A 116,169-nucleotide genomic window follows, 5' to 3' on the forward strand; every position below is an offset into this window, starting at 1 on the left:
GAGAGACTTGCTCACTAAAATAAAAGATATGTAAGAGCGACGAACCAACGGGAGCTAGCTCTAATCCAGCCGATGGATAAAGAGACCTGTGAAGGCTGCATTTTTGGAAAGGCGCATCGATTTAAATTTGGTAGAAGAACCCGAGCTACCGCGCCCGGAGAAATCGTACACTCTGATGTTTGTGGACCGTTTCAACCTAGCTTCTCAAATTATCAGTACTACGTTTTGTTTAAAGACGATTTTACTGGCTACCGTACGGTGTACTTTATACGCAAAAAGTCACAGGTCAAAAACAAGTTAGTTTTAATTATTGCTCAAACTAAAACAGTCGGACACACCATAAAATGCCCACTAAGTGACAACAGCGGTAAATTTGACAACGCATCTTTAAATAGTGTTTTAGCCACTCGTGGAATAGTACAGCAACTTGTCACCCCGTATACACCGGAACAAAACGGAGTAAGCGAAAGAGAGAACAGAACCCTAGTTGAGACAGCACGATCAATGATATAATAATATCCTCATGAGCCACTACCGCAAGAGCTATGGACAGAGCTCATTAATACCGTGGCATACATTCTGAACGGAACAGGTCCCACAAGTTCAGATAAATATCCGCATGAACTTTGGTATGGAAAGAAACCTATTATTAAAGGCGATAAAACGTCGAATTATCGAGTACGACGAAGATTGCTACCGTATCAGGGTCACAGACGAAAATACTCTACGCTCGTCCGCTCTCACGTAATCTTCGATGAGAAACCTCATCCCATCTGTAATAGTGAAATTCCTAAAACAGAAGTTGAGACAAGAGAATACCCGATTACCATAACGCCAAACACGAACTCAGAAAGAGAAGTTGCAATTCCAGAGCAAACACACGTTCACGAGGGAAATACAACTATGAAAAGAGACGATTGCGAAGAATGGCAAAGGCCAATGGATAGCGAATTAAAATCCTTCGAAGACCTGAACGTTTGGACGCCGTGTGCATTGCCAAAAGGACGAAAAGCGCTTCCCTGAAAATGGGTTTTATGGGTCACACGAAATTCAGATGGCACGATCGACCAATACAAGGCTCGACTTGTCGTAAAAGGGTACAGACAAAGGAAAGGAGTAGACTATGATCAGACCTTCAGTCCTGTGGCACGCCTGACTACTCTACGAGCACTACTCAGTGTTAGTGCACAGGAAAACTTACACCTGGTCCGATTCAACGTCTGCACTGCCTTTCTGAACGGAAAGTTCGAGAAAGAAATATACGTTCAACCGTCAGAAGGGTGCATCCTCACGGAAGGAACATCTACGTCTACTGTTTTCAAGCATAATCGTAGCCTGTACGGACTTAAACAAGCACCAAGGTGCTGGAACTCTTGCTTTCAAGAGATCCTATTGGATGTCAGCTTCAAACAGTCCGATGCTGATTGCTGCTTATATTCAAAGAAGTTAATGGAAAGAAACTACTGATCTCGTTGTATGTCGATGACAGATTAGTAGCTGCCACTAATGAAGACACGGCTAAAGCCTTCTTAGTTAGAACATTCGAAGAAGAGACTGCGCATAACGACGAAACCAGTGACATATTATCTTGGTCTTCCATCGGTAATCCGTCGAGGAAAGGATGGCTCCATCTTCATCAATCAAGAGGCATACGCGAAAAAGGTATTAGACCGCTTTCAAAAGAGTGACTGCAATCCTGTTTTCACACCGATTGAGAGAGAGACTCTTCAAGAAGGGAAAGAAGAAACGGAAGATTCCTGTTTCCCGTATAGAGAAGCTGTCGGTGCTCTGGCATACTTAATGGCTGGTACTCGGCCTGACATTGCTTATGCTATCAGAGTTGTCTCAAAAAAGTTGGAGAAACCTGCACAGAAAAATTGGCTCAAGGTAAAACGTATCTTACGCTATATCAAAGGTACCATTTCGCATGGGATCTTCTATAAAGCTGGTCTCAAATCTGGAATCCTAGAAAGATTTAACGACGCTGACCACGGAGGCGATCCAGAAACTGGACGTTCCACGACGGGAGTAATTGGTCGCTATTCTGGAAGCACAGTTTCATGGATCAGCCAGCGACAAACATCGTTCGCTATCTCCACTACAGAAGCCGAAATTGTGGCAGCCAGTGAAGTTGGCAGAAAACTAGAAATATATCAATAATTATATAACAAAACGCAGGATCGCGATGAGTGAATTTGAGTGATGTTTTTTTTGTCTATTTAGTGTTTCTTCAGGTTTAAATATGAAATAACGGTGGTTTATTAACTGCTTAGTATCTGTGAAAGTGCACAAATGTAGGAAAATCAAACAAAGCCGTTGAACGTATCTTCTCGGGATCCTCCAAAAAACCCACTGAAAGTCTCAGTAAACGACCACCATTTTACTGAGATTATAATATTTCATTCCATATCATGTCATTTCATTTCATTTAATTTCATGCCAATTGATTAAGTTTCGTTCGTTTATTATTATTCATCAACTGTAAATAATTAAAACGGCGCGAATTAAAAATCTTATTACTTGACATTGGCTAATGCACAACCCGTCCCGGAGACAAAAATAAAGAAGAAGAAGAACTACCGTAAAATGGGGCGATTAGGGATTGAGAGGCGAATCGGGAAAAAACCGGGAAAATCTTTCGACACTCATTAATAGTTATAAATTCGTTGCAAAATCTTCCATTTTTTGTAGTTTAATAGTAGAATGTTGAAAGTTTACAAAACAACTCTGAATATGCATGATAATAGCTGCTAACTTATAAAAAATCGCGTTTCAAATTAACTTTCGGTGGTGGTAATTATTTCAGTGCTAGAAACTTTGCTCTCTTTTATTTATTTGATAATAATAGAAGACGACTGTGATTTATAAACGTTATTTAGTGTTTGAACCATCATGTATATTAAAGGTAAGTCTCAGTTGTTATTGGTTTTAATGTATTTGATAAAATAAAAATACATGTAAAAATCTGTTGTTTTTGGGGATATTGGGGACGTCTTAGGTACAAATAACAACGAAAAAGGGGTCAATTGGGATGAGAATACGTGAAATGGAAACGGCCTAAGTATAAATAGGTACAGGTTTCTAGGGTTGTCTATGTAGTTATAACAATATTTTTTAAATTTGTTGGTAAAAATCTGGTTTATTCATGATGTTTTTGTCTAGAACTTTTATTCAAAACTATCAATGTGTTATTTTATTGTTTATTAAATATTTATATTATCAGTTACGTATTGTTTTCTATTTTTAGATATGCCTCGCGTGTACGTATCAAAGAGTGCAAAGCCTTATAAGAGATATTATCTAAGTCTGAATAAGTCTTTAGTTGAAATAGCTGAGCAATTTAATATAAGTAAGTCAATTTTGCACAGACATGTAATAAGAACAATGAAACCTCAAGGTGGATTAATGTCTAAGTAATACATAATAAAATATTTAATTCAGAGTGTCAGTTTTTCAATGTTTTTTATTAATGATCACTTTGTTGGTGCAACTAAATAAATAAATTAATTAAAACCAAGTAGTGCCCACCCTAGCAAATTTCTCATTTCGTCCCAATTAACCGCAATTTCCGGGTAAATAGGGATTACACCTATTTTTGCTTTTTTTGCTTAAACTGGAATGCTAGTTGCATAGTTTTAAATTGGACAACAAAGATGTATTGCTAAAGCTTTCTGTCTCTAATAAACAAATTTTTGTATGTGGTGATTATAATATCAATCTTTTAGAAAACACAAATACCACTATTAGATTCAGAACATTGTTAAAGTCATATAACCTCCCAAACTTATTTCTAGAGCCTACTAGGACAACGACCACATCGGCAACATGTTTAGATAACATATTTACAAATGTAACACCGATTAACAAAAAAATTATTAATCAATTAACATCAGACCATAGTGGACAATTTGTGTCTTTTGAATCTATTATGAATTCTAAAGATAAAAATACTCTTGTGATTGTTCCTATTAATAAAAAACGAATTGAGAAGTTTAGAAATAATATTAAGCAAGAACATTCAGAAATTATTTATAACAAAAACCCAAATTTATCATACCAAAATATGTTTGAGAGAATTAATATGGTCTTTACTGATGTATTTATTCCTAAAACTGTAACATTAAAAAACAAAACGGTGTTCAGCGAGTGGGCCACCACCGGAGTGTACAAAAGTAGAAAAAAATTGTATGATCTGTATTCTGAAAAAGCTTATAATAATGATGAAACATTTCATCAATATGTCAGGAACTATTCCAAACTATTTAGAAAAGTTTGTTTAGCGGCAAAATCTTTACATTTAAGTGATTTAATCAAAAATGCCCCTGACAAGATAAAGATGACTTGGAACATCATTGGTAGAGAAAGTGGAAAAGTCAGAAATAGCCATCAAGAATTCTCGTTAAAAATAGACGATAAATTGGTAACTAGTCATGAAGATGTGGCTAATGCTTTTGAAAAGTTTTTCTCTGACATTCCAGTTTCAACTACCACATCTCTAAATTCATCCCCCACAGCAGCTGAAATATTATTGCATAACCATGTCAAGAAATGCAATGAAATTTTTAAATTTAAGAAAATTAATTCAAACAATATAATAAAAAGCTTTAATAGCCTTAATGTAAAAAATACAGCTGACTTGTGGGGAATATCAGTAAAGGTTTTGAAGTCTGTAATAGACATTATTGCTTCTCATCTTGTTAGTATTTTTAATGATTGTATTAAGTGTGGTGTATTTCCTGACTTAATGAAACATAGTAAAGTGATTCCTCTTTTTAAATCTGGTAGTACTGATGACCCCTCTAACTATAGACCTATTTCAGTACTTCCTACGTTGAGTAAAATCTTTGAAAAAATTATTTTGACACAACTTTTAGAACATTTTAAATCAAATAACCTGCTTCATAATAAACAATTCGGGTTTACAAGGGGTCGCTCTACAACTGATGCAGGTGCTTATCTAATCAAAAATATATTTCAATCTTGGGAGGAATCGCATGATTGTCTTGGAATTTTCTGTGACTTATCCAAAGCATTTGACTGTGTTGAACATGAAACATTGGTGAGGAAACTACATCACTATGGTATTAGGGATGGTGCATTGGAACTTATTACTTCCTATTTATCAGGAAGGATACAAACAGTAGATGTGAAAGGAAATAGATCTTCAGGCACCACGTTGAAAATGGGTGTACCTCAGGGTTCCATTTTGGGTCCTTTTTTATTTCTAATATATATAAACGATTTGCCTAGTTTTATTGAGTCCCGACACGAGGTCGTATTATTCGCAGATGATACATCTTTATTATTTAAAATTAAACGACAATTACAAGTCTATGACGAAGTGAATGATGCGATTTCGTGTGTGGTTCATTGGTTCCGTATCAATAACCTATTATTGAATAGTAAGAAAACGAAATGTATTAAATTTACTTTAAAATGTATTAAATCATCTTTAAATGTGAGACAAGTAGATAGTAATGTAATTGTTTCTGAGGAATCATTGGAGCTTGTTGAGTCAACCGTATTTCTTGGTATAACAGTGGACTCCAAACTGCAGTGGGGACCTCATATTCATAAATTGGCGAGTAAGCTTAGCTCTGCAGCATACGCAGTAAAAAAAATTAGAATGTTAACAAATGCGGACACGGCCCGTTTAGTTTACTTTAGTTACTTCCACAGTGTCATGTCCTATGGCATTTTGCTATGGGGCAATGCGGCCGATGTAGAAATGATATTTATTCTGCAGAAAAGAGCTATACGTGCTATTTATAACATGCACTCAAGGGAATCCCTGAGGGAAAAATTTAAAGAAATTAAAGTTCTCACTATGCCATCCCAGTACATCTTTGAAAATTTGATGTATGTTCGTAAACATATTGAGGAGTTTCCTAAGATGTCGGACATACATAATAGAAATACTAGGAACAAACACAAGCTTGTTGTGCCGATGAGTAGGTTACATAAGATACGAAATTCATTCGGGTGTTTGTCTGTGCGCCTGTACAACAAAATCCCACAAGATGTTCAGAACCTACATATACATAGGTTTAAGAAAACTATTAAAGAACATCTGTGCAATAAAGCTTACTATAAAGTCAATGATTATCTAGAAGATTGCACAAAGTGGGAATGAGTTGCTCGCTCCGGGAATTTCAATATTGTAAAATTGTTATGTTATAATTACTTATTGTAATATGAATATTTAAAAAAAAAAAAAATATTTAAAATAAAAATAAAAATCTAATATTAAAAAAAAAAAAAACATGCCCGCTGAGTTTCTTGCCAATTCTTCTCAGGACGGAGGCTAATTCTTGTGAATTGGCGGTAATTCTTTTGACGTTCAACAAGTATGTACTTTCATTTATGTTGAATAAAACTTTTTTGATTTGATTTGATTTGCCCCCAAGACTCAATCATTTTGATCCTGATATAGCATTATATACATCAACAACTACTTTAAAATTGGTCATAAAGTTGGAATTTGTCCCTAATCGCCCCATTTTACCGGTACCTGTGTCAAATTCACTGAAGTAGGAAACTATATAGGTCTATGGTCAAATTAGTCTATGATAGTGTAATTTTTAAACTAGTCTCTGTGCCAAATGCCAAATGCCAAATGCCAATGCCACATGCCACATTCACATTAAACGAAAATGAAATTGTTCCGTGTTACATTACAATATAATATAAGCAAGCCTGATTACCAAAAATGTATATGTTACACAAAATTATCTCGTGTATTGTACGGAATAATAATGAATTATTGAATTAAAGATCTTCAGTGATTCTGTGATAGAAACTTTGCTTTAGAGTACTTTCTGATAAAAAAAAAGCGCAATGGGTACAAGCGGCTCCAGGCGCGAGACACTAATAGTTGGCTTCCTGTGCGCAGCGTGGTATATGTTAAGTTCAGCCAGTAATGTCGTGGGCAAACTGGCATTAACAGAGCTACCATTTCCACTAACTATGACAGCGGTACAGCTGTGTGCAGCGGCCTCGCTGAGTGTACCCGCGCTAGCCCTGTGTGGAGTACGTTCGACGCGATGGCCGACGAACTATTGGACCCGTGTCTTAGTACCCTTGGCGATCGCCAAACTTCTTACCACACTGTGCTCGCAAGTTTCCATTTGGAAAGTGCCAGTCTCCTATGCCCACACAGGTTTGTTTGTTGTACAGTTGTGACCATTACACTGACGGAAAACTCATATTCCTTCATTATAGACCTTCAGCATCAACCTTTGAAGCTATTTTTAATTAGATCGACTTGGTGGTACAGTAGTTAATGCCCTTTACTGCTAGACCAAAGATAGCAGGTTTGATACCAGCATCAGGAAAACGTTTGTGTCATGACCAACTTTCTTTGCTCATTGTCTGGGTGTCTAATACCTAATAATATTTGTATACCACTCTGTCAAGAAATTATCTGAAAAAGAGATCAATAATACACAAAATGTTAGTTATTCATCCCAATTTATTTTATCTATTTCGAAGTATCCTCCTTTAGAAAAGATACACTTATGACAATGAAGAATCCAATCATCAAAACATTTTTTAAATACTTTTTCAGGAATTGAGTTCAGTTCTTGCCACAAATTCTCATTTATGTCTTCTACTGAATGAAAATGGTGCCACAAAGTGGTAATTTGAGTTTAGGCGAAAGAAAGAAGTCGGCTGGACCCAAATCTGATGAATAATGTGGTTGAGTATGGTATTTGTTGAGTTTTTGGTCAAAAATTCATTCACAACCCATTTGTGAAAGTGCAAAATAAAAGATTATAGATTTTTAACGAACACCATTTTTTTAGCAGGACTAAAACTTCATTTTCTACGAATAGTTAAGGTTAACACTAGAACATAATAAAAACGGTATTCAAATTAGCGCAGACTACAGTGTACAGTGCACAGTGAACAGACTTCGTCTCGCTTACAGTGAAAGCGACGACTCCTCTCTGGACGGCGGGGCTGGCTCGCGTACTGTTTGGGGAGCGCGTGTCTCGCGGCGTGGCGGGCGCGCTGCTCGTGATCGCGGGCGGGGTCGCGCTCGCCTCGCTCACCGAGCTGCAGTTCGATGCGCTGGGGCTGGGAGCCGCGCTCACGTCCGCCGCGCTGTTGGCGCTGCAGCATCTGTATTCGAAGCGCGCGCTGCAGGACTCCGGCGTGCACCACTTGCGACTGCTGGCGACGTTGTCGGGTCTGGCGCTGGTGCCGATGGCTCCGTTGTGGTTGGTGCGGGACGCCGGCGCCGTACTGCGCGCCCAGGTGGCGTGGAACCGCGCGGGCCCGCTGCTGCTGGCGGACGGGGTGCTGGCGTGGCTGCAGGCGGTGGCTGCGTTCTCGGTGTTGTCGCGAGTGTCGCCGCTGACGTACTCAGTGGCGTCGGCTGCGAAGCGCGCCGTGGTGGTGGGCGCGTCGCTGGTGGTGCTGAGGAACCCGGCGCCGCCGCTGAACGTGGTGGGCATGTCGGTGGCAGTGCTGGGTGTGCTGGCTTATGACCGAGCCCGAGCGGCCGCCCGCCGCGCCCCCCGCCCCGCGCTGCCAGTCTGACATTCGATCACTTTAATGTTCGAACGCTGTTTCTCATGTCACAATAAACTTTTATTTCTACCGTTTGGTTTCATTCATAACCTTGAGATCCAAGAGTTTTAACCAGCAAAATTAAAAAAAAATATTATGTTTATATGCCACCTCGTGAGAGGTCAAAGTTAATTTTTTTTTGTTTAAGTTCTGTCCCGCCCTGATCGCCGGAACACGCCCCACAAGTTAGTGAGTTCACGATTGACTTCCACGGTAAAGAAATAATATCCTGTAATAAAAATCAAACCCGCAAAATTATAATTTGCGTAATTACTGTGGTAGGACCTCTTGAGTCCGCACTGGTAGATACCACCACAGGACTGAAGTATTGTTAAAATAACAAAGGGGAATTCCTATCCTAACGGAACACATTAAATTACCGAAATATAAATTATTCCTTTTACGTGTTAATCCTAGAAATGGTCTATCGATATGCTACATCTTATCCAAATTTGTATAATTGAGTAGTCACCATTCAACATCTTTACAAATATTTACATTCATATTTTTCTTGTAGAGGTAGGCGGACAAGCTCTCAGCTCGCCTGTTGTTATGTGGTCATCAGAGCCCATAGGCATCAACAACGTAAAAGCCGCCCAGGCGCCCACCCACCTCGAAACATGTTTAAAATTTTAGTTTTTTAGTAAAACACCTGCCCCAGCTTTCAAATCGAAACCCTTTACGGCAGACATAGGCAGGGCGGTGGTACCTACCCGCGCGGACTCACAACGCCCTACCACCACCAATGTTCACGCGCATGCCGCGTGATGACGATGTTGAACCGGCGCGGGGCGGGGGCGGGGGGAGCGCACCGCGGCCCGCCAGAGCCAACCGAACTACGCGGCGAATCATGCGCACGCGCCTCTATCCATTTCCATAGGTACTAATTTTATTTTGAAATAGCTGTGCCCGCGACTTCGTCCGCGTGGAATAGCGACTTTGGGCAGCAGTTTTAGGACATATCTTTTGGTTTATAAACACTATCATTTAGAAAAATCTAATTTAAAGTAATGCTTCTCTATACACGACATAGATGTATAGCCATCGGGGATCAAAGCATACAGGTTGCTATGATTACTAACATGTGACAGAGCTACATAACCGTGTGACCGAGTTGACTGTGTGAAAAGCAGTTAACACTTATATCTACACCCACAACTTTTAGCGTCTGACCTTGGGCTTTATTTATTATGATCACGAAGCATAGGCTCACTGGAAACGCGATCGGTAGTCTGTTGTGCTTCCCGTTCTTCTAGTGTCTCTCGAGGCCGGGCATGCTTTTGTTGTCCGAACCCTCTGAGAGCTCAGGCGGGATTCCCTTATTAGTGAAAGTCTCAGACTCACGCGATAGTGTATAAGATTCACGATCGATGGACAAACTTGCGTCACGCTGTTCCCTGTTAACCCAATTCGAGTGGCCATTATTTGAGAACAATGTGAACTCAATCGAGATTCTCGTTGAGCCGAAGTTTCTCTAACACGAAACCTCGCCTGACGTTCCTGAGATGTAGTGAGTATTGCCTCATGACCTGCTTCAGATTCCTGTGATCGAACTAATTTTATCCTTTTAGCATTCCTGCTTGCACTGGGAGAGGTTGGATCTTTTTCAAGGCATTCTTACAATAAGTAGTACCTAGTAACACAACATTGTTTGGTAAACACGTACTTATCATAAAACTAAATTATAAATACTTACAGATTATTACACAGTTTAACTTTATTACAGTTATAATACAACTATTATAAGACGTTTCAACCTAATCTTTTAACTATAGAAAACAACCGTGCCTATGGGTTAACTTACTCGTGGAGCCCTCGGCTCGGCAAGGAGGCAGCGTCGCGCTCTGTATACCCGCGCGGCTGCACAGACGTAAACAATCTACAAACGCCCAGCTACGTTATTCTTTAAATTGGCCTAACTTTTTTTATTTATGAACCGATTGGCATGAAACAAACACTAAGTGTTAAGTAAATCTTACCACAATAAATTAGTGAAAACCACATTGAAACCGGCAGAGCTGTTTCTTTTTCTTTTTTTTTTTTTCCTACCTAAGCTGATAGCCCTAGCGGCTATGTCAGCGTAACCCTAACTTTAGTAGGTGAGCTCACGGGGCTCAAACCTGACGATGTTGCTAACACGAACCCTAGCAAGAGCCGTGCTTCGCAGAATCTACCACCGGATCGGAAACGCGACCCACTGAGAAGATCCGGCGAGAAACTCAGTGGGCTGTGTCTGGGAGTTAATTTACTTCGACGAGAACGGTGACCGGTGCTTGAAGTACCTAGAAGCACCGTTAGTGGATCGGGAGGATCTGAGATGACGTGTTTTGGGCGACGTCGACTGCTTTCCATTCTGTCCGCAGGATCGGGAATGTAGTTACCGGCGGCCACGATGAGAGGGTTCTCGTGTCGTGCCGCTTTATCGAAGTGGCGCATTGACGCCGACTGCATATACTTACTGGTGGACTCTAAGTCCAGGTCGTCATGGAGGTCGACGTTCCTGACGAACCACGGGGCTCCGACGGCTATCCTGCAAAAACGGGATTGAATGATTTGGAATGATTTTAAGTGTATGCGGGCCGCGTGAGCGAACACTACACTTGCATAGGTCATGACGGGGCGTATGCAAGTTTTGTAGAGTGTCACCTTATTTCTAAGGGACATTTTACTTCGCCTACATATCATCGGGTAGAGACGTCCTAGAATGAAGGCGGCACGATCGCGTACCGTCTTGATGTGGGGGCGGAATGTCATCTTACTGTCGAGGGTGACGCCTAAATATTTGATCTTCGGGGCCCACGGTATGGGCTGGTCGAACATCGTGATTGGGCGAATGGCGGAGGCGGAGGTGTTGACAAGCCTAGTCGGGAGAGGGATGCTCAGCGTGGTGTTCGGAGGGCGACCCCTTTTGAAGAGCACCGCTGTGCTTTTCGTGGGGTTGATGTCGATGCGCCACTTTCGGAACCACTGTCCCATGGTGGTAGCTGCGGTCTGAAGTCGTCGATGAAGCAACGCCTTCTTCCTACACGAGTAGTAGATGGCGGTGTCATCGGCGAAGAGCGCCAGATGGGTCTCCGGAGACCGGGGTATATCATTGATATACAAACTGAACAGTAACGGGGAGAGGGCGGAGCCTTGCGGGACTCCGGCTGTGACGTGACGGGGCCGGGAACGCGTTCCCTCGACTCGATATCGGAACGAACGGTTCGACAAGTAGTCTCGTATGATGAGCACGAGTCTGTCTGGCACTCCCATGTTATACAGTTTGTATATCAAACCGTTGTACCAGACTTTGTCGAACGCCTTCGCTATATCGAAGAAGAGGGCTCCTGTCGGAATGGAGCTGTTTCTGAGATTAGCGTGCACAAACGCACCGAAAAACAGACAAAAATTCTAAAAATCATTTTTTTGGGTTCTATTGCGTTCATAAAGCCCCCTATAAAATTTCCTGAGATATCTTCCATGTACAGACAGCGACCAGTTACGATTTTATTATATGTATGATTATAAAAAAATAATAGTTGCGAAGTACTTAATCAAAATTGTTTAAATTAACATTAGTTGTTTAATTAACAACCAATATTGTTATTTATGTATTTATAATATAATATTATTGGCATTTTTCTTAATTTTTTATTCGTGAATGATAATTCAGTGAAGCCGCTGCAATCATTTTGCGGTAAATAATTAGTAGAAACTTACAAAGAACTGGGTGAACAGGAAGTAATGACCAGATCTGACAATTTCTTAGTTTTTTTAATAATATAAATATAAATTATTTACAATAAGACTAAGGTTTGTTTGAGCACTCGACACAAACACTCGGTTCGCAGTCACTACACTCTACAGCTCGTCGCGCTCCGGCTCCGCGTCGGCCTCGGCGTCGGCCCCGGTGTCGGCTTCGGTGTCGGCTTCGGTGTCGGCCTCGGTGTCGGCCTCGGTGTCGGCCTCGGTGTCGGCCTCGGCGTCGGCGTCGTCGTCGGCCTCGTCGTCGAGCTCGGGCGCGGCGTCGGCGGGCAGGCCGAGGGTGCGCTGCAGCATGGTCTCGACGGAGTCTGCGAAGAGCACGGCCTGTCCCTCCTGCAGCACGTAGCCGGAGCGCAGGGCGGCGGTGCGGTAGAGCGTGTGGGCGGCCAGCAGCGCGTCGGCGGAGTCGGGGTCGTCCTGCACGCGGCGCAGCAGCTCGGCCACGATGGGGTGGCGCGGGTTGATCTCCAGCATCTTCTTCTGCGTGAGGTGGTGGCGGCGCTGCGGGTCGTCGGCCTTCTGGTGCGCGTTGGAGAGGGCGAGGCGCTCCATGTTGCCGGTCCAGCCGAAGGCGGTGGCGGCCAGCGCGGCGGGCGAGCGGGCCAGGCGCCGCGACACGGTGGCGCGCGTGATCCAGCTGCCCAGCTTGTCGCCCAGCCAGCGCGTCAGCGGCTCGTACTGCTTCTTGTAGGCCTCCAGCTTCTCCTTGGCGCGGTCGCCTGTCCGCGCAGATCAACACTTTAGATTCGTTTCGATGATGATTACCAAACGTAAGTAAGAGTGGAGTGCCGCGCTTACCTTCCTCCAGGTCGAATATTTCCTTGGCGATGTTCTGGAACTTGTGGCCGTCGTACTCGGGCAGCGAGGAGAGGCAGTACTCGTCCACGGCCTCGGTGAGGTACAGCACCTCGTAGCCGCGGCTCACCAGGCGCTCGGCGAACGGCGACTTCTCCACCTGCAACCGGCGGCTCGGTCAGCACCCGCGGGAAACATTCCTCCGAACATTTTTAACATCAACAGGACGTAAAGTGTGAAAATAAAAATATTTGCATCTGTAGCAGTTTTCAAAGAATCTCAGAAGGTGCCACGGTTCGCAGATTTATAATGAATGGGCATCAGTCCCGCGCGACACTGACCTCAGCGCGGCTGGAGCCCGCGATGTAGTAGATGTGGTGTTGCTTGGGCTTCATGCGCTTCACGTAGTCTGACAGGAAGGTCTTCTCCTCCGAGTGGGAAGAGTGGAACCGCAGCAGCTTGGCAAGACGGGAGCGGTTGCTGGGATCTTCCATCACCCCGAGCTTGATGCTGTAATGGTATCATCGTAAATGATTAGATTGCCATGTGCGGCCCTCAAACATTCACACATCACAACTGTTGCCAAAATAATACTAACTTGGTGGAGTACTCCTTCCAGAAGTGTTCGTATTCATCGTCAGGAATCTTTTTGAGCATGTCGAGCACCTTGCGCACGAGCTTCTTCTTGATGATCTTGATGAGCTTGTGTTGCTGCAGCGTCTCGCGGGACACGTTGAGCGGCAGGTCGTCGGAGTCCACGATGCCCTGCACGAAGGCGAGGTAGTTGGGCATGAGGTCGCTGAACTCGTCCGTGATGAACACGCGCCTCACGTACAGCTTGATGTGGTCGGTCTTGGTGCCGTACTTGTTGAAGCTGTCCGCGGGCTGCACGCGCGGCACGAACAGCAGCGCGCGGAAGGTGACCTCGCCCTCGGCCACGAAGTGCGCGCGCGCCAGCGGAGGCGACTCGTCCTTGGTGAGGCTCTTGTAGAACTGCGCGTACTCGTCGTCCTGCACCTCGCTGGGCTTGCGCGTCCAGATCGGCTTGTTGTCGTTCATGAGCTCCCAGTCCCAGACGGTCTTTTCGGTCTTCTTGGTCTTCGGTTCGGCGTCGTCCTTGGCGTCCTCGACCTGCGCGTCCTCGTCGCCCTCCGCGTCGCGCTCCTCCGCAGTCTCCTCCACGGGCTCCTCCACGGTCTCGGTGCGCGAGGCCCACAAGTAAATGGGGAAGTTGATGAACTGCGAGTACTTCTTGACGAGCGCGCGGATGGTGTCGGCCTGCAAGTAGTCGCTCGCTTCCTCTTTCATGTGCAGCCTGAAACAATACGACATTGACATAGAATCACGTGTGCGTACGCAAGCACATTTGTCGAGAGGAGTGAGAGGGCCCTCACGTGAGATGCGTGCCGCGCTTGAGGGTGTCGCCGCGCGGGTCCTCGGCGACGCTGAAGGAGTTGGCGTCGGACTGCCACACGTGCTGGCGGTCGTCGTTGTGCTTGGAGGCGACGGTGACGCTGTCGGCCACGAGGAAGGCGGAGTAGAAGCCGACGCCGAACTGGCCGATCATGTCGTTCATCTCGGGGGCCGCGCTCTTCTCGCCGTCTTGCATCTTGGACAGGAAGTCCGCGGTGCCGGACTTGGCGATGGTGCCGAGGTTGTTGATGAGGTCGGCGCGCGTCATGCCGACGCCGGAGTCGATGATGTGCAGCAGCCGCTTGTCGGGCTCGGCCTTGATGCGGATGCTGAGCTCCGGGTTCGCTTCCAGCACGCCGCGGTCAGTCAGCGACATCAGACGGATCTTGTCCAACGCATCTGAACCGTTCGAGATCAACTCGCGGAGGAAGATCTGAAAATTAATAGATTATTATTCCGGCTGACTTTGCAGTCATCATCGAAAAATACAAATGCACATTCTACAATCTAGAGATTTATTGAGTGACTTCAATTATGTGATTTTTGTTAATTACGAAAGTAAAAATAATAATGACCTTGTTATTTATAATATTTAAGGTTAATTTCATTTCGGAACCATCTTATGTCGTTATAATTATGTTATACCCAGTGTTGTGGATCATCGGGCGAGCGAAGTCATCCATCCAGACAAATGTTTAGACCTGTTTTTTTCCTTCTTTCGAGTAATGTTAATCTGGTCCAATTCATTTTTAATCAATCAATCAATTGATTTTAATTTTTATTTTTAACACAGGTCTTTGCGCTATCCCCGTGTAAGACAGAGGCCTATTCGTTGCCGGGCGACAGGATAATAGGTATATATTTTTTCGTTCGATATCACACATATCTTTTTTCTTTGGTGCGTTTGACGAATTTTCGGATTGTTTTTGATAATGTTTTATTAATACGGAACGAAGAGGCAACCGATGTCAATTTCAAAACATAACCAACTACAAGCAACAACAACGTGAGTGAGATCGAAATTGTTCAATCGGTCCACTGAGCCGCCCTCGGGGCTCACCTCACTCCCGACTGCCGCGTCGAGTTGTGGGGAGCTGTACATGTGTACGTCATAAATTAATCAGTGATGCCTTGGCGTAATTAAAATTCAGGTGAGATTTTCCACTAGATTACGTCTAAAACTACTGTCATATTTCAGTCTGGTCTAAAGGAGAGCCATTTGTTGTGACTGATTTAGTGGACAGTCATGATGGTTTAGCGCCTGTGTTAGAACGTGCGACCAGTCGTTACTTTCATTTTTTTGCAACTTTTTTTCTCAGATCTAATAAAATAATTGGGTAGTTAATGCATTTAATTAGGTACTTTACCTATTTACAAATAGTATGAAGTGTGAAATGTTATTAATATTCTAACCTCTTTATTTCTGTAGAGCGAGTTGATGATGAGCTTCATCATGCGGTTGACCTCGGTCTGGAACGTGTAGTTCTGCGCGCGGTCGCGCAGCTCCTTCATCTGCGCCACGCTCAGCGCGTCCGGGGAGATGGCCTCCTCCTCGCGCAGCACGGCCTCGGCGTCTGCGGAGGGCGAGGCGTGGTGACGTCATAGTGACGCTACTACACGGTGACGTCATGTCCCGCTCGAGCGGCTCGGGACGAGAGCGGAGTGTGCAGAATGCGGATGCTCCGCGAGCTCTGCACGCCCGTTCTTTCAAACTACGATTTGCCGCGCAAAGGGAGGTCGGACGTTCCTACGTGTCTCTCGTGAAACCATTAGGATTACGTATGTCTCTCTGAATGGATTGGACGTTAAGTTGCTGGTCTCCGGAAGTCATGATGCTATTTGTGTACAGCGGCAACGGTGACGGACAAGTTCTACAGCAGGCCGCAGGGCGGCGAGCTGCAGGAGGAGAGCGCCCTCAGCCGCATCGACAACATGTTCGCGCTGGGGCCGCGGGATAAATACCAAGAACCGTCCACCTCAGCACAAGAGTTAGTTGTGTTTCCTATTCAATTTGCTCTAGATATGTAACCTACACGGGTCTTCGACTTTATTTCATTTCATTTAAATTTCAACACTACACTGAACTGCACCAGTCTCCTTTATTGCCATTGTGCGCAGACGAGCGCGGCGTCGCTCACGGACACCAGTAATGCCAGGGACGAGCCGCTGCCTCACAAACACAAATTTTGGAAATTATAAATGAAAAATAATTATCTTCAACATTAGTTTTTAAATTTTATTTTGTTTCAGTTAGCATATGTTATGTTCTTTTCAAATAAATTGGGTTGTTGATTTTATTACATAGTTTTTAAACAACAGATATGGATGGTGGTGCAGTGAGCGATGTAAAGGGGATGCTGTGCTCCAGCATCACATCAGAGATTCAGCCTGGCTTAAAGAAAGGCTGCGGGTGCTAGCTGCTGATGATAAACTGAAGCTTAAATAATTTATTGCAGCTTCAGTTCAGTAATGAAATTGTGTTCTAAAGGATAAGAAACCTGGTGCGATGCCTTTGAAGGCAGTAGGTTTTTCTGGAATTTGACGAATTATTTCCATGGTGAAGGAATAACATCATGTAATAAAAATCAAACACGCAAAAATTATAATTTGCGTAATTACTGGTGGTAGGACGTCTTATGGGCCCGCACGGGTAGGAACCACCGCCCTGCCTGTTGCTCCCGTGAAGCAGTTAATACTTCTCAGTTTTAAAGGCGGGGCAGTCATTATACTGGAAAAACAGATTTGGAACTAATGTCTCAAGGTGGCGGCATTCACTTATGGTGTCTCCGGTGACCACTTAACTTCAGGTGTGCCGTGAGCTCGTCCACCCACCTAAGCAAGTTTTTTTTATCAAAGACACCTTTGAGCAGCAGTGCTGTCCTCTTCCTTCTTTATTTTTAAAAGAGACTGTTTAATTTAGATCAATAATATTAAATCAATAGGTATACCTTTACATTATCAACAAATAAAATACACCGTGGATTATATTGCGCATTCATTGTGAAATTCTTTGCTCTACTTCCAAATATTTATAGAGGAACCTTAATACATTCTTATAGCAAATTGGTTGGTAAATTTTCCTGAACTATTAGAGTGAATGTGTTTGACTAGGAGCCCTTGTGGGCAGAACTCATTATGATCACGGTGACCAACAACAATTATACTTGCCATGGCTCCCTGACAAAAATTTGTATAATACCACTTCTCATTTTGTAAAGAACTACTTGATTGGGTTATTATTAACAGTGATGTATTATAATTAATATTCTATTATTAGTATTGTGTGAGTTTCAATGTTGTGTTGTATGTTGCAAAAAAATTTTTGGTATACAATTACTCTTCTGTTACTTGCATACATTTAATTTTCAGTATTCTTATTCATTTCGAATTCATTATTCATTGAATTTTATTACGATAACGCACATAGCCTACCGCATGATCAATAATAAATATTTGCAGTTCAGAAACAAACAACAAACTCTTAAATCGCATACCGAATTAACAATTCAGGGATCTTGGCCGAGTCTTGTGCGAATAACACGATATTTCTTTGTTCTACGGTTTTTTTGTAAATATTTCATGCTAAAAGTGGATTGTGCCTACTGTGCTATATATCAAAAGAAAGCTTGTTTATTGGACTACATATTGGTGAAATCAGTTTTCCAAAATACATAAAAACCTGTGAGTAGCAATTGAAAAACTATATTATTATTGAATATTAACGGCCGGCGACCCTGACCTAGGGCAACCCGCGGGCCGCTCGCTGCTACTCACACACGCGCAATTGACCGCGCCACAGACTGAATGCAACCTTAAAGTAAGCGTCCCAAGAGCGTAAACTCTGATATTAGCACATACAAATACGTTATGGCGCCACCGGCAAAGAAAAAATGTTCTGGGTGTAAAGAAAATATTGAAGACCGAAGATTCTTACAATGCTCCAAATGTAGTAGATTGTACGATTTATTGTGCGCAAATGTTCCCGAAACACGGTTCTATAGTACGATGACGGAAGACCATAAAAAGAAATGGATTTGTCAGCTATGCAAGTCGCAACAACCAAAGGGTGGATAACACGGATTCACCTGCGCGAACAGGAAGAGATGACGACACCTTTTCCGAGTCAGAGAACAATGTGACATTTCGTAAGAACAGCAATGTGAAAATCTGTCCATGCATTTCAGCTGATGAAATCCGTAAAATCTTCAGAGCCGAGTTCCAAAGTTCAATGAGGCAAATAACCGAAGGAAACATTACTCAACTACAAGAGATGAAGAAAGTTATCGCGGAGTTCAAGGCGTCCATAACTTTCTTTAACGAGCAATTTGAAGAAATGAAAAATGAGGCGTCTATTCAGAAAACAATAGTTGAGAACCTACAAAAAGAAAACGAGCAACTAAAGACTAATAATCTCGAAATTACTGCCAAACTGAGGACTTTAGATCAACAAATGAGAGCGGCAAACGTGGAGATACATTGTGTACCGGAATTTAAAACGGAATCATTGATATCAACGGTTAAACAACTTGGTAACGTTATAAACCACCCTGTCCAGGACACTGACCTACAATATTGCTCCAGAATAGCAAAACTAAATCCTGCTAATCCGCGTCCAAGAGTGATCTTAGTGAAGTTCAGCAGCCCCCGCTTCAAGGAATCTTTTCATAAAGCAGCAATACAATATAATAAAAATAACCCCAGTAACCGACTCAATACAGGCCATCTCGGTATCGCAGAAGAAAAGAAGTCAGCTATATTCATAGCAGAGCACCTGACGCCTGAAAATAAACAACTCCATGCAGCAGCACGCGCAAAGGCGAAAGAATTAAACTACAGGTTTGTGTGGGTTAGGAACGGACGGATATATATAAGAAAAAATGAGGAAAGCAGTCACATCCCAGTGCTAAATAAAAGTGTGTTAGACAATTTAGCAGTTTAAGTTAGCTCAGTATGTTTAATAATTGTGGACTCTAATGCATGTCTTAGTAAATATATGTATCAATAATGGTTACTCATAAAAAAATTAATCATCAAGGATTCAAAACATTTTCGCTTGGACTGTTAAATATACGCTCAATGAATACTGGCTGGGACAAGTTCCAAGAGTCAATGGATACTAATGATCCAGACATTCTTTGTTTATCTGAAACTTGGCTGTACCCTAATACAGATATTGAACCATTTGATTTCGTTAGGAAAGTATATATACAAAGGACATTCACGCTCAAACATAACCTACTCACAACATATATTAATTGTATGTCTAATGCGACACTTTATTTAAGTTCTTGTTCTTTTTCAAGTATAAAAATTATAGTATCTTATCTACTGGCTCTTCCTATATTCTCACGGGCTCTATACTTCCTTGTTTCTTTGCTGGCGAGTAGTCTATTTCGTATTACTTTACTCTCAAAATGGTTGATTTAGATAATTTAAATCATGAACTCGAAGAGTTAGTCATTTCTCACGCTTATAAATGTCCTTCTCAGCATTGTGATAGGTACTTGAACCCGCACTCAAAGTCTCTTACTATTATACATATGAATATCAGAAGCATAAACAAAAATTTTGACGAATTTTATGTGCTCTTGAGCTCCCTTAGCTTTGTACATGATATTCTTGTGCTGTCGGAGTGTTGGTTGATGAATACTGTACACTTACCAAAACTTGACGGCTTTATCTCATATTCATCGAAAAACGCGAGGAACCAAAATGAAGGGGTAGTTATATATGTAAGAAACACTCTGAAACATGTTATTTTAGAACCATCTTTCACCGATGCCAATTGTTTAATATGTAAAGTTGATGATGAACTTGCTATCATTGGATTGTACAGATCACCTTCTTATAAAAACACAGACAATTTTATTCTTAGCCTAAATAATGCTCTTTTAAATTTATCTTCTTTTAAACATATCGTCATCATTGGTGACGTCAACATTGACATCAAGGCCCATAACAAAGATCCTCATTCGCACGAGTATTTGAACACTACTGCATCTCATGGACTTCTACCTGGTCATTTGTTTCCCACGAGAGGAGATAGTTGTCTGGACCACGTACTCATAAAGTCGAGCCTGGAGTCTACGACTCTTGTCACGGACTCCACTATAACTGATCATTATTCTATAATTTTTAACTTAAACTTCCAACCTATGAGACGGCTCGTTAACAAAATTGGTACTAAAATAGATTATCCTACGCTAATTGCTGAACTAAAAGTGTACGATTTTTCAGAAATCTACACCTCTCATGATGTTAACCTGGCTACGGATCTATTTTTAAACAAACTTATCTCGCTGCTTCAAACACACACAATATCTTTTGTAATCCCATGTAGATTAAGAACTATAAAACCCTGGGTAACCACAGGCTTAGTAAGATGCATGCGTAATCGTGATAACATGCACAAAAGCGTAAAAGCAAATCCCAATAACCTCATTCTTGTCCAGACTTACAAAAGATACCGCAATTTCTGCAATGATCTACTTAAAAGGCTGAGGAGAGAGTTTGAGAGATCAGAGTTTAATAAAGTAAAAAATAACCCAAAAAAGACCTGGAAGGTAATTAAGAGTATCACTCAAACTGGAAAAGAAACTATTCCGCCTCTAGAGCTTCTTAATAATTTTAGTGATAGCCAGGTCTCCATTAACTCAGTTAACTCCTACTTTTCAAATATTGGGAAAAAGCTTGCTAGTAAATAATTCATGCTTCGGTTACTGAAGCCACTGTTCCCAAGTTGACATATTCTCAACTGAATTCAATGGTTCTGCCGGGAGTATCCGAACAGGAAGTCATTGACGTAATACGTGGCCTTCGTGGTGACTGTGCTTCTGGCTGGGATGGTATACCCCCTAAGTTATTCAAGCTCGCCTGTCCTGCGTTAGCCCCAGTAATTACCTACGTTTGTAACCTCGCTATTGAATCCGGAAAATTTCCCAACTCACTCAAAAAGGCAATTGTCCATCCAATATACAAGAGTGGGGACAGAGACAGTGTTAACAATTATAGACCGATTTCAGTGTTGCCAACTTTATCGAAGGTTCTGGAAAAAATTCTGAATAAAGCATTGAGTGGCTTTTTAGATTCCAATAAAATAATTTCAGATTATCAGTTTGGATTTAGAAAGAACATTTCCACTGAAGATGCTGTAAGTTCGCTAGTTAAGCACACTGTTGCGGAAATTGAACGCAAACAAAAGTGTCTTGGTATCTTTCTAGATCTGTCTAAGGCATTTGACACTGTCTGTGTCCCTCTTCTGATCAATAAATTGGAAGTTCTGGGAGTCAGAGGTAACGTTCTGTCTCTTTTCAGTGACTATTTGTCAAATCGTACACAATGTACCAAGATCGGTCCTCATATAAGCAAGCCGGAGCAAATTGAGTACGGGGTTCCGCAGGGCAGTATTCTTGGGCCCACTTTGTTCCTGCTCTATGTAAACGATCTTTGTAGTCAATCTTACCCCTACTGTCGTCTCTTTGCATATGCTGATGATACAGCACTTATAGTTTCAGGCAACACGTGGGTAGAGGCAATTGAGAATGCTGAGTTTGCAATGAAGCAGACGATGACATGGCTGAACCGCAACCTATTAACTCTAAACAATGACAAAACCAAATTTTTGACATTTGCAAGCAGAAAATCTGTCCAACCCCCGCGTGATTCCATTACTCTCAAGGCCCATGTATGTAATGGACGATATTCCGCATGTAATTGCTCGGAGATTGCTAGGACTGATAATATCAGATACTTGGGGGTGTTGGTGGACAGCTGTTTCAATTGGTATGATCAGCTGGAACTTGTGACGACGCGCATTCGAAGCTTAATTTTTATTTTTAAAAAGCTAAGAGGCTCGGCAGATAAGCAAATATTGTTTACCGTATACACTTCCCTTTGCGAGTCGCTTATAACTTATTGCATCCCTATTTGGGGATGTGCCTGCAAGACAAAGTTTATTAATATCGAACGAGCGCAAAGGGCAGTGCTTAAGGTGATGCTGGGGAAGCCTTTTGGGTACTCTACTAGACAACTGTATCGTGACGCAGGAGTGCTGACGGTTAGACAACTGTTTATCCACAGGTCCGTTCTGCGACAGCACTCCTGCCTCCCATCAATACCTAAAGAAACTTCACTTTCCACAAGGAGACGAAAACCGGCCTTTGACACTATTGCTTGTAGGACGGAATTTGCCAGACGACAGATTTATTCGTCAGGTAGCAGAATTTATAATAAAGTAAATATATCTCAGCAGATAGATGGCTTAAATAGGTATGACGTTAAAAATAATCTGAAGTCTTGGCTCTTAAACTTAGACTATTTTGAAACAGAACAAGTCGTGTTGTAAAAATGTATAATGGTGTATATATAGTATGATATACTGTTGATTTATTGTAGCTAATTTTAAATTAATATTTTATATAATAGTATGTAATATAATACATAATAATATTTTTATACTTTATTATATGACACACATACACACACACAAACACACTAACACACATACACTCACACACACACACGTACGTACTATATTCTTACAGATCGTTCTTCCTGGTTAACTTTCTTCACCTGGTGACCTAGCACTGAACCACTGACTTTTGTAACACAGGTTTTCCTAGCATAAAAGTCAGGGAATATTGTTATTGTATACCTCATAAAAAAGCCATGTATATTATTATACTAGTGTTAAGTATTTTTGTACGTGTTTGTATTTTAAGAGGCTTGAATGAATAAATATTATTATTATTATTAAAAAAAAAAATTTCACTCTTTCTGGAACTATGTAACTTTACTACTGATTGTATCTTTATACTTAAGCAAGCTGTAACTTTATCATTATCTAACAAATAAACTAATATTAATTTTGAATTATTATTCAACATTTTACAATCATCACGCAATATTAAATATGATAATATCGATAAGGTATCTATAATCCAAAGGATTTGATTATTTGAAATTAAATTTACTGCTTATAATGTGGAACCTTCATAGGTAATTTTATAAATGATAATCAGGATTATTGAACACATATTATGAACTTCAATTAAATTTATGGCAAGTTTCTTTACTATATTTAGTGTTTGTAGTGATCAATTTATTACTAGCCCTTTTTATGTTTGAGTACTGTTAAAAGATACTTTACTGACCAGTGCGGGATCCTTCTCTGGATGAACCCAGGTCGGCATCAACTGTGACCTCTTCCACTGTGCCAACCCCTTCTTGAGCCTGGCTCCATCCTGTATGTGTAATAAAGGATGTATAGTTTAACATGGGGTGTTGATAAACTTAAGTTAATTTAGTCTCAAACTACAGGATTTGTAGTTTAAAAATTAAAGAAACATGCTTAAATGGCAAACTGAACTAACAACTAATTTCATTTTCTTTTCCTGTTGATATATGTCAGGATATTAGGGTAAAGTTATATGATTGTATTGTAACTAGTCCTTGATATGTGTGCAAATTTTCAAGTGAACTGGACATTTCCAAGTTTGTAAAAATTTTATTAAAAGATTTGATTGCAGATAGATACAGATCAATTGAAACCATATTAAAATTTAATTGATAGTGTTTCATTTTTTTCTTGTTCTGAATTATTCATTTCAATAGTAATGTAACACATTTTTTACTCTTACCATTCAGATGTCATTTGAGTCATATCAACTTTGGTCATACAGTTAAATTATGGTGTAATAGCTGTATTTACCTATGGGTCTATCACATCAATGGGCATACTTACTAAATATTATGATTGTTTATATACATTCATTAGCATCAGTCCAGTATTCACAGAAAAAAGAAACAGCTCTTCCGATCTATCTCTTCCAAAATATTATTAGTTATAAGTGCTTTCAAGTGCAATGACAGGCGCACAGTCATGCAGCTGCCCATCACTGAACACTTTTCATATACTTCGTTTAAAGGACATACAGGAAACGTCATATTGGAAAGTTCATTGCAAAGCCGGATAGTGCGTGGCCAATAGAGCGCTCGGCAAACGCACTGCGAGTTAAAGCAGTGGTTTGAGGTAGTATGGAAGAATTCAATTTTGGTTGCTCACGTTTTCGCGTTTTTTTTCTTTTTAAGAAACTTCGTGATGGGATGTATTAACATGATTAGATCTGAAATCGATTTGTAATAACTTGTTTTTGAAACAAGGTGTATAAATGATGCGAAAGTTCTAGTAAGTTTGATGACTAGAATTGGGCTACTGTTAAGTGAACGCCTACATTTTAACTTTTTAAATTAATAGTTCGTTTCAGAACCAATGTAGTTTCAGTGACACAGAACTTTGTTTGTTACAATCTATGAATTTATACAAGTTTTAATTTGCAACGTCGACAAGCTTACGACTTACCTGAAAGCAGCAGGACGCCGAGCCCGAAAAGCCAAATATGTTTCATCGCTGGAGTCAAGAACATCCAACGTGATTTAGATGTCAATTATTCTATATTGAACAATTGTAGAAAATGTTAATTGACACAGGTTCCCAGTTTTAATGTACTCTCAACAGACCCGTTAGACTATTCGGCATTTCAGTGAACTTGATCATGTACTCTTGACATTTAGAAGTGTTCGACATTAATTCTTATTGGTGAGGGCTAGAGAATCCAGCTGTGCTGTACCAATCATTTACAACCACGCAACAAGTTTGACAAATCACAGATAAATAAATACAAATGTCTCTGTTTCATTGGTAGTTCTATCTTTTTTTTGAGTAGTGACCGCTGTTATTCCCTGCCAGTATTGATTCTTTGAAACCTACTAAATAATAGAATCAAGATTAGCAATCAAGTGTATTCTTAGCAGTACTAGTCCATTGTCATATTAGTACAAAAAGATACCAAGAAACATAGAACAATGTAACAAGCTTTAATTTAACAAAATAATTTCCAACAATAATATTGAACTATGGACGACGTTTACGTTAGAACAGCCATTTGTATTTTTTTCTGAATTGACGAAATTTCCCTGAGTTTTTCGATTTCTGTCTATAAAATACTTAACGTATAACGTAATACTTACAGTACCGGTAAAATGGGGCGATTAGGGATTGAGAGGCGAATCGGGAAAAAACCGGGAAAATCTTTCGAAGCTCAATATAAGTTTTATATGCGTTGCAAAATCTTCCATTTTTTGTAGTTTAATAGTAGAATGTTGAAAGTTCACAAAACAACTCTGAATATGCATGATAATAGCTGCTAACTTATAAAAAATCGCGTTTCAAATTAACTTCCTGTGGTGGTAATTATTTTAGTGCTAGAAACTTTGCTCTCTTTTATTTATTTGATAATAATAGAAGACGACTATGATTTATAAACGTTATTTAGTGTTTGAACCAGCATATATATTAAAAGTAAGTCTCAGTTGTTATTGGTTTTAATGTATTTGATTAAATAAAAATACATGTAAAAATCTGTTGTTTTTGGGGATATTGGGGACGTCTTAGGTACAAATAACAACGAAAAAGGGGTCAATTGGGATGAGAATAAGTGAAATGGAAACGACCTAAGCATAAATAGGTACAGGTTTGTAGGGTTGTCTATGTAGTTATAACAATATTTTTTAAATATGTTGGTAAAAATCTGGTTTATTCGAAGCGAAATTGGGAATAAGTCTTTAGTTGAAATAGATAAGCAATTTATTATAAGTAAGTCGATTTTGCAGAGACATGTAACAAGATCAATCTCAAGGTGGACAAAAATGTCTAAGTAATACATAATAAAATATTTAATATTTTTTCAGAGTGGGGGGTATTCATCTGATTAATCCATGGAATAACCGACACACCTAATCTCTTAACCCAGATAGAAATATCAGCCCCTAAGTACTTACCAAGAACGGAGAAATATAAACCGTTTCTAAGAAAGCCCACTATATATGTATAAATATATATATATATATATATTTTTTTTTTGTTGTTAATGCACTGTCGATTGCACCTATAATTGAGGTGATACTTTGTACTTTTTACTTTTGTCAGTTTTTCAATTTTTTTTATTGATGATCACTTTGTTGGTGCAACTAAATAAATAAATTAATTAAAACTATATTTTATATAAAAATAAAAGTAGTGCAACCAACCCTAGCAAATTTCTCATTTCGTCCCAATTAACCGCAATTTTCGGGTAAATAGGGATTACACCTATTTTTGCATTTTTTGTTTAAACTGGAATGCTAGTTGCATAATTTTAAATTAGACAACAAAGATGCCCCCAAGACTCAATCATTTTGATCCTGATATAGCATTATATACATCAACAACTACCTTAAAATTGCTCATAAAGTTGGAATTTGTCCCTAATCGCCCCATTTTACGGTACGCAGTGAGTAACAGTGTATATCGGTGTATATCGGAACGTAGCCTTCGTGTGAGTGTTATAAAGTCTTATTGAATTTATTTTCTAAAGTACCTTCCGCTTCAACAGAAATATTTAAAAAAGCATGTTCTCTAATATTAAGCAACTATGTTTGCCATATTCTGAAAGCAATCTCTTGATTTCTGCTTATTAGCTAAGAAATAGATGGGGTAATAACATTGTTATTTGTAATAAGTTGTTCGGCTTCCATGGCAGACATACAAACTACATAGGTACCTACATTGTCAAATATGTTATGTGTATAATCTATTAGAGGGCGATATTATATACTATAGTAGTATCAAACTATAGTAGTATCATTGTTTTTAAATAAACAGTTATAAATACATTATTGTGTAGAAGAGACAAATAAATACAAAAATATTTGGCACTGGTTTGATAAACCAGACATTTAGTACCAAAGTATTATACTTGATATTAACCTGTCAATAGGTGCCAGTGAAACCCAAACTAAACAAAAAAAACCTAATATGGTTGAGTGCACCTTAATAATTTAAGGTAGTTTAGGTTAGTAATTTAAGGTAAGGTACACACAGGTTATTCCACTGGTAGCTTACAATTACCTAGTTAGAATATCACATTTTATAATGACAATTCAGGTAACTTAGAAGAAAAAAATTAAAGTCAAATATAATACGGAAGTAAGTAGTATACTATATGGGTGAATGAGCCCATCACCCACCTGGTGTTAACTGGTTACTGGACTATATGGATATTACACATGAATGCCACCACCCACCTTGAGACATGAGATTGAAGTCTCAATTGTATTGTATAACAGTTGTCCCACCCTTCAAACTGGAACAAAGGACTGCATTAACCTACCTATGCTATAATGCTTTACTGCCAGAAAAACGAATACTTTAGTATCTAATGTAGATACTTAACAACTATATTAAATCAATGCAGTTTGATAATGTAAAATTATATGATAAAGTAACAACAAATTAAACTAGGGACTTTGGACAGAAAGTACATTTAACTGTTTACACCGATTTTCTAATAGTTAATGGCATTGATAAAACTAGTAGATACTAATATCTTTAATAGTTTTATATGTAGCCTTTGAAATATTTAAACTATTGTTCTCATCTAAATATAATAAAAAAATTCAAAATAATCATAGGTAAATACTAAATGATCACTGATATATTTTTCAGGGTATAAAATGACTCCAGTGAACATGATAGAAGGTACATCACCCAAAATAGTTACATCAAGGCGTCGCATTAAATACGTAAGGAGTAAGTGGCGCGTCCATGAGTTTGAGATATGGAGCACTGAAATGATATGTCGAGTGGTGACACTGCGAATGAAGGATTCAGTCTTGGTGTGGCTCGGAAGCAAGGAGGAGCCAGCGTTGGGGGAGCTAGCGCTCGGCGTGCCGGCACCGGGCGCGCCACGAGCGGCTCTGGCCTCGGCGCTGCTCGGCGCGGACGGCGCCCTCACCACCTCCATGGCGCGTCGACTCGCCGCCACACTCAACCACCCTGCGTACGTCGCCTGCGGCAGTATGTTCGATAGGTTCACTTTGCCGCTTGTTGAACGAGCACTTATTACAGAAATTAAAAGTAGCCCTGAATGTTTCTGAGACCTGACCACAGAGGACACACTGCAGCTGCGGACGGCGAGCGGCATTATTGATTTAGCTTAGATTTATAGATAGCACCTCAGTCATCCGTAAAGTATTCGAAATGGCGGAATTAATACTGAGATTAAACTATAAAAATAGTTTTATTTAAAAATGTAGTCTTCTGAGCACGAGCGTAAGGGGTTTTGCTGAGAAGTTGCGTGGAAGCTTTATTTATATTTTTTTATAAATTACATATGTATATAAGAATAAAATAATAAATAATAACTAACCGCTAGATATGAAAAACTAAGAAATAAATTTTCACTTACAGAAAAGGAACTTAAGATCTGGTTAAAATTAATTTAAAAATGGAACATCCTGCATTTATCCATTGGAAGTTGTTAGTTAGTGCCTACATACAAACTAGTATTTTCTTTGACTTAGTTTTATGGGATTTAGTACAATTATAGTGTCGCTTGACCCGTGGCCAATAAATGTAATCAATACTTAAGTATCAATACTTTATTTGACACAACACATTACGATAATTTAGAATGCAAGGTAGTTTAATAACTTAAAAGTACATAATATTATTATATTATCCGCAACATGCTTTGTCAGATTATATATACATAAGTATTGTCTATGAAAAATACTGGTCATTTGAAACTTGATTAATTTATGTATGGCTGGCAATAAATTGTAAAATCAAAATAATGTACAAATTCGGGTATTTTTTTATTGATTAGTTTTTTGTTTTGTATATGTAATGAAACCTATTAATGTAGTGACATTAGTATGTTTTTCATCAATATGGACACATTACAAATATAAGTAATCATGGGATAAGAGTTTTGTTTCTGTAACAATGCCCCACAAAGCGAGTCACCAGGTTCACGATGTGTTCGCAGTGAACACTAATAACTGGTTGTTAGTTTCGACGCTTTCGTCGTGGAAATGTTAATCTGTAAATGAGCCCCGTGGTCGCCGGAAACCTGAAACCAACAATGACGAATGAAAGGCGACAGTGCAAGCTGACGATACACACTCTACGTCTGAGCTAGCAGCTAGCATCACAACAATGTGCGCAATTTGGCAAAGAAAACTTGATAAGTGGGTGCCACACGAACTGAACGGGCGCCAGCGACGACGAAAGCTTTAAGAGATGCCAAGCGGCACTTCACTTACGCAGAAGTAAAGGGATTTTGAACCGCATTGTCACTTGCGATGAAATGTAGTCTTTTTGATTGTCGTAAGCGTCGTCATGCTGGTTGGTTCGTAAGTGGCATGGCTGGTTTAGCATTCATGTAACTAAAAAGTCATGGTCTTCGCAGAGTACGTTTTTCGGATTCTCCCGATCCACTATCGGTGCTTTTAGACATTTCAAGCATCGGGCACCGTTCTTTGTGAACCCGTCAAATATGACGAAGTGTTCGACGTGTAAATTAAACCCACAGGCACAGCCCACTGAGTTTCTTGTCCCATCTTCTCAGTGGGTCGCAATTCCGTTCCGGTGGTAAAATCAGCCAATCACTGGCGGGTTGCTAGGGCAGATGTTAGCAAAGTCTGCCAGACAGCCCCGTGAGCTCGCATACACGTTCGCTGAAACATACATAGCCCGTTGAGGTTATTAATATTTTTTCTTTTCCTTTGTCGTGTCACTCTTGTCAGAGCGGTCGTGGTCGTCATTCAGGATCATTGCTGTGGGCAGAAGCATTACATAATATTAATAACATTGTTATGTTGCATATATGCATATATTTTTATATGCCGAATTTCGATTTTGGTCCACCACTTTCGGATGTCCAACACCACGACTAAAGTCCGAGGGTTGTGGCTGCGGTCTGAAGTTTTGCACGATGAAGGACATGTTCCTACTGGACTAGCAGAACGCGGTGTCATCGGTGAAGCGGCCAGGTGAATCAACAATGACCGCGGGTGCCGTTGATGTGCGCTGGGCTGTTCTGCAGGGTCCATAAACTTTACACTAAATCAGTTCCAATTGCAATGTGCCAATACTTTAATTTATTGTTTCCTATAATGGGTGGCGGTTAAAACTTAATTAAAAAATCACTACTTTTGAAATAATTAAAATACTAAGTTATCTGAAAACACCAACTCGGGTGTGCACCAAGTTAGTATGAAGCAGACAGCGGCTGGGCTGTACCTGGCACTGTTGATGGCCGCATCATTTTACGCTTTCACATTTGCACACATTAACACCACTATGCAAGATACATAGGCGGCACTGAAAATTTCGGGAATTAACGAAGTGACACAACATTACTATTTAAAAATGTATTTATTGCTTTTCGAAGTATTCTCCGCGAAATTTGACACATTTTTCCATACGATGGAACCAATCATTGAAGCAACCATTCCATTCGGAAGTTGGGGTCTCCAAAATGGCTGTTTTGTAGGCGTCCACAGCTTCTTCAGGTGATGAAAATCTCTGTCCACGCAATTTATTCTTTATTTTAGGGAAAGTATAGAAATCATTAGGGCTTAGGTCGGGGCTGTACGGCGGATGGTCTAATAATTCTATGTTTTCTTGCTCTAAAAACTCTTTTGTTCTCTGCGCAGTGTGAGAACTCGCATTGTCGTGATGGAGGATGATGCGGCGGTTGCAGTTCTCTTTACGGAGTTCAGAAACGACCTGTGGCAAACAAATGCTAGCATACCATTCTGCATTAACCGTTCTTTGTCCCTCAAGAGGAATAGTCGTAACATGGCCGGTTTTGGAGACAAACGTGGCCACCATTTTTATTGCAACACTCCGTGAACGAACAATTTTTGTTGGCTTTAACTCATTTTCGAACACCCAAACTCGTGACTGGTTTTTTGTTTCGGGTTCGTACGTGTATATCCAGGATTCATCACCTGATACAATGTTGTATACAGCATTTGAGGATCCTGCGTGGAATCTTTCGAGAGTTCTGACGGACCAAGTAACGCGAGCCGCTTTTTGCTCTTCACAGAGCGAATGCGGTATCCATCGGGAAAACAACTTTTTTACACCTAATTGTTCATGCAAGATTATTTGTATTTGACTCATGCCAATGTCTAAAGTTGCCTGAATTTCGCGGTATGTCACATGTCGATCTTCCTCAATCAGCTTACGCACAGCATCAACGTTTTCTTGGGTGACTGCATTTTTGGGACGACCTTGACGGGGATCATCACTGAGCTTGACACGTCCACGTTGAAACTCAGCAAACCCGCTGTAATAAGAGAAAACCTTTACTGAATATAAGGTTTTAATAAGCTAAAATTAACAGTAAAATTTGCTTTGATTACGTTAGGTACATTGACAAATAACGAATAAAACAGATTGACAATGACGTCAACTTATGGCTAATAATTTCAACTAAGAAGTTTACATCATTCTCCCGCACTATTTTAAAACATAATCTTTTAAAAATCCTGGCGTTTTATGGACGCGACCAGATCTACGAAGTGTTGGCTCCGGCGGTGGTGATGATGGTAATTCTGTCTCTAGCTCTCTGTTATTATCAAGTACCACAGGTCCCGTTTCATTAGATGAAGGAATCTCCAAGTTTCCGGAAGTGGTTCTGCGACGTTATCATAATCAATAGTGTGTTCATTATCTATTCGCAGATCTACCCTTTCTGAACCCAATGGTGCTAGATGACGATTCGACACTGTTGTTTCTCGGCCATCTGGAAGCCGAATGTATGAAAAGTCAGGATTGCTGTGTATCAATTCAACCTCTTCTACTAATGGCTGATATTTATTTGTACGATTAAATTTCTTCATCAAGACTTGTCCAGAATTTGTAAGCCACGATGGAACAGAAGTGCCGTTTGTAGATCTTCGAGGGTGTCTAAACATTCTTTCATGTGGAGTGCAATTTATGGTTGTACAAAGTAATGATCGGATTGAATGTAAGGCTTGTGGTAATACTTGTTCCCAATTTTCTACCGAAAGATTCTTCGTCTTCAGCGCCAAAAGAATCGTTCTCCAAAGAGTAGAATTCAATTTTTCTACTTGACCGTTACCTTGAGGATTATAAGCTGTAGTTCTACTAGTGGCAATACCTCGAACATGTAAAAATTCCTGTACTTCAGCAGAAAGAAATGCTGTTCCGCGATCTGAATGAACATAAGAAGGCATGCCAAATATCATAAACAAGTTGTTAAGATGTTTAATCACTGTTTTCGAGCTTACATCTGAGCATGGGAATGCAAACGGGAAACGTGAAAATTCGTCAATCACGGTAAGTATGAATTTGTTATTATTATTTGTTGGAACTGGTCCTTTAAAATCTATGCTAAGGCGTTCAAAAGCAGCCGTCGCTTTAACAAGTTTCCTCTGGTCATCAAAGGTATTTCGGAAGAATCTAGGTTTTATTTCAGAGCAGGTTCGACAAGATTTTGTCATTGTTCTGACTTCTTCAATAGAATAGGGAAGGTTTTTAGAGCGAACCCAGTGAAACATTCTTGTTACCCCTGGATGACAAAGAGCCTCATGCAGCGAGAAAAGTTTTGCAGTACGTGTTTCTACAGTGGCACAAACTCGGGATAGTGCATCAGCAGCATAGTTCTCTTTCCCCGGTCTGTATATAATATCGTATTTGAAAGCAGCAAGTTCCAGTCGCCATCTTTGAATCTTTTCATTCTTTATCTTACTTGAATGTTTCATATTAAACATAAAAGAAACTGAGCGTTGGTCAGTTACCAACTTAAAGTGTCTACCAATAAGGATATGTAATGCGATAAATTGTGGTTTTGGATGGGGCTTCATCACCAAATGCAGAAATCATCCGGTCGACACACTGTTAAACCACTTCGAAAGTCATAATAAATCATCGCTCTGGAATTTTCTCGAGTCAATTCCATTTTCTCAACGACTAAACAAGTTTGACAAAACCTCGTGACAAGACCGAGAATCTTTTTTTAAATAAATAAATGGTATTCCATTTTTAAAACCAAGGAGTCTTCAATTAAAAATATTTTAATATGACAGGAACAGTGGAAATATTCCATTCCCGATACTTTTAGTGCAGTCCTCGTAGTCACTAAAATACAATTTTGCTATGATTTATTTCTCAGGAATTAATGTTAATATAATATGTAGTAATTTAATTTATAATCTAACCTAGAAAGGAGGGAGCCTGGAGACCAATACAGGTCTTTGAACCTAGAACAGACTTCAGCTCTTTCAAAGGTTAACAAAATAAATTTTAACCTCTTTCTCCTTCAGTCTATCGCTCATTGCTGAGCATCGTGATGCGCCGCCTGTGACCTTTTTTTAATTTTTAGCCCCTTATGCCGGTCAGTGGGACAGTGATGTGCGTGGCTCCGTCTCATATCCAGACGCTCGGACACTTGGTCACTCCATCTTTTTCGGCTCCGACCTCTGGATCGTCTTCCATCCACTTTACTCGTCACTATGAGTCTCCAGGTTGTCAGAGGGTTTACTTGCTATATGGCCAAAATATTGGAGCATTCTATACAGTCATTTGGTTGATAGTCTCTGGTCAACTCTTAGCTCGTTGAGGATGGAAGCGTTCGTCCGGAAAGCCGTCCAAGGGATGCGCAACATGCGCCGCCAGCACCACATCTCAAACGCGTCTATGCGTCGCCTGTCTCACTCTTTTAAGGGCCTGGCCTCAGCCCCATACAAAAAGATTAAGAAAACAAGCGACTCAACAATTTGCACTTTCGTCTTCTTGAATATGTTCCGATCTCTCCATATTTTGTTTAGCTGGCTCATAGCGGATTTGGCCATTCCGATGGCCGATTTGGCCTTATTTCGGTTTCCGATCCACCTCTATTGGAAATAATCGAGCCGAGGTACACGAAAGTCTTGACGATGTCGTATTGGCCAAGAATATTATTTTCGTTAAGGGTGCGGGATTTATCCACGATCATGATCTTTGTTTTGGACTGGTTGATCTTTAGCCCCATTTCCTCGCTAACAATAACCAGACGTCGCAGCAGCTCTTCCATTTCCCCTTTTGATTACGTAACTAATGTGGTATAATCAGCGTATCGCAATGTTTACGCCCCCGACTGTGACGCCACCATCCCACTCGTCTAGGGTTTTCGCATTATGTATTCGCCATATATGTTAAATAAGACGATGCAACCCTGGCGCACAACTCTGTTGATTGTGCTGGGCCGATCCGTATCAATCCTTGTTCCGACAGGTACAGGGTTCTCATCAGCTGAATCAGATGGATGGGAACGCCCATGTCCATAAGCACATACCATAAATGTTTCCAACTAACACAGTCAGAGGTTTTTTGGTAGTCGACGAAGCATAGGATGGCTGGGATGTTATACTCATAGCACTTTTCTATGATAAGCCTTACATTGAGTATCTGTTCGCGAATTCTCTTTCCCTTAACAAATTCTGCTTGTTATTGTGGAATTTGCCAGTCTAGGAAGTGTGTAAGCCTTGAGTTAATGACATGCAGCAGAACTTTGCTAGTGTGTGATATCAGGGCAATAGTTCTATAATTGTTACACCTTCTGGTGGTAGTGCCTTTTTTGTGTAAGGGCAGTATCGCAGAGTGAGTCCAATCTTTCGGCCATTCATATGCATATTGAGTTGCATAAGTTTACAAGTTTCGCAACTCCCTTCTCTCCGAGGCCCTCGAAAACTTCGGCGGTAATATTATCGATGCCGATTGCCTTATTTGGTTTCAATTTTCCAACAGCGGCAGTTACTTCTGTGTATAGAATATTCGGCTCTAGCTCCATGTTGTTCTCCAGCTCGGCCTTCCTGTGGACTAACACGATGTGTTGGGGGTCCGCGGATTGAGTACTGGTGGTGCACTGCTCTTTCAGTCCATTAAATTTGCCTTTTCATTGTTATCGAGAGTTGGTTAAGCCCACTGAGTTTCTCGCCGGATCTTCTCAGTGGGTCGCGTTTCCGATCCGGTGGTAGATTCTGCGAAGCACTGCTCTTGCTAGGGCCAGTGTTAGCAACACCTCCGGTTTGAGCCCGAGAGCTCCCTACACGCTAGGGCAACGCTGAAATAGCCTATCAGCAAAGGTAGGATAAAAAAAAAGAGAGTTGGCCTGAGAGGGATACGAGGGGAGGCATGGTGACTATAATTTTCGATTTATGGGTCCTAGCTAGTTGCCAGTAGGTACGCTTGGGGAGAGGGAGTCCTTTTAAATAACCTTCCCACATCTTATTTCGGGCTTCGTATAGGCGAAATTTGACGTTCCGCTGTAGACGCATCCGAATCGGGTTTGATTCGGTAGGATAACGATCGTAGGACCGGATTAACGCGTTTCTAATTTATAGAAGATTCCTGAGCTCCGGGGATAGTCTGATGTGGTAGAATGGATGCGGGACTCGACTTTGATGTAATGCATTTCCTATCGCAGCGGATAGGTCATTTGTCAAGATATCTATGGATTCGACAGTATTCTAAAGGGATGGTGAGGAATCCGGACTGTAAAAGAGGATTGGTGGGGAGGAGGATTCTGCCAAGGTGATGCTTAGTTTCTTCAAATCCACTATGGTCCTCGTGACTGGGTCTGGGGTGAAAGGATGACCGAGCTGTTTGACGACAGGTCGGTGGTCAGAGTTAAGTTATGACATTACTTCGATGAATCTCAAGCACAGAGTTTCGTTCCTAAGCAGTGCCAGATCGATGGTGCTCGGGCGATGAGCGATATCATACGGGAAACATGTTGTGGTTAGAAGGCCGGTAATTTTGGGGGCGACGCTGCGGGTAAAGTTTTTCTACAGGGCTCTCGGGGCAACTACGATAGTTGGCGGGGTATCCTTGCTAAGGCATAGGATACAGTCGATTGGTGGGAGTACAGTTAGGGGTTCGGTCACTGTTTTGATATCACGCAAGCAGTGGATGGTGGCATGGTCGCCTAAGCATTTTAAGCAACGACAGCGTGCGTGCTATTTACTGTTCCAACATTGACTAGGTATATGAGCCACGCCTCAAGAGTCAATTACTCGTCCTAGCTTAAATAAACAGTATACCTACATGAAATGGGAATAAAAGAGGATTTCACATCGACATTATAAGGTACGTTCTCTACTTCATTGGCTTTAGCCAAGAGATTTATCTCACAGTGAATACGAATTAGAAGTCAGAAATTCAGAAGATAAAACTACGAGCTTCGTAAAGTAACTTGTTCAATTTACTCCAATGTAACTACCTAACAGCCACAAGGAATATTCAGTAGCAAGGAAAGTGCACTAATACGTTGATTTGTGCTGAAACGCCCAAATAGGTACAATACTTACATTCTGATAACAAAAATGTTAACAAAAGGCACCCGAAACTACTGTTTTCAAAAACATAGATTAACAACGCACAACCAGGCAGGCTAAAGTCTTCCAGGACGCAATCAGAAAAATCATTACATATCGATTACATACCTAAGAAGGAGGCAACATTACAACCAGGAGATATTATTATAAAACTACCATCAAGTTTACTGAACTTTCAAATTTTTTGAAAAGCTACTATATAATATATTTTTTTATTAAATTATATGGTATATATTAAAATATAACGTAACGGAAGTTTATAATATTTATATTTATAGCCTACAGACACAAAATTAATACATACATAAAAATATTTCTCTTAATATTCGATTTTTGCAAATTAAAATTACTTTCACATTTAATCTCTTATTTATATATTTTTCAATTATTTCATTTCACTCTTGAATTTTGTGCTAAAGACTACTTACTGAAATTTGACATTAAAAAAATATAAAATGAGGGGATTAAACCGTAAAAGTAGTTTTAATAACATATTTCTCATGTAAATATTCGAATATCTTGCAGCTTGTAAAATTAAATTGTGAAATGTAATGTAAAATTTATTAATTTAAATCTACCTTACTGTACTACGTCGGATTGTTGTACTGTTTGTTAGTACCTAGCGTGTTTCATTCTTAGTAATCATTCGAGTCTTTGAGAAATAACTGTCTTTATGTATCCCTCGTCGTAATCTGATCAGGAAGTCGCTTAGGCAAGTTGCACGTGGCTCTGGCGGCCACTCAGACACCTTTTTTTTTTTTTTTTTTTTTATGATTGAAAGTTTACTGGTGGCCCGAAGGCCTTTCCAGTTTCACCAGGACAGGTGGGCGAGCAAAGGCTCAGCCAAGAGGGGTGGGATTTGCTAACAACTGCCCGAGCGCCTCCGAAGGAGACCTAACAACTCAAGAGCAATTGTTTCGCGAATGAATCTACTACCGGATCGGAATCGCGACCCGCTGAGAAGATCCGGCGAGAAACTCAGCGGGCTGATGCATGGGTTAGGTTGCACGTCGACCTCTTTGTCGAGTTCGACGAGTACGGTTACCGGGGTCCCTAAGCCTGCCCCTAGTATTAGAGCTGAAGGCATCTAATGCAAAGGTTATTGGATCTGATGGATCCGTAAGGACGTGTCTAGGGCGTCGACGGTGACTGGCTCCTGCATGATCAGGATTCGGGGAGTAGTCAGCGGCGGCAACGATAAGGCGATTATCATGACGCATAGCCGTATCGAAGTATCGTTCCGACGCTGACTTCATGTATTTCCGAATTGATTCGAGGCCCAGGTCGTCGTGTAGGTCAACGTTCCTCACGAACCACGGAGCCCCGACAGCTAACCTGCAAAAGCGGGATTGTAGGGATTGGAGGGTGTCTATGTGTGTGCGGGCCGCGTGAGCGAACACCACACTCGCGTAAGTCATGACGGGCCTTATGCAAGTTTTGTAAAGTGTCACCTTGTTCCGAAGGGACATTTTACTCCGCTTACAGATCATGGGGTAGAGTCTACCGAGAATAAACGCGGCACGGTCACGGACTGATTTTATATGCGGGCGGAATGTCATCGATGCATCCAGGGTAACGCCCAGGTTACCTTCCTGGCCCAGGGTATGGGTTGTCTAAAGAGAGTAATCGGGGGTGTGAGATTCCTCCTCCTAATCCGGGAGGAAATCCGTGTGGAGCTTCCCCTCTGAAATAGCACCGCAGTACTTTTCGCTGGGTTGATGTCTATGCGCCATTTTCGGAACCACTGTCCTAGGGCTAGGGCTGCGCTCTGAAGCTTCTTCGCGATTAGGGACTTATTTCTACTAGAATAGTAAACAGTCGTGTCGTCGGCGAATAAAGCTAAATGGGTCGGCGGCGACCGGGGAATATCGTTGACGAATAAGCTAAATAGGAGGGGTGAGAGGACAGAGCCTTGCGGGACTCCAGCTGTGAGAGGTCGTGGGGAGGAGCGGGTTCCCTCGACTCGATATCGAAAAGAGCGGTTCGACAAGAAGTCCCGTATGATGAGCACGAGACTATCCGGCACGCCCATGTTGAATAGTTTGAAAATCAAACCATTGTGCCAGACTTTGTCGAACGCTTTTGCGACGTCGAAGAAGAGAGCTCCCGTGTATAACGGTTTTGGTCGATTAAGCCCCACAAGAATGTGCTCCGTGAGGCGGTGCACCTGTTGAACGCATGAGTGATTTGTACGGAATCCGAATTGTTCATCGATAAGAATGCCCTTGGATGAGACAAAGTCTCTGAGGCGTTTGTAGAGCAGACGCTCATACAGTTTGCCTAGAGACATGAGGAGGCTAATCGGGCGGTAGCTCGTCGGATGATTTTTTGGTTTACCGGGTTTATGTATGCCGATAACGTCCGCTTCTTTCCACACCGCGGGAAAGATACAGTTCGCCATAGCGGCATTGAAAATAGATGCCAACATCACGATGAGTTGGACGGGTAGAAGTTTAATAACGCGGTTGGATATACCGTCGGAACCGGGAGCCTTGCGAGGACGTAGGTCTTTGATCAAGTCTTTAACTTCCATCGGGGTGACGGGTGGTAACGCATCAGAGGGTGGCAAGGAGGCTCTGCGTTCTACCTCACTGTCTACTAATTCTACATGAACAGGGTCCACGGATTGAGTGCTGGGCGTGCACTGGGTTTGCAATGTATCGGCCAGCAGCTCTGCTTTTTCGTCATCATCGAACGCCGCGAGTCGGCCTGAGGGGCCTACGAGGGGGGGCATAGTTACTACCGTATCCGATTTGAGAGTACGAGCTAAGCGGTAGTAAGACCTTTGAGAGGGCGCGAGTCCTTCTAAGAAATCAGACCATCTGGCATCTCGGACTTCGGTGATGCGAGACTTTACGTCGCGTTGTAGGGCACGCATTCGAATACGATTTTCCGCGGTAGGATACCTATCGTACGCACGGATCGAGGCGTTCTTAGCTCTAAGGAGTTCCCTAATATCGTCGGGCAATTTGAAGCGGTGAAGGAAGTCCTCCGCTACAACTTGCTTCGATGACCTATCTAATGTCGAGGTGATGTGTGACGTTACGATGTCTATGGCTTCAGCGGTATCCTGAGGAGACGGGATAGAGTCCGGACTAAACGGAAGCGATGGTGGATCAGATTCAGCCAGGCTGATGCCCAGCGTGTGCCAATCCACCACAGTCCTAGTGACGGGAACGGAATCGGGAGCGCGACCGAGCTTCATAACGACGGGACGGTGGTCTGAATCTAACTCTGAAACTACTTCGATCGAGTGTAAGCGCAGAGTTACGTTTTTTAATAACGCTATGTCGAGTATATCCGGGCGATGCGCGATATTTAGCGGGTAGTGAGTCGGGGTTAGCGGAGCGACGATATCGAAGGCGAGATCATCGACTAACGCGTCAAGCCGCCTGCCATTCGGGGTTGTGGTGTGTGAGTTCCACCTGATGTGTTTACAATTTAGGTCGCCCGCCAGAATGACAGAGCTCCCCATACCGAGCAGCGCCTCGATATCACTGCTTAGAACGATCTTATCCGGTGGAAGGTAAACGGACGCGATAACGATCGGCGCGTGTCCCGTCAGTGAGATTCGGCACACTGATGCTTCGATATTAGCGAGCGCGGGAGGATCGAGCGGGACGCAATGCAGGGCTCTTCTATAGTAAATGACGGTACCACCACCACGGGCAGAGAGCCTGTCGTTCCTGACCATGTTATAGTTCGCGATTTTAGGGTCACGGCGCGCGGGCTTAAGTAGGGTCTCCTGCACTAAAAAGATATCAATTTGGTGGTCACGCAAAAGGTCAGAAACCTGATCACGTTGATTTGCGAGACCGTAAGCGTTAAAAAATCCTATCGTTACGGATAGGGGCTTTATTCTACTTATATACGCCATTGATTACCGGCGGAGTGAGGGGAGGACGTACGTATTTAATGACGCGTATACGTCGGCGTATTCCTGCACAACGGCGATAAAGTGTTGTGCAGTGGAGGCAGCGCGAATGGCGTCGCCCAAAGCGTTAACGCGCTCAAAGTTGATCGACTGAAAGAAGTCGATCGCTAAAGCGAGATTGTCGGACGCGGTCGGAGGGCAAGTCGCGGGAGAGGGACGAGTCGCGGGGGCGGGACGAATCGCGGAGGAGGGAGTTGTAGCCGTGTTCGTGTACGGCAGCGGTTTTGCCCAGGCCGAGACACTGGGCACCGCCGCCGGAACGAACGCTGGCTTAGCCTGCGACGCAGAGGGTGCCGAGGCTTTGATGTCTGGGCCGGAAGCTCGGAGGCGGTTTTGGCGGGCGACGCGGCGATTTATTTTAGGGGCTCGGGGGCAACCACGGTAATTCGCGGGGTGACCCTGTGTTCGACACAGGACGCAGCTAGGCGGTTCCGTCGCGGTTTTTTGGTCGCGAGCGCAGAGGGCCGTGGCGTGATCGCCCAAACACTTAACACATCGGGGGCGCGCGTGACAGTTACGGGAAGAGTGCCCGTACAATTGACAGTTATGGCACTGGCTAGGAGTGCCTTTTTTATGGGGGGCTTCGACAGCGATACCAGAGAGCCTACAGACGGTCTGTGTGTTAAAGATTTTCTTACCCTCGGGGGTAGGCTGGAGAGCGACTAGAACCATATTATATGGCTCCCTACCGCGACCGGTGTGCATACGGTGCACAGAATTCACTGGTAGGCCTTGTTCTAACAGGTCGGCTTTTACGAGCTCTACATCTAACTCTTTAGGGATTCCGCGTATTACAACGCGGAGTTCGCGCTCCTCCTGGAGCGTATACGTATGGAAACTTATACGCTCCTTACGGAGGTAAGAAGAGAGGGCCCTATGGTCGTCGGGTGTTTGAACCTTAATTTGAATGCCGTTCGCGAGGTTACGGGCATTCGTGAAATTTATATTTTTGGCCTTAAGGGCCAGGCAAACTCGATCCCAAGCTGCCTTCTCCTGAAGGATAACCGGGGGAGGGGTCTGGGTTTTATTTTGTGCCACCGGACGCGGCGACGGAGTGGCACGGGCTGGGGGCGCAACGGGAGTCTGAGGGCGGGGGCGCGACGCGTTCACGGCTTTGCTAATTTTAGCGGCCGCGGGAGCTCGAGACTCCGCGGCACGCTTCTTACCCTTCTGTACCAGGGTGAATCCATCCGTCGATGAGGCGGGGGCGAGGTCGACCTCCATGTCCGAGTCAGAGTCGGAGCACGAGGAGGCGGGTGCAGGCGACCTACGAGCAAGTGTAGGTGTTTTAGAGGGCGCGACGGAGGCCGCGGATGATCGCTCAGCTGAAACGATGGTCACGGCGGACGACGCAGCAGCTTTTCTCGCCAGTATAGGCGACACGGGAGCGGCAGGCACGACAGAGGCTGCGGTGCTCAATGCAGAAGCTCTGCACGCAGGTACAGGCGACGCAGGAGCAGCGAGCGCGGCGGAGTCCTCGAGAGGGCTCGCAGTGTGATTGGCCTTGAAGGCCAAAAACTCCGAGGCGAGCTGTGGGTGGCGAAGTCGGAGGAATTCCGCGAATACAGCGTCCATGATCGCTGAGTACCCAGGTGGGGCGGCCCCGGGTCTTGAAAACACTCGCCTTGCGGCGAGGCCCCAACTTCTCGGACCTGAGCGGTTCTATTGAACACAGGTGGCAATGCGGCGCGATTACTACAGGACAAAGAAAAAGCACAACAAAACAGAAATTACGAAAAGAAACAAAACAAATAAATACTTGCAGGAAACCACTTTGTCGGCAGATGTACCACGAACACAGAAACAACAAAAGGAAACAAAACAAATAAAAACTTCCAGAAAGAGCACTTAGTCGGCAGATGTACCACAAACACAGGCCGCGCGAACAATGGCCGGGCTAACAAAAGCCGGGCGAACAAAGACCGGGCTATCGAGTGGACGATGAGCACGTCCGCACGTGACGGGTGCCTCTATCGGAATCCACTCAGACACCATTACGTTACCTAAATGTACTCTTCAGCAGTTGCGCTTCGGTACGAGCCCTGCGAACTTCTATCGAGAACGTGCAGTTGCTCTTAATGACCCTACGTGTTTTTTGTGAAGGAAGGATTATTATGACCCGGAGGCCTTTCCACTTTCGCCAGGACAGGTGAGTGAGCATAGGTTCGGCCAGGTGGAATGGGATTTGCTAACAGGTGGCCGAGCGCCTGCGGAGGAGACCTAACAACTCTATCGGATCGTAATCGCGACCCTATGAGAAGATCCGGCGAGAAACGTCGTCGTTTTGAAATCGTCATGGCCTACAGGATAAGACGTCCGGGACATTCGAATCTAGCGATGCCCCAGTGTTCGAATCCCGCAGGCGAGTACCAATTTTTATAATGAAATACCTACGTAGGTACTTAAGAAATGTTCACGATTGACTTTCACGATGAAGGAATAACATAGTGTAATAAAAAACAAATCCGCAAAATTATAATTTGCGTAATTAGTGAATTACTGGTGGTGCTGGTGGACCTCTTGTGAGTCCGCGCGGGTGGGTATCACCACCCAGCCTATTTCTGCCGCGAAGCAGTAATGCGTTTCGGTTTGAAGTGTGGGGCAGCCGTTGTAACTATGCTTGAGACCTTAGATCTTATATCTCAAGGTGGAAGGCGCATTTGCGTTGTGGATGTCTATGGACTCCAGTAACCACTTATCACTTGGTGGGCTGTGAGCTCGTCCACCCAACCAATCAATAAAAAAAAAGAACTTTCTTAACGGAGCACGTATTTTGGTAATAAAATTCAATGATTTGCAAGCGCTGTGCGTTTGTAAGACGATTCATGGGTAAGTTATAGTAGGTATGTAGGTAGGTATATCAAACTGAAGATGTTGACAGTGACATAAAACACGAAACGTGCGTGAGCTGTCAAAAGCAGTGCTGCCAAAAAGAAAATAGTTAAAAAATCACTAGGTACCTATATAATATGTGTAGTACCTACTCTAAAAAACCTTTATCAAACTGATAATCAACAGCTATACCTAATAGGTATACCTATAAACACGTAATAAAAAATATGAGCTTTTCTTTTTCGCTTGCTTATACATACAACTACCTACTTTCCGTTTACATATTAAGTAGTTATGTACATATACCTATATGTACAAATTTAAGCGTACCCACGTATTTTCCTAAGAATTTCCCAATACGGGAGTCCTACGTTATTACCATCAGTGATGTCAAATGAACGATTTGTGGGTACATACTACTACATACCTATGGGAATGCCAATATGCACATACGTACAGTTTCATAAATTTTTAAACGTTAAATTCTTTAATTTATAAACCATGTAAAGCAGGTACCGTGTATACTGGCGGATAGGTGCGGATATAGCTTAATGGGTTCATGTACCTACTGCAGTCTGCAGCCATTATCTATTAAACTGTATTTGATTTTTGTAAGTGCCCATAAAGATTAGGTATTAACTGTACTTTTTCTTTAACGCAGACCGCAGGACAAAGGCGAAACATCTCAGCTGGAGTGAGGAGCGACTTGGTCCTCTCCTCTGACGATTGAGGCCGGTGAACGCTTGCCAAGCCTAATCTGAGGGTAGTTTCTGACATTGCAGTTCTCCGCTTCGTAAGTTTGATGACAGTCTAGCCTATAGCGTGACGGGACAGTCTTTCCAATTTCATCTAGTACAAAATGGGAAGTCATTAGAAAAAGTGTGTAATAAGTGAATAAGTAGAACTTAAATTTCGTATTTAATCATATCTCGAGAAACCGATGATGGGTTTGAATCCATTCAAAGAATCGTATCTGTAGAGTGCGTGCACAAAAAGTGTGAGCCAATGTGGGCGGTGGGCGGAGCGCCGGTGGGTCGCTGGTGGGTCGGTGGCGGGGCGGAGTGCCGCAGGAGCGAGTGGCGCAGTGGCGTGCGGCGCCTCGCTGCGACCGAACCTGGCGACCAGCGCCGCGTGTCGTCGCGAGTGAGTGCACAGTGGGAGTGCGGCGGCTGCTGACCGCGCAGTGCTTCGTGCCCAGTGATCGGGGTCTCCGTTACGTACTGTGATATTACAAGTCTGCTTCATTAAAACAATCGACAGTTTAGTAAAACTGAACGTGCGTCCGGTGCCACTGTAAGTGTTCTCTCACTGATCCCGACGACACACAGTGCTTCAATAGTGAGTGATGCTTCTTATTTAAATGTTATTGTGTTCGTTGAATGCGAAAAACGCGAAGAGATAGACGATCAGTTAATTTTGTTTTATTATAGGTATACATTATTACCTATATGAATTATTGAATGTTTTATAATATATTTATTACCACCATGTGACCATTATATAAAAAGTAACGAAAAATGACAAACAGATTTGCAATGCCGTTAATAACAACTCATATAGGTGTGCGCTCTATGTACTCCCGTATGTTCCCGGGCTCCTTATGTCCGAATGACACTCAGCATCATATACCTACATGTTGAGTTAGGTATAAATACATATATAATGTGCACCACAGTGATTATAACGTGCACCCCTTCTAATCATTTGTAGTTACTTATTTGAGTTTCATCTCATCAAATGCAACTTACTTTGTTATACTCAGTATTGGTAGCCATCGGAGTATACGCCTTGTTCGCCGCTGGCTGGTAGTCTGCGCACTGCACAGTGCTCTGTCGATGGTAGGCGGGCCTTCGTTTGCTTAAAGCGGCTCCGAGTCGTGTCTAGTGGGTACCGAGGAGCGGTGGTATGCAGCTGTTTCAATTTTTTGCAGTATCGATTTTTATAAAAAAATAACTTATAATAATTGAAAATGCAATAATAAAATAAAATATATATATTTAGGCACAGCAAGGGCATAGAGTTAACTATTCAAACCCGTTCTATTTATAATATAAATTGTTTATCTAATTATTACTGGCCGGGCGTAATCCTCAGATAAGTATCGACAGTCACATAAGATGCCATTGATACTTTAATGGTGTCGCTCTGGGGGCTGTGGGGGCTCGTCCACACACTCGTGCAGTAGTGTGTGGATGCTCTTTACACGACCTAGTACTTGTTTGACAACATCATATTTATTATCATACATAATATTATTATTATATTACTGGTGGTAGGACCTCATGTGAGCTCGCACGGGTAGGTACCACCACCGCGCCTATTTCAGCCGTGAAGCAGTAATGCGTTTCGGCTTGAAGGGTGGGGCAGCTGTTGTAACTATACCGAGATCTTAGAACTTATATCTCTAGGTGGGTGGCGCATTTACGTTGTAGATGTCCATGGGCTCCAGTAACCACTTAAAACCAGGTGGGCTGTGAGCTCGTCCACCCATATAAGCAATAAAAAAAAAACAGAGTCCCTTCTTTATTTCGCCGTAAAATCGTGTTTTATGTAATTAACACCACAGTTGAAACACTAGGAGTTTTATTATTGTAGCGGCATAAACAATTCTAAGTTATTATATTATATTAGTTATTATACACATTTTATTTTATTTTACGTTTTAAATTTTCGGCGGTAAAAAGGTCCCGTGTCACAGACTATCTTCTTTTTCCCACCACTCGTGCACTCCGGCTTACGCATCATAAAAAGGCGTGTTCTTAAACGCCACAACGTGATCACTTTTACTGTTACTATATTGAGACCTTACAACTTATATCTCAAGGTGGGTGGCGCATTTACGTTATAAATGTCTATGGGCCCCATTAACCACTTAACAGCAGGTGGGCTGTGAGCTCGTCCACCCATCTAAGCAATAAAAAATAAAAATATTTACATTCATATAGGTGCCGGGTAACGGGCAATTACCATGATCCCATTAATTGCAGCTTCTCCGCTCCCTTAGAGTCGAGAACGCCAAAGAGCTTGTTCGGGTGCAAGGCGAGGATACGTTCACTCGTCGCAAGCACAGACTTTAATAAATGGTTTCCATTTTAAAAGTAGTACTTTCAAATAATGTGAAAATATTAATCAATTATCGAATTTATTAACGCACTGTTTTGGATTTCATGAAAAATGTTGCCCTCTACATTTACATTTTCATCTTTTTCATATAATGATATCTTGAGCTCTCAACCTACTGACTAAAAAATATATATTAATTTCTTTATTAGACTTTTTTATTGTCAGATATCATGAAGGTGGTTCAAAAGTTTGAAACTGTGTTTCGAGTTTACAAACCAAATGTAACTGGAATCAATACTAGCGTAACAAAGAACATGGTTTTATATTATTTTAAAAATAGGCAAGAAAGCATCGCCGTCAAATATCTATTGAAACATTTTGGCGCACGTATGTACGTGACCTACTCACCGGTATTTTCGATTATTATTTCTTACTAAGTATATTCTACTAGATACTAGAAGGTACTAGAAGCTGCCACCAGAGCGTTAACAGGACCTTGCAACAACATAGAGTAAGACTTATCCATATATATAAAAATTAATTGCTGTTCGTTAGTCTTGCTAAAATTCGAGAACGGCTGGACCTATTTGGCTAATTTTGATTGGAAGACCAGAGAAGGTTTAAAAGGTAGATAAATATGAAAATTCTCGGAATTAAATAAAAATAACAATTTTGTTTTTCTTTTGGTGTCCCCCCCCCCGTCGGACGGATTCCTTTTGTTTGTTTTAAGTTTATTTTATTCAAAAGTTTAGGTCTTTTATTTATCGATTGAGGTACTACGAAGTCTGCCGGGTCAGCTAGTCACTTATATTATATTATTTGACGCCAATAAAAAAAAAAAAGGTTTCAATCAAATTTCAAGATTTGGATCAGAATATACCTACCAGTGCAACTAATAGCTTTGCACAAAATGTTCACTCTGGAAAATATCTTAATACATTTTAGCAACCTAATACATTTGCTTCTAATTTAGAACGAGAGATAATCTTCTTTTAACTTTTTGCTAGCCCACCGTTGCGAAGGCCATGCTCACCACGTACAGGCGGTTGTCGACTCCACGCCTGGCCGCTGATATTATACATCTCCTTCTTTGTCGCATCACTCTTGTCAGAGCGGTCGTGCTCGTCATTCAGTATCATTGCTGTGGGCAGATGTTATGTGCCTTACGAGTAATCTTATATTATAGATATAATGCATAAAAAAACCAAAGTAGCCAAAATAAATTTATATTGATTCCCTCTGAAGCCAACAACGAGAAATACACCATGATTAGGAATCACTGCAATAGAATGAATACGGATGCTTTTCGCCGCCATATCCATACACTAATTTATAATAGTGATCTAGCAAAAGTCGGGATGTTCTTAAGTTATTAGGTGTTGGAATGTCAAGATCAGGTACACCGCATGATATTCATGCCCTCAAATCCCAGTTTTCTTCGTCTCCTAATGTGGACCCTAACGATAAACGTAAAATCTTATATTGTCTATTTAACTGTTCAACTATCCTTTCATTCCACTTTAATCAATTTACTGCAAGAGATGTTAAAAAGGTTATCTTTTCTCTACTTTCAAACGAGTGAGGATTTGAAAGCATTAGTCGCAACGGATACGGATTTAAGACGAAATCATCCGTATCCTTAATGACCTCATATGAAATAGCGCTTGCTCTTCTTCGTTCAAAGAATCACGAAGTCGTCGTGCCCTAGCGGATAAGACGTCCCATGCATTCGTGTTGAGCGATGCACCGGTGTTCGAATCTCAGGCGGGTACCAGTTTTTCTGATGAAATACGTACTCAACAAATGTTCACAATTGACTTCCACAGTGAAGGAATAACATCGTGTAATAAAAATCAAACCTGCAAAATTATAATTGCGTAATTACTGGTGGTAGGACCTCTTGTGAGTGCGCGCGGGTGGGTACCACCACCCTGCCTATTTCTGCCGTGAAGCAGTAATGCTTTTCGGTTTGAAGGGTGGGCAGCCGTTGTAACTATACTTGAGACCTTAGAACTTGTGTCTCAGAGTGGGTGGCGCATTTTCATTGTGGATGTCTATGGGCTCCAGTAACCACTTAACACCGGGTGGGCTGTGAGCTTGTCCACCCATTTAAGCAATAAAAAAATTATTATACAATTGCCTAAAAAATTCAAATTATTTCTAAATGTAGGCCTATTTTTATTTTACCTTTTCTCTTGAAAGTAACCGAGGGTTTGCTTAGTTGTCCACTCAGTAGTCACTCTTACCCATCTAGACACAACCTAACGACCTGGTTTTCGTGCCATCGTAACTCGACGACGACTCGACCTTTGTTATAGACGACACATGGCTGGGTGTGAAACCGGGCAGCCTACAGTCGTTACACCCTTTATTTTAGTAGCGGATGTAACAATGTTGATTGTGAGATCTTTTGGTAATACTCAGCTTCGTTTACTTATCTATTTCTGTGGTAGATTGGGTTCAGAGTTCCCTGTTCCCCGTACGGGCGCGTTGAGGATTGTTCTCTTTATATTGTTGCGCTTGCTAGTGTTCAAGGCGGTGTGCCATCTCATCTCTTTGCTATTTTTATCAATCCATATCGAATTCTCTCACTTCTATCTATCATCTCTATGCAGTCGATTTCCAAATATATTCATAGGCTCGACGACACTTTGGATGAAGCTGTTAACAGCATGGGCTGCGATTTGCGAAATATAGCTGACTAGAAGAGACGCTTTCCGGTCATCGAAACTATGATCACGGCTTTCAATTACGCGATTAATTTTTTATTGCCCTTGTAGGCAGACGAGCATAAGGCCCACCTGATGGTGAGTGGTTACCGTCGCCCATGGACTTCAGAAATGCCAGGGGCAGAGCCAAGCCGCGGCCTACCGCACAAAAACTGACATTCTCTCTTTTTAGAATATTCTGCTTAACCCATTCACCCACACTATTTGAAAGAGTGATTTAAATGGTTCGCGCTCATCCCAGACATGTTCACTAAGAACATCAAAGCACCTCACACTGACACCCATATCTTTAGACATTTTCTCAAATATTCCCCTACTTTAACTCATCCGAGGAAGCCGAGAATTTCTATAAAACTTACTCGGGCTTGGTATTTTTAGTCGACCATTACAATATTCCTCAACTCTACTCGAGTGAGGTAGAGTCGAGGTACTGCATTACCACGACTTCATCAGTTCGAGGAAAATTTGCCAAGCCAGCGTCAAACACATAGAGATCTGTAGTCTATGGTCATTGTTTAATGTCAAAGTCAAGCTGCCACTGTCTGTTTGACACTAGACGCATTGAACTTGTTTGATGTTTTAGCTGTCTGAGTTATTTAATGATGTTATAGTAAAAACATCACTGGAGTTATTCGTAAATCTAAATCTAATGTGCGGTAAATTTGAAAGTGTAGGTATTATTTATTTTCTAACCGATTATTATTTTAGACTAGCTGACCCGGCAGACTTCGTAGTGCCTCAATCGATAAACTTTTATATAAAATAAACTATTTGTTTTAAACAAACAAAAGAAATCCGTCCGACGGGGAACACATCAAAGGGAAAACAAAATTGTTATTTTTATTTAATTCCGAGCATTATCATATTTATCTGCCTTTTAAATCTTCTCTGGACTTCCACAAATAATTCAAGACCAATATTAGCCAAATCGGTGTAGCCGTTCTCGAGTTTTAGCGAGACTAACGAACAGCACTGAATTTTTATATATAGGGTAAAGCCGAGATAGATGCCCCACTTTTTGAAATAGTCATGTAATTTTGAAAATATTAATTTTATACGAATAATTTCTATTAATGTAGTTAGCTCAATCCTTTATGTTTAATTAGTATAATTTTTTTTTAACCTATCAAATACAGATTTTGTAGAAATTCGTTTTTCGTAGAACCTTTTTTTGGAGGATAGATGCCTACCTGTGTGGATAGTTGCCCCACCAAGAAAATACTGAGTAGGATAGATGCCTGCAGTGCAGGATAGATGCCCTTTATATCGTGTAAACGAAAAAACCAAACCAAATATTAAGAAGTTCTATTCCTAACAGAGCAATAATTGTCTCCAAGAAACATAGGTCATAATAATAAAAAATATTTTGTATTTTTTAAGTCTTTGAATGTTTATAATTAAAAGATAATTGTCATATCACAGAAATGATCATAATTAAATTTTTAAAGCGTTAAGTAAGCGTAAGCTAAATTACAATTTTTTTAGTTTCAACATGCATTATCCTATTTTTTAATAAAATTAAATTTTACAAATATTTATTCAACAAAAATATAAACTCTTAATTGTTTATAAAATATTCACATTAAGTGTCAATGTGTATGTACATTGCAAAATCGTATTTTTTTATATTAAATTAACACAATAAAGGTATCTTTATTATTTTGTCCAATTGAAGTTAACTGAATAGTGCTTTAAATTTTTCACATCTTCTACATCATTTCTGAAAAACACGTTTCATGTAGCTAGTTCTGAAACACTAAAGATTGAATCCAGTCGGATTGCGACTTCGTATTTTTATAGTTTTCAAAACGTTCAATGCAGATATTATTACATGCGTTTTAAGTTTATCCCTTAGATTTCTTTAGGGGCAAATCTATTGTTTTATTTCCTTTCATTTTATAGTTAAGTGGATTGTCTTCATCTTCGCTTCTTGAACTGTAAATCAGTTGTTTGTGTTTTATGTTTTCGTGGCATATTTCTGCTATATTCTGAAATGGTAGAGTATGGAGGGATAGATGCCTCTAAAGGCACCTATACCCCAAAAAATCAGGGCAACTATCCTTTGTGATAAGGATAGATGCCCAAATTTTTTGTAAATAAATTATAAACTTAATAGCATTTATTTACACCTAGATGCAGACTCAATGAACCAATATATTCACGTAGTAAAAAATATAATGGAATTTTACACTAATTATAAAGTTATACCACGCTAAATTTTTTACGTGTTCGTGAAATTCCGCGCGGAGAAAATTACATGCACGAGGAAAACACTTCGTCACCACGCGATTTTCAAATGGTAGATAAGGTATAGGGTGACTGTGGTTCCTACTTATTAAATTCATTTTTTGTCATGAGTGCGGGAAGTTAGGTTTTTAGAACATGAGGCATCTATCCCGCTGCGGCATCTATCCAGGTTTTACCCTATAGACTAGCTGACCCGGCAGACTTCGTAGTGCCTCAATCGATAAACAAAACTTTTGTATAAAATAAACTTAAAACAAACAAAAGGAATCCGTCCGACGGGACACATAAAAGGAATAACAAAATTGTTATTTTTATTTAATTTCGAGCGTTTTCATATTTATCCCCCTTTTAAACCTTCTCTGGACTTTCACAAATAATTTAAAGCCAAAATTAGCCAAATCAAATCAGCCGTTCTCAAGTTTTAGCGAAACTAACGAACAGCAATTCATTTTTATATATATAGATTTCGGATTTTGATCTATAGCTCCTCCAGCGAACCAGCTTAGTATTTTTATTCGCTTTTTCGTGTGATTTTGATTGCATCGTGTTGTTGAATTGCTTTTCCACAACCACCAGTTTATTATTTAAATAAAACTCATAATCACATTGACTTTATTTATTAGGTAGTAAGCAAAATATGACTCTTATGTAGGTAAATAAAATAAGGAGTTTCAAAAGTGTAATCTTGAACTACATATTTACTTTATTAGTAAAAATTATCAAAATTAACAAATCAAATTTAATCATTCATCTTCAAAATAAATAATACTTTCTGCATTACAATAATGGTGCTCACTGCTTGGTTCCCACAAAGATACGGAAGTTAGAAGTAAGTTATATACCTATATGAGATTTTTAAACTAAAATGCCTAGAAATAAAAGCCGATCATATAATACTCTCTCTGGCAGAGTCCTGAGTATTAGATACTGGTACATTTTCTATCTCAATTTCAGGGTTCATTAGTCATTAAACAAATGTTGTGTAGGACAGCACAAGAGTACCTATAGCACTATAATATGGCTTGTATTTAGTGTACTGTTTTGTAATATTCTATACAAACAAGCAAAGCGTCTCGTTAATACACCATTTACACGTTCATTATGTTTGTTGTTAATACATGTGTTCGATTGTAGCTGTGTTTTGGGTCTGCTTGAGGATTCAGCACAGGAGTGTACATAAAGTCAGTGACAGACAAGAATGCCACTTCCAGCCAAATCGCCTTCTTCAAATCTCAAACAACATCTGCTGTTGCTCAATATGCGCGAATCATGCACAGATCCAGGCAATCGCATAACAATATCATAATATTATATCTTATATCTTTAAACGAGCAATCTGAACTCGGAAACGGCTCCAACGATTTTTATAAAGTTTAGTATACAGGGGATTTCGGAGGCGATAAATCGATGTACCTACGATTTATTTTCAGAAAATGTTGTTTTATTCGTGTTTTTAATAATCAACTTTATCGATAATCAACTTCATGACTCTTTCCGACATCTATTGGCGAATAATAATACTATTTTTCTTAATTGAGAGCAACTAACTGCTTTAAAGATACAATAACACTTAAGCTACTTCAGATGGCGTTGTTAAGCCACCCGAAGCCAATGAGTGTTTGGTTTAAGGTTAGACCAAGAACATGAATTGTTTATTTATATTATTTGTGTCTTTTTAACTCACGTGTTCACTTAAAAATGCCTAAATGATCTTGGAATATTTCATCATTTTATCAATATGTAATTCGTATTTAAATATACTTAATTTCTAAAAAACACAATTTATCAAAAAAAAAACGTACGTCAAGGTACGTCTTGACATACCTTGACTTGACAGTTCAATTACTATACTCCGGTGAGGGACGTTTGAGTGGAGTTTATGTTTACGATCAAGCATACCATAAAATACCAAATAAACGCTCGTTGGAGGTTTCGTCGAGTCGAGTTAAACTCGAGTGAACGACTAAAGATACGGAGGTGAGTTTGCCTACTCATAAAACTGAGTTCTATGGCAGATCTTATAGGTACTGTCAAGGCTGTCAGACTTCGTTCAACTTCCTATTTCCATTCTTTCTGGCAGCTCGAGTCTGTTGGTGTGTTCTAAAATAAACGTCAAAAATCATTATTTATTTTATTTATTATATTTATCACCTTGTTACATCTGTCATCTATTCCCATTTATCTAGTAGGTACTTATGTAGATAGGTTTTTTTATAGTTTTCTGATTGTTTTGAACAAAGAGTTCTTTCCAAATGAATGAAAGTTACATTTTGCAGTAAGGAATAATTTGTGTTTATGTTGTTGTTCTCTATGTTTGTTTATTATATTAAATATATATTGGTTTTATTTATATTTGTTTGTATCTATTTATGTATATATTTTGTACTTTTGAAAGTATTTTTGTTCTTATTTTGATATATCTGAGTGCAATAAAGTGTATTGTATTGTATTGTATTGTATTGTATTGTATTGTATTGTATTGTACTCGTATAATCACAACACTAGTCTGCTCAGTGTACCTACACAACATAGGTATTCTAAGTACTCCTCCCAATGACTCGTGGGGCGGCTTTGCTCTCTGATTGTCATCGAATCATGGCGGCTATATGTTTTCAATAGGCCGAGTCTTCTACATTGTATTTGTATTAAGTTGATAAATGGTAAGAAACTATTTAATTTTCCTGACACAATTTTGACTATATTTTTGGGTAAAGCACTTTCTTACAAGAAATTTCATGGTGTTTATTTTCTTAGCAGCATTTCAAGTGATTCACAATGTTATTATGCGATAATTACGTAAAGGGCTCAGTAGATAAAAGCCACTTACTACTTGGTCAGAGCATTACATGTTCTTTCTACACACTCAACTGTATTGTTACTGCACTAAGGTCTACGTAATCTCTATTTTTTTAATAGTTAAAACACTTTTGGCCATCGTTCATGTATTATTCCTCGGGCGTGACCAGCCCGTCACCATTATTATTCAAACACATTCTTTAGTACATCTTTCCTTATATTGTTTGTAAATTCTTGTCCAACTAACTAAACACTACTAACACACACTAACTAAATCCTGTCCTTTCGAAGGTTCCGAGGTCTTGCTTGGCGAGGGACCAAGTCTGAGAAACGTGTGTATGTACAATACATTGGTATGGCGAAAAGGCCCGCTTCCAGGTTTTTGTTTTAAATTTGGTAACTTTTGCTAAATTTTACAGTTAAAACATTATATCACTCTCTCGTACTTTTTCGACATGCATTTCATTATTTTTTTATTTTATTTCCATTGTTGGCAGACGAGCATACGGCCTACCTCACGCTGAGTGGTTACCGTCGCCTATGGATTTCAGCAATGCCAGGAGTAGAGCCAAGGCGCTGCCTATCGGAAAGTCGCTGCCCACCGTATTTCTCTCGTAATGTAAATGTGATCAGGTCAACGCCCATAGACATAACCCATTGAGTTTCGCGCCGGATCTTCTTAGTGGGTCGCGGTTCCGATTCGGGGGTGGATGAGCGGTGGTGGATTCAATGACTGCAGGTCCAGTGTTAGCGATTCACTCAACTTGAGCCCGCGAGCTCACCTACCGGTCAATGAATTGTTGGAATATTTCCTTATGCTACCAAGGATCAGATAGGGAAAAAATATTATTAGTCATATCTATTATTAACAAGCTGACCCGGCAGACTTCGTAGTGCCTCAATCGATAAATAAAAGACCTAAACTTTTGTATAAAATAAACTTAGAACAAACAAAAGGAATCCGTCCGACGGGAGACACATCTAAGAAAAACAAAATTGTTATTTTTATTTAATTCCGAGCATTTTCATATTTATATACCTTTTAAACCTTCCCTGGACTTCCACAAATAATTCAAGACCAAAATTAGCCAAATCGGTCCAGTCGTTCTCGAGTTTTAGCGAGACTAACGAACAGCAATTCATTTTTATATACCTACTAGCGGACCCGGCCACACGTTGCTGTGGCTGTGGCTTAGGTTTTTGTTTCTAAATAACTCGCGGCTGCCTATGCTAATATCAAAAATTGACAACGTAAGAACAATTGGATTTCACTGTATTGCGTTTACTACGAAATAAATTTCACTTATACTTTAGCCTCAGAAACACGTGGTACTTATGCCATTAAATTGTAGCTTATGTGAAACGTTGGTATTTTTAGCACAGCGCCATCTATGAGATATTAAAGTCACAGTATAACAATTGTCTGTAAAAACTGATTTAAGGCGCCATCTGTTTTAGACTTATGAAACTTACAATTAATAACAAAAATCAACATAAGAAACCATTTTATTGTTAATTAATAAATATTGCGACCATTCATCGAAATAAAAATCATTCTATCTCTCAAGTTGGATCGAACTGCACATGGTGTGCGAATTTTATTATAATCGGTTAAGTGGTTTAGGAGTCCATTGAGGACAAACATTGTGACACGAGATTTATATATATTAAGATATATATAGATAGAAGATAGATTATGAAGATTATTAGTTTGAATTTGTGATAATCTTGGTTATTGGTTGATTCACTTCTAAATTCACTTTTACATTTGCTTTGCACAATGATTCTGTAATTTACTGAATTTTTACAGGTTCTTCTGAATAAACTAATGGGACAGATGTTTTCCATGAATGTTAAAACCTGCACTCTTCCAGTTCATCTATTGTATCAAATCATTTCTTGTAGCCCGGTCTTAAAAGCTTAGTGGATTATACATAGATATGTATGTACGTTTTGCTTGATACACATTTTAGTAAGGTTACCGATTTCGAAACAAGCAGTTCTTATGCGTTATATCTAGAATATTATTCCTATTTTCAAAAAAGGAGACAAAAGTAAAGGTGAAAACTATTGACCAGTTAGTATGTTGTGTTGCATTGCCAAGATATTTGAATCCCTACTTTATAACTATTTGTTCAATCATTTAAAGCTTACTATCTCAACTGGGCAACATGGTTTCGTAAAAATTAGGTCCACCATTAGTAACCTACTGGAATATAAAAATTATCTCTGCAAAATATTTGTTTTGGGAGGTCGATACCATTTACACAAACTTTTCTAAGGCCTTTGACAAGGTTAGCCACAAACTACTCTTTCATAAATTAGCTTCACATGGTATTCATGGCTGCTTGTACCGTTGGGTTTGCTCGTATCTCAGCAATAGGAGCCAACTGGTGGCCTTAAGGGGCTTTGTATCGTCGTCAGTGTCCGTAACATCCGGTGTCCCGCAGGGATCACATTTGTGGCCCCTCTTATTCCTAATATGTATTTATTAATGATCTTTTCTTTTTTTTTTTTATTGCCCTTGTAGGCTGACGAGCATACGGCCCACCTGATGGTGAGTGGTTACCGTCGCCCATGGACTTCAGCAATGCCAGGGGCAGAGCCAAGCCGCTGCCACGTCTGCACTGTCAGTGTCTTCTATACGCTGATGATTTAAAAATCTTTAACCGTATCTCGACAATAGCCGACTGTGAAGCCTTGCAGCAGGATCTGGATACCGTATCGACTTGGTGCATGGAGAATCGTATGTTATTAAATACATATAAATAAATGTTTCATTGTGTCATTTACAAAGAAACGTAACAAAATAATATCTGATTACTCTATCGATGGACAGATACTGAACCGATACTATGAGGCTAGAGATCTTGGAATGATTTTTGACGACAAGCTTTCTTTTCGATCCCATTACCATTCCATTACCACTAGAGCTAACCAGCTTCTGTAGATCGATTAAGGGCATTAAGAGGCCGCAAAGTGCCCTTTATCTGTTTTTTACTATCGTGAGGAGTGTGTTAGAGTATAGAAGTCCGGTATGGTCTCCGTACTACAGAGTCTACAGCGACGATATCGAAAGGGTGCAGAAGAAGTTCCTAAGAATATTCGCCTATCGTCTGCGGCCAGGTCGTTTTGACATAAATTATGAATCCAGACTTGCTCTTTTCCCTGTCCAATCTTTGGAAGCTCGCCGTAGGTATTTTGATTTAATATTTTTGTACAAAATTTTACACTCACATATAAATACCATGGAACTGATGTCGAATATTTCTATCAACAGTCACTTCAGAGCCCGAAATTCGCATTATGTAAACCTCTTTGCGTTACGGACATATAAAAATAATATATCATACTATAACCCTATGGTAAGAATGGTCAGGCATTATAATAATTTGGCTAAATGTCACGGTTACCTTGATATCTTTGAACCTAGACTCAGGGGATTTGTCAAATGTGTGAAGGATATCCTATTTAACTCCTAGTTATCAATATTTATTTTGTAATTTCAATTGTGTTTTCAATAGCCAAAGTTATGCACATTAATATTGATTTGAGTGCACATACTATTTAGATTGCAATCCAGATTAGATCTAGGTACTACTTGTACGATTTAGCTCATATGTACTGTAATGATTGTAATTTGTTTTGTGCATCAATAAATAAAAAATAAAAAAAAGTCTTTCTGTACATGTGTGTGTGTGTGTGTGTGCATATGTATTACGAATAATGACAGTCGTCTGTCAGTAATGTTAAGCGATTGGTTGGCGAGATATATTGAGGACGGTGTGTGTTGTTGTCAGAGTGCGAGGAGGGTGAGGGGCGGCGTCGCGGCGGCATGGGGCTCGCGCGCGGGCCGCCGGCGGGATGGCGGTGAGCTGCCCCGAGGTGATGTACGGCGCCTACTATCCCTACCTGTACGGCCGCGGAGCCGCGCGCTCCTTCCACCACGCGCCGCACTTCCAGTACGATCGGGTAACTATCACCACCTCTACCGCCTCTACCGGCTCTACCGCCTTTACCGCCTTTGAGCACTAAATACTTTACATTATAAATTCCCTCACAACACATTTATACACTCACGCTCTAAGTCTTTCTACGGTAGTTAGGAGCATATTTGGCCTTGTTCATCCAGTTGTAATACGGTTATGTTGTTAATGAAATTTGACAACGAAGGACTGGGACAGTTCAATAAGCTTTGTGTCAAGTTAATAGAGAACAGAGAGTTTCGTGGAGATAAACCGAATATGATTGTGTTGTACATATTTTATATATAATATAATAATTGTTTCTGCTTCCTTTAAGATTAGAAATAGTAGGCCTATGCTTAGGTTAGCTTTCTTTAAGATTTCAGGAAAGAAAATAATTAGAAAACCAGCTTAAGTTAATTCTATTTAGAGGCTATTCACGTCTAGGCTTGAAAGTAAAACTGGACCCGTGTTCTTGGGAGCCGGACAGTTGTGAGGAGCAGTTAGTTTTTATGACGCGAGATCCGGTCGCAGGCCATATATCACAGACGCAAAAACTCACAGCCAGTGTACCGGCTCTAGTACAGGGCTGCACCCTCCTGTGCGCGACCGACGGACACCAGTCCGCCAGTCTAATATATGTATATCAATTATATAATTACCAGTACGTAGTGTACAATTTGATGTATTGTATGTATGTGACTGCTTCGGACGCTGAACTGCACGTGGCGTCAACGACATCGGCAGGCGGATTCAATATACATAATATGTGCTGTAACAACTTCAAATGACGGATCTGAACACACGACTCAGTTTAAATGAACACAAAATTGCTTACTTGAGATTAGAGTGCGGCTCTCATCATCATCAGGCCGCTGCGGCGGTGCCCACAGCGGCCTGTGCTCACAGCGCGCACTCCACTAGTACCTCGTATTCAATGCGCAGGTGGAACCACCCCAGACTCTGATCTGAGAGACAGACCATGAAATAGACCGATACGATTTACCATCGTGTCTCATAGCAACGCGAGAGGGGTCCGTAGAGCTAGCAAGTATTAACTTTACGGAACCCTTCAAAAACTGCGGAACCATCTGGAGATATCGCGCATCGTACAACTAGGACGAGCGATATCTACTAACCATTCTATTTGGAACCATGGCTTCACATAGATATTACTTGTAGTAAAATTAATCGATTCTCATATGCACTTTGGCGACTTACAAAAATATGTAATTTAAAAACTGCATTACAGGCCTATCATGGATATGTCGCCTCAAATATCAGATACTGTATACCCCTCTGGGGAAATTCTAGTCACATAAATAGAGTGTTCATTGCACAAAAGCAATGTGTTCGTGCCATGTGCAATATTCATCCTCTGACTTCTTGTAAACCATTCTTCCAAAAACATAATATTTTAACTGTACCATCCATATATATACAAGAATGTTGTTTGTTTGTTAAAAAGCACCCACAATTATATAAATCGTGTGGCGAGTACTGTCAATTTAATACAAGATACCCTACTAAACTAATGTTACCAAGTATAAATACTCGTTACTACCATACAAACTGTTATCCTATGACTATCAGAATATTTAATAAGATACCAAACAGCATAAGAGATCTTCCACTAACTCAATTTAAAAGAAAATTATATTTATGGCTGATAGATAAGGCTTATTATAGTGTGCAAGAATTTTTAAATGATAAGTGTTGTACATAATAAAATATTAGAATAAGAAGTGATAGAATGTAAAAATAGATAGATTTAGTAAATTTTGTGTTATAATTAATATAAAAATAAATTAAATTTTCGCATGCCTAAACAGGCGAAATATATGAAGCTATGTCCTATATCTTATAAACTATATTTCTGGCGAATAAAGATTTTCTTTCTTTCTTTCTTTCTAATCTACACTGAGTTTCCAAACATATTTTTAACACGCACCGGTTTGCTCTGAAATTATCTACCCTACCATCCTTGGTGTTTCCTGAGAAACAGAAAATAATTATACTTCTTTAAGCTATTAAAAATAAATGTTCTGTGGTAAGTAAATTAGTTGTGCCTCTCTCTGATATTGCTGGTGTCCACAAGCGTCGGGGCGCACACACTCTAAAGCGCGCCGGGTGACCGGATATACGAGTCCATTATGAATCTCTGACGTATCACCTCCGTCACACATCCTATACGGTTCCGGGATTTTAGTGCAGCTTTCAAACAGTCGAGAATCGAATATTTAATACTAAGTAGGAAATAGTTTTGGTCGATAACCCTAAATGAAGTAGAGAGTAGAGATCGATCGGGTCGGGAGGCTGCGGCGGAGTCAACGACACGTCACTCCGCGCGCACATTAACATGCATGTTTCGTGTTCTCTGGTGTTCGTTCGTATCGCTGGATCGTCATACATTGCTGACTTTAATTAGTACTAATTAAACGAATGTAAGTTTAACAGAAGGAAACAAACGCGTATACATCATTACATATTATGTTAACGATAGAATACGCACAGTGGTGTGCGTGCGGCGCTGCGGTGTGCGTTTCCACTGAAGTCTCAAGTTTTTATTAAGGTTATTTTTATTGCTTACAAGGTTGGACGAGCTCACAGCCCACCTGGCATTAACGTAAATGCGCCGCACACCTTGAGATGTAAGTTCTAAGGTCTCAAGTATAGTTACAACGACTGCCCCACCCTTCAAACCGAAACGCATTACTACTTCACGGCAAAAATAGGCGGGGTGGTGGTGCCTACCCGTGCGGACTCACAAGAGGTGTGATAACCACCAGTAATTACGTAAATGATAATTTTGGGGGTTTGATTTTTTCCACGATGTTATTCCTCCACCGTGGAAGTCGATCGTGAACATTAGTCGAGTCCGTATTTCATTAGAAAAATTGGTACCCGCCTGCGGGATTCGAATACCGTTGCATTGCTAGATACGAATGCACGGGACGTGTTATCCTTTAGGCCACGACGACTTCAACGACGACTAGGTATATCTCTCATCGACTCATATCTATTTGGATGTGATGCTGATGCGCTCGGAGCGTCCTTAGCATTCAACACTTGGGTGTAAACTGACATTGATGACCTTATTTATTTCCTAGTCATCCTAAATAAATAGCTTACTGGTGGGGTGGGTACAGGCAGCTATGGTCTGTATCGCAACCTAAGGCTAGCTCGAGCGGGGGTGCAAAGTTTCATGCAATATTTCACCGGCGCCTTAAGCTACTTATATTATTTATCTACAATGTTGCCCATCAAATAAAAAATGTGCATTTAATGCTTTTACACCAAATCTATAAGGTAATGTCGTAATGCTTGGTTGTAAACACAAGAGCGACTTTTAGAATTTAGCTATATTCCAGTACCAAGCGAAGATTCATTGATATGACGTTTCCAGACAGAGTTTCCGTTAATAGCAGTCTAATTAATTTACATTTAAGCCTTCCGCTCCCCTCTCTGCCCCTCCTTCGTCCTATCTCCATCTCGCTCCTTTTTCTGAAGTAAGTTATTTTAACCCTCGTTTACTATCAATCATACCCATCAACATAACAATTCACCCCCACCCCGCCGACTTCCACCCCCGATAAGCAAAAGTTGCTTTAGTGACCGTTACCATGAAAACCGTCGCCACGCTAATAGTGTAGAAGTTGTGCCTTTCTTGTTTTTTAGATTTTAGTATGTAGTCAGAACACCAATGTCGGGCAGTGTTAGCGTCAAGTCGATTATTAGTGGGCGCCGGCACCGCTGGAGACTTTTGGAGGAGCTTCGGAGATCTCGTGACGAAGATTTCAGTAGTTATAATAATAATATATCAATCATAAAATTGTGGTAAACATTTGAATGGACTTAATATACTTAGTCTGGCCATAAATACTGTTACAATTAAAAATAAACAAAATATGACATTTGAATTTGGAATCTGTCATTTTTATATGATTGCTCATTGAGTTTTCTCGTTTTGGCGCCAATACATTGTACAATATTTTGCAAAATTAAAATGGAGTGGGGTGATAAAGAGAACCGAATCGCTGTGATTGCATTACACAAAGTAGGTATGGAGCCAAATGCAATTTTTAAAACTCTCCATACGCTTGGTATTAGAAAAATGTTTGTGTACCGGGCTATTAATAGGTGCAATGAGACCTCCTCTGTTTGTGACAGAAAAAGATCTGGCCGCCCACGTAGTGTTCGTACGAAAATGGTGGTCAAAGCAGTAAGGGAAATAATTCCAAGAAATTCTGTCCGAAAGCAAAAGATTTTATCTCGGGAGATGAAGATAGCACCTAGAACCATGTCGCGTATTTTAAAAGATGACTTAGGACTTGCAGCCTATAAGAGACGTACTGGTCATTTCTTAACTGATAATTTAAAAGAGAATAGGGTGGTAAAATCGAAACACTACTGAAGCGGTACGCAAAGGGAGGTCATAGAAAAATTTTGTTTACGGATGAGAAATTTTTTACAATTGAGCAACATTTTAACAAACAATATGACCGTATTTATGCTCAAAGCTCTAAGGAAGCTTCCCAATTAGCCAACAGAGTGCAACGTGGGCTTCTCAACTTCAGTGATGGTTTTGTGAGGTATTAGCTATGAAGGAGTGACTGAGCCATACTTTGGGAAAAAGGTATCAAAACATCGGCACAAGTGTATCAAGATACCATTCTTGAGTAGGTAGTGAAGCCCCTTAACAACACCATGTTCAATAATCAAGAATGGTCCTTCCAGCAAGACTCGGCGCCAGGTCATAAAGCTCGGTCTACGCAGTCTTGGTTGGAAACGAACGTTTCGGACTTCATCAGAGCTGAAGACTGGCCGTCGTCTAGTCCCGATCTTAATCCGCTGGATTATGATTTATGATCAGTTTTAGAGAGTACGGCTTGCTCTTAAATCCATGATAATTTGGAGTCCCTAAAACAATCCGTACGATTGGCAGTGAAAAATTTCCCATGGAAAGAGTGCGTGCTTCTATTGATAACTGGCCTCAACGTTTAAAGGACTGTATTGCAGCCAATGGAGACCACTTCGAATAAGCTTTTTATACTTTAAATTCTTTTATATTTATGTATTAAACTAACAAGTAATAAATGTTATTTGCAATAGATTTTTTTTATTTTTTTATTGTAACAGTATTTATGGCCAGACTAAGTATAATAAAAGCTAACGACGCCCAATCCGAAAGATTAATGGCGGCTACTTGATTATTTCAATGGTTGTTTCATGTATGTACGTGTGTTCTCGTACGCATTGTATATGTTTGGTGTCGTCTCATGGAGAGGTGTCGTGTGTTGGTACAGTTGAACGTGCAGAGCGGCGGCGTCAATGCGGGCAGCAGCGAGGCGTTCGTGTCGGGGGCGCAGTCCCCGGGCTCTCCGCCGCACGCGCTCCCGGCGCACCGTCTGCGCACCAAGGAGGAGGATCTCTCTGCACACGGCCGAGCCAGCGCTGACGGTAACTGCTCTCTCACGCTCCCTTCAGCCTGCAGTTTGAACACCGAGGGAAGCTTACATTCAAATAAGCTTTTGTTTCGCAAACATTTCGATTGTCACTTTACATCTCACTTTGAGAAGGTGGCACGACACGAAAACCCTCTTATTGAGGCCGCCGGAAATTACATACCCGATCCTGTGGACCGAATGGTAAGCATTCGACGTTGCCCGTCGTTATGGATCCTCCCGATCCATTAACGGTGCTTTTAGGTACCTCAAGCACCGGTCCGGGTCCTCGCTTGCGTGTGAACCCGTCGCTTGCGACGAAGGGCTCGACGAGTAAATTAACCCATAGACACAGCCCACTCAGTTTCTCGCCGGATCTCCTCTGTGAGGTACTGACTGAGGATATTGAGACTCTGAAGGCACGCGCACATCAGCCGCGGCCGTGTGTTCGTCTATCAATGAATATCCACTGAAGGATACAAGGTTGAAGCACGTGTGAGGTAGTTGGTGTTGTCCAGGAGGCGGTTCGTCCGAGTCGGAGGGCGAGTGCGGCGGCGCGGGTCCGCGAGCGCGCGCGCAGTACGTCAGCGCCAACTGCGTCGTGTTCACGCACTACTCCGGGGACGTCGCCGCGGTCGTCGACGAGCACTTCGCCAGGGCGCTCTCGCTCGACAAGACTAAAGGTCAATCAATACGCACTGTCTACTCACACTCACTCACGCCAACACTCACACACCGCCAAACTGCATCATACAGTGTCGTGGAGGTTGTCTGTTCAAATAGATGAGCGGGTACTTCAGAGAACTTTTCAATTAACAAGTAAGATTTGTTGATTTCATATTTATTGCTTGTCATTCATAACATAGGTTCATATTAATTAAAAGTCAGAGAACGGATAAAGCTCTAGTTTCATTTGTTGTTAGAATATAAGGACAGATTACAAGCTGTATTGTATAAATGCTGTATTGAGCACGGAAATATTATTCACGTTTGCTCTGAGTGATCGGAAACATAGAATCGAGACGTGTCGCTGCGTATCAACATTCTCTAGGAACGTAACGAGACAAAGGGCGCGCAGTGTACGCGCAGCGGCCGGCCATGTAGCCCCAACAAATCAATATGCAATTAAAATAGCTAACAAGTTTGTAACGATCGGTAACGGAGCTGGCGCGGCGGGGCAGGGCGCGGCGGGGCGGGGCGCGGTGCGCTCCTAACTCGGCGGTGTACTGCTTGCTGATTCACTTGCGCGCCCTCATTAAGGAAAATAATAGAAAAAACACCTTTAAGGTCGCATACATCGACTGAACTTTATCGTTGACACACACGTTCACACACTCAATCGTAAACACGCACAAATTACGCGGCTAATTAAATAGGTACCTACTTGTTTTTACGATATTCAGGATATTATGTTTATATGTTTATAAATCTATACGCGTCACTTGTGCTGAGTGAATAATTTCTCATCGTTGCGGGTAATGTTCCTCTAGCAGTCCTCAGCCGTAGTTTGTTCGACCGGGTGGGTTCAGTAGAACAGACAGAACAGTTAATGGCACGACCGGCGCGGCGGCGCGGCGCTTACAAAGCGGTGGTGGCGGGCGGCGCACTGCGGCTAGCGGGAGGCTGCTCAGTGCTCACCGTCGCGTCGCTAGATAAATCAGAGGTCGCCGCTCCGGCTTAATTAAACCCCTTGTTTAATTATAAACTAGAAGAGGCTCCCCTAGTGTCGGGTCGACTCCACTACTGCACTCGCCGATCCGCCGCGCACACTTCATTTGCTCGCTTATTGTCGGCCGTCGGCTCCAGGGAGATGAACTAATCGTTTCAGGGAATTCCAATATTCGTTTGATCGTGACGATGCGACCGGTTCGATACTTGAATTTATAAATAACTAAAAAGTAGGGCGAATTATAGATTCGAAGCAGGCTCGGGGCGCGCTCGTTCGATCGCGATTAGATCGGAAAAACTTGGACGATTACTAAAAGGATGGCCGAAAGCAGGCGCGCTGCAAAAACGGTCGAGGCCGCTTTGTGGTCGCCGCCTGTGACGCGCCTCCACACCAGCGCCGCCGCTATTTACATTATCACTCGCTTCATCGCACACTGACCACACTCACGACACTCACGACGCACACTCACGACGCACACACAGACGACAGGGTCGAGACTCGCGATCGTCATCCTCTTCAATATGCGATCATTTATCTTACCTGTACAAAAATAAACTTATATGTGAATCTAACAATGTGTGAATGCGTTTTGAATATGAGCTTTAGAAATATTGAAAACATTATAATTTCATTTGACGCGGAGATGAGTGCGCGGCCCATTTGATATTAAGTGGTACAAGAAGTCGAAATCTCAGTTGTATAACGAAAAAAATGAACAATAATGAATAAAAATCTCAATGAAGTCGTCGTGGTCTAAAGGATAAAACGTCCGGTGCATTCGTATCTAGCGATGCAACGGTGTTCGAATCTCGCTGGCGGGTACCAATTTTTCTAATGAAATACGTACTTAACAAATGTTCACGATTGACTTCCACGGTGAACCTCTTAACGTAGGACATCTAGGTAGGACCTCTTGTGAGTCTGCACGGGTTGGTATCATCACCCTGCCTATTTCTGCCGTGAAGCAGTAACGCGTTTCGGTTTGAAGGGTAGGGCAACCGTTGTGACTATACTGTGACCTTAGAACTCATATCTCAAGGTGGGTGGGGCATACGTTGTAGATGTCTATGGGCTCCAGTCACCATTTAAAACCAGGTGGGCTGTGTGCTCGTCCACCCATATAAGCATATAAGCAATAAAAAAAACCGTGAATATCCGTGTCCTATTCAGGTCAGGGTGGGTCAGCTGGTATACTCGTATGAAATTACATATAAGATTATACTTGATTTCAAATCCCGATACACACTCTGTTGAAGGGCAGACAGTACCCACATCTTTCTCCGATGAAGAGAAAACATTGTTCAATAAAAATAAAACTCCCTTGTCGGCCTACTTACTTCTTACATATCTGAATTTGTAAACAATTTCATATTTTATAAGTGTTGTTGTACATTTTAAGGTATCCAATATCGATTTTTGATGTGAAACATCTATAGCCGCACGTGAAACCGATTTTCGACGACCGAGAAATCGGTTGATACTATATGATGAACTATATGATGGTATATATATACAGTCTATATGCAGTAGTGTGTACGGTGTGGTGACGCGTCGCCATGCGCAATCGACTGTGCGACTCCCTCCCACTCGATCCGGCGTTAAGCCATCTCTCTCGCTACACTGAGCTCGGATACCTATAGTGTATACTCCGTAGTGTATACAGTGTTGTTTACTACAGTACACATAACCTGTGTTTTACTTGAAAACAAATTATTTTTTCGTAATATTTTATTTTATCATTATGACATATTTAGTTCCTATCACAATCTGTTCTTTTCGGCATATTACTTTTACAAAATAATGTCGATGTTTCACATCTGCCAGGCGTCCCGTGACGGCTCACATTTTTTTTTATTGTGTATATTCAATATTAATGCAATAATGTCAGCGATTCAGTTGGAACAAATATTGTTGGTAGGTGCATCATTCATTAGGAAAACAGTTCCTCCTCGAGGATCAAACCCCTTCTTTGATCTGTATGTTTCAATTTATTCCATGATCGTGCGTTCATATTGGTTTGAAGAAAATTAAAATCAAACAGCCACGAGGGCTTTCATAGAGCTTTCGTAACGAGCAGTCTGCATACTTCGTGATAAGTCTAGGGGAAGCCTTAGAACAATCTAGTGGTCGATTTAGTAATATCAGATAAGTCGAAAAATCAGAGGATCTGTAACAGTATGCGGTGATGTGGCGGGAAGGGCGCGCCGAGCCGCTCGACTGCATTCCTGCTTCGGAGCTTAAGAATTTGCTCGCGACCGCCGGTTTTTCTAAAACAGTAATGTCCACCGAATATCGAATACAGGAGAACACGCTGAACTCCACAAACGTTTCGTAGACACAGACACATGCAACATTACAAATATCTATTCATATTCGTTTTAAAAACATAACGTCAACAATTCATGTGGAATATTTAAATAGATTCTATTTAATTAATCTGATGTGAAAATGTCTCACTTTGCATGGCCGAGTAATGTCGAGTAATAAAGTTGACACTGCAGGCTTGCCGCTTAAAGCTTGGCACGTGTTCTTCGCTCGTGCCAGAACCCGCCAAGCTTCTGGTAGTGCGTAGGCTCTAATACGAAATGTTTGCGCAGAAGCTCCTTCCGGTGCGCGCTGCAAGGCAATAAGCAATACTTGTACACCAGGTGTACATAGGTTCAAATATTGTTGGCGTTGGAAACTACCTAGTTTGTAGAGCTGTGGGACATTCGCCGCAGTCAGGAGAGGGCGGGAGAACAAACCACGGCATGACCAATCTCATGCTAGTTTATTTACGTAGTCGACAGCCGAGTAGATGAGTTCCTCCCCCACCCGGCTTGTGTGGGCTCTCAACTCCCACGTACATCACAATGCCGTTCCATATTCTGCTGTATTGCGCATGTCGTAGGGATGAGCACCACGGATGGCTTTAAGCGGCGACGTCATAGTTGTCGTTTGGTCCGCACGCCAGTAACCGTGTCAGTAAGTGAGTAAGAGATGTGGACTGGTCGCCAGATACGCGTTGGGTTGAGCGAAGGGGGCTCTCGCATGGGGCGCGATATTAGCGCGATTTTATTTCACGTGAATTTATTGAGGAAGTCCGCCACTTAGCTCTCGGCAACGAGTCAAAACCTTTCAATAGGCGTTGTACCGCTGATCAGAAATATCAATAGTTCGAATTCAAATTTTCTGTTGGTTCGCTTTAACAATAATGAGTTAGCGGTAGGCAGTAGCTGGCTTGGCTGTGTCAGGGACTTCAAGGGATTTCAAGTGCGAAGGTAACCACCTATCTGGTTCCCATTATATTTAGAGGGTAACACATAATGAAATCCGTCGCGGCTGTTTCTGTTGTGAAGCCAGTAGCGAATCTACTACTAGGCTGAGTAGGCTGAAGCATAGGGCACTAGAATTTAGGGATGGTTGATTTGAGATCATTTTATTTTTAAATCTCACAGAAATTCATATTTATACCTAAGTGCTAGGTCCACCCAACCAATTCAACATGTAACCGGCACCCCTGCAGCCTGCCACACGTGCCTGTTTGTATAATGGGGCCTGCGACTACTCAAATTGGGCAGAAATTGAGGGCGAGCTTATGTTCGCAGAAAGTAAGATTTGCTGAGTAGGAAATAGGAATTCTCGACCCGTCTGGTATTAAGTGGTTACCAGAGCCTAGACATCAGAGAGATCATAGCGTGAATGTGGCCATCCGCCCTGAGACACAAGGGCGAAGTCTTAATTGATTTGCATTACGGCTGTTCTAAGCGGAAAGTGCGACTGCTTCGCAGCAGAGACAGGCAGGGTCATGGTACTTACCCGTGCGAGCTTAATGTATTCCCTACTACAAGTAGCTATCAATGGTGGTCACAATATATTGGTAATATTAAGAGAACGCTGCTCTTTGTATTCCGATAAACCAGCAGTAATTGCAAAAATTTAATTTCGAGGCTTTTATTTTAATACACGATGTTATTGCGGCTGTTGTTTGTGAGCTGTGCTAAGAGCGTATTTCCTTAGACAAAATTGTACACTGGCATAGCCGCATCGCTGGACCCCAGTACACAGGCGTCTTGTCCAGATCACGATTCCCAATTTATAGGCTAGTCCCACAAGTGGGCCCATACGCATCTCCCACACGTATTATTCTTAATCATTCAGTTGTGTAGACGCGGTCCTTAAGTAAATTCTGAGCTCAGTGCACGCAAGGATTACCGTTACTGGTAAACATCAGCGATACTAGAGGTGTGGCCATTTTAAAAACATGTTTAAAGAAAGACATATGGTACATACTTATGTCAAACAAATAAAATAACAAAGCGCTCGACAAACCTTGTTAACAGCTGCTTATTAGTGATAGTAGAATAACAGCAGCGGGGTGTGATGTGACGTGTGATGCTATGTTTGGTTGAGTCGTTGAGACGCGGATGCGTGTGATGCAGACGGCGTCCCGATGGTGTCGCGCAACCTGCCGGCGTCGTTCTTCAACGCGGCGGCGGTGGGCGGCGCGGGCGGCGTGGAGCTGTACGAGTACGACCCGTGGCACCAGCACTACTCCGGCTACGGACACGCGGCGCACCGCCACGCCGCCGAGTACCACGCGGCCGCCCAGGCGCACCACAACATGGCGGCGGCGGCGGGCTACGGGCCGCTGCTGCTGCCCCGCGGCTCTCTGCACGCGCAGTACAAGCCGGTGGAGTGGGGCGCACAGCACCACGCGGCGCACCACCTCGACCCCGCCGCGTGCTCGCCCTACTCTTATCCCGCAGTACCAGGTCAGTATGCACCGCACCTATCGTCCTCAAACAGTTAGGCCTTCCTTCACGTCGGAACACGCGGTACATCATTGCACTGTGTAGTTACTGCCGCATCATGGCTTCCGTCATTGCAGAGAAGTGAACTCTTATAATGCCTATGAGCTAGTTCTATCTTCTATCGCAGTCCCGTTCGATATCTGTGAGGACGATTAAAGAGCATATAAGATTAAAGAGTATAGATAGAAGATGATAAATAACTTCGTTTTCGTGGATTAATGTTATTAAATATTTCCACCGCGCTCGGAATTTCGGCATCGGAATACTTTTCCATCAAACGGCACGACTCCGGTACTATATTAACGTTTGATTATTCATATTTCACTAAAATTATTTGATGCAGAAACAAATCATTTATTTCAGAACTAGTATGTTTGGATAGTTCTGTAAGACGGTAAATTTATAGAACAGGTCTACAATTAACATTCCTATAACTCATTGAATGAAAGCTAATGTAGAAGTCGGGTTGACATCGCATCGTGTAAACGGAGCGCGGTGTGTATTTTAATTTTCAAAGAGATTCCGGCGGCGCGGCGCAGCGCGGATGTTTTAATTGTGATGATTTAAACGTTTTACCGTAGAGCGACAACACAAAGCGCTCCCTCCACTCGCTCCCGCCTGTGTCGTGTCGTGTCGTATCGTGTCGTGTCGTGTCGCGTGTCGTCTAGTGTCAACTTAGAGATGTAGATTGCGATAAGGTAGCAAATGCAACTTCAACAGATCGATACCATTTGAAAGTCTTCCAACTATTGTCAGCGTAGAGCAGGTGTGAGATGTGAATTGTACAGCGAGTTGTTTTGATTTCCAAGCATTAGGCACAGTTCACAGATAAGAGACAGGAGCAGTCGATGGTGCTTGTGGGCGAGGCCGACGAAGACGTCTACCCACCGCCATTATCGGAATCGGTCTCTGTCTAAGAATATACTTAAAACATCTGAATTTAATTTCGGTCCTACTGTTCGCTAGCGTCAAAGTCGTATTTCGTGTAATTTTGTTTGTTGATGTGATTATTTATTTATTTATTCAACTATTCACACTTCATTGCACTTAAGATGAGATAAATTACTAATATTAACAAACAGTGTTATCTCGCTAACAGTGATTTCTTTCCGATAAAAGATAATGTAAAAATAAGCAATACGCAATACGCAATATGCAATATGCAATAGGTATGCAATACACAATATCCAATACGCAATATGAAATACTAATAGCAAGTCATTTATTCCCGAACACAAAATAGTATAGGTACAATTTGGAGGTGCGCGCGACTTGCGTCTCAGTTCTCGGTCAATTAATAAACTAAATACAATATACCTATACTCGTATTAAAATGTGCCCATTTTTCTCTTCGCTTCAATATTATCATTTATTAATTTGCTTAACAGTTAAGATAAACAAATACGTTCATTATAATGACATAATATTTATATGAAATTATAAACTCATTTAAAATGCTATTACTATACATCTACCTATATACCTACATGAAGGAAAATCTTTGTATCCCTTCTTACGAATATTGCGCGAACGGAGGAGTATGAAATTTCCCATATTTATAAAGAATATAGAGGAGTGCAGAATGTTAATATTTTTTAAAATTGTGCCTAAAAATACATTAAATCAAGAAAAAAACATTACCTACACACACTACCATGTATTTGACGCACACACACATGCATACTATTTATTTATTGTCAAACTTTTGTTCTTGACGTCTGTGGTCAAATTGAGAATAGATTAAATATTGTTTGTCTTTGTTAATATTTTTTATAGTGTAGTCTTGGCGAAATTTGTGATTATAGAAGTATTTGAAAATACAATAATAATAGTGTACACACTTACAATTTCAATTAATTATAGTCGAATTTCGACTACTGCGGGGGACCACTAGTAAATATAAATATACTATACATATATCTTTGTAGTTTGTGGCACAGAAACAAATTTTTAACACTCTTTTATAAGCCTCATATGTACATAGTATGTGTGTGTGTGTGTTTGTTTGTTTGTATGTAACGGAATCATTTCACGTCTTTTTCATCAACTTCAGGACGTCCGATTAACTTGAAAATTAGCACACGGATCATAGACCGATGACAATACAATAATTCTATAATTTCGCTCTAATATCCTAACCAGTATCAAGAAGATAAAAAAAAAAGATGAAATTAATTAATTGTTAGTTCGATTTGCTATTTAACCGTGTTTTTTTAGATTTCAATTGTATATTTTATATATTTCTGTTTTTTTACAATGCAGTACAAACAAATATGAAAAAAATGGAGTACTAGTAGGTATGTAGGCGGCGGCGGCGGCGGGTGCCTCCATCGTGCGGCCCGTGGGCCGGTGCCGCCGCGGCACTCTCACGGCTGCCACAAAAACATTGCGTGATTTGTGGATACAGTGTGCATTTAGATTCGCTTCTAAGGATAGGTGTAATTGCGGTGCGGATGGGAAGCGATTATGAGCCGCCCGGTGACGGGTAAAAAGCGCGGCGAGTTGAAAGGCCGCCCTCGCCCCGCGCCCCTCGCCCCGCGCCCCGTGCCCTAATGACGACCATTAAAATTAATTTCCGCGCCGGCGGCCCCGCTCCTCGCAAATTAAATTCTTCGAGTGCGATGCGAGCTCCCGCCTTTGTCTTCCGATCTCTCCCGCGAGCTTGATTGATAACATTAAGAGCTCCTCGCGGGGGAGAGCCTTCGAGACTCACAGTTCACTAGGAGACCTAGTCCGTCTGATGATTGCCTTCGAGCAATATTTGTAATATTTCTAAACCCAAACTGGTTATTGAATTCAGTTGCAGTCGACATGAGTGCGGTCCCAAATATTCCCATTATACGTGTAGTGCGAGTTATTGTAGTACAGCACAAGCCAGGGGCATGTCACATCAAAGGGCGGGTCCGCTGTCCCCGGCGCATTCCTCGGGCCCCGGAGGGGACCGGAGGGACAAATTGCTTTATTGACAAATACCAGTGGGTCCGCCATAACGTGGTGACGTCACGGCACGACCCTCGCACTGTCCACGTACTACACACGCCAACGATCCTACGCACACTTGCGTGTGTAGGTACCTACTGAGTTTAGGTACACTTCACGATGGTTCACTATCCGTCTGAGCGTTGTTTACCGGAGCAGAAAGATTACTCTTTTTGTAAACATATTTGTTATATTAAAAAACAACAAATTAAATAAATTAAATAATTTTAGTATACTTGGTGACCGTCTTCTAAGGAAGGCGTCAGTTGTCATGGGTGCGTCAGATGCAAGATGGGTTCCAAAAATGTTCACGCCACTTCAACAACGCCACCGTGTCGAGTGTTCTTGTCAGTTTTTGAAGCTCTGTGGAGAGATAATGGAAGAAGTTATGGACCAGATCGTTACTGGAGATGAAACCTGGGTTCACCACTATGAACCTGAGTCGATGCAGTGGCATAAAAAAGGCACACCTTCACCAAAGAAGTTCAAAGTGGCACAATCAGCCGGAAAGATCCAGGCAACTGTCTTTTGGGATATAAAAGGAATTTTACTGATTGATTATAAAGAACGTGTTGTTACTATAACGGGACAGTACTACGCTTCTTTACTGGAAAGATTGAAAGAAGCCATCAAGGAAAAAAGAAAAGGAAAACTGTCAAAAGGTTGTGCTTCTTTTGCACGACAACGCACCTGTTCACACGGCCCGTGTTGCGACGGCTGCCATTCACCGTTGTGGATTCGAATTATTGAATCGCCTCCTAAAGTCAGTACCATCTACAGTCCAGACTTGGTTCCTAGTGACTATTATTTATTTCCAAAAATTAAGAAAGACCTGCGTGGGAAGAAATTTGACGACAATGAAGAAGTCGAATCGGCAATTTCGGCCTATTGTGATACAAAAGACAAATATATATTTTTTTACGGTATAAACAAATTATTTGCGAGATCCAAAAAATGAATTGGATTTAAGGGAAAATATACTGAGAAGAAATAATAGTTTGGAGTTTAATCTCAACTTCCTTCCCTCTTATTCTACGAACTTTTTGACCTCCCCTCGTACGAGAAGAAAAGGTTTAAGGTTTAGTTTAGTCAATTAAAAAAGTAGGCGACTTACACGTGAGATAATTAGTTTCATTTTTATGCTTCATTGTGTTTCCTTTGTTAGTAACAATCGCGATTTTGCAGTAAATTTATTTCAGCACATTTTACCGACTTACATTTTGTAAACATTCCCATTTTGTTAGTTCGGAGCGCGCGGCCATTCACAACGAGCGAATGCGTTGATACCTACGTTAAATAGAGTTTTGGCCTACCTCATGGCCTACCTGGTGTTAAGTGATCACCGGGGCCCCTAGGCGTTAAAACATGGATATGACGCCCGTCGTTAGTAACAGGGTCGTAATGTGCGCCAGCGAGGTTGCAATTGTCCCTCCCACCAGCTTAACTCTGCGCGCAATAACATTTACACGTAACTGTTTTTTGGTTCACATTTTACCACTTGACTCCTTCGTCGCAGAATTCATCTGCGAACATATTTTGTTAAGCATGTACATATTTCATTAGGCAAAATGTCCTGACCCGACCATCGTCCTTCCGTCCACTTCGACGAGTGAACTAACGCACAGACCTACTGAGTTTCTCGGATCTTCTCACTGCGTCGCGAATCAGATCCGGTGGTAGACTCTGCGAAGTACCTACTGCATTTGCTAGGGCTAGTGGTTAGCAAATTCTTTGAGGTTGAGCCCGTGAGATCACTCACCGGTCCGCGCGTCGCTGAAATACTTGTACTTTGAGCTGGTACTTGTCCGCGGGAACTTTGCTGGTGTCCTCGCTCGACACGAGCTCTCTGCTGAGCACAAGTACGCCGAAGTTCTCATACAAACAATATCTTCAAATTTGAGGAATCCAAATTGATTACAAATACTAAATTTAAATAGGTAGGTACATTTAAAATCACACCTCGGGTAAATTTTAAATTACCTAGTCAGGTCATAAATTCTGTCACATGTTTAATGTAAAATAATTGAAACAAGTTTATTCATTATGTAACCATTCATATACCAAAATGAACTTAACAAAACATAGATTCTTATGACACTAAAGTTTATTCAAAATGACCTCCGTGATTTTGAATACAGGCCTTCAATCTGCGCGGCCAGTCGTCTATCGCAGCACGAACGAGGTCCATGTCAATATCGGCGGCTGCCTTAATCAAGGATGTCTTGAGTGACTCCAAATTGGGATGAGGCTTTGAGCACGCCTTTTCCTCCAAGTGTTGCCATATCTTGTAATCTAACGGATTCAAATCTGGACTGGAGGAGGGCCAGTCTTCGTGCCGGATGAAGTCGATTTCACGCGCCGCTAGCCAGTCTTCTGTGCTCTTCGCTCTATGAGCTGGCGCCGAATCTTGTTGGAATACCCAGTGCCTGTTATTGATGAAAATGCCATGGTATGAGAAACAGGTTCCACAAGGTTCGTCAGGACTGTATTTTGATACACTACTGCATTCGTTTTTACACCTTTCTCACAAAAATGTACCTCTGTTAAGCCCCAATAAGAAACTCCCAACCATACCATGAGCGAGGATGGAAAATGACCTCGTTGGACACGCGGAATACGGTTACTCGCTTCTTCACTACTGTGTGCGTACATCTTATCATTTTGTTTGTTGTAGCTCTCTTCTATGGTAAAATTTTTTTCATCCGAAAAAAGAATTTCCCGATTTTTTTTCCCGCGTACCGCTTCAACAAAGCGCGGCATCTCTTCAGTCTCAGGTCCATTAGACGAGCATTCAAACGATGTCCATATTTTTTTCCATATGCCCGAAGCCCTAAGTCTTCGTTTAACACCCTTTTCACCGTGGTTCTGCTTAACCCCATCTGAAGGGCCAACAGTTTCTGCTTACGTTTGGGATTTCTTTGAATTCGCGCCTTCACAGCTTTTATCACTGCTGGAGTCCTAACAGACCGAGGGCGACCACTTCCTTGACCTGTCATCTACACTAGAGTCTTCATTGTATCGTTTGATGGTACGATAAACGAATCTTTTGGTTATATTCAAATTTTTCAGTATGTTCAAAATCTGAATTGGCGCGTAACCGCAACGATGCAACGCAATAACTGCAACACGGTCTTCTTTAAGCGTCCACTCCATATTTACAAATGAGTAAAATTCTAAAAGTATACATTTTTATTTTCATGAACAATTCGAAATTCGAATTCAATAAACTTTTTTGTGGCCAGCATTCTAAAAGAAAAGTTTTTACTGTGTGACAATACTTATGACCTGACTAGGTATATATCCTCGATGTGTATTATATTTTCCAAAGATAGTCATAGTTTACGACAACTTTATCTTTCCATATACTCTAAATATTTTATTTGATACCAATGCTACAATATCTTTTGCAAAAATGCTCGAGAAAGTGTGCTATAAAGACATCGATAGAGCATCGCGACAGATCAATTAAACCTTCTGAAATCAAAAGAGTAACACGCGGCTCAGTTCGGGACACTCCTTTCTTGATCAGTAACTAACTAGGGGAGTACTGTAATCTCTAAAGTTTGTCTTTTCAAACAAACAAAACAAATAAAGCATGGCCTCTTGTCTAATTTGCTGCTCGGTGCGTTATCGGGTCCCGATTACCAGGCTGTCAGCGCAACAAGGCGGTGGGCAGACACCTTGTGATGGCCGGCGAGGGGCGGGCCCGTGCTCGTCCAATCACAGTGCGCTGACCAGTGCCCCCCTCGGTCCCTGCCCCTCGCCCCGATCGATACCTTCGTGCGTCCGTCGCGCCGGTCAGAGCTACCTCTCCTTCAATGCTCCGCGCCGAGTACACGGCGCCCGCGACCAGCTAACATCGCTCTGCTATGGTCGCACAACTATTGTTTAACTATGTACCTGTAGCTATATAAAAATATGAAACACATTTGGACCGAAAGCAGATAAAGACGACTATATATCTACAATTCTAATTGAACACTTCAAATTGTAATTAGTTCTCATATTTTTTATGAAGGATCGTTTTACAAGAACAATTCTTAAATAACATACTAAACTGTTTGTATATCCACTCAACCCCATAAGTTTACGTCGGTACGTAGCCTTTCACTCGCATAACACGTTTTTTGTTGCCTTTGTAGGCAGATGAGTACAAGGCCCATCTGATGGCAAGTAGGTATGTATCGTCGCTCATGGACATCAGCAAAGTCAGGAGCCAACCAAGTCGCTGCCTACCAGGAAACTATGAACCTTCGTATAAACGTATATGAAACTCCGCCAGTATCAAAAGACAGCAGAAATGATTAGGAATAATGTTTTTCTCCGTAGCAAGCCAAGCAACCCTTCGTTTAGATTTGGAAGGGTAAGACAGCTTGTGCCCAGACGGGCGGGGCTGTGGCAAACACAACGTGTGACGAACAGATTTATTTATTCATAGTGTGGGTGTTCTGTATGTACCTAATACTCGTGTGTCATGTACCTACCTATAGTAAGTACGTATGTGCATACTCGTATATAAGAGTATCTGGTTCATGTTGTCCAGGGAACCCTAGTGTTGGAAAACGGGACCGTGTCAGACATGTCCTCTATTATTTATTTATTTATTATTTATGAACACTTAGCATCAGGTGGGCTCTTATCAACACATGTAATGCAATAAAAAATCTTGGTTGGCAAATATCTTCACTCATTGTCTGTTTTGTGAGTTCGCTCTATAATCGTGACCGCACTAAGCTGTTATTGGATCGAACCACGACTTTACAACACACACACACAAACACATTGAGTAGTTGCAATACGTAAGACGTCTTTTATCTGTTGGGCCACGGACGCTTCAAGTGCATAACCAACTAGCACTCCTTACTTTGTAGTTAAATTATAAATCACGTGGCTCATTAATTTTTTTGCCATACCTAAGGGACAAACATAAATATACATAATATTATCTTAATCTATGTGTAAGATTTTAGGAGACGTCGTGGTCTAAATGATAAGCAGGTCGGCCGGTGTACCTGCTCGTACAATGTAGATATGTAGCTACTTGTAGCGCGCGATGCGATTGTGTCGGTGTTCGTGTCCCGCCCCACTTCGATAAAGCGGCACGACACGAGAATCTTCTCATTGTGGCCGCCGGAAACTACATAGTCGATCCTGCGGACCAAATGGTAAACAGTCGACGTCACCCAAAACACGTCATTTTGGATCCTTCCGATCCACTAACGGTGCTTTTAGGTATCCCAAGAACCGGTCATCGTTCTCGTCGAACCCGTCGTTTGCGACGAAGGACTCGACGAGTAAATTAACCCACAGACACAGCCCCCTGAGTTTCTCGCCGGATCTTATCAGTGGGTCGCGTTTCCGATCCGGTGGTAGATTCTGCGAAGCACTGCTCTTGATAAGGTTCGTGTTAGCAACATCGTCAGGTTTGAGCCCCGTGAGCTCACCTACTAGTTAAGGTTACGCTGATATGGTCTCTCTAAAACATCAGCTTAAGTAGGAAAAAAAAAGTGTCCCGCAAGCAGTTACTTACTTATTTTTGCAATGTAGGTACTCAACACATGATTACACATGACTGCCACGATGAAGGACTGATATGGCAATTTGCAATTGAGACAATAAACCTCAAGTCTTAAGGGGTGGCGCCATTCTCGGTGTGATGTCTATGGATTTAGATAACAACTTAACACCAGGTGGGCCATGAGCTCGATCACCCATATAATCTAGTAATAAAAAATATATTTATAAAAGTAATTAAAGCAATGGATATAATAAATAGGAATGTCACATTCGATGTTGGATTCCATTATTTGATGCTGTTTTTAAAAAATCATAATAATCCTATATTAGAGACGGAGTTGGATCTGTAGACCACGTTAGTGTAGAGTTGTGTTGCACAGAATAAGTAAATAAACCTTTATATATGTATAAATGTACTAAAATGAGTGCGGAGACACGCCGAGGTCAGAGATCAGACGGAGATGAGATCGGAGCGGCGATACGATCCGACAACCATTTATAACAATCAAGCGACGCGCCGCGACGCGACGCTCTAATAAATGATCATTACGGCCGTAAAAAATCCCTTCTGTCAAACTCGATTTTAAAGTGCACATAAATCACAAAACGGGAACAACCGCTCGACCATTGTTCAGGGCCCGTGCGGTGTATAAATACACGTGTTCGTACTACACACGTGCACGTAGTCCGCCGCCCCGGCCTGCCGCGGATGTCTCCAGAGCGCTACACACGACGCACGGCGTCCTCGCTGTGCTTCGAATGTAAAACTGTCTGTACTCTGTTATTGCCGCTAACTGTGACCTGACAGCACCCAGCCTCACGGTCGAGTTAATGTCTGTATTTCGGACTGCTCCGTGAGTGGTGGTACAGAGCAGAGCACCGTCCTGTCGACCATTGTCCTGTCGAGCCGAGGGTCAGGCAGCGCCGGGCGGCGGGTTCGTTAGCCTTACGATACAGATCAGCCGCGCCGCTGTCGAGGGCCCGTGTGATTCGGTAAACGGCTCTATAAAACATCTGGGCCTTGTCGCGCAACGTGATGCCTCCGCCGGTCATTTTATTAATTCCGTGCGCCGGCTGCGATGCGTTGTCGTTACACTGATAGGTACGGTGACTCGAATCAAACTCCACCGATAGTCACTACCGAAACCGTTTCTGAAGCGAGTGCCCGCGCACAGCACACAGCATGCAGCACACAGCACGCGGACCGCGGAGGACGGATATCTCCCAACGCTCGATGCAGAGTTGTGCTGCGGCGCCCCTCTTAACTTTATCTGAATATTTATTGAAGTGTACATTTATATGGCTATATTGTTTTATGCTTATGAGGTTAACGTGTTGTCTGTTGTTTGCATCAGGTCTGGAAGCGCAGGTGCAGGACACGTCCAAGGACATGTACTGGTTCTGAGAGGAGGCTCTCATGGCACGCTGAGCGCACGTCGGACCAGTGCGACGCGGCGCCGACAGGGCTCGGTGCGGGCCGCGCCTGCGAGGGGCTGCTCGCCGCTCTAGGGCTGTAAAGACATTGTCTAGTTTAAGTGTTGTTCATCGAAGGACTCCGCACGTGCATCGGTATTTAATACCACAAATGACTGACTCGAGTACACGAGTGTGTGTACCAAGTTTCGACCTGTGTGTTATCTATAGTTTGCTGAGGCCAGTTTCCATGTAAGCTTCCACAATACGCGCACCTACGGAGTACGTCGATGTCAAAGTACAGTAGTATTGTAGTTAGGAACATTGTAGCTCTAACTTGTATAAATTAGATGAGGAATGGAATACTTAGGAACGTTAGTTGATTAATACAGATTGAAAACAGATAGACGGGCGGTGCAGTGCGGTGCAGTTGTGGAAGGAACTGCTCGATTGCTTCAGCCTCTCACCGTTATCGTACCGAAACAAATATGCTTCTGGAAAATCGTAATCACTCAACAGATATTATTTGAATGATTTATGAATGTTGTATTATTAGCATAACTAAAGCTGTGAGTTAGGTCGACAGGCTGCAACCGACCAACACATCGGAATTAATAAACAAAAACACGATAAAGATATGCGAAGAGATAGATGGGCGGTGGAAGGTGTACGTGTCCAGTTTAATGACCGGAATTCATACTCGTAATAGCGGGAGCGATGTTTTGTGAAGTACATTTGTGTCGTAACGTGTCGCGCGGCGATCGCACACGGACAGGTGCAGCGGACCGCGCCCTCCGGCCACCGCGCCACCGCGACCTCACTGCACACAGCTTCTCATGTGCTAACTGCTCGGTGTGAGTGAGGAAGTCGGCTCACCTGGCTGGTCGCATCGCACCGCACGTTGCGACCACTTATATCATTCAATGATCCGGTTTTACATCGTGTCTTAGTTAAAATAATTTATCTGTGCGGTATCATAGAGACGGAATGTAATGTAACATCATTAGCTCAATATTTAGTTCAAAGCTATGTGAAAGTGATCTCTGTCGATATAAAATATTAAATTATGATAATTACGAGTGATGTTAGTTCGTTTTAAAGATTTATTCATGGTTCTTCGACAACGGGACTAAAATATGAAAAATTCAGAGTTCAAAAACTCTATTACGTAAAAAATATACATACCTAGATATTTGAAAAAGACAAAATAAACTGTTTTTAAGGTAGAGTCTACCTATAGATCACCTATAGGTAGACTCTACCTTAAGATAATTTAATTTTAATCCCCATCCAAGTCTATCATAAATTCCTTCCTGTATAAAGTTTTAAATGTACATATCTAGTTTAATTTAGTATTTAGAAGATAGTATGTATGTATTACGATTGTAAATATAATAATTGCACAGAATCAGTAGACCGACTTCGGGCGTAGAGGCCGGGGCCGCCCCGAGCGCACCCTGCCTACCGCCGCACAATGTGATCTCTATGCCAACATTCTCCTGTACATTCGTTTGTTCATCTGTTGGTCGTGCGGTCGTGCGGTCGTGCGGTCGTCGTGCAGCTGGTGCTCTGAACGCACTAGGCCTATAAAATCAAAGGCAGCTATATCCAAGTCTGTCAAATATTTAGGTAAACTACAAAAATCGGCCCTAAACACATCATTACGGATCCTCCCGATCCATCGAAGTACTGCTCTTGCTAGGGCCAGTGTTAACAACACTCGCGGTTTGAGAATCTGAAATAACTTTGTTCGTATAGCTACGATATTCTTTATTTTAAAGCAGATTTATAAAGAATGAGAATATTACTAATAATCTGAATTTTAAATGATAAAATCGTTTATTAGTACTTACTACAGAGTAAACTTAACTTTTTTGAACTGAATTTGTTAGAGATTTAGCTGCATTTGTTATAACATGAAAACACTAAAGCATGTTCAACTAACTAAACAAGATAGAGCCATTGTTAATACATTTTATGACATTATGGCGTTTAGCTGCCTTTGATTTTATAGGCCTCACTTCTTTGTGGCATTTGCCAACGCTCATTACGTAGCATCTGATAAGAACGATAGATGGCGCGCGAGTTGCCTCAACGGGATGTAAAACATTTGATTAGCTCTGTAATTTAAGAGCATTTGTATTGTAAAGATGTAGCGTGTCGCTGTGTGCGTGGGGATGCTGAATGACCGCGTCGAAGACAATGGAGCGCGGAATGCGCCCGGAATAGCGCGGCCGCGTGCCAGCAGCACCGCTGCTAAGATAATAATGGCAGCTCCTCTCGATTCCTCTCATTACACTAAACAACATTAATATTCCGGCACTCCCAGCGGCTCGCATTCCGCAACTCGCGGTCTTGTCATAAAACTGCGGCCGCGTGTCACTCAAACTCGCGCGTGGCGGCGGCCGCGACCTCGGGAACCTTTACGAGTATTACCGCTCAACTCGTTGTTGTGGAAGATTCGTATTTAGCCGAACGTTAAACTAAAAATGCGACCTGCACACTGTGCGACACGTGCGTCTCTCGCGCTGTGTGTCGGAGCCGTGCTTGCCGGCTAGAACTGCACTATGTATTCAGTAGCTTTATTACAAGAAGAAGGAAGCGGTCTCGGGAGTGGCATCCGCTCCCGCGGCACGGAGGCACGGGGGCACGGGGGGGGGGGGGAGGGCGCCTCGCTCGCATGTTGTAATCAATTCCAATATACTACTGTGATTGTTTCACATCACTTGTTTTATTTCTTAACATTTCCCTTTATGTTATGCAACTAAATAGTCACGTCGCTCACACGTGTAATGATCTAGACACGTGTGTGTACGTACGTATACTCGTATGTTGTGGACTGACAGAAACAGCTAGACAAGTGGTGGTGGGGTTTGTATGCACCCTTGAGGGCTGGTACTTCTTTGCCAGCACTGCCTCTCGCAACGCAATTATACATTTTTGTGTACAGGGCCCTTCTTCGTATTTTAAAAGACAGAAGCGCCTAGGGCCCACCTGATCGTAAGTGGTTACCGGTACTCAAGAACATCATTCAGTAATTCATGGCCGACTTCCGCGGAAGCAGGTTGTTATATGACTGTTGTTACTGCTCTACTGCAACTTTAAATAATCGTGCAGTGAGGCGTTATTGCTTACTAAGATGTTCGGCCCTATTACACCGAACAACATCTTTATTTCAATATATAATAATAGGCAGCTACTTATCAAGATACGGTTTTACTGTACAGGCCATTTGAAACATAATTGTATATTATGTGTGGCTGACAATGAAATGTAAAAAAAAACAATGTTATTTAGAGAATATAGAATTCTATTTTCAAACTCAGGTATTTCTTTATTGATTAGTGTTTTGCTTTCACTACATTAGTATGTTTTTCATCAATATGGACACATTACAAATATAAGTAATCATGGGATAATAGTTTTGTTTCTGTAACAATACCCCACAAAGCGAGTCACCAGGTTCACGATGTGTTCACAGTGAACACTAATAACTGGTTGTTAGTTTCGACGCTTTCGTCGTGGAAATGTTAATCTGTAAATGAGCCCCGTGGTCGCCGGAAACCTGAAACCAACAATGACGAATGAAAGGCGACAGTGCAAGCTGACGATACACACACTACGTCTGAGCTAGCAGCTAGCATCACAACAATGTGCGCAATTTGGCAAAGAAAACTTGATAAGTGCGTACCACACGAACTGAACGGTCGCCAGCGACTACAAAGGGCGTGGAAAAGTGACCACTGCTCTGCCAGAGATACATCGATACCATGGGTGCATATGTTGATTGAAAGAAATATATATTTTCTTATATATTACCTATCTGTAGGGTAAAACCTGGATAGATGCCGCAGCGGGATAGATGCCTCAGGTTCTAAAAACCTTACTTCCCGCACTCATGACAAAAAATTAATTTAATAAGTAGGAACCACATTCATTCTATACCTTATGTACCATTTGACAATCGCGTGATGACGAAGTGTTTTCCTCGTACATGTAATTTTCTCAGCGCGGAATTTCACGAACACGTCAAAGATTTAAAGGTTAGTATTTAGCGTGGTACAACTTTATAATTAGTGTAAAATTCCATTATATTTTTTACTACGTGAATATATTGGTTCATTGAGTCTGCATCTAGGTGTAAATAAATGCTATTATGTTTATAATTTATTTACAAAAAATTTGGGCATCTATCCATATCACAAAGGATAGTTGCCCTGATTTTTTGGGGTATAGGTGCCTTTAGAGGGCATCTATCCCTCCATGCTCTGCCATTTCAGAATACAGCTGAAATATGCCACGAAAACATAAACCACAAACACATGATTTACAGTTCAAGCAGCGAAGATGAAGACAATCCACTTAACTATAAAATGAAAGGAAATAAAACAGTAGATTTGCCCCTAAAGAAATCTAAGGGATAAACTTAAAACGCATGTAAATATATCTGCATTGAATGTTTTGAAAACTATAAAAATACGAAGTCGCAATCCGACTGGATTCAATATTTAATGTTTCAGAACTAGCCACATGAAACGTGTTTTTCAGAAATGATGTAGAATATGTGGAAAATTGAAAGCACTATCCAGTTAAACTTCAATTGGACAAAATAATAAAGATATCTTTATTGTGTTAATTTAATATAAAAAAATATGATTTTGCAATGTACACATTGACACTTAATGAAAATATTTTATAAACAATTAAGAATTTATATTCTTATTGAATAAATATTTGTAAAATTTAATTTAATAAAAAAATTGGATAATGCATGTTGAAACTAAAAAAAATGTAGTTTAGCTTACGCTTACTTAACGCTTTAAACATTTAATTATGATCATTTGTGGGATATGAGAATTATCTTTTAATTATAAACATTCAAAGACTTAAAAAATACATTTTTTTATTATTATTATGACGTTTCTTGGAGACAATTGCTCTGTTATGAATAGAACTTCTTAATATTTGGTTTGGTTTTTTAGTTTACACGGTATAAAGGGCATCTATCCTGCACTGCAGGCATCTATCCTACTCAGTATTTTCTTGGTGGGGCAACTATCCATACAGGTAGTCATCCATCCTCCAAAAAAAGGTTCTACGAAAAACGAATTTCTGCAAAATCTGTATTTGATAGGTTAAAAAAAATTTATACTAATTAAACATAAAGGATTGAGCTAACTACATTAATAGAAATTATTCGTATAAAATTAATATTTTTAAAATTACACGACTATTTCAAAAAGTGGGGCATCTATCTCGGCTTTACCCTATACATACTAAACGACAACTTGATAGATAAAAGTCCAATATTTTAAAGTTAGAGGAGCTGGCAGGCGGCTGCTCGTCGGCTCTTATACACAGTTTTTTTCTGCTTACCTCTTCGCTGGTAGCCTAAGGGGCTATTCTATCTCCGGTATGTCTGGTAGGTGCACTCGTGGGACTCCACCTGTGAGAGTGCTACTAGCCCTGGCAAGACAAGTGCTTCGCAGTGCGGTGTCGGGTTCGACAAGTTCGACGAGGACGCTGACCCGTCGGATCGGTTATGACTCAGTCACTAAATGGCAGGCGTCCCTTGACCCTAAGACTTTTAACACCATGTGAGTATTGATCCCAAGGGGCTAAGTATCGGGCGAGTGCTTTTCCGGTCTCTAACAGAGGATAGACCTGAAGTCGTCGGGGCCTAAAAGATAAGACGATAAGAAAAAAAAAGAAAAAAAAAAAGACGTCCGGTGCATTCGTATCTTGCGATGCATCGGTGTTTCCCGCCAGTAGGTATCAATTTTTCCAATGAAATAAGTACTTAACAAGTGTTCACGATTGACTTACATGGTGAGGTCGAGTAATAAAAGTCAAAGTTAGGGCGTCTAGTGTGTCCGCACGGGTAGATACCACCGCCCTGCCTATTTCTGCCGTGAAGCAGTAATGCGTTTCGGTTTAAAGGGTGGAGCAGCCGCTGTACTATTAAAAATAGGACCTTACAACTCATGTCTCAAGGTGGGTGGCGGCATTTGCGTTGTAAGTGTCTGGGATCCGATAACTACTTAACACAAGTTGGCCTGTGAGCTCGTCCACCCATATAAGCAATAAAAAAAATATTGGTTAGGTTACATCGTATTTTCGTCATTGTTATTTTGTTGTTATTTTCGTAATTGGTTAGGTTACATCGTCATTATGCATGTCATTGTGGTCAATAGGTAGGATGTAATGCCTACCCATGCAGACTTAAGTAAAGTTAATAAAATCGGGGGGGATTGTAGTAAGCTACATTACTCAGAGAATGCTGCTGTCTATTCTCCGGTGAAGTCCATAGTCGCATTTTATAATAAGAGCCACAGGAAGAAAAGGGGTGGTATTCTAAGTCATACAGTTATTTATGTGATAGACAGAAAGACAGAAGAGTATCGCGTGAGGTCCTGTGCGTGCCTGACGTTTTGTTTAACGTCCTGTCTGACCGCTTGTCCGCTTTATTGACCAATTCAGATGGATTTTCATTAGCAGAACGAGAAATTCTCAAATAATGTTATTTTGGGCCACTTTGTTTCTGGAATATTGGGAGCTTCTACGTAATACTGAAGAATTGTTTTCTGGAAGATTTTTTTAACTGTACTTTTTTACAAAAAGTTACAAAGGTAATCAACTGTTTTTTTAAATCGCTTCGTGTTGTTTATATGATTGGCAGGCAGATAATATCTCCTCGGAGAATAATGTAGAGTACTGTTGTTTCTGAAATACTCCCAAAGTTAGCTATTTACTAAGAATGTTATTAAATTTTTAAATTTTTTTATTGCCCTTTTAGTCAGACGAACATACGGCCCACCTGATGGTGAGTGGTTACCGTCGCCTATGAACTTTAGCAATGCCAGGGGCAGAGAGAGGCCACTGTCTACTGTTGAGTACTCTCCACAAGACTCGTTTGAAGAAGGACAAGTCATAGCATTCGGGAAACACCGTGGAGGGGAGCTTATTCCAAAGCTGGATCTGCTTCTTGTTTCTTCTGTAAAGGGCCAAAAGCTGTAGTAGCTGATTCTCAACAGAGCACTGAGACTGTGGTTACGGTCAACAGGCTTTTGTAGACAATGAACATTCAAATTATCGACTGAATGAGGTCGCTGAACTAAACGTGCTTCGAGCACTTCAAACGAGGTTCAAGTAGTCTTCAACGGTAGTCGGTGCTTTGGATGTGTCCTTGACATTGCTAAAGTTATGTGAGCCGTATGCTCATCGGCCTTGTCTTCTGATGATTGACTATAAAATTGGGTCAATGTATTGTAAGTGTATCCTGTCGTCATAATTCACAGTAAAAGTGTTTGTATGAGAACGTACATATCTAGGATTCCGTAGGGCGGCGCACATTCCTGCACTTGTCGTGTTGCTGTGAGCACACGCGACGTCACACTGGGACCGGTCTCGAGCTCAGCCGTACCAGAGCTGTACTCACAACTCACATAACGCACGTTACGTTCACATTCAATACTTTCATTGCTGCTTTAAATGGAGTCACGAGAATACTTCTCACTATTCCAAAAGGTTAATAAAAACTTAAATATCAAAATACTCACAGACATGTGCACATGTAGCTGATGGTTAGGTCCCTCGTGCTAGTGCTAGTAGCGACGGGTCGGCGGATCAGCTCGGGCCCAGCCGCGGCCGTCCGCACTACTGCTATTTAACCGAGTTAAGCCTGAATCTCACCTGATACCCGTCTCGAGTGGTGGCACCACTATGATATAGAGGTGTTAGTCCGCGCCGTGTATTTACGTGAAGATATCTGAGTTATTATACATTTACTAACTATTTAGCCAACGGCAATCTTTACTTACCAAAGAAGAGATTAAAATAAATTTCAAGCTTAAAATTAAGGTAGATGATTATGCATATGAGAATGAGATAATATTACATATTCTGTATCTTCAATAGTAATTCTGTACATATATTAGATAACGTATATAATTTAGATAGATTACGGTTAAATCCCGCGTTTAATCAGTTTACAAGTTGACTGGTCACGGACGACAACCGTAAAAGCTTTGGTTATATCTACGACTCGCGAATACCGAAAAAAACAAAAAACATCTCTACTCTTAATAGATGTATGTATCAGCTCGTTGCGGTCGCGTGTATCAGCGGCGGTGACAGTGGCGGAGGCAGCGTCGTGATGCATTTAGTTGGTTGTTATCGGTTGCGGTGCCGCTCGAGCGGTCGCGTCGAGTCAACAAAGCGTTCCGTTAATGAAGGCGAGTGGCGAGACGTAAAAGGCGACGGCGTGAGTAATGTCGAACAGATGTAGAGCGGAGAGGTCGACTCCCGAATATCGTAATGCGTTTCTATATCGGACGCATTGTGCCCGACGCCTATTATTGTTAAGAGGGCGACACTCTCCGAGCGACAGTTAATCAATCCGGGATCGGATCGCGCCGGAGCCATCTGCCGGATTAAAATAAACAAAGGAAGCGTCGGTGCAGCGAGCAGTAGCGATGTCTTAGACCGTGCGTGCCCGTGCCGCCGCCCGTGCCGCCGCCCGTGCCGCCGCCCGTGCCTCCGTCCGTGCCGTCGCTCTCACAGAAATAGCGCCATTAGCGAACGATGTTTGTAAACACATCACCGCACGCCGACGCCGCTCACCGCGATGCTCAAATTTGTCGCGACCTTTCATTTATGCTAATGGATCGTTAATGGGCGCGTAAACGCTATAATGTCGTCGAGTCGATGCGTCTCCGAGCGGAGTGTTCCCGCAGAGTCTCCGTCTCGGCTGTCTCAGCTCCGTCGACGTGGAGGAAGTCGCGCTCCCTGCGGACTCATCGGAGACAGATCAGTGCGCCGTGGAACGGGGACGGCTCTCCCGGGAGAATACTAAGCGTCTAATTGACTCGTGGTCGTAAGCACGGCTTCTGTTGCGGTCTGATATACTAAATCCTACTTTGTGCCTTACGCAATAGCGTCGTTGTAGCGGGTCCGTGCAGCCCGCATCGAGACTAGTTTAGCATTCGTGAGAGTGTTCGTCGGAGACAGTATTAAGCAATAAACGATTACCGATCAGGGAATAGAGAGGTGTCGGAAGTGATTACCCGAAACGACTACATTTGTAACGGGACTTGTTCCGACATTTTTCCAACAATTAGAATAAAAATAGTCTATTGAACATATTTCAGTTCTTATTCAAGATAAGAACACTGTGAAATCGTTTTGTACGTCTTAGATCTGATAGATATTGAGGTCAATGTTTCGCGTATTGGGGGTTCTAATCTGTACGACAATACTTTTAAGAATCTAAATTAAATGTGTATTATATTATGTACTTACATTAATGAGTCATTCGGTCTTCTCCTCTCGCACAAGAATATGCACATCATCATCTATCTTTAGATATGAAATAATTACGCCAAGCCATAAATTATTTCAGGGGTTTGGTTTTTAAAGACGCCATGTAGATATCCTTAATCGCAGGTGCGTGTTTACTTAAAGGAACTGCATTTATCTGTTGGCCCGGCTCTGTGACGTTCTTTTCTCATCTTTTATTTATTTATTGTTTAGGTGGGTGGACGAGGTCACAGGCCACCTGATGAAGAGTGGAGCCCATAGACATCTATAACGTACATGCCGCCGCCCACCTTGAGATATAAGTTCTAAGGCCTCAATATAGTTACAATGGCTACTCCACCCTTCAAACCATTACTCAACGCATTACTGCTTCACCGCAGAAAGAGGCAGGTTGGTGGTAAATACCCGTGCGGACTCACGAGAGGTCCTACCACCAGTAATTACGCAAATTAGAATTTTGCGGGATTCATTTTTATTACAGGATGTTATTCCTTCACCGTGGAAGTTAATCGTGACCATTTGACAAGTACGTATTTCATTAGAAAAATTGATACCCGACTGCGGGATACGGTCACCGGCGCATCGCTAGATATAAATGCACTGAACATCTTTTAGGTCACGAGGACTTCAATCATCCGCAATATAAAAAAATCACCCATGGAATATTAACTGGGCTTTATTTTCATACTTACTACCGATAATTCTATATGCGAATAATAAAATATGTATAAATCATGCAAAAAAGTAGCACATCCGTTGTTATAAGTGTTAATCGTTGTCACGGGAGCTGGCCGCCAGCAAACAGAACAAAACTCCTCGGAGCCGGAATGCGGCGGCCCTCGACCCACGGACTCTCCGCCTTACGATATTGTACTCGTAATGTACGTGTACTTACACTCTGTTCAGTGCACTGCCGATGCCACGACGCCACGACGCGGACGGGACACTCCAAACGTTTAGCTCGAAGCCGAGCCTTAGAATGCTACTACCGGTTAATTTGTATATTGCGATATACTCGTATACACATCATGCATAGACAGTAGAAGAGAAGGATAAATACACATATATTCTTAGATTTAGGACTTGTGTATAATGAGTCCGTGGCTCCAAAGATGGCTGATCGTTCCGTGTGCTAATGTTCCACTAAAACTATATGTCAATTTCTCTGGTCACGAGTGGCCACAGCTGTAAGAGTGTTAGTATCGTACACTATTGACGGGTGCTGTGTGATGGATGGGACGATAAAGGCGGCTAATAAAAACGCCACTCTCAAAACGTAATCTAAATACATTAATGAATCCACAAGGAGAATGATGAGTTGGTCGCTTGTGTCGGAAGCACGTGCACCAATTAACAGCTAGAAGAGTGTCGCGGTCGTGGCCACATGTCGTGCTCCGTGTTCCGTCGGGAACATTACTTATAACAAGACTTATAATTAAATCAAAGGATAATAAGATGTAACGGGCCGGAACACGAGCGTCATTAGTGGCCGCGCCGTCCCCGGGCGCCGCACTCACGTCTCGGACTCTATACGGATACTCTCTACAGTCGAACCTAGCTCGTGCTAGCTGCCAGGACATTTTCATTTATATGTTGTTAGTTTTGAGTTCACATCTGGTGGCAAGCTCGTGGCGTAGGTACGCGTCCTACTGAATCCTTTAAGCATTTCATGAATATTGAATCTCTGGATGCTACTGGGTACCTCCAGATTTATTAGTTCTACATTAGTCGTATTATTACAGTCTCAAAATTACGATTCAATATAGTGTTATGGAAACTGAATACTTACAAGTTCACCAAAAACTACCAATTCTGAGGGAGAATAGAACCCAGGCCAAGTGGTACGCACATCATTCCGGGTCAGTAATACCTACACACATGTGACGTATCTACTATGTCCTAGTTCTAGCTGCGAAGGTAGTCCGGTAGAGCGCGAGGTTGCGACACGAAACAATCATTATCGACAAATTATGTATGTACATACGAGCACCAGAACAGCGCGGAGTGAAGTGGCGCGGTCCACACGTGCGTCGGTTCCAGCTCATCACCTGTAACGGTTTGTTTGTCTCTCCGCCGGCGTAGTATGGGCCGCCGCTGCCACTTTTTGTTCAACACACGGGTTTTTGTATCCTTCCGTATTCAAGAAAAACGTTGTAAGTGTCTTGTTACAGTCGGCGGCGTTCGCTCTGCGCTTCTCCCACTAATTAGAAGTGATGCTGCCTAATGAATATGGCTGCTTTATTACGAGCCGAAACTGTCGCGTCTCTCAAACAACTCATTTGACGATCTAAACATTGTAAACTGATCGTAAATATAGTTTATCTAACGACCTTGTTGCTTGCTGTAATTATATCCGTAACATATTATTTCTGATTTTATTTGTAATAGTTTCTCATTTTGCCTGATTTTTGTATTTTTGTATTTTATTATTTTTGTATTCACAGATGATTTTACAACATTGTGACCGCCAAGATTAATCTGAAACGGAAGAATAAAATACAAAGAGTACAAATGATGCGAAAGTTACTCAACTGTTATTTTTGTTATTGCTTTACACTAGTCATTAATATATGAACTCGAATAAAAATATTACAAGGAAGTATTTAAGACAAGCTGTAATGAAATAAAGTAAATAAGTAACATTTTTATACCGAGCGATATGATTATAATTACAGAACAAATACAAGAACAGAACAATAATGCTATTCCGATATGATATTTATCTTGTTGAATTGAATTGACGAGACGAGTAATAATTTACAGACGCACGCGGCGCAAGTATCGGGCGCGCGCGGTCGCGGTGTCGGTAAGCGATACCTAACTACTCGTCGCATGTTGTAATTCATATATTATTATGTATAACGAGGCAGTCGACGTTCGGGTGAATTATGTATGTGGCTTGTGTATGTGATTCCGTCTAGTGAACTACGCCAGTGGAACTCACACTTGCACCTGCGACTGGGATTTATCGCTGCAGGCTATTAGTCTAGGAACATATGAGTTAAGTCCATTCTTGTAAACCGTCAGTAGCAGACTAAGAGCCGTGAGTATTCGTGAGCTCGCGCCACGCGCCTACGTACAACTTGACAGTTTCGTGGAATAAATATAATTATTGGTTTTTTGTATGACTTTCGTCGTTCGTATTCAGACAATTCACAATAGCTTCAGAGTTAAGTATACTGTCTGCACCGCCACACTCGGTCGTGACCACGGAACTAAGATGTTCTCTTAAATTTAGTAATCACCATCATTCTCCTGCCCTTCTCCCAGTCACCTGGGGTCGGCGCAACAATTTGTTTTCTTCCATACTCCTCTATCATATACCATTTCTTCGCTCACTCCACTTTTACACATATCATTATCGCTTAGTAATAAAAGTGAGAAATTAATGAACCTTGCAAGAAAAGCGTGTAGGTACGTATAACATAATCTCAGGATCCATCAAACAAGAAAGAAGTGCTTTTATCGTCATCAGTATGGAGAGTATTAAGCGGTAGGCAGCGGCTTGGCTCTGCCCCTGGCATTGCTGAAGTCCATGGGCGACGGTAACCACTCACCATCAGGTGGGCCGTATGCCCGTCTGCCTACAAAGGCAATAAAAAAAAAAAAAAAAAAAAAAGCATACATATATTTTTCTTCTTATTTTGATACTGTTTTGATCGACATTCTTACATTTAATATTATAGAATTTACAAAACACATGGACATTTTAGCAAAAAATAAATACCGGATCCCCTTTTTTAAGCAGAAAATATGATGGGCGGCACAGAATGTGTAATTATGTCAAAGTCGATGGGAAGGTGGCAGCGCGGCCTCATTAGCGAATACTGGGTGCTGCCCACGTGCGCAGGCCTCCAGCGACAATCGCCTGTCACGCCGGAAGGTCATTAACACATCTCGTTATCTATTATAGGTACCTACATATATTTCCGTTGCAGTAAACTGTACTGTGCACATTACCGACACTTATGATCTGTTTGCATGTCTCTGATGATAACATATTCTGGAACGGAAGCCGAACCTCTAGAAAAATAGAACGAGAAACAATGGGGTACGTCGTCAATGCGCGCAAATCGACTATAAACGATTGTCTTAATGTGCACGGTGTTGCATCTCACCATTAAGGGTTGCTGTATTTATAAAAATAACTTCATTACTATATTCTATAAAAAAAAATCTTTTAATCTCTTTAAAAAGAGAATACGATCCACTCGATGGTGATTTGTTATCGTCGCTCAGGGACTTCAGTCATGCCAGGAGCATAGATCGGTTCATCGCTCTCCGCACCGATCTGTCAAACCGGACGCCAGAGCAGGGCTTTTGCTCGGCTTCGGTCCCTGCAGGAGGCGACCTCCCCCCGGCGATCTTTTCGGTGCGACCTGAGTGAAACCATGCGGTGCGCTACCTGTGCTCTAGCGCGCTACATCACAGCAGTTCCACGGAACTTCTACGGAGCAAATGGTTGGCGATGTACCGTGTTCCGGGCTGGTTCTGGTCCAGCGGGGTATTTCGGGTCTAGGGCCTACAGTCTGCTCATGTGGACCCTCGAGGCCCATAATCCTCCCGCGCCCCTTGGGGCCCTCGGGGACCGCGCAGGAGGTTCGCCCGTGGCAGAGAAAAAATGGAGGCATAGGTCTGGCGTTGTCTACCGTTGAAAGCTCTCCGGAAAGTCGTTTGAAGAAGGTCATGTTATAGCCCAAAAGTGCTCAGGAAATACCTTCCATGGAATCTTATTCCAGAGCCGAATGGCATGTGGCAATAAAGGCCTGAAAAGGCACTGTCGATGAATGCAGTGGCTTTGAGTAGTGTGGATAAACTCGGCTTCAGTGAGAAGTGTTGCGATGGTAAAAACGAGATGACGGGATAATCTCAAATAATTTCTTACGGTATTCTCCGTGAAACATACGGTACAGAACGCAGAGGGAAAAGAAGTTCCTGCTCCAAACAATCTATCTCGTCAATAAAGCATAAGTCGTTATTCGGGCGTGACCTCGCCAAGTGCGGGGTGCTAGTTATGAATTCACGAGAACTATCTAAAAAGTACAACATCAATCATTTAGGTTAGCAGCTGAATATTGCTTCTAGGGTTCGGCATCGTCAGCTATTTGTTTAATTTAATTATTTTCTTTACAGACGGTTAGTAAAGTATGCGGTCCATTAGATTAATTAATTGCAGTCAGTAATATAAGTCCGAGCTTGGATTTTCACGTGAGAAACATTCCTCGAGCAGCAGTCGTCACCGCTGTCCGCAGTCCGCAGTCCGCAGTCGATATATTAGCGAGCGGAGAGCGCAATTAAGGTGTTGCGAAGAAGCGAGCCGAGCCGCGTGCGTTATCGGAATAATTGTCGCGCGATAATATATCTGCGTCGCGACCGCGAGAAGGCACACAGATGCTATCGGCGGGGCGGGACCGACCTCGCGGCGCAACGTAAGCCGCCGACCAGTACAAAGCTCTTCATGAACTTCAGCTTGCAAGATGTAATGATGTTGTTGTCAACCACTACTGTTGTTAGTATGCTGTGTAGTGGGCGCTGCTACGTTCTCTGGTATGAATATTGGACGGCGTTATATTGTTATTGCTCAATTGTCTATTAATAAGTACCTCTTTACGTAACTAATGAATTTAGTATGGATTGAATAAAATTTTACATTGACTGCTTTACTCATTGACACGTGAAATGAGCATACTGTATTTCGTAGCACGGTGTCGACGCTGCACAATGAACATGTCGGCTGTGCGGCTGTGCGGCTGTGAGGCTGTGCGGCTGTGCGGGCGGACAACGCGAACAAAACGAGTGTCGCTTTGTTTCGGTATCGGCTGAGCGCGGCGCACCTCCTGTCGAATTATTTATGTTGCTCCCGCACCACCGCGCTAATTGTGACAGAGGTCCATTAGGTGGAAGTCCGTTTCATAAGATTCACTCACGTTTGGTTCAATTTACGTATTTTTTTCATTCCTTCGAACTCACGGTCCTTCTCACTCAAGGTGAACGGTCAACGTTGCTCAAAGACGCCGCAACATGCTTGACAGCTCAACGGAGAGGATTTAGTTTTTTGTGTTCTGTTCCAGTTGTTCCATAAAGAGTGCTGTGAACAATGAATCGCACCATCAGCAGCGTTCGCCATCGGGATGGAGTCCTTCCCTATTACGTAGAGCCCCTGTGTGGATGTACAGCTGAATGCAGCCCCAGGGCTCGCGGTGCCCGTCCGCTCGGCTCCGGGGCAGCTCCACGACGTTGCTCTCGACACTAAAAGCGGTCGATCAATTAGAGTAATCATTCCTAAATCATTTTTTTTTATTCACGTGTGGAGAGCTCACAGCCCACTCGGTGTTAAGTGGTTACTGGAGCCCATAGACATCTATAACGTAAATGCACCACACACCTTGAGATATAAGTTCTAAGGTCTCAGTATAATTACAACGGCTGCCCCACCCTTCAAACCGAAACGCATTACTGCTTCACGGCAGAAATAGGCGGGGCGGTGGTACCTACCCGTGCGGACTCACAAGAGGTCCTACCACCACGCAAATTATAATTTTGCGGGTTTGATTTTTATTACACGATGTTATTTCTTCACCGTGGAAGTCAATCGTGAACATTTGTTGAGTACGTATTTCATTAGAAAAATTGGTACTCGCCTGCGGGATTCAAACACCGGTGCATCGCTAGATACGAATGCACCGGACGTCTTATCCTTTAGGCCACGACGACTCAATGACGACTCGATTTGAGCCGCGAATCACATAGATAGCATTACCAACAGACTATCATAAGCATTTGTTTATTTACGTTATTTATTTACCTTTAATAAGACTATGATAGACCTCGCGTTGTCGTCGCCGGACCTCGTCCGCTGATCCGTCAGGTGAACATGAATTCCTAACAAACACAGACAACACACATACTCGTATCTTACAAGCCGCTTGCTTTCATTGACTCATTATGTAAGTCGGATCGATAGAACGTTTATATGACACGTCAGCGAGTGGGTTGTGTTGTGGTATCATGCGAGTTACCGTCTATAGATGTAAGACTTGTGTTAGGCGCACTCCTTTGTATCTAGTCTACATGTACTATTAACAGAAAACTGCGACAGAAATTTATATGTCATATTTTCAACAATAATTACGATATTATATTACTCAGATAAGGATATTTTGTTTGGTTAAATTATTTATCTGTTTGTTCAACGAGTGAGCGTCGTGAGCATGATGGCGGCGTGGCGTGCTGTAGTAGACGGCGCCTGCCTGGTGGGTGCTGCGACGGCCCTGTACTGTAATAATATTAAATACTAACCTAACAGATATTGAGGACTGCCTGACACGGGAGTGACCCGCTCACACCCTCCTTGTATTGTAGCAGTACAATGCAATTAAGATTCGGTCTCATGTTTTAAAGTTCACTCACTCATTCACGTCTCAGTCTCTGTGAGCTTCGCCTACTTAGCATTAAGTAAAGCCAATTTATAGATTAACAAAAAGTTAAAAATAAAGTAGCCATCAGCAAGATTCACAGAACTGATTTATGTGTATGAAACTTTTTATGTTTCATTGCGAATGGTGAGGCTAGCTTCAAACCCCCCTAAGTAGATCTCAATTTTGTTTCTCGACCATCATGATTGCCGCGTACATAATTAATGGACCGCGTTATTTCACAGTTAATTATTTAGATTCTGCCTTAAAATTTAGGGCTCGGTGAGTTGAAATTGTTCGCAGCTCTATACTCGTAATCTAAATATTGACATCGTATTTATTTACTTCACCGATGTACTGTCACACTGACACCTTAACGGCCATTGGTAAACAATCAAGCTGTTGAGACATTCGTAAGTTAAGTTTTTATGTCGTAGCACTGAAGTCTAGTTTACTCTGTCGAGCGAATGCCGGTGTACTACAGAGTTCATTGTGAGGAACCTGTTGTTAGTCCACACAGGCGGCTCGCCGTACATGACTCTGTTTACGTGTACTAGTAGTTAGTACATGAGATCGTCTGTGAGCGCCGCGGTGGGTGCCCGGGTGAGCTCGCGAGACGGTACATTGTCGGTGGGAGATATAAATCCGTATCTATTCATCAAAACGTTTTTAAAAAAACTCAATTTTTACACTAACTCAATGAGTTCGTACAAATTTATTTGCAATGTTCAAGAAAGATCAAGAGTCATAGACCGTATTATATATTATTGTTCTTAAACATTTTCAATTGATTCCATATTTTAAATCTATATAAACAAACACCCAGGCTCTCTCGTGCTTGTGCAGTTTAGAAGCAAGTCTGTATACTCTGTACATAGTCGTTATCAGTCGTTGTGTAGTCTCGGCGCAGTGTTGAGTGCAGTGAGGAGACGCGGGGAGGCGCGGGGAGGGGCGGCCGGGGGCGGAGTCGCAGCTTCACTCGCACTATGTACTCACCACACAGGTGTGCACTTGGATAGAGATGTAGACTACAACGAAGACGGGCCAGGTCACCGCTCCGCAGCGGTTAGCGGAGTCTATGGATATCAGAACGCGAATTGCTTAGAGCGGGCCTACCCCCTGTCAATAAACTTAGTTACTCTGCAGTAAGTTAGTACAGAATAGTAATAGCAATTAGTTCTGGTTCACAACGCCCACCAACACGCGGAGAACGTGGCGTGGATAGTAGGTACCGCTACGAGTGGATGATGCGAGGTGATGATGATCGATTTTGCATGTTGCTCTGTGGATAAGGACTAGGGATTAGGGGTTCGTAGAACATTATCTCAGTTGCGCGGGAGGAAGCGCGGGTATGTTTTGTAACTGGCCTTTATTTAGTTCGAGTCGACCCTGTGTGTCCGCTACTGCCCTTCCGTCCCTCGGCCGGCGTAATGTGAGCCACCCATAGTAAGCCCAAATGCTGTGCAGCACTGCGGACTTATTTCTTTAGTTTATAATTTAAGCCATAGATAGCTCACGATGCTGACGGTTACTCACGACACACGGGGTGTTGATTTCCCGTGCGCATTTTTAATAATTTCATATTGCGTGCATTACAAAAAAGGATAATGAATGATCTAAAAGATATCCGATTTTTTTTGTAGTCGTACCCTTTGTTAGGTCACGGAAATTGTTAGGTCACTGTCCGTCCGGACATGGGGGCTCCCTGCCACGCTGGGCAGGGCTGAAGTTTTACAATATCGCAACTAGTTATCCGATCGTAATTAGTAGTTATAATCAGCAGCACTACAGACAGGTAACTGTCTTCAGTTGTTGGTGAGTGTCCAGTACCTGCTGCCGGCACCGACGCATGTGAATCTAATCAAATTACCTCTTCACTGTCCACAAAGCGACCACTGAACTCTCTCGTGAAACTTTTGATTCAACTAAATCTTTTTGTTTCATTATCTTTGATTACGATTTCCGATTATAATCTACCGTATTGTAGATAACAGTTCTATGAACATTACTACTTGTACATATAAAGGTGACGCGCTGTGAGCATGCACGGATGGATCTCTCCGTCCTACCGGCTGCTGTCACGATGCAATCATGTGGCGCGGATTGAACGGATGTTATTAAAATACTTTTAGAATTTCGACCTCATTTCGTAGTTTTTGAAGTCGTCGTGAGGTAAGGGATAAGACGCCGCGTGCATTCGTGTCGATCGATGCCGGTGTTCGAATCCCGCAGGCGGATACCAATTTTTCTAATGAAATACGTACTTAACAAAAGTTCACCAATTACTGCCAGGCTAACGGAATATTAATCGGGCTATTAAAATCATTAAATCAATAAAAAATATATAATTTGCGTAATTACTGGCTACTTAAGGACGTCTTGTGAGCCCGTACGGATAAGTACCACCCCCCTATTTGTTTCTGCCGTGAAGCAGTATCCGTTTCGGTTTGAAAGGTGGGGCAGCCGATGTACTGTAAAACCGAGACTTGGAAGTCATCTCTCAAAGGGAGTGCCAGCACTTACGTTGTTGATGTCTATGAGCTCCGGTAATCAATTGACACCAAGTGGTCCGTGAGTACGTCCTCTCACATGATCAATATCAATATCAATGTCTCAATGTATGTACCTGAGTCGAATTAACTAGTACCTACGTCAGTATAGTTACATAACATTGTTCTATTTCTGATTACTGCCAGCACCTCACCTCTAACTTAATGACTCATAAACCATCCGTACTGTGATCAGAAGAGTGCGGTTTCTCTCTACGACCAGTGAGCGGTGTCTTTAAATACCAACCGCTAGTTTATGTGTTGACGTCGATTCACGTCCCTTACAAACTTATTGTTCCTGCGTAAAGTCGAGATATTCTGTAGAAGAGTACAAAGGCGAACAATAATGGAATCACAAACATTATTTCATTGTAACAAAGTGTTGTTTGATTGTGCTTCGAGATACAACACTTCAAATAAATACGAATACGAAATCAAATTGACACAAGTAATTTGTATTGAAGCGAAGTCGGAGGGTCGTGAGGGGAGAGGCAGTGCGAATTCCCCACCCCTCTCGTTGACTCCCTACCAACATCCCTCTCACTTCATTTCGCGAATAAATTCATCACGCGGTGGCTCCCTCCCCGCGACCGCACCCTCCCACCCTCCGCGAAGACACCAGCGTTATTATCTATAAAGCAGAACTGCGACTGACCGAGTCTCACAGCGCACGTACCGTCCTAGAGATTCATTACTTGAATACTTGGCTCTGGGCTGGACGCCCAGTTACGTTTCCTTTTATTTTATCTTAAAAAGCTCAAAATAGATTGTTTTTTTATAGCTTAGATGGGTGGATGAGCTCACAGCCCACCTAGTGTTAAGTGGTTACTGGAGCCCATAGACATTCATGACGTAAATGCGCCACCCACCTTGAGATATAAGTTCTAAGGTCTCAAGTAGGTATAGTTACAACGGCTGCCCCGCCCTTCAAACCGAAACGCATTACTGCTTCACGGCAAAAATAGGCAGGGTGGTGGTACCTACCCGAGCGGAGTAAATGGTGTTGGTGTTGGATGTTTTAAATGATTAAACTTTTCGAAGTCACGATGATGCGTTTTTTTGCATCTGAAGTACAAAGTAAACAAAGTATTGAATGCGCTTTGAAGTCCGAACTGATGGCGGCTGCCACTTCAGTGAAGACGTGTGTGTATTTGTGCAAACAAGATTGATAACGTATAATAATAGATTATATTTTAATTAGCATATTAAGCTATCGAGTAATTGTATCGAAAATCTATAATAATTACGCAGCCAAGTCCAGTGACTTAGTTGGGTTTTGTCGTCAGAAACGATATCTGGCTTTGCCGACCTTACCTCGTCAAGTTGTCGGCTTCAAACTCCCGCTGGTCACACACCACTCGACCATACACCAGCGCTATAGGCGACCCACGGCTCCTCATTTGCTGCAAGGTGTTGACTACGACTAGCGTGCTAGCCACACTGATTCCACAATGAATTCATCTATTTCCACTATTTTTGTACTTCAAGTTTAACTAAGTTACACGCTCACGTGTGGGGGCTAGCAACTGCTGTAATGAATCATTGTTATTGAACGTTTCATTGGATCAAGTAGAGTCGTCCGTGAGGTACGGAGCTGCGCGACAGCCGTGGCTGGTCACATACTTCCACGCAGAGAGGAGCCGCGCGCGAGATTACGGCAATTAGTCGAGATGTTCCAATAGCGTTGTTTATGTTCGCGTTGACGAGCCGGGGGTCGCGTGACTTATGATCTGGTAATCCCGGCCAGAGTGCTGCGAGCACGGGACGCGCTCAGGGCTGTGCCCCGCCCGCACAACCATTGACGGTCGCCATTCAACGCGAAATCCTAATTAAATATCATATTGCAATTAAAATTAATATCGGTACGTTGAGTATAATAACATATGAAAAGGTCCCGCATTACTGCAGCCGCAATTAAAATATATAAGTTATCGTCTGACACCACATAAATCAAAAGCCATGGAAAATGTGAATACGTGAAATATCTGGTGGTCGGAGCGTCGCTCGCGGGACCCGTGTACGATGCGGTTATTAGCGAACTATTTTAATTAGTTCCGGCGGAGAGTACGCGCGGCTGCGGCACCAGCCCTGCTCACCGCCGCTCACTCAATGTTATCAGCTGTTAATTGTTATTTTGAATTTGAACGCACATTATGCTTTATTTGAAGCGCACATAACCCGATAGATTCTTTGCTTCCTCAGTAGGTCATACTATGTGATCGACTCTCTGACCAAGCGAGTGTTGTATATCGTTTGTTTGAGGCGCCGCGCCGCCGAGGCCGCCACAGCGTATAGAGAGTGAGCCGCCAACAGAACACTTATTATAATATATTTAACAGTGCTTCCTGAAGTATCATCCCTGCGTGTTAAGTCCGGAGCTTAGCGCGGCTCACCCCGCGCCCCGGATTAGACCAGCTGCATATCGGAAGCCGTCTCGGCGCTGTTTATTGACCGGGATTACTGTCCGGGACTCTACTCTCTTATACAAACAACATTTACAAAACTACAGTCGTTCCAAGGCTAGTGTCAACAATACTTGCTCGATAGCGTGGGTGGAATCCCTACCAACACACGTCAGTTCCGCTTGAGAATAAGAGCGCTCTTTGACCTCAAAATAACAATTGAAACATAAAAATAATCCAACTGTCGCTCTTTTGAAGGTGACACCTACACATCCAAGTTCGCTAATATAGTGTGTTGGGCGCTTGGGTTTCTTGAATAAAACTTCCATAATCGATTTTGTACCTACTTGTATTTCCTTTGTACAGGTTTTTCTTAATTTTTTACGTTGCGAATGAGTTAGCTTGGAACGGCCATTAATTGAAGTGTGGAAAAATGGTGTAGGTAAACATAAATAAAATTTTGTACATTGCTCCTTAAAAATTCGTAGCCGTTAACATAGTGACCCAATCAATGAGGTCATGTTAATGAGAATTTATAAACTTTGAATTAAGCTTAAGCGTAAGTCGTTTCATGAACTCCTATGACTTCATCATTACTTTGATTTTTGTTTACTTGAGGCTCACGGACATACCACCCAATGTTAGCCCAATTCAAGTGCCCATACGTCCACGCGGTTTCCTGTCGTCGATTTTATAAGAAACTTTCAAGGCTTTAACTTCATTAGATAGGTGAGAGTATCCCTCACGTTGGAGCGAGTGAATGAGTTCGGCGTAGAAGTAGCCGTGAAGACAAATTAGCGTTTTAATTCTGGCGGAAAAAACGTGTCAAAACAAATAAAAACTGATTTAGATATTCTGACAGCTGTTACAGCGCACCGACGCCGCGACGGATCCCGCGCCGAGCGACCCATCCGCACATTCAACATCTTCACAATATGGGCCGATATAACTATTTCATATTGCTGCAAATTAATGTGAAATTGTTTTCATACAATTCAAACATTCAATTACTTTCATACACCATAAATATTTATCTTAGAATCTTTTAGATTTCAACTTTACATAAAATAGCTCTCAGAGAGTTTTAAAAGACTTAGGTATGTTAGTGTAGGTGTTTAGATGAGACAGAAGAACTTCTATTTAAGCTTTACAAAGAAAAAAATCAGAGATAATGTAAGCTGTGTTTAAAGAGAATATTGCTATATAAAGTAACTTTTAATTTATGTTGTTTGAAATAAGCGCACAACATAATTTAAAACGTTTGTCCTATGCGACCCGTGCTAACGTTTATTCTCCAGTGATCCATTCGCTCGTAGCTCAACTAATCGCCAATGCAGCCAATGAATTATATTTAGATCGATAGTTAGCTAACGACAGACCGACAGAACGATAGAGCGCGATACATCGATACAAGAGCGACGTGATGTGATTTAGAGCGGGTAGAGTCGGGGCGCAGCGCTAGTGGTGCTGCTAAATATACTCGGCGACATTTACCTTAGTGCCGACTGCCGGTCGACTGCCGACTGCCGACCGACTGCCGACTGCTCGCTCGGTGAGGCTCGCTACAAATAACGCGTAATAAATCCACCTGAAGAATGACACTTTTGTTTCGCGCCCGCCTCGGGACGAACGCATACAAAACCACACAACTCCTATACTGACTACATTATAATATTTTAAAATGTTCTTACTGTATTCATTTTAATGATTAGTTTAGTCATTCAATGAATCATTTTATATACACACACACGTATTATTGTAATGGGATTGAAATATTTGTTTTGTAAAATGTTAGTTGTTCTTTGATACATACCTATTTATCAGTTTCAAATCACACTCGATTGGTATTCTTATTATTATACATTAATGCATGGTCACCTAAATCAGAGGCTCCCAGACCACTTTAAAAATGTAGCTGGTTTCGGTGGAGCCCCCGCAGCTATATTAGGAAACTTCCTATTCGGAGTGGTAAAAATTAAAAGAAAAGTATATTTTTTGTGTTGTATTTATTTAAATATGTAATTATTACACTATTAATTACTATGCTTACCATATTACAATCGTAATATAATTAAAATTATACATTAATCACGTAACGTTACTTCTAGAATGACAACAAGTAAATAGTCATAATTTTAATGGTACTTTAAATAATTTACTATAGAAGGCAAACAAATTTTTGTGGATCCTGGAATACGAACTGTGGATCCCCATTTTTTTGTCACGCTACCGTCGGGTAGATCTCCGTCGAGTCTCTTGTGGATCCTTGGATTACTTTGGGAACTAAAGATCTAAATGAACTAACGAGTTAGAGGAATGAGGAATGAGTTAGAGTTAAATAGCATAAATGGGTCTCGGAGCCAGGGTCGCGTATTCCCCAATGAGGAACAGAGACTATTATCAGTGTTGCATTCTCGGATATGTATGCATACCACGTAACTATAATAATTACTAGTTTCGGGTTTCGGTAAGTTTTTGAATATTTACATCCAAACTGTCGGTCTACTCTTAGCTTGAAGATAAATTTGAAGGAGTAGATTCTAATGTTCTTGCCCTCGGGATTGGATGTGGAAAATTTTATAAATTATCGCCACATTTCCGAGTTGTAGAGTTATGTAGTTTAGTCAAGTGCAGCAGTTGCGCTACCGCTCGCGGGCGCGTCGCTCTAATATCTTTCTCTGGAGAACAATCGTACAGATTTGGGCAGAGTGCGGTCGTTAAACGCCCACTTGTGCCCGTACTTCAACAGATACACTCGCCTAGTCTATTTGTGGCGGAATGTTGCGCCCGGGCAGCCCACTCGAGCGCATCTTCCTTCCTGCGCAACTGCGGTGCGGACAAGCTGTAGGTGAGAAGAAACAATGGATTCAGATTGGAAGACGAAACCTGCTTCGTTCCGTTTCTGCCCACCTCAAGTGACATACTCTTGTGGACTACATGTGCCACGTAATGATTAACGCTAGGGAATAATTAAAGGACATGAAGTGGTTCAATCTTATTGAAGTACGTAATTAAATTAGATTATCAGATTAATGGTACAGCTTCCGCATTAATCGTGGTATTCGACAATAGAAGTAAGCGTGTCGGTGGCGGGCCGGCGATACATCTCGGCGGTGACATGTTTACGAGCTGCTCTCCCTCGCGCGCGCCGAGTTCTGCACTTCTTGTTGCATTGCGCGGACGCTGCGCACTACGCAAATAAATTCATTTAAACGGAGGCTCAAAGCGCCCCGCCCGGCTCTCGTCGGTGCGAGTGCGGGCGGCGGGCGTCGCGACGCGCTCGGGCATCTCCTGGTGCGCGATGTATGTGCGCGTTTGATTAAATGGCAGAGTGGTGCTGGCACGCGGCTCGGCGCTCCACGACCGCGCCGCTCTCAACTATTTGACAGAAACGGTATTTTGGTCCCGACCTTCAGGTTGAGCGACGCGCGCTCCGACATCTCTCTGCTGCATTCTGAAGTCGATTCTCTCTGTGACCGAACACTACAATCAAACTATATTACTTTGTTATTATAAATCATCGTCTTCTGAAAACTTATTGCAAAAGACGGATCCATGTAACTGAATGCATGTTTTCGGAGCCGAAGCGTCTCGTCGCCAGGAACATGTTTGTAAACGTCTTCTTCTGTTTCAGCTGAACTGATTTCGAACGTGTAATGATGAGAATGGCTCGCTAGCAGCATTATGTATCGTGTAGTTGACGTGGTGTCGCGGTGCTAGACCGGACAGCTACTAGTGTACTGGTGTACTGGTAAGTGCATGTAATTAGTTAGGGCGCGGCGGCGGGTGCAGGCACGGAGCCACACGAGCGAGTGCCGCGCAATAAATCTCCACTTGTCCCATAAATCGTGTGTCCCTCCTCCCTCGGCCCCCGCACCGCAACACCACGAGCCTCACCCCCGCGACCCTCCACTATAATAATGTTAACTAACATAGAATATTGTGTGAGCAGACTTGTCATCTAATCGTTTTAGTGATAATTAGACTAAATTTTTTCTTGTTCCCCAAAACTTTTGGTAGTATTCCTTTACAGTCAATTACGACACTTTCACGACTTATAAGATGTTAATACTAGCGTTATTGCGGACTTTTATGTGTGGGACGGACGAGCATACAACCCATTGAGTGGTTAGCGGAGCTCATGGTACTACAACCTTACGTTTACATCGAAAGAGGATATTGGTACCAGTCCGGGCGAGCTCACAGTGCACCCTTCCACCGGTTGGTGCTTAAGTATGCGAAATTCTAATTTACGAACCATTGGATTATAATTTAAACACACACCCGGCGTGTTATCCTTTAGGCCATGAAGATTAAACAAGTACGCACGGAGGTCGTGGTTGGTCAAACTACCACAAATGTTTATCACATAATTTAAATGCATGCTAGTTATATTCTTTGTACGAATATATAAATAGTGCAGTTGTGTCTACACTGTGCGTGTATTTTCGTTATCGCAATATGAATATATGAATGAGTCGTGTCTAGAGTGAGTCTGTCCGGAGTCGACTGACTACTACGACTAACTTCCTTTCGGATTCAAACAATGAAAGGAGACGATCGTGTTTGATTTAGTTAACTGCAAATGAAGACCGTTCTTACAAACTCGAAGATGTCAATCGTAAACTTTAAAGTGATAAATTGTCTTCAAGAATGAAATGTGCAACTAATATTGATAATGACCTAAACGATGTAATATCCCAGATTTTATTAGGTACATCTTAAGTTACCTTTTATGTGGTAATGGTAGGTAGTGTTAGCGGATGGGGCCGGGATAATATACCTGAAGGACGTGACAATGGCAGGGGCACAGTCGTGCTGGTGTCTGGAGGATGAGCACTCTCGGTGGGATAGTCAACGGTGGCAGTCGCTAAACCAGACGTCGGCGCTCAACTGACAATATTCGTGACGCATACTAGAACAAGCGAGCACTCACGATCCATAATCCAGAAACCGACTGTAAATCAAATGTGGAAATCTAGCACGCAGCAGACTCAGAAGAATGGAAATTCTAAACCATAATCACATTATCCCAGCCTATAGGTATTGTACTAAAGTACATATAAATCAAAGATTTTAATGTGAACATGTCTCGTAGCTTCGGCAGTTAATTACGTCGCGAGTCTGTTCTGTAATAGTTCGGTCGGATGTTCTTAATAAGTTTCAAATGTAGTTTGAAACGTGTAATTTATAACAATGAGTGCGGTGAGTGGGGGCGGGGGCGGGGGGCGGGGTTGCGGGGGCGCGGGGTACGTGCGGTTATGAACGTAAATAATCTCCGTCGTTAAAAAGACGTCAAACAAAACGAAGGACGCGACGGGAACTGAGCGTTTATCATTCTCTCCTCTCTCGCTCGTCCTGCTCCTGTACTCACTTCGACACAGTACATTAAACATACGAACAGTCAATCGTCAATATTGGTTTTTGGTGAAGGCTGGTAGAGATCATATTAGGGTTTCTGCGACTATTTTTTTTTATTTTAAATAAGTAGTAGAAAATCTGCCATGTCCATTAGACTAGCCGAGTATTACACGGGAGATACGAGCAATGCAGTAGTAGCCGTAGTATAAAATCGAAGTAAAAGTATTATTAAAATCTAAAGTATGTTTTTTTATTGTATTTGTTTGTTTTTAATACATAACCGTAAGCACAGTTATTTTTTCTTAAAGATTTATGCTTTCTTATGTCGGAAGCTAATCATACGTAGGTATCTTGGTTCGCTCGAAGCTGATGCTATGTTGGCCATAATTAGTTCGCGCTAAAAGTAGTTCAATAACTTTTATTTCTGGAGGTATGTACTCGTATTCTGGTTTTTGATACGATGGCGCCTGGGTCGCGCGCACTTGTATTACGTTCAGGGTTTATCAATACGTATGGAGAGTTGATCTTCGTCAAGAACTACTGATGCTCTGAAATTAAAAATAAAACGTTAGTTGTTCATCGCAGGCAGACGAACCTATATTCCGTCAGATGATTTGTTTGTGAGAAGGATAGAGCCTCACTTCCGGCTTAGTGTAGTTAGTGATCTACTCAAGTCGCGGCTGTGTACTGCTGGATGCTTAACGACTCCATCTACTGGAACTTGTCTGTGCTACATCAGCACAGGCGAGAGCTCGGCGTGTTCCCATAAGATCAACTATATTTTATAGAAAGGAAGCGGAGGAAGAACTTACAGATCAACCTTTCCTAAATTATGATGCTGATTCTATGTAAAGAGTCAAAGTTGGTTTTAGACACAGAGTGGCAGCGCTCGGGTCCTGCGCCCACACGCGCCGCTGGTGAATCACCACATCAATAAAACATCGCAGAGTTTGAATTGCGGGCCCACCGTTTTTACTCCTGTAACACTACTGTGTAGTATCGCGGGCTCTTAGCTATCGTCGCGGCGTCGGTCTGCAAAACCCACATCTAGGTACCGTCCGATTCTTAAATGTACACAGGATTAAATAATTCTTAAATAGTACTTGAGTATAAACTCGATCTAACTTAACTGATATTGGGATGGATGTAATGTGCTCTGCGTCAACCCTGTCCCGCCGTTTCAATAGCCCCGACTGGGCTCCGGCCCGGTCAGAGGTAGGGCGCCGGTTGTGAGCGGCAGGAGTTTTTAGTGAGGTTCAACTCCCACATACCCCACCTGCCGCGCGGGTGGGGTATGTGGGATATCGAAAAAAAAGGCCATCAGAGTCACCGTTAGATCTTTAATATAATGTTGCAGTACCTACCTGATTACTAGAGGACACCTTAGACGGTGGAGGAGCGCTGCTAGGCAAACGAATAAGAGTTTATCGGAGGCCACAGCAATACTACGTGAATGATACCACCGGTCCTGAGACATGAGATATATCCCCCCTTCAAACAAGAACTCGCTACTGCGCGCGGTAGTAATAGGCAGGCTGGTGGTACCTATCCGCGCGAGCTCACAAGACTCCGGTACTTGCTCAAGTTATTATCTTTTTGCGAGTTTGATATCCATTACACGATGTTATTCCTTTAGTGCGGAAGGCATCCGTGAACACTATGTTGAATATACAATGCGGGATTTGAACCAGTACCGGGTTAGTCGCATTGCTCCATACCTACGAGTTCACCAGTCGTCTTATCCTTTAGGTCACGACGACTCTGTATGTTTATGCGTGTGGTGTTGATGTGGGTGATCTGCCCTTGTCGAATACGAGAAGTGATACGTCCACCTTGCGTCAGTATTTAATTACGTACAGGGATGATCTAATTCAAGGGGCTGCAGGAACAACTATGGCAGAAATCTCCTTAAGACATTTGAAAACATTCATAGCCACAGTAGATGTATATCAGTCAACCTGTCACATCGTCGCAAAAACATGATCTCGTGTAGGTACCGTGTACTATGAATACTGTATTTAAATATTTTTTTTTTTTTTTTATTGCTTAGATGAGTGGACGAGCTCACAGCCCACCTGGTGTTAAGTGGTTACTGGAGCCCATAGACATCTACAACGTAAATGCGCCACCCATCTTGAGATATAAGTTCTAAGGGTCTCAATTATAGTTACATAGAACAATTATAGTTAAATAGAACAATAAGTCATGTGCAAAGTGAGTACCGGTGTGACAGGTGAGCGCCGCTGGATGCGCTCGGTCGGATGAGAGGAATGCGCTTAATTATGCCCCGAATACTGATCAATGATCGATTCATTATGTATGGTAAGTGTCTCGATACGTGATCCGCGTGTGCCGCCGCTCGGAGGAGGGCCGGACTTGGGCAGCAATCGTATTTAATATCTTACATAAGTAATCGGCTTGTTCTGTGCGAGCCAGATCTATTATACGACGGGTATATTGAACTTATAAATACTATGTTAGTCAAAATCGAAAACACCCGTAAGCCAACATCAGATCGTCATCCTCACTTTCGTCATCGTCATCGGGAGCTGACCGCCGCGGCGCCGGGATGCGCGGCCGATGCGAATACCGACGTGCGAACAAACGTACCTACCACAAGCGATGCAAATCTGTCGGCAACTAAAATGCAGAGATAATCTATACATTTGTGTATTTAGTGTTTCGCACAGGTTCTGCCTGTTTCTGGCGTAAAGTAGTTTTTTCTGACTTCCTTCGGAGGTTGACGAGTACAAGGTTTACCTGATGGTGAGCAGCCATGAGCACTCCCCGTGTTAGGAGCACAGCAGGACTCTATTTAAACGTGTGTTAAGATAGGTGGCAGTGCTGACGCTCTGATGTCTATAAGCTCCAGTAATAGCTGCACATCAGAAGGGTCGTGAGCTCGTTCACTCGCCTGTAATAGAAACGATTTTGGAGTGTTATTTTGTGGCCAGCTCTCGCTCGCTTCTTCCGCCGATACAACGAACACAACCCCACAACCGCACAGCCGCACGGACGCACCGTGCCACCAACCATTTAATGACGTGGATGGGACGTAGATAGACTGACCATCTGTTATTCTAAAGTAATTAATTAGTGCTTATAGGTTTGCCCCGTGGCGTAAATATACGGTAGTTAAAAATACAAATGCTTGGTAGTAAGTAGTGTATTATATAATAGACGCGTGCCGAGTCCGTCCTCCACAGCTTATCCAGTCCTGGCGTAGTGGCGTGTTGGTGTATTGGTGTCAGTGTGACCGGTATCTGCATATCTGCTAGTTTTTGCAAATACCCGCATCCGCACGCGTCAGTGCTGCGCCCACTTCACTTCTGCATTCTACATCACCCCCTCGAACCCCACGCTGCACTATGACGTCACAGCACCCGCACCGTCCCTCCACTGATACGAAACACTATGAATATGCATCGTAACATCTTGTTGTTGTTGTTGTTGAATAAATGAAATAGTAAATGCTGTACAGTAGACAACTCTCAATATTATGTTGCTTTGTTTGTTAGTACAGAGGGTGTTCCGCCCCGCGTTGATAGCGGAGCGTGTCCCCGCGGGTTTCGCCACTAATAGGCCACTAAGAGATTCACTGGGAACGAAATGTAGAATTCTCTGAGCATTATGTGGGCGGATTCCCATCATCGGACCACATTATCTGGTGGAAGAACACCCTAAGAGCTCGCACCGATCCCATCATTTTGCCTGTTTTTGTCACAAAGTAAGTACTACACTCATTACCTATATAACGCAATGGAATCTTCGATTCTTTGTCCCAGGGTCGGGTGCAAGAAAGGGGACGGCACCACCGTCATCCCGGCGACCACCCGGATGGTTACAAGTGCTGTTGGGATGGTTCTGATGCAATTGAGACGAGCTGTACTTTAAGGCACTGCTGCTTACGCTGGATCGCTTGCTGATGTGCCTATGGTTTCTCGTCAAACATTACAAAGATTAGCGTTTGATGCTCATTACAAGGATGTTGTGAACCCATTGCAGCGGACGCTATTTGGACACTCAAATGTGATTTTAATTTATTCTAAGTTAATATGTAGGTTAAAGGAAAGTGCATCAACGGGTGTCCACGGTTAGTGACTTGTCAGTAGAGTATTGACATTGTTGATGTAATGAATGAAGAGAGTGTTTAATAACTGCGCTCGCTCGTCGCGCAAGCCGCGGACACTAGCTCCGGTCTACATTGCTCCCTTTACATCTCCAAGTACCCGCACCGTGGCTTGCTGATAAATATAACATTATACCTATACAGTTTACACGGCAGGTGAATGCGCGTTACAAATGATCTTAAGCAAGCGTCTTCGATGCCGTTGACAGTGTCAACAAACTGCGAAAATATTGCCAATAATGCTCACGGACGTATGTTGTTTTTCGCACACAATTAATAGGTATGGATGAAAACATGATACATTTGAATAAGCTTCATCCTCAATAAATAGAATAATGTGTTTCAGAAGTAAATCGAATTACCGAGATACTTTTCGGGGCAATAAAGATGGTTCTAAAATAATAATTATTAATCACATTGGCTATTAATATTTGCAATATGTTTATACTTTACCGATGCATGTTGTGAGCTCACGCAGGCTACCGCCAGCCTATTTCTGCCGCGAAGCAATCATGCATTCCGTGTAGAAGGATGGGGCAACCACTATTCAATACAGGTACCGTTCTGTCTTCAGGTTCCGAGGCGGATGGTGGCAAGACGTTGACAGACGTCGACCAGGAGGTCCGGTAGCCACTTAAAATCTGTTGGGCCTTAAGCTCATTCACCCATCTAAGCAATCTATATATGTAAAAATGAATTGCTGTTCGTTAGTCTCCCTAAAACTCGACAACTCGAAGGTTTAAAAGGTAGATAAATATGAAAATGCTCGGAATTAAATAAAAATAATAATTTTGTTTTTCCTTTGATGTGTCCCCTGTCGGACAGCTTACTTTTGTTTGTTTTAAGTTTATTTTATACAAAAGTTTAGGTCTTTTAGTTATCGATTAAGGCACTACGAAGTCTGCCGGGTCAGCTAGTAAGAAATAAAATAAAATTTAGTTGATTTACATAACAGTATTGCGCACGGAGGATAGCGAACAAGGCACACACGAAGTGGCATCTACTAAAGACAAGCTTAACTCGAGCATCGATCTTCTTGCGCAGAACACAGTCAGCATTGTGTACCCACATGTATGTGCGAGTAGGCATGTTACAGCGGGCGGGGAAGCTATAGCTAAACGAACCAAAATCAAAACAAGAGTTCCGAGCTGCACAATTTACGTTCCACTTTCAGAAATTATGCTGTTTCTACGAGGTTAAGATTTCTCAGAGGCCAACCGTAGTTACTATAGAACAGAAGAAATATAACAACACCTTAGTCGCGCGAGCAACAAGATAAGTGATCTTAAACATAAGCTCCGGACAATAAGGGCATTTGGATTGTCTGCCGAGTACATTCGGTCGCGAGGTGGAGCTTCTTCCCTTTGTCGTTTCCTCTTCGTAATAGTCGTACCGAATATACTTATATAACATATGAAATCTTTGAAAGGCCATACATTTGTTAGGAATACAAAATATAAATTGAAATGAAGCGAATGCGTATGTAAAGCACGTTTTGTAAGAGTAAGGATCGCGTGCCAGTCTGGTGACGTCGTGATCGCGACATCCCTTGCCACGAACCCGCACCCGGCGGCGCGGAGTCCTGCCGCCCATCTATGATCGCTTCATCTGCATGCGTTATCCACTCACTCACACACGCACACGCCATCTTCTGTTTACGAGCTGAGCACGCACGAGTGTGGGTTATGAAGGCGGGGCCTACGTACACCACGCCCAACGCTGTGTGCAATGTAGACTCCGCGCCACAGTCTATTGAAATTAAGTACATACTCGAATTAGGAAGATGATTGATGTTTATCTTATAAACTAGACTGTGGGAGGTTTTCAATGGATTTCGAAAGAGCCTTCTTTAATTTTTTGATAATGAGATTTTTTTCTAAGTTTTCCTGATTCTGTTATTAGAAACAATTGAAAAAATACTTAATTAGAACAATAAAATGTTTGGAGAAAAAGAAATCTACAATTGAGGTTCTTTAAATATATTATTCAGTTCTTTTTATTTCACATAGTACATTTTAGCCCGAGAGCCCGTGGGATCTACCTGTATGTATTTGACCAGACCTGAATTTTCGTACATTGAGACCCCTATACCTACCATGCATGAGGTAAGGACTCATTAAGCTCAAAGTGGTCGACGCGCCGAGCGCTCAGGTAGGACAGGTACCGATTTTGACGGATTTTAAATCCATTTGACCACGTCTGCCGTTTTGAAATTTTAAAAATATATGATTATTATTATCGGAAAATAAGAATGGCAGACCATTATCGCGCATTTTACTTTGTGGCAGACCACTTTGAAAATGCTAAATTGCATTGAAAATGCAAAATTTTGAAAGTAATTGACTAGATCTGCCATTGATTTAATAATATGTTGTTTATTATAGTCTTAAAAACTTATATTGATCACGGCAGACCTCTACATTGCGTACATACATCAACATATAATAAAATCTTAGCTACTACCCGGCCAGATTTATATTATGTTTTCCGTTCACTGTTTTAGAGGAATATAATTTACTTGCGATTTACTTTAGCAATGTATTTACCGAAATTAATATTTTTTTATATTCTATATACTAAACTTCATTAGTTAGACAATAAAGAAGTGAATTTTTTATGGAATAATTATAAATAATACGGTATAATGCTGATCAAAAAATAATTCAATTCCTCATTTTTATCATTCAACATTTAACTTGCCAGCTATACAATGCCAAAAAATCTAGTGATGAAGATGATGGAAGGTTCCAGCTATTCGTTAGCAACTATAAATATTCAGACATCAATGAAAATTATAGAAAAAAAAATCAAAAATTTGAGGCAAGCTCAATACCACCGCATAAGAGTGAGCTTTATCAACAACTTTTGAGGGCCCACTATATTTCTTCTATTTAGAGAAATGCTTACAAAAAGCAACTCACAACTTTAGACCCATTGGAGTATGGTTGGATTGAGCAGTACAACATATATGCCTTCAAAGGGTTCGAAGGTGAGCAACTTCCATATTTTGTGAGTGACTTAATCACCAATGTTCCTGGTAAGTTGATAACAATTCTTTCTCGAACATGTTCAGATGAATTTATGTTCATTTTACAATTTATGTTTTATTTTTGCAGTATTCGATTCAATGGTTGATGAAGACGAGTCGCCTAACGATAAAGATGACTCCGATGATGATGATGATGAATGAAGATTGATATATATATATAATATGTAATGCATGCATGATATATTTTTTTAACTGATTTAACACTTTTAAATTTTGTCTTGACGAAATAAAAATGAGGAATTGAATTCTTTTTTGATCAGCATTGTACCGTATTATTTATAATTATTCCATAAAAAATTCACTTCTTAATTGTCTAACTAATGAAGTTTAGTATATAGAATATAAAAAAATATTAATTTCGGTAAATACATTGCTAAAGTAAATCGCAAGTAAATTATATTCCTCTAAAACAGTGAACGGAAAACATAATATAAATCTGGCCGGGTAGTAGCTAAGATTTTATTATATGTTGATGTATGTACGCAATGTAGAGGTCTGCCGTGATCAATATAAGTTTTTAAGACTATAATAAACAACATATTATTAAATCAATGGCAGATCTAGTCAATTACTTTCAAAATTTTGCATTTTCAATGCAATTTAGCATTTTCAAAGTGGTCTGCCACAAAGTAAAATGCGCGATAATGGTCTGCCATTCTTATTTTCCGATAATAATAATCATATATTTTCAAAATTTCAAAACGGCAGACGTGGTCAAATGGATTTAAAATCCGTCAAAATCGGTACCTGTCCTACCTGAGCGCTCGGCGCGTCGACCACTTTGAGCTTAATGAGTCCCTACCTCATGCATGGTAGGTATAGGGGTCTCAATGTACGAAAATTCAGGTCTGGTCAAATACATACAGGTAGATCCCACGGGCTCTCGGGCTATTTCATCTGTGACAGCAATTTTATAATCGAATATTTGAAGTGTTCAATAGGTAAAGTTGTGTGTGCGCCCATACGCCCATGCGTCCGGGCGGGTACCCAGTGGTGTCCGGTCCGATGGAAACTTTATACAGTTATCGTTGGCTCTTCGGACGAGGTCGTTGGCTTGGTATAGTACCTACTGTTTCCGTTGTAGCTCAGAGGACCGTACAGAGATTGCTGCCCGGCGCCCCGAGCTCGCTCCAGTCGAAGGTCCTCCGTGGCCCTTCTCACAACAGCATAGTGGTAGAACCTCTTGTGAGTCCGCGCGGGTAGGTACCACCGCCCTGCCTATTTCTGCCGTGAAGCACTAATGCGTTTCGGTTTGAAGGGTGGGGCACCCATTGCACTGTTAAAAGTGAGACCTTAAAACTCATGTCTCAAGGTGGGTGGCGCATTTACGTTTTTTTTTATGGCCTTTGTAGGCAGACGAGCATACGGCCCACCTGATGGTGAGTGGTTACCGTCGCCCATGGACTTCAGCAATGCCAAGGACAGAGCCAAGCCGCTGCCTACCGACCAAGCCGCTGCCTACCGTTGTAGATGTCTATGGGCTCCTGTAACCATTTAACACCACGTGGAATGTGAGCTCGTCCAACCATCGAAGCAAAAAAAAAACGTAGCGAACTTCAATAATCCTGCCACCAGAATAAACCGTCGCACCGCAGTGAGTATTATTGAACGCACGGTGTCCCTGGGCCCCGCTCACTACTGAGTATGTGTGTAGGTGAGTTAGGCTGCTCTTAGTTTTCTCACTGCTGAGGGTCGTGAACATCATATTTCGATAGGATTTTACTTCTTGCAGTGTTCCTACAGCGCCTCCGATCATTGGCCGCATGAAGGGCTTCGTGGAATGGGATCTCTAGTGTGGTGCGGATT

General features: G+C 41.9%; 4 protein-coding genes and 2 long non-coding RNA genes across 10 annotated transcripts; 5 read left to right on the forward strand and 1 right to left on the reverse strand.

The window, feature by feature from the left end:
• The first annotated feature begins 6,837 nt into the window (after positions 1 to 6,837).
• TPT (triose-phosphate transporter-like protein) lies at positions 6,838 to 8,584 on the forward strand. The gene is made up of 2 exons (NM_001195455.1): positions 6,838 to 7,159; positions 7,931 to 8,584. Exons 1-2 carry the CDS (start codon positions 6,838 to 6,840, stop codon positions 8,542 to 8,544), a joined length of 936 nt encoding a protein of 311 aa, NP_001182384.1. The 3' UTR covers positions 8,545 to 8,584.
• Positions 8,585 to 12,311: 3,727 nt separating this feature from the next.
• Positions 12,312 to 45,791, reverse strand: LOC101743498 (endoplasmin-like; the record flags this gene model as incomplete). Its single annotated transcript, NM_001279474.2, is given in 10 exon segments — positions 12,312 to 13,040; positions 13,120 to 13,276; positions 13,458 to 13,626; positions 13,715 to 14,431; positions 14,511 to 14,962; positions 15,943 to 16,103; positions 23,682 to 23,771; positions 24,890 to 25,105; positions 40,868 to 40,887; positions 45,761 to 45,791. Coding segments are annotated over 8 exon segments (2,433 nt in total). The 3' UTR covers positions 12,312 to 12,417.
• LOC105841597 (uncharacterized) lies at positions 16,103 to 18,918 on the forward strand. The gene is made up of 3 exons (XM_012690161.4): positions 16,103 to 16,308; positions 16,379 to 16,517; positions 16,849 to 18,918. Exons 1-3 carry the CDS (start codon positions 16,158 to 16,160, stop codon positions 16,973 to 16,975), a joined length of 417 nt encoding a protein of 138 aa, XP_012545615.1. The 5' UTR covers positions 16,103 to 16,157; the 3' UTR covers positions 16,976 to 18,918.
• LOC101742883 (uncharacterized) lies at positions 26,666 to 29,334 on the forward strand. 2 transcript variants are annotated; one of them, XR_009976047.1, is made up of 2 exons: positions 26,666 to 27,433; positions 28,073 to 29,334. It is a non-coding gene; the product is annotated as an uncharacterized LOC101742883 (long non-coding RNA). The 2 variants fall into 2 exon arrangements; XR_009976048.1 differs by having other exon boundaries at positions 26,666 to 27,124.
• On the forward strand, positions 44,588 to 82,862 carry LOC101742732 (protein vestigial). Of its 4 annotated transcripts, XM_062674846.1 has the most exons (7): positions 54,050 to 54,224; positions 54,652 to 54,738; positions 58,161 to 58,332; positions 63,632 to 63,785; positions 64,288 to 64,452; positions 69,860 to 70,192; positions 80,083 to 82,862. In XM_062674846.1, the coding sequence occupies exons 3-7, from the start codon at positions 58,225 to 58,227 to the stop codon at positions 80,130 to 80,132; spliced, it is 810 nt and encodes a 269-aa protein (XP_062530830.1). In that variant the 5' UTR covers positions 54,050 to 54,224; positions 54,652 to 54,738; positions 58,161 to 58,224; the 3' UTR covers positions 80,133 to 82,862. The 4 variants fall into 4 exon arrangements, with proteins under 4 accessions (XP_037875016.1, XP_062530829.1, XP_012545611.1 ...); XM_038019088.2 differs by lacking the exons at positions 54,050 to 54,224; positions 54,652 to 54,738 and adding an exon at positions 44,588 to 44,863 and having other exon boundaries at positions 64,291 to 64,452; XM_062674845.1 differs by lacking the exons at positions 54,050 to 54,224; positions 54,652 to 54,738 and adding an exon at positions 44,590 to 44,818.
• Positions 49,880 to 50,986, forward strand: LOC134200923 (uncharacterized). The gene is made up of 2 exons (XR_009976035.1): positions 49,880 to 49,987; positions 50,480 to 50,986. It is a non-coding gene; the product is annotated as an uncharacterized LOC134200923 (long non-coding RNA).
• Positions 82,863 to 116,169: the final 33,307 nt, after the last annotated feature.

The sequence above is a fragment of the Bombyx mori genome, chromosome 22 (genome assembly GCF_030269925.1).
Source record: "Bombyx mori chromosome 22, ASM3026992v2".
In the NCBI taxonomy this organism is placed as follows: Eukaryota; Metazoa; Arthropoda; class Insecta; order Lepidoptera; family Bombycidae; genus Bombyx; species Bombyx mori.

Excerpts from the sequence above, each read along its gene's own strand:
- LOC101742732 (XM_062674845.1), top strand. The coding sequence starts at position 58,225 with ATGGCGGTGAGCTGCCCCGAGGTGATGTACGGCGCCTACTATCCCTAC. Across the intron at positions 58,333-63,631 it reads CGCACTTCCAGTACGATCGG|TTGAACGTGCAGAGCGGCGG; the intron begins GTAACTATCACC and ends GTGTTGGTACAG. Across the intron at positions 64,453-69,859 it reads CTCGCTCGACAAGACTAAAG|ACGGCGTCCCGATGGTGTCG; the intron begins GTCAATCAATAC and ends CGTGTGATGCAG.
- LOC105841597 (XM_012690161.4), top strand. The coding sequence starts at position 16,158 with ATGTCCCGCTCGAGCGGCTCGGGACGAGAGCGGAGTGTGCAGAATGCG. Across the intron at positions 16,309-16,378 it reads CGTGAAACCATTAGGATTAC|CGGCAACGGTGACGGACAAG; the intron begins GTATGTCTCTCT and ends ATTTGTGTACAG. Across the intron at positions 16,518-16,848 it reads CCGTCCACCTCAGCACAAGA|ATATGGATGGTGGTGCAGTG; the intron begins GTTAGTTGTGTT and ends TTTAAACAACAG.
- TPT (NM_001195455.1), top strand. The coding sequence starts at position 6,838 with ATGGGTACAAGCGGCTCCAGGCGCGAGACACTAATAGTTGGCTTCCTG. Across the intron at positions 7,160-7,930 it reads AGTCTCCTATGCCCACACAG|TGAAAGCGACGACTCCTCTC; the intron begins GTTTGTTTGTTG and ends TCTCGCTTACAG.